The sequence below is a fragment of the Mustela nigripes genome, chromosome 5, assembly GCF_022355385.1.
Source record: "Mustela nigripes isolate SB6536 chromosome 5, MUSNIG.SB6536, whole genome shotgun sequence".
Taxonomy (NCBI): Eukaryota; Metazoa; Chordata; class Mammalia; order Carnivora; family Mustelidae; genus Mustela; species Mustela nigripes.
The window spans coordinates 61867865-62007992 of NC_081561.1; the positions used below are offsets into that span (position 1 = coordinate 61867865).

Sequence of the window (140128 nt, forward strand, 5' to 3'; positions counted from 1 at the left end):
GTGGTATCCACCTTTCACAGATGAGGAAACTGAGTCCCAGAGAAGTACAGGACCCTGCCCAAGGTCCCACAGCTGGAAAGGGTCAGATGTGGGCCCAGCCAGGAGGCCAAAAGCTGGGACTCAGAGCGCAGAGTGGGGCAGAGACTAGGAGAGGAAGGGCTAGGGACGGAGCTGCTATCGCAACCATCCCTCATCCTAGAACTCATACCTTATACATTTGGGCTGTTGTTAGGTCCAACAGCGTGCCAAGAGCTTTCTGTGGAGTAGCTTCTTCACGCATCTCGATAGGTCTACTGTCATTGGCCCCATTTCACAGATGACGAAAAAACAGAGGCCGAGTTTGCACAGCTAGGAAGTGGAGCAGGGAGGGGATGGAGGTTGGGAGAAAGGAGCTGAGGCCCAGGTGGGGAGTGAGGAGGATGGGAGACAGGGCTCTGGAGAAGCTCCATGCCAGGAACCTTTGGCCCTGAGGTGTGGCTGGTGCCTGCATCTGGGTAAACAGGGGTAAGGCCACAGGAAGCAGCCAGGCCTGAATCATCCCGCTCCCTTCTTGGTCCCACGGTGGGAGACCAGCCTGAGTCCTTGGCCAGCTTCCGTGCCTCCTGCCCTGATGCCTAAACATGGGCACAGTGACCAGAGGGTGGGAGTGTGTGGTGAGCTGAGGGCGCTTGGAGGTTCGGATAGACACAGAGCTTGCCTGTGGCCATGGCCGTGGGGGTGGCCGTGGGGGCTGAGTCATAGAGCAAACACTTGGGCCCACAGACACAGAGGTGTCTGTCCAGCTCCCAGCCAGGACCCCTCCTCTGAGGCAACGGCACTGACCTCTTTCTCTCAATTCGGCTGGTGGGTGTGTCTAGAAGAGGCTGAGGGCAGTGTGCTAGCAGGATTTAGTAACCCTGACTTCCAGGGAGTCCAACTTAGCCCCAGATGCCCTGGCTGAAGGCGGCTCCCCGCTGAGCCATGCCAGCTGAGGAGGCAGGCACAGGGAAGAGCCCTGTGCCAGGAGACCTGAGATCCCCAGCTGTGTCCAGGCTGAGTGGTGCTGCGTGCCTTAGTTTCCTCATCTGTAAAATGGGCTTGGCACTTGCTGTCCTGCTGCCTTACTACAGGCTGGTCTGAAGAGTCTGTGAGATCATTCAGGGAAAGAAAGTTGGAAAGTGCAAATGTGTCTCTAGATTTGGTAGATCTTACTAATTTCAGACGACTCTGGCTGCCCCCTCCCCTGCTCCTGAGGGGGATGGGATGGAGGAGAGTTCTCTCTCTCCTAGAACCTCCTTGGACGCCTTAAACCAAAACTGGGAATAGGCTCCTTTCTGCTCAGAGTAACCCGGGACTGCTCTCTTTCCTTTTCATCCTCGACACCCTGGAGGGTGGGGCTGTGATGGGGTCTGGCTCCTAGCCCTCAGCACCCCCAGATCTCTTCCTCCTTTCATATGGCCCCACGCCCTCTGCTCTTGAACTGTATTGCCTGGAGCCTGTCCACCCTCCTTGTGAACTAATGTTATACTGAACATTTTGTACGTGGAGGTCTCTTTCCTAGACAAAATGACGGTGACCGTGACCTACACCTTTCTGTTGCCCACGCTTCAAGTTTCTGGCCCAGTGCTAGGCTCCCATGGGCACCCACTGCATGTCCACCAGCCCAAGGGATAGTATTCCCTGGCGCGACTCCTACATGTTGCCACTCCCATCCCCTGACCCCTAGGACTCACATGTCACAGCTTCTGTGGGGACATCGAGGTCAGTACTGTCCAGGGGCTGAGGGGCCCCAGGGCCATTGCCTTGGGGCATGGGGGGTGCCGCTTCCTCCAGGGAGCCGTCCTCTAGCACTGCCTCCACAGGGTGAGTGGATCCGGTTACTACCTCTAGCCCAGGCAGGAGGAATGGGATCTGGGCTAGAGAAAAAGCACAAGACCAAGGTATATTTTCCCAGTGCCCTCCTGTCTCCCCAGCCCTGGTCCCCTTCCCGCAGCCCAGAATGCCATGAGCCCTCATTCTCTGCCTCTCTGTACCAGCTACCCAGCCCTGACCCTATCTGGCAATGGTGCCAGGTTCCAAAGTGGAAAACTCCCAAAAGGCAAGGCAGGAGTGCTCAAGGGTGTGTGTGTGTATATGTGTGGATATGAGTGTGTGCACACACACACTTGTGTCTGTGTGGTTGTCAAGGACAGGAGCGGGAGGTGGGCCGTAGAAAGGGACGTGGAGAGAAGCACGGTGCGGGAAAGGACAGAGAGCTGGCAGTGATGGAGGGGTAGTAACAGGCATCCAGCGTGAGGGAGAGGGAAAGAATCAATGGGACAGTGAAAGGCAGAAGCAGAGAAAGCAAGCATCAGAAGGCGGGGTTGGGTGCCGAAGGAGGGAGCCCCCAGGAACCCAGGGACAGACAGCCTGTCTGTCTGTGAGGGAGACTCAGCAGAAAGTCAGTGAGGGGGAGGCAGGGAAGGGGGGGGTCAGGAGCAGAGGCAACAGAGACGAGAGTGCGGCGCAGGCAAGGGGGAGAGGGAGACAGGTCAGAGAGAGGATGACAGTGGGAGAGTCAGAGACCTGGGGTGAGGAGAATGATGGGCCTGAGGCGGATGGCCAGGCAGGAAGAGAGGCAGGGAGCCGGCCCAAGAGGCTGGGAAGAGGCGGACCGCAGCCACATGTAATTACAGTGACCAGCTCGGCCCCTCTGCGTAGGGTGGGCGGAAGGCAGAAATGGAGCCACCTTCAAAACCCCAGCCCCTGAGGCAGCAGGACTAGGGCCCCCCTGGGCCCAGGGGAAGAGGAGGGGGGATGGGAGGTGAGGGAGGGAGGCAGAAAGGGGCCTGGGCTCCCATCCCTCAGTGCCACCAGGGCTGTAGGAAGGCCTGAGGGTAAGCAGGGAGGGTGAGCTCAGGGACCCGGGGCCCGGGGTCCGGCCGGCAATCACATGGTGTGGGGTGCAGCCCGAGCCTCTCATCAGACCCCCAGTTGTGCAGTCAGGGAGGACGAGGGCTTCGAGGGGGTGCCCCACCACATGCCATGTTGGGAGCAGGGGAGACACAGAAATGAGAGACTCAGAGAGACACAGAGACCACAAGGGCACAGGGAGAGGAGAGCCACAGGCAGACAGAGAAGGACAGAGAAAGAAAAGAAAGGGCAGGAACCCAGAGACTAAATGTTCACCACCCGCCCGTGCACACCACACAAAATGACCGAAAGAGACACACCCAGGGCGACGAGAGATAGACAAAGACTAGTCTTGGAAATAGAAACCGACTCAGTCACAGAAAACACAGGGGCCTCCACACACTGGACGTGTCTGAGCTGTCTCCAAACGAAGCCCAGCCAGGACAGGAGGCAGGAGGCCCCCATCCGGGGGGCCAGTGAGGGTGGGGCAGGCAGGTCTGGGCGCTGGGAGCAGCCTGAGGGGAGGGGACCAGCCAGGGGCTCAGCTGCCCCACCCCCACGGGGGGCCCTGAGCAATCCTTGTTCCAAAGATTCCCGTCCTCCATGGCGAGGGGGACCAGGCCCTAGGGGACCCAGACAGGTAGCACAGAGACAGCAGGCCCGAGGGACGTGCTCACACCTGCCTGGGAAAAACAACAGGACATTTCTGAAGACAGGAGCTGGGGCGGGAGAGGGACCCTGGACTCCTGCAAGCTCTGGGGGTGTGTGGCAGAGTTACAGGTGGGCACGCCTCCTGGTGACCCCAGCTGCTCCAGAGAGGGAGGCGTGGGCTCCATCCAGCCCCCATCTACTCTTGGGGTCAGTTGAGAGCCCCCTCGCTCCTGGGTTCACGAGACAGGAGTCAAATGGCTTTTGGAGGATCACAGGGCTGCGGCAAGGAGAGCAGGGGTGCTGAGATGACACGCAGGAGAGATGGCGGAGTGATGCCTGCTGGATGGTACCTCTCCCAGCCCGGAGCCTGGCCTACAGCTCAGCCGGGGCTCCTGGGGGCTAATGGCAAGCTGGCATGAAGATTGAGGCTCAGAGCTTGGTCCTGATTTCTAGGAAGGGAGGGGCCTGCCCAGTTCCAGCCTCTGGCCCTAGAGGCACCGGGCTGTGGCCCTGATGGGCAGTGTGGTCTCTCCCGTGTGGTGCGATGAAAAAGGCCTGGCAAGGAGCTGGAAGAGCCAAGCCCTGGCGTTTACCAGTAGCCAGTGTGGGCGAGTTACCAGGACTCTGTGCGTGTAAAGGGTGGTGGTGGGGCGCCTGGGTGGCTCAGTTGTTAAACGTCTGCCTTCGGCTCAGGTTATGATCCCAGGGTCCTGGGATTAAGTTTCGCATCGGGCTCCCTGCTCAGCAGAGAGCCTGCTTCTCCCTCTTCCTGCTGTTCCCCCTGCTTGTGCTCGCTCTCTCTCTGTGTCAAATAAATAAAATCTTAAAAAAAAAAAAAAAAAAAAAAGATTGGTGGCCTTCATGCTTATCCCTCAGGGTTTCCAAGAGTAAATGAAGCATGCAGGGGGCCGTTCATGAACCTTCCCATCCTCCAACCCTCCTCTCCTCCTTTCCCCCTCCCTCCTTCCCTCCCTTTCTGTGCTGTTTGGTTTAACATTTATGAAGCAGCTATGATGTACGTTGCAATGTGTGAAGTGCTGGGAACACCAAAATGAGGAAGAGGAGGTCACTGTCCCAGGAGTCGTCTGTGGGAGTGGAGGGGCTGTCACACACACTGAGGGGCAAAAGGCACGCTGTGCTGTGGAGGCACAGACCCTGGGGAACTCATCCCAGGGGTGCACGTGCATGTCATGTGCGAGTGTGTGTGTGTGTGTGTGTGTGTGTGTGTGTGTGTGTGTCTGGGAGGCTTCCTAAAGAAGGTGGTGCCCACATTGGGTCAGCAAAGAAGGGGGAAAGGACTTTTCCAGAAGAGCAGCAGGAGCCAACCTCTGGGTGGGTGGGTGGCTGCGCATGAGCAAGGGGAGCCGCAGCCCCGCTGTTTGGTGATGTTGAGGCTGGGGAGCCTAGAGAACTGGGGCCTCGTGGTGGCTTCCCAGGCTCCCTCCTGAGGTCCCTGGGGTGCATGGGGATGACACCATCAGTTCTGTCGTAGAAGGAGCCAGGACTGCAGCTCTCCTGGCTCCCGTCCACGGTTGGAGAGGGATGAAGGTGAACAGAGGGCTTAAGGAGACCAGTCCCGATCTCTGCCCTCCTCCCCCAGTGTCGACACTCTCCGGCAGCCTCTCCTTGTAGGTCACCTACAGGGCTGGTGACCTTGAGGCCTTGGGAACAAGGAGACATCCCAGACCAAGTCCCAAGGAGGCCCTCCTGCAGGGAACCTGCCGCTCTAGGGTGAGCCTCGTACCTCAGGAGGGTATCAGGGAGGAAGGACAATCCAGTCCAGTCACCTTGACCTGGAAACACAGAGACACGGGTCTCTTGGAGCCAGGAGGTGACCCAGCAGATGCTGGACAGAAGAGGAACCCATGCTGAGTGGGCAGAGACACGGAAGCAGAATGAGAAGGCATTAAGGAGTGGTGGGAAGACCAGAGCTCTGAAGGAGGGATCCTATCCGGAGGGCCCGGTGCCAAGAGACAGCTCTCCCTAGAAGCACACAGAGCAGAAAAGTTGGACAACAGGTGGAGCTCCAGGCCTCAACCATCAAGAGACCAAAGGAGCCCCACTTTCCTTCCTGGGACCATGAGCCCCCACCATTCAGCCACAGAGGGAAGAATGTCTCGGTGGGGAAGCTCCCAGAGGAATGTTCCAGAGGATAGAGATGTGGAGAGGGCTGGAAGGAAGTGGTGGCCAGCAAAGGCCAAGGGCTCTGCTGTGCATGTGCAGTTCATGTGTGGCATAAAGGTGCCTGCCCCCACTCAGGACCCCAACCTCCCTGGGGGTGCCATCTACCTGCCCAGCCACATCCCTGCTCCGTCTGACCAGAGGGTCATATTTTTCTCATGTGCACAGGGGGTCACACATGCTGGTGGTGTCTCTGGGCCAAAGCCCCGGCCCTGTGCTTCTTTCTAGGGTCTCCATCTGCAAGAGGGCAATGTATAAAGGCAGCAGCCACTTTGCCTCCATGCACTTTCTTCCCTAACATGGGATAGGTTTGGAGCCAATACCCTGAGTTCTGGAAAGATCTCCCAGGAGGGACTGGAAACGTGCTGTTTAAGTCCATAAGCCAGGAGCACCTGGGTGGCTCAGGGGATTAAGCTTCTGCCTTCAGCTCAGATCACAATCTCCCAGTCCTGGGATTGAGTCCCACCTTTCATCTCGTCATGGAATGGGCGGGGGCAATCCCTGCTCAGCAGAGAGTCTGCTTCTCCCTCTCTCTCTCCCTCTGCCTTTCCCTCTGTTTGTGCTCACTCTCTCATGCTCTCTCTAAAGCAAATAAATAAATAAAATCTTAAAAAATATAAACTCAGGGGCGCCTGGGTGGCCCAGTGGGTTAAGCCTCTGCCTTCAGCTCAGGTCATGATCCCAAGGTCCTGGGATCAAGCCCTGCATTGGGCTCTCTGCTCTGTGGGGAGCCTGCTTCCTCTTCTCTCTCTCTCTCTCTCTCTCTGCCTGCCTCTCTGCCTACTTGTGACCTGTCTGTCAAATAAATAAATAAAATCTTAAAAAAAAAAATAAAAAAATAAACTCAGAAGCCCAAGAGGGAAGGCCAAGAGACTCATAACTTGGGCAGAAGCCTGGTAGGATCCTTCTGGCTGCCTGCTGTCCACCAATGTGAGAGGAGCCGAAGAATGGAGGGACCTCTTCCAGGTGGAATGGGTTCACCCCAAGCCTGGAAAGTGCCCACAGGACCTTTGTTCTGGCACTCTAGTTTCTAGTCACTCAAGCCCAGACCTCTCCCTTGTCTTGTGGACAGTGGATCCAAGCTTCCCCTGGGAGCTCTGAATACCTCTGGAGAGGTCCAAGATCTCTCTGCTCAGAGAGTAATGAATAGAACCCAACACTCCAGTCTCTCCTTGGCCTGGCATTCAAGGTCTCAGTCTACATCTTCAGCCCGATAAATGGGCAGGAAACCTGTATTCTTGGCAGCCTCACCATTCCATGGCCCCAGGTCACCACTGGGCCTTCTGACCAATCCACCCATGCTTCCATTATTCTTCTTAACCAGAAGGTTTTAACCCTCTCCTCTCCCACTCCCCAAATCCAGCCGGATTCTCCTTCAGGGTCTAGCTCCAGCTTGCCCTCTTCCTCTAGCAAGCCTTCCCTTGATACTCAAGCCAACGGTCCCTCTTCAGAGTGGTCCATCGACTGAGAACTTGGCACCCACTTAGCATGCTCTTGTTACTGAGAACTTGGTAGTGAAATCCGGGCCCCTCAGCCAAACTGCAGCCCTCCCTAGCTCCATCTCTTGGGGTGGTGGCACAATTCACCCCTGCACCCATAGTGGGCACTCAGCAAGTGTCTGTTGCTAAGGACAGAATCTTGGAACTGGAAATGCCCCAGGTCAGGGGCAAAGGAGAGAATGAGGGGGTGAGGACTAGAGGTGGCTTTTGGCTCCAAACCCCAAGAAGGCGAGAATCTGGTCTCATTGGATGCATCCTTGTGATACACCAGTCACAGTCCCTGCCACTGGGCTCACGAGGGCCTGAGCTGGCCAGTTAGGCTGGGTTGGGTTGGTTTTATTTTAGGTCTGAAGGCTCCAATTCCCCAGGAAATTCAATTTAGAACCAAGAGCAGGAATGTGACGCCTCAGTGCTGGACAGAAATCTGCTGTGGGTTAGGGAGCCAGGCTCTCCGTGGGCTCGCAGGGGTGAGTGGGGAGGAGGCACTGGGGAGAGCTGAAGGTGTGGGGGCTTGGCCACCTGCCCCAATCAGAGGTGTCCTGAGTCCCCTTGCACCCTGTCTGCATCTTGGGCAGCTGAGGGCGGGGGTGACTTGCTCCCTGGCTGTCCTACCAGCCAGGCCCCCAGGGGCAGTGCTCAGCAGGGAGTGTGGGGGATTCTGGTCTCTGCTTCAGGCGTCTGTGGGGTTTTGGCTGGGTCTCCTGCGGTTTGGGCTTCCTGGGCAGCAGGGCTCATTCTCCCAAGGCGGCAGAGCCAGGCCTCCTCGAGTTATGAAAGCCACATTGTCTGGCCCAGCCCAGGCTGGGGAGGGGGCTCCTTGGGCCCCTGGAGGGTGGGAGGGGGCGCCTCAAGTTACGGCCTAGGGCTTTACCCCTCCAGGTGGCCAACCCTATCCCAACAAGTGAAGTCCCTCTTCTCCCTGCTGGGACTCAGAATGGGTCATTCCAGGCAGCAGTTCTTGCAAGGAGGTAGTGGGGGAGAGAACAGAGGAAAAGGATAAGCGGAGAAAGAAGTCAGAGCAAAGGGAAAGGGTGGGAGAGGAGAGGCCCAGACAGTGAGGAGGGTGAGAGAGGCCAAAAGGGAGAGAGGTTCCCAGACACAGAGAAAGATCCTTGCCGGTCCCGCCCCAACCTCTCTTTCCAGGCTGAAGGAGTCCACTTCTTGGAGGAGCTCATCCTCCAGAAGTCTCTGCTCCAGGGGCCCCACCAAGAGGAGAGAGTCTGACGGCTAGCGGGGATACTCAGCAGACACATTAGTCTGGCCAGCCATCTCCCACTTGTCCTCGCTCTGCTGTAGGAGATGCCCCACCAGGCTGGGGCTGGGTGTGCAGCAGGTAGACCTGGGGAGCCGACAGCCTCTCCAACAGGCACACAGGCCCAATGGGCAGATGTGCAGACAGAAGCCAGAAAGGGGAAGCTACTCGTCTGAGCCCATGCAATGAGTTAGTGTCAGAGGTCCAGGACCAGACCTTCTTATTCAGAGACACAAAGAGGGGAGAAAGGGAGAGTGGGGGTGGGTGAGAGGAAGACAGAAGACTGAGACTAACCTGCTGGGACTGAAGTCCAGAAATCTGGGCCTAGACTCCTGCTCTCCACCCCACTGCTCCTGGACAATTCCCAGCTGCTCCTGACTTCTCCCTGGCACTGCGGGCCACTGTGAGCCTCAGCCTTTATGGGCACAGTCAGGAAAATAGACCGAGAGCCACAGCCCCAGAGTGCCTATCCTATACCCCTCAGGGAGTCACAAAGCCTTCCAGGGTTGGGAGGCTCCTGCAGAAATCCCAGTGGGGTTAAAGACCCTGCGAATTGGGGGTGGGGGCATTTCACTCCGGCTGTGGGCAGTTGGTTGGAGTGAGTGTGCGTGTGTGCGTGTGTGCGTGTGTGTGTGTGTGTGTGTGTGTCTGGGCGGGAGCGCGCGCGCCTGCAGGGTGGGAGCAGCGACAGGCCAGGCCCGGGTAGGGAGGAAGAGGAGGGAGACAAGATGGCAAGGAGGGGAGGGGCCAGGTCCTGGAGCTGCTTTCAGCGGACAAAAGTTTTCGGGAAGCGCTAGACTCTCCTTGGGTTGGGGGAAGGGAAGGAGAGAAACTCAGACACCCCAAGCCCCGTCTGAGGCCCCCATAAATATTTACACACTGGGCAGAAACGACTGGGACACAAATCCCAGACGGACAGACACCGCGGTGGTGTGTGTGTGTGTGTGTGTGTGTGTGTGTGTGTGTGTGTCTGGTGTTGGGAGTGGGGGTAGATGGAGCCAATTTGGCAGAGCCGCTGTCTCCATTCGGCCCTGCCCCCATCACCCCAGCCCTCCACTCTCCTTGGACCTGGTCCCCGATACCCAGTCTCCTCATTTCCACCTCCACCCAAGCTCCCCAGAACAGTATCCCCGCGTCTCAGGGAGGAAGAGTGAGAATTAGCAATCCCCCCACCAACTCCCACAACCCCCATTCCCTCCCCACCCCCGGCCCGGCCCAGCTGGGCCGCCTGCCCCGCTCCCTTCCAGCCTCGTTCTCCATCCGCGGTCCTACCTGGGCCCGGGGCTGCGCTGGGGGCTCCATGGGGCGCGTCGCAATGAGGGGGGCACTGGCCACTCACCTGGGACATCGGCCCGGGACCTGCCAAAAAGAGGGCTCAGCGGGCGGGGCCGACCTTCCCCTTGCGCGAGCAGGGGAGAGGAGGACGCGCAGGGGGTGATTCGGCCGCAGACCCGCGCCTCCCCACTTTTCAGCGCGGCCACCGACCAACTTACTCGAGCAAGCTGTGCGCTACCGGCTCGGCCCGCGGGGATCACTGCGCTGGGGCTGCCATGCGCGCCTGCTGAGGGCGCCCCAGCCGAGAGGCTGCTCGGCTCCCCGCCGCTCGCCCCGCGCCCCCTCCCCTCTCACTCGCTCCTTTCTCCCATTTCGGCGCCAGCTCGAGCCGCTCGCCCCCTTCCTTCCTTCTTCTTTCTCTCCGGCCCCCTCGCTCCTCCCCCGCTCGCCTCTCCCTTCCCTCTTCCCAGGCCCACCCTCTTCCCGCCCCCTCCTCGCCTTCCCCGTCGCCCCCTCCTCCCTTCCCTCCCCCCTCCCCCAGTCCCTTCCAGCGCCGGGATCGGCGCTGCCTGGGCCGGACACGTCTGTCCGCGGGGACGCCGCAGCCCGAGCCCCCACAGGAAGCCGACTCCGAGCGTTTCCTCCGCGACCTCGGAGCTGGGCCCCTGTCTCCCCAAATCTCCGCTCGGCCCAGGCCCAACGTCCCGAGGGGCCGCCCGAGGAGCTGCGCCTTCGCCTTCTCCTGCTCTAAACTCTGCAAAAGTTTGCGGAGAATCAGGAGAATGAGAGAGAGAAACCTCTCTGACCACAGCCACCTCGAGCCAATTGTCTGAATAATTGTGGCCCCAAATCTCGTAGTCCTAAAGACGGGAGTGATCAAGGTCTTCGGGCACCCTTCGCACATCCTGTCGGTCTCCGCCCTGGGTGGGGGTCTCACAGACCTCGTGCCCACCCCTCCAGAAGCTGTCCCTCAGGGAAATCCGGTAATTAGTGACCATCTAGCCTCCCGCGTCCTGCAGCAGTCCCGAGCATCCTTAATCCCCCCAGCCCTGCCAGCTGTGCGTGGGAATTCGTGTCAGAAGACCAACTTTGGAGGCAAAGAGAGGTTCTCCGAGTTCAGCCCTTCTTTTGGCTCCAGACCGGAATCCGAGGCCTTCCAAGTTGCGGGTGCTCGGGGAAGGCGGAGAGAAGGGGCCCCTCCAGGCAGGGACAGCCCGACGGCACATCTGGAATTGTGAGCTGGTTCCCTCCTAGGGGCCGTGGGGACAGGGAGGAGTCGCCTTCAGGCAGCCCAGGGGCGAGAACCCTCAATACGACCCCGGGGTCAGGTCCCCGAGAATGGGGGAGGGCTTGAAGCCTGCGCCTCAACGGCTGGTGCTGGGCGCGCCGGTGGGATGGTCCTCAGGTGGGGCCGCCGCTGGGGTGCCAGCGTCTCCGCCACACTTGACCTGGGCCGCATCGAAGCCGAGTCTGGGCGCCCCACCACGCCGGCCAGTGAGCAATTAGGGAGGCGGCGCCGGCGCCGGGCCAGTTCCCCAAGTCCCGCCTTCCAGCCCGGGCCCGAAGCAGGGGGCTGGGACACGGGGGGCCAAGCGAGGGACTCGGGGCCTCTCCTTGGCCTCCTCCAGCCCCCGCGGTCGCTACTTACGCCGCTCAAAGGCCCCTGCGGCGCCGTCGTGGCCAGGACCGCCGTGGCCCCACGGCTCTCTCCGCGCTCTCGCCACCCGCGGCAGCGGACCTGCGAGGAGCCCAGGTGGCTGCGGCCGGAAGCGGGGCTCCCGGGCCAAGAGGCGGGGTCCCGCTCCCAGGGCCCGGCTGACTGCTGCGGGGCCCGGGCCTGACGCCCCGGGAGCCAACACCGATCTGGCTGTGGTCTGAGAGCTCCGGAGAACAGAGTGGACGCCCCCTTCCTGGCAAGGGCTGAGTCACCAGGACGCACCCGCGCCGGGGCTCCGAGACTGCTGCATTCTTACCGGCTTACCTGGGCCTGCGGCACGGGCCTCGCCCTCCTCTAAGGGGGCGGGGAACGTTGTCTCCAGGGCAGCGCCCCCTTCTCTTTCCGTTCTCTCTGGCATATACGGCCCCTTCCCAACCACAGACCCTAGCGATGCATCCCTTCTCAATCTTTATCCCCGCCCTTAAACTCTGGATCCGCTCAGTCCCCCATCCTTACTCTAAGTTGCCTGCTTGAGCTCAAAGTCCGAGGAATCTAGTCCAGTCCTAATTAGTATGTTTGGTTTGTTGGAAATGTAAAATACGCTTTAAATTGAATACCACACACCCTTTTACAGGTGCACTCAGTTTGTGAAAACTCAGCAAGGTGAACATTTAAGGCACACGTGCTTTTTTCGTATGCCTATTCTTTAAAAAAAATCAACATTCCAGGCCAGAGCCCAGTAGGATGTGATGGTCAGGTGGCCTCCACAGGGCAAGGGACACAGTTCAGGTTCCAGCCCCACCGCCCTCTTGCTTCCTGGAGAAGTCTGTTCCTCTCTCTGAGCCTCAGGAGGGATGAATATTGGGGCCCTGGGTGTGGAAATCAATCCTTTCACTGTTACCCAGGGCCAGGACTAGGATGAGTTTGGGGCACTTGCCTAGGAAGCAAAATTTAGAAGGGTGCCTGGATAAATAACGCTTTAATCCAATATTTTAGTATTAAAAAAAAAAACAACCAACAAATCAGCAAATTACAGTCCCGCCTGCTACCTGCCTATTTTTAGAAATAAAGTTTTACTGAAACCAGGGCTGGGGTTAAAGAGTGAAGCCAGTGAAACAGGGTCATGCAAGTGCAGGGCTAGGTCCTGTGTTGATTTAAAATGTTCACAATTAGTGCAGTGTGGATTTTTTGCATTAATTTAGATTTTTAGACATATTGCAGGAAAATATTGTTTTTTAAAATAAACTTAATTTATGCTCCTTCTTTTTTTTTTTTTGAAGATTTTATTTATTTATTTGACAGATAGAGATCACAAGTAGGCAGACAAGCAGGTAGAGAGAGAGAGGAAGAGAAGCAGGCTCCCTGCTGAGCAGAGAGCCCCATGATGTGGGGCTGCATCCCAGGACCCTGGGATCATGACCCGAGCCAAAGGCAGAGGCTTAACCCACTGAGACACCCAGGTGCCCCAGGAAAATATTGTTTATCTTCATTACTGTGCACCTGAGCCAAGCGTGTCGATCACTCTAGGCCTTGTACACCACTCTTCCTGAAGCATCTGGCTAGGACCCCAGGGTAAATGAGCAGAGGTTGAACTTGCCCCTTCCACTGACACACACCACCAGGGGGGCTCTGCTCCCCAGCCCAGGTCTAACTTTCCCAGGGCCCACTGATCAGTTCAGAGTATTAAATGCCAAGTCCTTACAGTGGCCTCTGGCCTCCTTTAGATGGGTTCTTCCTACCTTCACCCCAATCTCTCTCATTCATTCCCTTCCAGGCTCCCTGCTTCCTGGGTTTGTTTTTCTACTTGCCTCATGTGGTTGCCTCAGGGCCTTTGCTCTTGCTCTTCTTTCTGCTCAGAATGTCTTCCCCTAGATCTTCCTACGGTCTCCTTTCTCATTTCCGCATTTCTTCTGCTTGCATCACCTTCTCAGAGAGGCCATCCCAGACCCCTCACTGTCCCCTCACACCACTAATCTTCTTAGACCTTTCACCCTGTTTTCTATTACATTTGCTCGTTTATTGGCAGAAGGAAACTCCAGGAGAGAGGGGACTCTGCCTTGTCTGCTGGTGTATTCCCTAGAATCCTGTTTGCTCCAGACTGTCAGTAGATAGTTCCAGCTTCACAAGAGGCCTAAGGGGACAGGGGCTAATGCAAGTCACACAGGGAGTGAGTGAGTGAGTAAGTGAATGGCAAAATTTTACTAAATCCCGTTTCCAGACTCCCACACCAGTGCTCTTTCCAGCCTCCTGGGGCTTATCCTAATCCTCTCCCCCCGGAACCCTCCTGGGTGACCGTGACCCTGCACAGCTCTCCCTTATGGTCTTGCATACACAATGCACTCTCAAGCCTGGCCTGGTTCCAGCCCCTGGTGTCCACGCTTTCCCAGTGTCCAGCAGGCGTGCACGATTCTTCCTGGCTTCCTGTCTCTGGCACAGGGCCCGTCGGGAGCGGCTGGGCTGGGTTCTGCAGCTGGACCACAGCTGTGGTCTCTGCCATGCCCGGGAGAATGGGGGACAGGACATTATGGCGCAACCTTTCAGCAGAGGGCCGTGTGGAAGGGGATGTGTTTGTGTGTAGTGGGAGAGGCTGCTGGATGGGAGCTGAAAACCTCCAGCTCCCCTCCCTGACTCCTTCCCTGAGGGGCACTGTGTGGGGAAAGGGGCTCTACTACCCCCGCCCTTCCTGAAAGAAATGGCATGTGACGGAATAAGGGGAGTTCATCCTCCAGGGCTGGTTCTATCCCTCTCTTCTATTCTTGGTGGTGTGTCACATTCAGTAAACATGAGTTGGGCATTTTCTCTAGGCCAGCCCCCCTGCTAGACATTTCTGGCTTTGTGGCTTCCTTGAAAATCCACACGGTCTGGATAGTTATTAGACCCATTTTACAGATGAGGAAACTGAGGCCCGGGTAAAGTGACTTACTCCTGGCCACACAATTAGCAGTAGATGTGGCTGGGGCTTGTGCCACGTTTTCTGAGGCCATGTGCAGTGCTTGTTCCAATTCCTGACACAGCCTTTAGCACATGGAGGGACCTGTGACATTCTTCCTAAGGTGTCACCGCCTCCAAGCAGCTTGCTGAACATGGAGACATGGTGCTCTGCTGCCCACCTCTGTCTCATTGGTTCACTGGGGATAGCAGGTATGTGGCAGAGTAGAAATGAGTTGGTTTGGTGTCGTGGAGCCCCACCTTGTCCACATCCTTGTTCAGTCACTTCTGCCTAGCAATGTGATCTTGGGCAAATCACTTGAACTTTCTGGGTGGCCCATTCTGGAAGGAGAGTTCCTACCTCACAGCAGGGGGAGGGATTAAGTGAGGCCCTGGTACAACATGGCTATCTCTCAGTAGATGTTCACAGTCTGGCCCATACTTCCCTCCTCCAGGCTTACCCTGCAGCAGGTGAGGGGAGCTTCCAACGGCACGGTGTCTGTGGTTCTGAGTATGACACGGTGCTTCCCGTGTGACAGGCACAACAAACAGCACTTTGCATTAATTCACCAATTCAATATTCACAGTAGGATGGGGCGCCTCCGTGGCTCAGTGGGTTAAAGCCTCTGCCTTCCACTCAGGTCATGATCCCAAGGTCCTGGAATCAAGCCCCACCTCGGGCTCTCTGCTCTGCAGGGAGCCTGCTTCCCTTTCTCTCTCTATGCCTGCCTCTCTGCCTACTTGTGATCTCTGTCAAATAAATACATAAAATCTTTAAAAAAAACAACAACAACAACTGAGATCAATATCTACAGTAGGAAGTGTCGAGTAATACTAAATACTGATATTTCTCCCATTTCACAGATGATGAAACCAAAACACAGAGGGGTTGAGCAACTTGCTCCAGGCCCGCTGCCCTCCACGGGGTACCATCTTTCCTGGGAGAAAGGAGGTGGCTCAGGTCATCCCTGGTCCTCCCCTCTGACACAGGACCTCTTTCCATTCATCCTGTGATAAGTGGTAAGTTAGTAAACTCTGGGCTGTTATTCACATATATATGTCTTCTTACGGTGGCCTCCAAACTCTTTTTTTAAAAATTTTTGGTAATTCAACTTTATAGCAATTATAAATAAACTTGTTAAAATTTTCTGGACAGTGCCAAAATTTGGATTTTTTTTTTAAATAGTTTTTAGAGGGGTGCCAGCGTGGCTCAGTTGTTAAGGATCTGCCTTTGGCTCAGGTTGTGATCCCAGGGTCCTGGGATTGAGTCCAGTGTCAGACTCCCTGCCCAGCAGGAAGCCTGCTTCTCCCTCTCCCACTCCCATGCTTGTGTTCCCTCTCTCACTGTCTCTTTCTCCTTGTCAAGTAAATATCTAAAATCTTTTTTTAAAAGATTTTATTTATTTATTTGACAGAGAGAGATCACAAGTAGGCAGAGAGGCAGGCAGAGAGAGAGGAGGAAGCAGGCGCCCTGCTGAGCAGAGAGCCTGATGTGGGGCTTGATCCCAGGACCCTGGGATCATGACCTGAGCTGAAGGCAGTGGCTTTAACCCACTGAGCCACCCAGGTGCCCCAAATATCGAAAATCTTAAAAAAAAAAAAAAAAAGAAAAGAAAAAAAAAGAGGGCACCTGTGTGGCTCAGTGGGTAAAGCCTCTGCCTTCAGCTCAGGTCATAATCTCAGTGTCCTGGGATCAAGGCCCACATCAGGCTCTCTGCTCAGTGGGGAGCCTGCTTCCCCTCTCTCTCTCTCTGCCTGCCTCTCTGCCTACCTGTGACCTTTTTCTCTCTGTCAAATAAATTAAAAAAAAATCTTAAAAAGAAAAAAAGAATGTCATGTAGTTGGAAACATATAGTTTGTAGACTTTTCAGATTAGCTTTCTTCAGTGGTAATGTGTATGTAATATTCTTCCGTGTGTCTTCATGGTTTGCTAGCTCATTTCTCTTTAGTATTGAATAATGTTCCATTGTCTGGATGTGCCACAATTTATTTTCCTCGCTCACCTCCTGAAGGGCATCTTGGTTGCTTTTGTGCTTTGGTAATTACAAATAAAGGCATTATAAACATTCATGGTCAGGTGAACATAAGTTTTCAACTCATTTGGGTAAAAATACCAAGGAACGTGATTGCTACATCATATGGTAAAGAGTATTTTAGTTCTGCAAGAAACTGCCAAACTGTCTTCTAAAGTGGCTGTACCATTTTGCGTTCCCACCAGCAATGAATGAGAGTTCCTGTTTCTCCACATCCTCACCAGCATTTGGTGTTTTCAGTGTCTTGGATTTTCGCCATTCTAATAGATATTGGACAGACTCATGGACCAGATGTATACTGGTATTTCCTCACTGCTTTCACTTACACTTCCCTACTGACATGGGATGTGGAGAATCTTTTTATATGCTTGCCATCTGTAGATCTTTCTCAGTGAGGCGTCTGTTCAGATCTTTTGCCCATATTTTGATTGGTGTTTTATTTTCTTATTATTGAGTTTAAAGAGCTCTTTGTATTTTGGATAGCAGTCCTTTATCAAACATACCTTTTGCAAATATTTTCTCCCAGCTTATGGCTTGCCTTCTCATTCTTTTTTTTTTTTTTATAAAGATTTTATTTATTTGGGGTGCCTGGGTGGCTCAGTGGGTTAAAACCTCTGCCTTCGGCTCAGGTCATGATCTCAGGGTCCTGGGATAGAGCCCTGCATCAGGATCTCTGCTCAGCAGGGAGCCTGCTTCCTCCTCTCTCTCTCTGCCTGCCTCTCTGCCTACTTGTGATCTCTCTCTCTGTCAAATAAATAAAATCTTTAAAAAAAAAGATTTTATTTATTTTATTTATTTGACAGAGAGAGACACAGGAAGAGAAGGAACACAAACAGGGGGAGTGAGAGAGGGAGAAGAAAGCTTCTGCTGAGCGGGAGCCTGATGCGGGGCTCAATCCTAGGACCCCAGGATCATGACCTGAGCCGAAAGCAGACACTTAATGACTGAGCCACCCAGGTGCCCCGCCTTCTCATTCTTTAAAAGTGTCTTTGGCAGAGCAGAAGTTTTTCACTATAATGAAGTCCCGCTCATCAACGATATCTTCCTGATCCTGCCTTTGGTGGTGTATCTAAAAAGTCTTCACCAAGGGTGCCTGGGTGGCTCAGTGGGTTAAGCCTCTGCCTTCAGCTCAGGTCATGATCTTAGGGTCCTGGGATCGAGCCCCACATCGGGCTCTCTGCTTGCTGCTTGGCGGGGAGCCTACTTCCTCCTCTCTCTGCCTGCCTCTCTGCCTACTTGTGATCTCTGTCAAATAAATAAATAAAATCTTTTGAAAAATTAAAAAAATAAAAAGTCTTCACCAAATCCAAAGTCTTGTAGGTGTTCTCCTATGTTACTAAGAGTTTATTGTTTTGTGTTTTCATTTAGGTTTATGGTTTTAGTTTTAGCTCTTTTTTGTGAATTGTATAAAGTCTGTGTCTAGATTCTTTTTTCTTTCTCTCTCTCTCTCTTTCTTTCTTTCTTTCTTTCTTTCTTGCCTTTCCAGTCTTTCTAGCACCACTTGCTGAAAAAAGCCATCTTTGCTCCTTTGTCAAAGATCAATTGACAATATTTCCGTGGGTCTATTTCTGGCTTCTCTTTTCTGTCCCATTGTTCTATTTGTTTGTGCTTTCTCCCGTACCATACTTTCTTGATCACTCTAGTGTGTGTGTATGTGTGTGTGTGTGTTAGATTTTATTTATTTATCTCAGAGAGAGAGACAAAGGAAGAACACAAGCATGAGCAGGGGGAGCGGCAGAGGGAGAAGCAGGATCCCCATTGAGCAGAGAACCCGATGCAGGGCTCCATCGATCCCAGGACCCTGGCATCATGATCCAAGCTGAATACAGATGCTTAACTGACTGAGCCACCCGGGAGCCCCTTACTCACTATAGTTTTATAGCAAGTCTTGATGTTGATAGCATTGGTCTTCCAACTTTACTCTTTTTCAATGTGTTGGCTATTTTAGGTCTTTCGCCTCTCCATAAACAAACTGTTTTTAATAGCTCTATTGAGATGTAATTTATATACCATACAATCTACCTCTTTAAAATGTACAGTTCAGGGGCACCTGGGTGGCTCACTGGTTTAAGGCCTCTGCCTTCGGCTCAGATCATGATCCCAGGGTCTTGGGATCGAGCCCCAAATCGGGTTCTCTGCTCAACGTGGAGCCTGCTTCCTCCTCTCTCTCTCTCTGCCTGCCTCTCTGCCTACTTGTGATCTCTGTCTAATAAATAAATAAAATCTTTAAAAAATGTACAGTTCAAAGACTTTTTGTATCTTCCATCATTAATTGCTTTAAATTATGATAAAATATATATAACATCAAAAATTTTCCACTTTTATTGTTAATTGTGCAATTCACTGGCATTCCTTACATGCAAACTATTGTGCAAACATTACCACTATCTATTTCCAAAGATTTTGCATGGCTCCCAGTAGAAATGCTGTCCCTCCAAGGCTGTAATTCCCTGTGTTAGCTTCCCAGGGTGGCCATGACAAAGTACCAAAGACTAGGTGGCTTAAAACAACAGTGATTTATTGTCTCTGCACTTCTGGAGGTGCAGAGTCTGAAATCAAGGTGTCAGCAGAACCACACTCTCTGACAGCTCGAGGCAGGATTCCTCCCTTGCCTCTTCTAGCTTCTGGAGCTTTCTGGCAATCCTTGGAGACATATCACTCTAGTCATGTGGCTGCCTTGTCCCTGTCTTCACATCATCTGTCCTCTGTGTCTGTGTGTCTCTGTGTCCAAAAGTCCCAGAACATCAGTCATATTGAATTAGGGCCCGCTCTAATGACCTCCACCTCATTCAGTCCACTCAGACCCTATTTCTCAATAAGAGGGATAACTCACATTCTGGGGTACCCAGGGATAGGACCTCAGCACCTCATTTTGGGGTGACACAATTCAATACATAGTACTCTTCTTTCTTCGGGGGCATCTGGGTGGATCAGTTGGTTAAGTGTCTACCTTCAGCTCAGGTCATGATCCCAGAGTCCTGGGATCATCCCTGAATTGGGCTCCTGCTTGGCAGAAGGCCTGCTTCTCGTTCTCCCACTCCCCCAGCTTGTATTCTCTTTCTCTGTGTGTCTTTCTCTGAGATAAATAAAATCTTAAAAAAAAAATACTCCTGGTTTCTTCCTCCCCCCAGCCCCTGAAAGCCTCCTATATACTCTCTGCCTCTTATGAATTTACTTGTTCCAGATATTTCATGAAAGTGGAATCCAAGATTGGTCTTTCTGTGTCTGGTTTATTTTACTTAGCATGATGTCAAGGTTCATCCATGTGATCCGTCATGTCCAACATGTGTTGGACCTTCATTCCTTTTTATGTCTAATATTCCACTGTATGGAGAGACCACATTGCTTACCCATTCCTGTTTTTGATGGATACTCAGACTGTTCCTGTCTTCTAGCTGCTATGGATAGTGCTGCAGTGAACGTGGGTATATAAACCCTTCTGCTTCCTCCAAATTATTCACAGGGCAACTTTTTCAGTGCAAACAAATTGAACGCCAGTCCCAATGTGTCTACTGACTTACACATTACATTCCTGTGCTGTTGTGTCAATATAAAATCTCGATGCATCGGGCGTCGAGATTACTGAAAAAGAAAATCTTAAAAAATAGGTAAGTAAAAATATTAAAAAAGAAAAGTAAAAAGGTGAGACAAAGAGAAAAGAAGAATAAATGTGGTATAAATAGAAGTCAATGGAAACAGGTGTTCCTTCCTGAATCCCACTTTGGGGGCCATGAAGCACTGTTCTTCCTGAAGGAATCGATATAATAGACAGACAGACTGGTCTTAACCTACTGGTGGTAGCTTTCCTTGGAGTCCATATTTCTTTGACAATCTGATGAACACCATGGGCACTCTCCCCAGAGAACTCCCCCTCAAAGAAACATAGTTTTTCCAATACATGTTTGGGAGAGTCACAGCCTCCCAGAAAACTTCATTTAAGATGATTTGCCTTAATCTGAAGGACCACTCAAGTGGCATGTCAGGCTTCTGCAGGGAGTGGTGTTTGGAGGTAGGGAACGAGGATTCTATCCTCCTCTGTAGCCCTGTTCTGAGTCTAGAGGTCTTTGAGGGCAGTCTGACATTATGGAAGAGAACAAACAAAGCAAAACAGATGGGAAGTACACAGAGTCAGACTGAGTCAGGTAATCAGAAAGCACTTCCAAATAGCCATAAGAATAACACAGGATGGCAGGGAGTGAAAAAGGTGTTGGAAGTGAAGGGGGTGTCCTGGTCCCTGAAGATGCCCATGGTCTCCCAGTGGGGTGGCAGGCGGTCTGGCCTGAAGCAGTCACACTGATGGGTAGGAATATATCAGGGTCCCACTAAGGGGGAAAGTCATGAGAGTTTAGGTTTGGTTTTGGGGTTTCCCTTCGGCTCTGAGCCTTGTAGTAATAAGAAACAGAGCCTTTTCACATTTATCATCTCACTTTCTGTCATCTGTAACAACTAGTGTCCAATCAGGAAAACAGAGACCATTCTAGGTGCTTCAGGTAGAAGGTGGTTGCATACAGGGAATGGGTCACAGATGTTTTGGGAGGGAGGAGGCGGTGCTCAGAGGCTGGGAAAGGGCTAACACCCCTGGCTGGAGCCCCCAGGCTGCATTTGGCATTGAGCATCTGGGAGCGCTACCCTCCTGCTCTTACTAGAGCACGGACAGCTGCCACTGAGCAGCACCTAGGGAGCCCTCATGCGCCCACCAAGGCTGCCTGCTGAAGCGACTCCCCCAGCGCCCTCCAGTTCAGGAATCACCTGCAGAAGTGGCTAAGGCTGCTTCTCTCTTCCCGTCTCTCATCCATTCTTCCCATGGGCAGATCCTAATTGGAGTCTGGGCAGTGTCCTTTTGAGGCCTCCAGCACCTGCAGCACCCAGAAAGGCAGGGTAGGGGTGGGGGCTGGGGGAATGAGACTGAGAGCCAGCCAGCCTGAAAGGCAGCAGCAGGCCCCAGGCCCCTAGGGTAGGCCACCACTAGGAATCTGCTCCCTGTCTGCCAGTGTCTTTGCCGCCTTCCTCGCCAGAGTCTGACCTCAGTGAGGACAGGGTGCTGTTTGCTCACCACACTTCCTCTAGCCCTGGAACCAGTACCTGAGTCAGGAGGGCTCCATAGAAATGTTCTCTCTGACAACTCTGTCCTCTTGCAAATAGAGAGCGTGAATGTTCTCCGCTTTCAACATACAAAGAAGCCAAGGTCCAGAAAGTCATGACTCGCCCAAAGGGACGCAGCTGCCCGGACATGCCCGCCTGGCACGGCTCTGGAAGTCGGGGCTGACTCGGCAGCTGAAGGTCCCCCGCTCCCTGTCACGCCTCCTGGTCTGGCTGCCCCAAGCAAGCCAGGAGCCACAGCGTGGTTGCCTCCTTCTAGTTTCCATGTGCTCCCAGAGCTGAGGCCAAGAACTCCTCAGAGCTGGTTACTTTCTTCTACCCCAGGAAATGGGGCGTCGTCGTGGTTCTGCCAGAAGGACCACCAGGGAGGTCAGGTGATCTCGGCAGGGCCTGGAGGAGATGGGGCGGTGGGAGGCTCCAGGCTCTGGCCCCGTCCTGCCCTTTCCCCAGGCTCTGGCCCCGCCCTCCCCTTTCCCCAGGCTCTGGCCACGCCCTCCCGTTTCCCCAGGGTGTAGCTCCCCACCACTTGGGCATGGGTACACTTCTGGGGACCCGATATGCCAAATCAAACATTGTCACGAGGGTAGACACTTATGATCGGCAGAGGAAAATGGAGGCATTAGACGAGGGGTCTGTCTGAGGTGAGGGCTTCTCAACCTTGGTGCTATTGACATTTGGGGACCAGAAAATTCTTCCTTTGGGGAGGGTGTCCTGGGCTTTGCAGGATGTTTGGCAGCACCCCTGGTGTCTACCCACTAGAATGGAATAGCACTTCCCTAGGGGTGACAGCCCAAAATATCTCCAGACATTGCCAAGTTTTCCCTGGGGGGAGAGAAAGCGCTGTGCTTGAAAAACTGGTTTATCCCCAAAATGCAGGACATATGTTTACACTGTGCCCAGAGGCCAGGAGTGGTTCTGTCTGGCAGAAAATATAGTCCTTGTCCCTCAAGGGAAAGAGGCACAATCCTGTTCCTGGTCTCGGGGAAAAAAGATCCTAACCTCCAGGAGCTTCTGTGCTAATGGCGGATATTGGACAGCCCCTAGAGAAGCCGGAAACATGGTGATTAAGAGCATGAACTTCCGGCACCTCGGTGGCTCAGTCCGTTAAGCGTCTGACTTTGGTTCAGGTTGTGATCTCTGGGTCCTAGAATCCAGCCCAGAGGCTGGGTTCCCTACTCGGCAGGGAGACTGCTTGTCCCTCTGTCCCTCCCCCTGCTCTTTCTCAAATAATAAATAAAAATCTTAAAAACGAAACGAAACAAACAAAAAACAACAACAAAAAAACAACTTCAGAGGCAGAATCCTGGATTCAAATACTGGCTCCACCATTTATTTACAGAACAAGTTACTTCCTGTGCCTCGGTTTCTTATCTGTAAGATGGGGATAACAATGCCACCTATCTTGTAGGGTTTTCTTGAATTATTTATTTAGTTATTTTTTTTAAAAGATTTTATTTATTTATTTGAAATAGAGAGAGAGAGATCACAAGTAGGCAGAGAGGCAGGCAGAGAGAGTGAGAAGCAGACTCCCTGCTGAGCAGAGAGCTGGATGCGGGCCTCGATCCTAGGACCCTGAGATCATGACCTGAGCCGAAGGCAGAGGCTTAACCCACTGAGCCACCCAGGCGCCCTATTTATTTATTTTTAAATAATGGACTATGTTTTAGAAAAGTTTGAGATTTTTAGAAAAGTTGAGAAGCTAGTACTGTGTTCCCATATATGTCATGGCCAGTTTTTTCCACTGTTAATGTTTGTTACAATCAATCAACAAGTAGTGATACGTTATTATTAAGTAAAGTCCAGAGTTTATTCAGATTCCTTAGCTTTTACCTAATGTGCTTTCTGCGTGCTGGGATTTCATCCAGGACACTGCATACTATGAGTTGTCATGTCTCCTTAGGAGCCTCCAGGCTGTGACAGTTTCTTTGCCTTGTCTTGCTTTTGATGATCTTGAAAGTTCTCAGGAGTACCAGTCACACGTATTGTAGGATAGCCCTTTATGGAATTTGTCTGATTCTTTTCTTATTATCTAACTGGGATTCTGGATTGGGGGGAGGGAGGGAAATGATGGGGGGGCAGTGCCCTTTGCATCATATCATGTTCATATGGTATATGATCGATGTGATTTATGAATATGGACATGGGCCTGGATCACTGGGCTGAGGGCCTGCTTGTCAGGTTTCTGTATGGAGAAGTTACCCCCTCTTCCTGATTGTGTTTTTTGGAAGGAAGTCACTGTGCACAGCCCGTGCTTAAGGAGCCGGGGGTGAGGAGTGCTCATAAAGAATTGTGAAGATTGAATCTGTTAAGAAATGAATAGAGTTAGAACAATGTCTGGCATGTGCTGACCCTTACCTCATGACTTGCTTTTCTGCTGGTGATGGGGAGGTACTCTGAAGAGGACACTGGACAGTCCCCAGGTGGAAAACAACTTGTAAGACTGTGGTAGGCAGAATAATGATGTCCCCTCCCCCAAAGTTGTCCCAGAAATGTGTGAATAGATTCCCTTACATGGCAAAAGGGACTTTGCAGATGTGATAAAGGGTAATGGCCTTAGCATGGGATGGTGACTGACTCTAGGTTATCCAGGTGGGCCAATCTAATCACATAAATCTTTCCAAGTGAAGACACTTTCCTGGCTGTGATCAGAGAGAAGGTACACAATGTGATGACAGAAGGCCAGAGAGATGGCAGCAGAGGGACTCGACCTACTGACCTACTGACATACCACACCAGCTTTGAAGATGGAGGAAGGGGCCTTGGGCCCCAGAAAGGTCCGAAGCCCTGCCATGAGTTTAACCCCATGAGACCTACAGACCTCTGACCTACAGAACAGGTATGGGGCTAGAATTGGAGAGAGAGTCGTCAAGCAGTGACTACTTCGTAATTGTACATGAATCAGCTTGCTGGCCTCTTTCCCTGCAGACTCATTGTTTGCTAGCAGTAACCACAACCAAAAAAACTCTGATGGTGATTCTAGAATTTCTTGAGGGCCAGCTTCACCTTAGTTTAAGACTCCCTCAAAAACAATTCTTACAGATTTATCAGAATATTGTCAGAGCATCTGAACTATCCTACAACTATGCATTCATTCATTTGTCCATTCACTCACTCATTCATTCACTAAGCATCCATTAAACACCGACCGTTGAGGCCCTGCCCTCCAGAAGCTTTCTGTAGGGAGATAGTGGGGCATAGACAGACATAACTAGAACCTGGGGCTGAGTAGGAGTGGGGCTTTTCGTCAGCCTGTCATGGCTGTTTACCTGGGGAGGAGGCACGAGGCTGTGGGCATCTGGGAAGGCTGCAAGGAGGTGGTGTGTTCAAGCTGGGTCTTGAAAAACAGGATGATGCCAGTGGCATTCCAGGTAGGACAAACAACACAAGCATAGACATAGAAGAAGGGAAGAGGGGCTTGTGGATTAGCTCTCTTATTCCTCATGGCATTTTAAATGAGTAAGTACTATTATTATCCCCTTTTTTTAGAAGAATAAACTGAAGCACAGAGTAGTTGAATGACCTCTTCTGGACCACATCCAGCTTATGAGTGGTGACCTGGGGTTGGCAGCCCTGCAGCCTTACTGCAGAGATCCTGTTTAGTCTTTTCATCACATGCATTGAGGAAATACAAGCCTAGCGAGATGAATGTAGACCGTGGGAGCCAATGAGTGAGCTGCATTCATTCATTCACTGCCATTCATCAAATATGGACAGAGTGCCCAGTGCGTGCCGGTGAGCTCTGTGTCAGGGAAACCAGGGTGACTTGGCAGCCTCCCTCAAGGACCGCCCATCTGGAGGAGGAGGCAGGTGTGAGGTGCTGAGCCACCTCACAGTGCCATGAGTGGGGAGAGACGGGCATGGAGGAGGTAGAGCATAGTGACCAAAAGCTGGCTCCTGGGAAGCCTCTTTCAGGAGGATGGAAGTGAGAGCCAAGTCAGTGAAGGAGACAGGGAAACATGGTCAGGGAGCTTCAGGGGAGCCAGCGGGCAGAATCAAACCCACCTCTACCATTTGCAGGGCCGGAAAATCACGAGAATGGCCATCGGCTCATATCCTGCCACCTTTCTTTTCACCCTCTCATCTTGTTCTGCGGAGTGAGGGGCCTCATATTAACATACGTGCCCATCCCAGCCCTATGGCCAAGCTCTGTCCACTCTCTCCATCTGCCAGCAGTGCCCCCGATCACCCTCCTTAGGCCCAGAGTACACAAGTAGATCAGGCTCCACCTTTTAGGAGGGCACACTGAGGGAAGGGAGGAAGATCTTGCAGACACTGCAAGTGGGTCTAGGGCTGTTCGGGCAAAGAATTCCTAAATATTGAGTACCTGGGGTGTGGCCTTGAAGACAATTCCGTGCTCTAGGAAGGCATGTTTCTTTGGCCCCAAGAGCAGCTTGTTCTGTTAAGGAATCTGCTTGTCTGGGCCCAATGGCCATTTTGGATAACATCATAGAGGCCCGAAGAAGATTCATCCAATGTCAAGTTTTCTGGAGAGGTTGAGTGGATTGAGGATTAAGATGTGGCCGCTGCTGCTAGAAGGTCGCTTGGGCTTTGTGAGAGGGCGGAGTGCAAGCCACGCAGGCTGTGGAGAGATGTCGGGTGAGCATGAGGTGAGAAGCAGAAGTGGAGAGTACAGAGCCCTCTTTCAGGAAAGTTGGCAGGGAAAGGAAATAAAGCCAGAGGAAGGGAGCTCAAGGGGGAGGTAGGGAAGAGGGAATGTTTTTATTTGTTTGTGTTTAGAAGGCAGTAGACAGGAATATGTTTTAGTCTGAAGGAAAACAGTCTGTGGAAAAAGAGAGGGTGAAAAATCTGGGGGAAAAAAGTGAATGAAGGGAAAGTATAATCATAAAAGATCTTTTTACGTCATCAGCCAGGGGATACGATGGCCTTAGGAAAAATAAAGAAGAAGAAGGGCTCCTCTTTCTCTGAGCAAAGAGGAGAGTAGTAGATTGAGGGAGCCTGGGTTGGGTGGTCCGGATCATCCCTGAAAGAATCCACATTTACAGAACATCCAGTCACTGGGCGCTAGGCATTGTTTTAAGTATTAAGCTTATAAAATCTTACATTTCTCACAACAACCCTTAGGATTAATACCATTACTGTTCTCTCTGTTTGACAGTAATCTAAACAGAGGCACGGAGAGGATCTGTAACCAGCCTAAAGTAACACATCTAGTTAGTACTGCTTTTAGATGGAGGCAGATGGGCCTCCGACATGGAATCTGCACCTTAGAAGGTTCTGTATGTCATTGCCCTACAAAAATAAATTTATTAACAGAACAAGACTTCAGTTTCTGGCTATAATGAAGTGAAAGAGACTGGCTTTACTCTCCTACCCTAAAACAATAGGACTCCAGAAAAAATATCTGAAACAATGATTTTTCAGACTTTGGACAAAAGCAGCTCGGCACTGTGATCCCCTGAAAGGGGAAACAAATGAGGTGAGCCCTATAATTACCCCAACTCACTGCCTGAGGCAGTGTGCAGGCCTCAGTGCAGGAAGGAGAGAATCCAAAGAGAGCTTGGATGTCTTGCTGATTGAGAAGACAGATTTAGAGTTCAATAGGCCAACATGCTAGAATTTATAGAGCAGAGTCCCAGGGAGGGGGAACTGAACATATATATCCAGAGATCTACAGAGGTGTCTTCTTGAATCTCTGGAAGAGTACTGATTTACACATACATGAAAGGAATGTCTAGGGAGTCACCAGAGGCAGAGCTATGCCTGTAGCTCACACAGGGTAGGGATTAGTTTGTGTTCCCAAAAGGCAGAGTAGAAAGACTTTGTAATACATGGGGTATAATACTCAGAGCAGTATTGCTGTAGTAGAGGTCTAAATTAACCTTAGACTAACAGCTACTGTCCTAAAAATCTTAAAAGCAAGGATCAAAAATACACATCTTATTCCACGTACGTTAACTATGTGCCGGAGCAAAATCCAATACTACCTAAATTTGACAAATGCTGACACCAAGCAATGAAAGATCCACAGTGCTAGCATCTAATCAAAGTATACACCATTCCCTCAATGTAGACACAAAAATCCTAACCAAAGTTTAGCAAGTCAAAACTAACAATGTGGGGTGCCTGGGTGGCTCAGTGGGTTAAAGCCTCTGCTTTCGGCTCAGGTCATGATCCTAGGGTCCTGGGATCGAGCCCCGCATCGGGCTCTCTGCTCGGTGGGGAGCCTGCTTCCTCCTCTCTCTCTGCCTGCCTCTCTGCCTACTTGTGATCTTTCTCTGTCGAATAAATAAAATCTTTAAAAAAAAATAAAACAAAAAAAAACTAACAATGTATAAGAAATAAAATACATCATGACTAAGTGAGGCATATATAAGGATTGAATGAATTGGTTTAATGTTTGAAAACCTAGCAGTTTAGGGGTGCTTAGGTGGCTCAGTGGGTTAAGCCTCTGCCTTCCGCTCAGGTCATGATCCCAGGGTCCTGGTATCAAACCCCGAATCAGGCTCTATGCTCAGCAGGGAACTTGCTTCACCATTTCTCTCTGCCTGCCTCTCTGCCTACTTGTGATCTCTCTCATCAAATAAATGAATTAAATCTTAAAAGAAAAAAGAATGAAGTCCTTAAAAAGAAAAAAGAAAACCAATCAGTTTAATTCAGTATATTAAACATACTAAAAAGAGGAAACTTCTATGATCATGTCAATAGATGTAGAAAAACATTTAATAAAATTTAATATTTATTTCTGATAAAAACGTCTAAAAAACTAGGAATAGAAAGAGATGTCCTAAAGCTGATAAGGAGCAAACAAACAAACAACAAAAGGCATGCAAGGCAGTAGAAAGTATGGGGTGTCTGCCTAGCTCAGTCAGTAGAACATGCAACTCTTGATCTTGGGGTTGTGAGTTTCAGCCCCATGTTGGGCGTAGAGATTACTTAACAATAGTATCTCATATATGTATGTGGGGTATGTGTGTGTGTAAAGTATGACCTACCATCAGGGGGAAAAAATCACTCAGCAGAAAGAGACCCAGAAATGAAGGGATGAAGGACTTAGCAGAGAAGGACATGGAAAGAAATAATATAAATATGCCTCTTATGCCTCATGTGTTCAAGAATATAGAGAAACACATGAACATTATGAAGAGAAAAATAGTGTAAAAAAATCCCAAAGTGATTTCCATAAATGAAAAATACATATCTTAAATGTTAAAACACACTGGATGTGATCAAAAGCAGATTTAGATACCCGAAGAAATGATCAGTGAATTTGAAAATACAGCAATATAAAACACCCAAAATAAAGCCCAGAGAGAAAGTAATAATGGGAAAAAAGATAAATAGAACACCAATGACATTCGAGATAATATCAAGAAATCAAACATATGAGTAATTGGAGACCCAGGTCATGACAGGGAGATAACAAATATATTTGAAGAAATAATGGACAAAAGTTTTCCAAATTTAAGTGAAATTAGTCAGAGAAAGACAAATACCATATGATCTCTCTCATCTGTGGAATTTAAGAAACAAAACAAATGAGCAAAGGAAAAAAAGAGAGAGAGAAACCAAGAAACATACTCTTAACTATAGAGAACAAACTGATGGTTACCAGAGGAGAGATGGGTGGGAGGATGGGGACGTAAGTGATGGAAATTAAAGAGCACACTTATCATGAAAAAACTAAACTAAACAAAAATAATTCAACCACCCCCAATTTCCAAATTTGATAACAGAGAAAAACAACAGATTCCAGAGGTGCAATGAACCCAGGAGGAAGAAACATAAAGAAAACCACATGAAGACACAACATAATCAAATCACTGAAAACCAGTGACAAAGGGAAAATTGTATAAACAGCTAGAACAACAAAGGCATGTCTCATACAGAGGAACAAAGGAAAAGAATGACAGCATACTTCTCATGTGAAACTATGCAAGTCATGGGAAAATGGAGGGACATCTTTAAAGTATTTTAGTACTTTTAAGAAAAAAAGAAAAAAGAAACTGTCAACCCAGAATTCTATACATAGTGAAAATCTCTTTTAAAAGTGAAGGCAACCTACAGACATAAAAGGTGGGATCTAGAATACCCAAAGCAAGGCAGGGTTGGTGGGGGGTGGTTGCTGGGTGGCTCAGTTGTTAAGTGTCTGCCTTCAGCTCAGGTCATAATCCCAGGGTCCTGGGATGGAGTCCCAAATGGGGCTCCCTGCACAGTGGGGAGCCTGCTTCTCCCTCTCCCACTCCCCTGCTTCTGTTCCCTCTCTCGCTGTGTCTTTCTCTGCCAAATAAATAAAATCTTAAAAAAAAAAAAAGAATAGAATACCCAAAGCAAATTTGAGAAGAAGTAAAAATTAGGAAGCCTTGCACTAAGGGATTTCAAAGAATATTATAAAATTATAGTGTGGTATTCATGAAATGGTGTTCATCGATTATAATTTGTTTTTTCCTTTTTTAATCATAATAGATAATGTTGAATATTTTTAAATAAAAATAAGAAAAGTTAAAAGAATCTAAATAATTTTAAATTTGCTACATTTACTTAAAAATGCATTTGCAATAAAATATATTAAAATATTGTATACTTTGAATATGCTTACATTTTACTTTTAATCTGTCATGCCATTTCCGTCAATAAAACACTTACATGGGAATCAATTATAAAAACATGACTGGTGATCTTAACCCACTGAGCCACCCAGGTGCCCCATAACTGGTGATCTTAATGAAATTAGTGCAAGAAATAAAAGTGTTATAGAATCAATACATAATAATTTGTGAATTGTGAATATTTTATTGATTACTCATCTAAATATTACCAACCCATCAAAGAACTCCCATACATTTATAATATTAATTACATTGAGTCATTTTTATATTTTATATTTCTCTGTCTCTCATAGAAAAACCATACCTCTGTGTGTGTGAACACACACACACACACACACAATCTTTTGGTTATAAAGAAAATATATTTGTCTACCTAGGAAGTTGAGAGTTATTTTATGTAATGGTTTGTTGGCTTTATTTGTAAGGTTTAACTGTCAAGATGGAGAATTTGGGGGCCTCCTTTGCTCTCTTGCCCTGGGCTGCAAACATAAAGTGTCCGGCTGTGTGTGGCAGGTAATAGACCCAGGACCTCCCCCAGGTGATCTGGCCTCAGGAACAAGAGCTTCCCACTGCACCAGACTGCCTGGGGAGGGTATCTGGTAAGAGTAAAGCACAGAGAAGTTTCTGGAAGAGGACTTTGGAGATGTTGAGGAACCTCTGTAGGGAGTGGAATTTACGTTGAGGGGGGAAAGTTTGTTGGGTGAGGGAGGTAAAGAATACAGTTTAAGTATGGGGGCTCCCAGGCAGCTAGCTTTTCCTCTGAGACAACAGATTCACTAAAAGGGCAGGGAGTGTCAGGAGAGACTTTGCAGCTCACACTGGGAAGTCCCTGGGTTCTTACCTCTCTGGCTATCTTCATCCAACTCCCTATTAGCCTCAGGAACAGAAAGCCAACAAAGCTTGGCAATTATGCAAATAAATACAGGGGAACGGGTATTAAGGAGGGCACGTGATGTGATGAGCACTTGAGTGTTATACGCATCTGATGAATTCCTGAACTTTACATCCGAAGCTAATGACATACTACATGTTGGCTGATTGAATTTAAGTAGAAAAATAAAAATAAGTACAGGGGAAACAAAGTAACATCTTACAGTCTGGCTACATACTGTTGCCTGCCAGATCCTGTGATGGCTAGTGTCAGAGAGGTGTTACAGACAAGCTAGACCTAAGCAGATTTTTCTCTTTGAGGGTATCAAAGGATTACAAAAGAATTGAAAATGCAAAGTTACTTTTCGCCATGCCCAGGTCCACCAAATCATCTCCAGGACACCAGTGACCCAGCCCCCGTTGTCTGGGAAACACTGCTCGGGGCCAGCCTCCAAGAGGGTGCTAATCCAAACAGCCACTCCAAAATCACACCATTCCCTGTCTACCATTACTCTAATGTTATGTGCTGGGTACACGATTTCCAAGATACTCCCCAGCACTCCCCAACACTCTCCTGTTCTTGCGGCAATTTTGCTCCTCCTACCAGGAAACGAGAGCTATTCCCCATCCTCCGCCCCTTGGTTCTTGGGCTGGTCTTGGGACTTGTTTTGACCAGTAAATGCACCAGAAGTGATGCTGAACAAGTTCCAGCCTAAGTGTTAACTGACCACGTCTGACTGAATTCTTGGGAGTCCTGGGCCACCTGGCAAGAAACCCATTCTGCCGGAGCAAGAGGTCCAGTGAGGGCCCACCTGTTCTGGCCACCCCAGGTGAAGTGTCAGCTGAATGCAGCCAAATGAGTGATCCCAGCCACCACAGTCCCGCCGAGCCCTGGGAATCCTGAGACATCATGAATAACTGTTGCTGTTGTTTTGTTTTGTTTTTTAAGATTTTTTTTTTATTTGCCTGAAACAGAGCACAAGCAGGGGGAGCAGCAGAGGGAGAGGGAGAAGCAACCTCCCAGCCAAGCAGGAAACCTGATGCGGGGCTCCATCCCAGGAACCTCAGACCATGACCTGAGCTGAAGACAGACTGACTGAGCCACCCAGATGCCCAACAGCTGTTGTTTAAAGTCACTAAGTTTTGGAGTGGGTTTTATGCAGCAACAGACCACTGAACCGTGGGCCAAGCCCTGCTAAATGCCTTGCTCGCGTTATTTATTTAATCCTCACAACATCCTGAGCGAATATCGCCTTTAGCTGTTGAGAAAAGCCAGGCTTAGAAGGGTGGCAACCGCCCGGTGCCAGGTCTCACAGCTAAAAAGTGGCGGAGTGTGGGTTTGGCTCTAAGTCTGTCAGACTCAAAGGTGGGGATGACTAGGAGTGCCGGGGAGGGCCCGTGTTCTCTTGAGAGTGGGGAGGGAGAGACGGTGCTGCCTGCGTCCCTCCCTCTTGCCCCTGGATGGAAGGTAATGGGGATCCTGGACTCTGCATCGGGGGCGGGGGGGGGGGGTCAGGGTAACTCCCAGAGCTCTTGGAGGAAGGGTCTTTGTGGCCAGGAGCTCTTTGACCCAGACAGACCTGACTCTGTAGCCTGTCTGAGACACCACCAGACTTCACACCGTCCCAAATGGATATTGTCTCTGCAGAGGTCTTCTGGTTCATCCCACTCACCAACCTGGGGATCCCCATGGCCAGGGAAGGACAAAGTGCCCATTAATGACACAGATATTTCCTCAAGCTTGGAGAGCAAGGTGGCCTTGCTAAGCCCACACTGGGATTCAGAGTCAGGCTAGGGGCAGAACTGGGTGGCTGGATGCCCCCAGGCATCTGCTTGTATGAATCTACTAATGCCCAGGTAGGCATGCCTTCAGAGGTCTGGGGAGGAAGGGGGGCATTTCAAGTGCAGTTTCCTGGGATGCAGGGAGAGAGAGAGGGGTGGCATAGCCCCGGAGGAGGCTGTGGAGCCTCGCTCTCCACTTCTGATCCAGTTTTCTTCTCTGGAGGCTATAGAGAGTAAAGGCCACATTTTTCAAAACTCACAGGCAGTCGTGATGTGGGTGCAAATTCATTGCTGTCTAATGTCCATGCACTCAGCACTCTTTGTGGGTGCCTTTGCCCACAGATAAGGTGGTGGGAATGTGCCGTTTTTTCTGCAACACTGTTCCAGGCACCTTTCTGTAGCATCCTGGCTGTTGAGAAGCTGGCTCCGCTCACCTCTCCTTCTCCTGGGTGGCTTGTCTTCCCCCTTCACATTCCTGCTCCTCTCCTAAAGCTTCTCCCTGAGAGAGCTGTCAGCTCCCGGAGCTGTCACTTCTGTGCCCATAAGAAGGCAGCCCCTGGAGTTGCAGGAGCGGTGGACAGAGAATCCAGAGGTTGACAACATGGTACTGGGGGTCACATCATTTCTTCTCTGTGGGCTCCTGTTTTCCACCCTATAAAATGAGAGACTCGAAACGAAAGTTTCCTCCCAGCTTGAGCCTACCGTGATTCATTCCACAAACATGTAATTGAGGGCTTGTAGTCGGACAGGTAATGGGCCAGGTGCTGGGGCAACAGAGATGAGTGGGGCCTGGCCCTTGTCCTTGTAGAACTCACTTCCCAGAAGGCAGGCAGATGGAGAGGCATGGAATTAGAACACAGAGGGCTACGGGCTGTGGTTGAAAGCATCACCTAGTTCTAGAAGCCTTGGTAAGAAAAGCCGAGGTCTCCTGGCCTCCCGGCCTCCCCTTCCCACTCGCCGGGCACCGCCACTCTCAGTTCTTTTAGATGATTCCTTTGAGTTTGGGCATCATATCTGTAGAAAAGAGACGTGCATTGCTGCTTCTGGATTTTTCAATTTTGGGTACCCATTATGGTCTCCCCCATAAGGTGTAGATGAAATTCTCTTTCAGGCTCTCTCCTCATATAACTGTGCCCCAAAACCCTGCTTGTCTCCCCATCTTCTCAGGATGAATTATGGTTATATAATCCTCTTAGTTGGATCAGGGTTCAGTGTTTTCATTATTATGGCAAAATGTTATTTCTAACTAAATCATATACATTATTTGCCTTTTTTCAACATTTTCTTCCCTCTGCAGTTAATGGTCCTTTTTTATTTGCTTAGTTTTCTTTATACACATTAGTGATTCATCCCACTCCCCCAAATCTTTCCCAGTGCCGTAGGTTTTCATCAAATTTTAGGTATCTTCTGCATTTTTAATTAATTAATTAATTTTACTTCTGCATTTTATCTTCTTGAAGAAATCCCTCCCAGAGATCTTTTTTTTTTTTTTTTTTAAAGATTTTATTTATTTATTTGACAGAGAGAAATCACAAGTAGATGGAGAGGCAGGCAGAGAGAGAGAGAGAGATAGGGAAGCAGGCTCCCTGCTGAGCAGAGAGCCCGATGCGGGACTCGATCCCAGGACCCGGAGATCATGACCCGAGCCGAAGGCAGCGGCTTAACCCACTGAGCCACCCAGGCGCCCCCCTCCCAGAGATCTTTGACTCCCCCCAGCAGACCCAGCTGGGTCTATTCCTTGTATGGGCCCCTAAAAGCTGGCTGCTGCCTTCCTATTCCCTTTTCTTGTTTTGGGTGGACCCACTGTTTCCCCTCCCACTGTGGCAAGTGGTAAACCGGAGTTGCGGCTTTTGGGTCATTTGCATGTCTTGACGCATTTTTATCCTACGCTTAATTAGCAGTCTGGCAGGGTATGGAATTTTAGCTTGGAAATAATTTTCTCTTAGAACTTCAAAGGCAACAGATGCTCCATTATCTTCTCCAATAGCGCTGTTGAATACCCAATGCTATTTGAGTCTTGGTCCTCTAACATGACTTGTTTTTATTCTCTAAAAGTTTGTAGGATCTTCTCTTTGTCTCTGGTGTTCTGACCTTCCATGAGGATGTGCTCTGGGGAGGGTACGTTTTTATGCACTCTTTGGCTGATTCAGTTTGAAACTCATGTCATTCCACCCTGGGAAATGCTCTCTTCACTTTCCTTTTCAAAGATTTTCTCTCCGCCGGTTTCTCTCTTTCTAGATTTCCTTTTATTTAGATGTTGGTCTCCCTGAACTGGTCCTCTAGTTTCATTTTTTTTTTTTTTTCTTGTTTCCCTGCTTTTTTTTGTTTGCAGTAGTTTGGTGAGGGTATCTTTAACTTTCCAGCTTTCCATTTTGTTTTCATTTCTGTTTTATTTTTAATTTTCATTTTCTTCTCCAAATGTTTAATTTTATAGCATGTTGTCTTTTTTTAACCTTTCTTTCCTCCCTCCCTTCCTTCCTTCCTTCCTTCCTTCCTTCCTTTCTTTCATGTTTTCTTATTGCATAGGTGCAATATCATATTTCTCTTCGAATAAATGACTTGAAATTTTTTTTCTTCTCTTTGCGTAGGAGAGTTCTCCAAGGAGCTTCTGTCTATTTGCTTTGATCTCTCTCTCTCTTTCTTTTTTCATATTACTTTCCTCAAATGTCTACTGATCCCTGGATTTCTATTAAAGAATGGGATTCTCAAAGTTCTGTGCAGGTGGGTAGGCCTTTCTTTGCTGCCCTGGTCTTTAGAAACTGCGATGTCAGAGTCTTACACTTAATTCCCCTGTGGTGTCCCTGCCTTAACTGTATCAGTGTCCCCCAGCCCAGAGACCTTCTGTCTTACCCTCTCCAGAATATGCATCTCTCATGGTCTCTGATGGGACTGGGCAGGGAAGGGACCTGCCTGCTCATGGTGGGGGAGGGGCTCTGGAGGACTAACTGCTCCTTAAACTGACTTTCTCCCGGTTTGCTCTGTTGTTTGCTCGCTTGTTTTATTGTTGTTGTTTGGTTTTTAATAACAGACTTTAGTTTTTAGAGTTTTATCTTCACAGAAAAACTGAGGGGAAAATACAGAAAATTCCCATATACCCCCTGCTCCCCCTAGACACACAATGACCCCACCATCAACATCTCCCAAGAGAGTGATTCATTTGTTACAACAGACGAACATATATGGTCATATCATAGTCACTCCAATCCCTAGTTTACATTAGTGCTCCCTCTATTGCTGTTGTACATTCTATGGGTTTGGACAGTTGTGGAAACAGGTATCAACCACCATCATCTCATACAGGTTAGTGTTACAGGGACTTTTTTCTCCGCCCCCGTGCCCATGGTTCTTGGTCACTCCCTTCCAAGAATGAAGAAGTAGACCAGACAGAGGTGCGGGAAGCGAAGCAAGGTGTATTGAGGGATAGCAGAGTCATTGCACAAACCTCCCGAAGAGAGGGGGACCTGAGAGGGTTGTCACAGAGTTTCTAAGTCCTGGGGATTTTATGGGCTTGTAGGCAGGCTGTTTTCATCTCATGAACCGCCCACCTGCGTCTGTCATCCAATCAGGTTTTTAATCACCTATGTATAGCATGGGGGAAGGGCAGACGGCTCCCTTCTGTGTAAAGTCCTTTTATAGGTGGTTTCCAATTAGGGCAGGGGCAGGGAGTGGAGGTAGGGGGCCCTTGTCCCTGCCTTCCTGCCTTCCAACTATCCTTCATCAGTAGTTTCACTGCCTTAAAAATCCTGTGAGCTCTGCTCGCTTATCTCATCTTCCTCTCTACCCCCGGGAGCCACTTACTTGTTTACTTTTTAAAAATCCATTCCTGCCCCTACTTCTAGAGGACCGTGTCAGCCATGGATCCCTGCGCCTGAGTGGGAGGCCCATAATGTGGGCTGGGTGCCTTTCAGCTGCCCTCCCCTCGTTGCTGGCTCAGGACTCGGATTCTTCTGCCTTCCCCTCTCCAAACCCCAAAACTTGCTGTCCTCTTCTGCCTTGTTCTCTTTGTTTCTAAATGCCCACATCTAAAAAAAAAAAAAAAAAAAAAAAAAAAAAAAATAGAAGTCCCTCTACTGTTGTATAGCAGGGCTTCCAGTGGGTTTGAAGAGAAATGCATGAGCTCCATCTACCATCTTTGATTACAAATCACTTCCACTGGATTTTTGGTTGTTACCTCAAATTCAACCCAACCCCCACTGAACCCTCACATCTTACCTGGAGAAACTCCTCTTCCATCTCTTCTGACTTCCGTGCAAGCTTCTGCCACTCTCTGTTACCTTAGGGGGAGACCACAGGGCCCCCTTCTCACCTTTGTCTCCTGCTGCCTATCTGTGGAGCATCTCCCCTTCTCCCTACTTCCTCTCTGGCGGTCTTCCCCGTTCCTTCCCTCTCTCTTCCCGGCCACTACCCCAATCTGCCTTCTCACACCCAGGGAGTAAAAAGTCCAGATTTCTGAGTTGGGCAGGTAAGTGTCCACTATAGGACTCCAACCTGCCTCTCTGGGCCTCATTCTCCTGCCACTTCTGCTGGGCGCTGTCACTCTAAACAGACCAGTGCCCTCCTTTGACGACCCTCACTCTGGCCTTGGCTCAAATTATGACCTCCGATGCACAGCATCTCTTTACCCCAGGGAAGTCGTGTACACCTGCTCTGAGTCCCGAAACTCCAACAGATTGTGTGTATGCTTACATATCTGCCTCTCTTTGGGTCCTTAGGGGGAGGGACTGTGTCTTGGCCATCTTGTACTTCCAGAGCCCAGCTTGGTGCCTTGTATGTAATAAGTTGTCAATAAACATCCTGTGTTTGAATGATTGACTGTAGCGAGGCTTTATCATCTGTCTATGCCACTGGCTTTGTTGTCACCACATTAATCACAATTTTATAAGATCTTTTTATTTATTTATTTATTTTAAAGATTTTATTTATTTATTTGACAGAGATCACAAGTAGTCAGAGAGGCAGGCAGAGAGAGGGGAAGGGAATCAGGCTCCCTGCTGAGCGGAGAGCCCGATGCGGTGCTCGATCCCAGGACCCTGAGATCGTGACCTGAGCCAAAGGTAAACGCTTCACCCACTGAGCCATCCAGGCGCCCCAAGAAGGTCTTTTAAATAATTGAACTCCTTGAAAGTGTCTTAAGAAGGACCTTCTCTGTGTCAGTGCCCCTGAGGGCAGGGCCTGTGCCTCGCTATTGCTGTCAGCACCCAGCACTAGGCATAGGGGTACTCAGTAAAGATTTGTTGCTGGACTGGGTGGGCTCCAGTACGGGAAGATAAATGGGCCAGTTTGGGGGTACTTTCTGGTATGGAGGCAAAATCAGGAAGCCTAGCTGGGCCTGGGTCAGAGCTGAGGGGGGAGGGGCATGTGACATGGAGGACCAGAGGGGCTGCTGGGAGAGGGCCTCTGGGAAAAGCCAGTCACATCCACGTGTTCTTTGAGAGGCTGGAAGCAATGGCAGATGAGGACAGTGTTAGATGGTGAGAGATAGAAAGGGGGATGGATAGCGGTTGGGTGGGGGCGGCAAGTGCAATGTGGGGGGTGCTGAAGTAGGTGGGAAGGCCTCACCCCAGTGGCTGCCCAGCCCTCCCTCCCACTCCCCGCCTCCAGTTCACTTGAGGACTTTCACCATGGAGTATGTGTGTGAGAGCCACCCTGGTCCCCAGTGTGCCCGGTCTTCCCTTCTCCCCCATAGTGTCATCGGGTCCGCGGACGGGCCCAGGCCTGTGCTCCAGGATGGGATAGGATGGGATTCCCAACCCCTGCTTTCCCCGGACATGAGTCCCGCGACTGTTTCCAGACTCCCCTCTTCCTGAGCAGCTGGGCCTGAGTCCTGGGGGAGCTAATGTGTAATGAGGAAGAAGGAGAGAGAGAATTGCCTTGTCTGATGGAGGAGGGAGGGTGGGTTCTCACACACATACTCACTGAAGTATGCAGTTTGGTTCTCCTCTGCCCTCTCCCCAGCTTAAAAATACTCAACAGTACACAAAATCATTACAGTTGAGAACATCAATAAGAAAACCTTTCCTTGGGGCACCTGGGTGACTCAGTTGGTTAAACATCTGACTTTGGCTCAGGTCATGATCTCAGGGTCCTGGGATCGAGCTCTGCATCAGGCTCCAGGCTCAGCAGGGAACCTGCTTCTCCCTCTCCCTCTCCCTCTGCCTGCTGCTCTGCCTACTTTTGCTCTCTCTCTCTGTCAATAAATACCTAAAATCTTAAAAGAAGAAGAAGGAGGAAGAGGAGGAGGAGAAGGAGGAAAGAGAAAAAGAAAAAAAGAAAATCTTTGCAGCATTCCCCCTCCCCACTGCCTCCAGGGGTCTGCTCTCTCCTCTCCCCTTGCTACTATACTCATTGAAAGAGAGACCCCCATCTCTTTTCCACACACTGACTCCTGATCTCATCCCTATCCTTGGAGACTGCTGTCTTAGGGTGCCAGAGGCTTCCTATTGCCAAGTCCCATGGTGGTGTTGGTGGGAGGCTCTTCCGGCCCTGAAGCCCATGGACCCCACAGCCCCATCACTGCCTCAGGACTGCCCTCCTTCCTGGCTCTTCCTCCTCCTTGCCTGCTGATCACGGCCACCTTCCTTCACAGCTACGGCTTTTGCCCTAGTGCCTGATGTGAGCTCAGATGTGCCCCTCAAGGAAGTTCTCTCTCTCCTTCTACCCAGCCCCTCTGCCCTGGGGCAACATGATGTCCTGCCCAGCCCAGCAGGCCCCAGTTGAATACTTGACCTCTTCCTTGGCCTTATCTTAAGCCCGGAGGGATTGTGAGGATGAGAGGTCTGCGGTATAGGACCCAAACCTTGCAGCCATTCTTTTTTGGGTTTGTTTTTAAATGAACTCTTCCAGCCTAACAAAAGGTACAGGGAGAAAGAGGATGAACTCTTGGGCCCCCACTCTGAGCTCAAGAATGAATTATCCTCAATATACTGGAAGCCCCTTGAGTGCCCCACGCCCTTCAGTCCCCTCCCCGCCCCAGAGAGGCAGTGACCTGAGTTTGTGCCCTCTCAGTACTCCAAATTGTTTAAATGTTTGCTACACGTTTGCTATACCTGAAATATGGCATTATTATGCCTGTTTGCAAGCATTATGTAAATGGCAATACTCTTTCTTCCACTTACTTTTTTTTCCCTCGCAAGTACCCTCAGATACAAATCGCTCTTACGTATTCCCTTTCTGGGCAGGATAATGTTCCCATGTGAAAATGTGCCACACTTGGAACAGACCTTTACATACACCCTGGGGAGGCCATTCTGGGCCTCCCTCCTCTCACGCAGCCACCCAGTCCCGTCTTCTACTCTGTGGTTATTCAATGAGCCCCCTGACATCATTCTGCAAAGCACCCTCCCCATCTGGGAGTTGGTCACCTGCCATTGAACAACGCAGGCGGCCGCCCGGACGGCGCCCACCGCCCTGGCATTTCACTCAGGCTGTTCTCCCACATCTACTTTCCCTTTAAACCTGACATTTATCGGTCATTGCCTTGCTCTCACCTCCTGGGCTCGCTGCCCCATACCCCTGTCTTGGACCCCACATACTTGGCCTGTGGGCCCCCAAATAGCCTGGCTCCCGTCTCCCCAGCATCATCTTCCAGTATCTCGACCCCTCAGGGTTCCCCCACCCCCGAACATCCTAGCCAGTCCCCCCCATGCCTCCACTCCCTTACTGCCCCAATGGCGAGCTCTCCTGCTCTCCCATGCTCTTTTCTTCCAGGCTCCTAGTCAGACTCATCGTCTCCACGAGGCCTGCTCTGAACACCTCCAAGGACCAAGCATGTGGTGTCGGAACCACTTGGAGGCCAAGCCCACTGTGTTTATCTGAAAGCAAGTCTGTCCCCCTCTGATGGGAACTCCTCAAGGACATGGGTTGTGCCTGGAAGCCTTCCCGGCAGTCTCAGGAGCTCAGCATTTATGGGGTCCTACAGGGCATCAATCTGGGGTTCATGCTTCCTATCCTCTGTTCCTCTAAATCTCCTCTTTATCTCCTGCCTGGTCAGGGCTCCTCAATGCCCTGTTAGAGATAAGGAAACCCACTGCGGTTTCCTTCCCTGAGGCCTTGTCCTGTGCCAGGGGATGTGAATGGGCTTGCTTGACAATAACAGTGGCAGGCACAGCTGTGGGCCCGAGAGACTCCCTGCCCCTGTGTCTCCTGCCCTGATTCAGCACTCCGTCCCCTGCCACAGGAACCTTTTCCCAGACCTGCGGAGGCTCCTCTACAGGCCTGAAATATCTCTCCCCTCCCCACAACATTTCCCTTCCCTAGCTCCAGCCTCTCCTCCGGGAAGTCCTCCAGGAGTGCTCTGGTCCCCTACACGCCCTAGGGTCACTGGTCTTGTACACCCAAGACTACATTTTATTAATAGCTATTATGTGTTATGACCCTAATATGGGCCAATTTTTACATATATCATTATTCTTCTCAACAAGCCAGAGAGGATCATCTCCCCCTCATCCACAGATGAGGAAACGGAAGCCCAGAGAGGTAAAGACGTTTCCCAGAGCCCCAGAGCTAGCAAGGAGCAAAAGGAGGACTTGGACCCTCGTTGGGCTAACTCCCGCAGGGCCTGAGTTTTCTTCCTCGTAGTTCTGGACACTCGGCCCATCTCCAACCATTTCTCAGCCAGAAAACCAGCTCTTTGAGAGACATGTCCTGTCATTCTCTGGTGTCCACCTGCCCCTCCCCATGCCTGCGCTCGGCCCCTTCCTAAGCCCAGGCTGTGTCTGCCTAATGTAGACAGTCTGAGCTCCAGGTTTGAGAGCAGGAGGGGCACTGACCTCTAAAGGGGGTAGAAGCCTCCTAGTCTGGGCAGGAAGCTCCAGGGTGCCCATCCCACCTCTGCACCCCCTCCCCCATTAATTTGGCCCACCCCACCACCCCCCACGCCCTGGCCCTGACCCCTCCTGGCGAGGACTGAGCGCCTTTCAGCCCCAGCCACCACCAGGAATGACCACCTTCTTGGGAGGGGCTGTTTTTCTACACTTTCGATCCTGAGGTGGAGGCCGGCTGCAGGTGTGGAGAGGTCCTGGGCCTGTGTGATGGGATGTCTCTGTGACGACAGCGTGCCCTGTGTCCCAGTCCCAGGTGTCCACAGGCTAACCGCAGGCTTCCAAGATGGAAGAGACCTCTGGGTGTAAACAGCCTGCGTAGCGGGCAGCACGTGTGCGTCTGCACACATGCTCAGGTGTACGCACGTGTGTGGTCGCTGTGAATTCCCCACCTCAGACAAGGGCCTCTTTGTCTTCGCTGCTCTGACGCGCTGCCCCATCAGAAGGCCCCCAGTTGCTTATTTTTATAGGGTGTTCCAACTTTCTCTCTCCAGTTCCCTCTGTCCCACAGCAACTGTTCCAAGCCCCGACTTACCTCATTCTGCCGAAAGGAGGATGGCTGCTGGGGAAGTAGCCCCTGGCTCTGAGGTGCTCTTACCTCAGTTTCCCCACTGGGAGTCTCCAGGAAGGGGTGGGGGAGGGGGAAGCCAAAGTAAATAGCATCGCTACAATGCTGAGACTGTCACCAAGCCTGTTTCCTCATTCTTAATGCTTTATCTGTTCACCTCTTCAATTCCTGGGCCTCATTTTCCTCATCTGTAAAATGGGGATAATGATGGCATCTGACTCAGAGTTGTGAGGATGACATGAAAGATAAAGTCCCTAGAACTGTGTCTGGTACACAACAAGAGGTCATTAAATGTTAGTAATTGTTACCATCAAACATCTTTATTGAGCCTGTCTTCCCGGTGTACTGGTCTTCAGAGACCACTTTCTTCCAGATCACTCTCAGCATTTCCCCTGCCTTCTCCCATTGCTGTTCAGACTTCACAGGTCAGTGAGTTGGAGAGGTCCGGGGAAGCCCACAGACAGCAGAGGGCCTTTCGTGACCTGGGCCAGAGCAGTTGAAGGGTTGTAGTTCTCCTAGGAGGTTCAGCCCCTCCTCCCTTCCTCCTCTGACCTGTAAATGTGCCCAGAGAAGCCCAAGGTCCGCTTTGTCTAAAGCTCCCTCTGCTGGCCATTGGCAAAAGACCTTGGGCAGGGGTGAACAGTTAATGGTAGAGGGAGGAAGGAGCTTTCCCAATATGAGGGGAAGGGGGTCTTCTGCCCCGTGCAGAGCCCACTGTGCTTCCTTCTAACCCCCCAAATTTTCGACCTGGAGGAGCCCTCCTTTTTTGCCAGCCTGAGAACAGGTTCAGCGGAGAGCTTCCCTCTCCCCATCAGGGAAGAATGCTAAGACCAAGATTACGGCACAGCCAGCACTAGCCACCTGCTCCCATCACCCAGAACAGCAGCAGGAAGGAGACGAGACAGTGGGCAGAACTTCCTGACAGAAGAACATGAGGGGGCTTAGGAGAGTTGGTTCTTATTTGGAAGAAATTCATGGGAGTGGGCCCCCTGGAACCTGTGAGATCAGTAAGAAAATGAGTTATGGAGTTGTAAGCCTGGCACACTCAGAAGGTTGTGGCCCACAGCAGTCTCCTGCTGCTTATATTACAAGACCCCTCCCCTCCTCAGTCAAAGCCAGAGATAGGTCCTCACTCCATGTCCAAGTGCACTGACCAGACATTTGCTCTACCTCTGGGGAAGGAATTAAAAACAAAGACCCAAACCAAAACTCTAGTTGAAGCAGGAGAAACTGAACTTGGACTGTTGGAAGGACTGTCGTGGGAGTGAGGCTGGGTGTCATCTCTGATGCAGGAAGGACGTCTGTGGGGGTAGTCTGTAAACCAGAGACCACCTTCTCCCAAGGTAGACTAAGGGAGATGGATTTGGGGCTTTGGAGGGGGCTGATGGGTCCCCCAAGGGGAAGTGGTGGCATGAAATTGTAGGTAATTGTTTTATTACGTTCCAGGGGAAGCTGCTGTCGACGCAGATGGCAGAGCAGCTAGTTCTCTGGGAAGGGCCGGCAACCTCCACAGAGGGCAGGGAGGGCCAGCCTGTGGGTGGAGGCTTAGAGCGTACTCAGATTCCAGGCCAAGCTCCCCTGGCTTGACCTGGCCAGGCCCTCTGAGATGCCCTGAGGCGGAATGGGGAATTCACCCCAGGCCCGTGCAAGTGTCTGGAGGATTAGGGCCTGGGCGAGGAGGTGGTGTGGGCAGGGGTGAGGCAGAGAAATGGGAGAGACGCAGAAGATAACAGATCAGATGGAAAGCTGTAGGAAAGGACAAGACAGTTCTGAGACAGAAGTCAGCGAAGACTCCCATTTCCAGATCCCCCTTTCACACCCCATGTCCCCGGGTCTCCCCATCCCCAAGTCTGGCTTTTGGAAAGTTCCAGCAGTTTGGTGGTTTGGGGGAAGGGTGACTGATTCCAAATGGGTTGCTTTCTCCATACCCGCCCTTCTACTTTCCTGCTTCCCCTCAAGGACACACATTCTTTCTTGGGGCCCCTGCCCCAGCATAGAAGTCTGGGGGCCATGCCCTCGAGGAGGAAGGGTTTGGGAGGTGCTGAAGAAGGAACTGGTAGATCCGACAGGTGGGTGATGGGCTCTGGATGCTGAGGTGGACGGGTCTCTCCTGCTGCAGGGAGCGGCAAGGCTGAGGGACCTGTCACAACACACCTTTGGTTTACAGCTTAGGCTTGCTTCCTCCTTCCTTTCCTCCCCTAATTGTCCAGGGTACCCCTACCCGTGCATTAGAGTAAGCCCTTTTCTGACCCTGAACCCCCCAGCAGGACACCAGCCCCACACCAGGTGGCTCGCACGCACCCCCTTACAACCGCAGCCCCACACGCATGTGCGCACACACGCCCCTAGCCAGGTAGTCCCTGCGAAGACGGGGTGATGGGCCCAGAAGGGCACCTGGGCCTGCAGGGGGACAGACTTCCCGTCTTCAGAGGTGGTGGCCCTGTGGCAGGAACCCTCTCCAGCCCTGAAGGATATCTACGCCCTGAATACACTTTTGGAGGAAGGGGCAGGACGCACAAGAAGGAATTGTGACCTTGGGAGAAAGCAGAATGACCCAGAGACCTGCTTTGAGAGAAAACACCAGAGAATGTGGGTGACAGTGGAAGTGGGGGGCAAGAGGAGCAGAGAGGGCCAACCCCCCCACACCTGGTGCATTCATGCACTCCCAGAAAGCACCCCCCGGGGGGCTCTTGCCGTCTGCCAGGGCCTGCTGCCCTCAGACCCCAGAACAATCTTTCCATTTTCTTGTCCTTCCCCCCCTCACCTTGGTGACACACGCAGGGCCCGGTGAATAGAGGACGTTTAATATTTCTGTGCTGGTCAAACAGAACACAGGTGGGGAGTACATGGGGAGGGGGCGGAGGGCCCCCTGCCTCTCAGGAGGGGTGGCTTGTGAAGGGGTGTATGTGGGGGGGGGGGGGGAAAAGTCCCAGGGGTCTTCTCAGCAAAGGGGCCTGGCCTGGGGGATCAAAAGCATCCAACACCCCCAGTCCTTGGCCCAAGTTGGGGTCCCCCATAGGGGGTCTGTGGAGTCTCACTTTTTTTTTTCCCAGCTCCTCTGCTGGAATCCACACTCCCAGCGTGATGGGGGACTTGGTCCTTGCAAGGGGTCTGGAGAGCCCCCAGGAAGAAGCCCAGGGTTGGGCACTAGGGCTTGAGGTCCACTGCCTGAGGACAGGGGAACCCCTTGGGGTGCTGAGGGCAGTGCACCTCCTTCCTTCCGCCCTCTTGCCTTCCTCCGGGCTGGCCAAGGGTAGAGTGGGGGTGAGCAGGGCCCCCAGCCTCTACTGAGTCCCAGGGTCCTCGGGGTGGGGTGGAGGAAGGGTGGAGAGAGGGTCTGGGCCACCAACAGACACTGTAAACTTTGGTTTAAAACAATAACTTAAGTGGAGGGAGGGCTTCCAGCCTGGGGCCAAGGTCGAGGAGCAAGGAGGAGTAGGGGGTGCAGGAGGCGACAAAGGAAAAAGCCAACAAAAAGTTTTGGTTTTTGCTTCCGGCATAAGAAAGGTCTTTGGTCATCGGTTTAACTGGGGGAGGGGGGGTCAGGGAGGGGTGCCGAGGGAGGGTGAGGAAGGACTACAATGGGGGACCTGTAGGCTGGGGGTGACCCATCGGGGTCACAGCAGCCACCTGCCCCTCAAGCCTAGTTTCAGCCCGGCCTCTCCTAGGACAGAGGCAGGATGCTTCTGGTGGCTCTGGCAGCCCCTCTGAGCCCAACTCCAGCCTCAAGGGCCGCGCAGCTCCTTTTGGCAGCTCCCCCTCCATTAGTATACCCAGCACAGACCCTGTCAGTAGGCCAGTGCTGGGCCTCTTCCTCTGTTGGGGGGGGGGGGGATGGCGGAAGCTGAGGAGCACCCCCTGAAGGGGGCAGAGGCCCAGTTCAGCTTGGGTTCTGTCTCAGGTCCAGGGCAGGGTCCAGCCGGGCAGTCTTGCTCCCGCCGACCCCCCACAGCGCACACAACTTGTCCCGCCTCAGCTGTGGCCTTGGAGTAGGCACAGCAGAGGCAGCTGGTTTCTTCTGGGGATGGTCTGAAACTTCAGCACCCTCCCCCAATGCCCTAGGCCAGGGCAGGGGCAGGAGTTGGGGGGCAGTGGGGAGACTTCACAGTATGGAAAAGAAGGTGGAAGGGAGCACAAATTGGGAAAGTGGGGGGCCTCCGGTCAGAAAACACTGCCAGAGCCAGGTGCTAGGGGCCCTGGGTTTGAGAGGGGTGGCTTAGCCCCGCCTGCGGGTCTCCACGGCGCTGAGGGGCCCTGTAGGGGAAAGCTGGTGGGGGAGGAGGGCCCTGCTGCTGCTGGTGGTTGGGGGGAGGCGGTATTCAGATGTAGGGGAGGGTGAGGAAGGGTCTGGGCCCTCCGAGTCCTCTACCGGTCCCAGACCAGGGGTTCTGTGTCCCCTCGGGGGCGGGACCGTCCCTGCCCCCGAGCGTCTGTCAGTCAGGTCACATGGGGAGTTGCTGGCCCAGCCCCCCCATCTGAGTCCTGGAAGTGCCTTGAGGTTTGGGCGGGGCTGAGGAGTGGGGGAAGGTGGGGCCTGGGTTCCGGAGGGAGGGGTCTCACCCCTGCCCAGCCAGCCCCTAGAGGCCCTTAGGACAGTTCCTCTCCTGGCAGCTCCTCCTCCAGGTCCCTGTCTTCTGGCGGCGCTGCGGTGCTGGGGTTGGGAGGACCCAGGGGAGGGCCCGGCCGCCTGTCTTCCTCTGCCTCCTGTGGCTCCTCTTTCACCTGCACCTGGTGGCTGTGAAGGGATTGTATGGGCACCTCAGGGGCCTTCCCCTGCCCCTCAAATATCCAAAATTTGGGGGTGCAGTGGGGGTATTCCCAGGTCGCCTCCCCAGGACCCGTATCATCCCTGAGCCCCTGGGGCCTGATGTCTTCCAGTCTGATCTCCACAGGAGCTCTCCTCTGAGGAAGGGGGAGGTTGGAAAGGACAGAGGTGGTGTCCGTAGGCAAGAGGGGAGATGAAACAGAAGAGAGGAGGAAGGAGAAGAGGAAGAAAGTTACAGGAAGGAAGGGGCGAGAGGGAGGAGAATAAGGAGAGAAAGCGAGGTCACTCGTCCTGGGAAGACAGGAGTGTGTACGTGGGCAGGGCATGATAAGATGGGGATCCCACCTGCAGGGGCATCTGGGGGGCACTGGGGTGGGGGCTCCATGTTGCATGCTCACCTGTACTGGGGTGGGGAGAGGCGAGGGGGGCTGCTGCTGCCGTTGCTGGGCAGCGGCTCCACGGGGGCGCCCACGTCTTCGTGGCTGAGGGGCAGGAGGCTGCTGGCAGAGCCCGGGTTCAGCATGCCAGGGCTATTGAGGAGGGGGAAGCTGCTCTCGGCCAGGGCAGCCTGGAGGGCACAGGGTTGGTCCAGTAAGCCAGCTCCACTTGGCCCAGTGGGTCCCTGCCCCACCCCCAGCCAGCCTCCTGGACTCTTTGTGCCCTGACCTCTGGAGGCCAGATCATGACCCTGACCTGCTGCCTCCCAGCCTCCCTGGGAGCCTGGGCCTAACCGATCCCTTAGGGGGAGGGCAAAGAACCCCTCCCCCGCCAAGAATGGCAAACCAGGGAACAGGGCCCCACTGGTTATGCCAACCTCCCTCCTTGCTCTCTGCTGTGCCCGAACCCAGCCCTGACAGCAGAGGTGGGGGCTGAGCCCCGAGTGGGGCCGGGGCAGAGGGGTGGGATTCAGGTCACCCAGAGTGGTCTTCACCCTCCTACCCCTCCTTGGACAGATGGGTTCTTGGCAGGGGAGAGTGGGGGGAGGGTCAGCGCGTGGGGGAGGGGCCCGACAGCCAGGGGTCAAGGCCCAGGGAGCACTCACCTGATAGCTGGCGTTAAGTGCTCCGTAACTGAGGCCTGAGATCATGTTCTTGACCAGGGTGGGGCTCCTGGAAGACAGAGAAGGCACTGTTTGGTTCCTTCACTCACTTACTCCCCCTTCCCAGTGCAGCCGTGCAAGGCCCTGCTCATGCCAGGGACCATTCCATTCCTGAACCTAGGAGGCCAGAGTAGGGTCAGCACCACCTCTAAGGCCTATTCAAGCCTCAGGCTGATGGGACGCAGCGTGGAGGGACAGCTCCCTTCAGAGCTCCCAGGTCGAGGCTCTCTGGGGCTCTGGGGCAGGTACAGCGTCTTGGAGCTGGCAAGGGGGAACACGGATCCTTCCCCATGCTGGTCTTCACATGATGCCACCCCAGCGGGGTTTCTCTGCTGTTTCCGGGGGCCAACAGGTTGAAGCTAGAGCCAGGATAGGCCCACATCTATAATACCCACGTTATTTTGCCATCCTGAATTCTGGGACATCTAATAGCCCTGCGCGCTGCTGGTCCCTGTGCGCTCCACACCAAAGACTTTTCTGCCCAGGAAATGTGTCCAGGAGTTGGGTCAGGTAAAGCAGTGGCTCAAAGCTGTCCCTCTACCATAATGATGAATCCCCTTTCCCCATTTATAGAGCATCCAAGAGAGGTCAAGGAACTGGCCCAATGGCGTCCTTGTGCGTCGAGGGCGATAGCCCAAGGTCACACAGCCAGTGAGAAGCAGAGGTGCACGGGAAGCCAGAGCTTCTAGGTGGCATCTGCTCATGTCCCAACTCTGGCCACAGGTACTTTGGGTCTCTTTCTCTGGTCCCAGGCCCCCAGGCTCCTTTCCTCAGTCAGAAATAGGGACAGATCACCTGCCCCTTCATGTCACTTCTGGATTCTGGGCTCCCCTGTGCTCCTCCATCCCTCTTCTCCCCACTCCGCCTCCAAAGGAGGAAGGACTGGGTACACAGGCAAGTCCTGGAGAGAATGGGGGAGGTGCCCCGGTCCATGCTGCAGGTGGCTGTACCCTGTCATCTTTGGCGGCCTCCGCTTCTGATACTCGCGCTCGTCCACAGTCCACACGGCACCCTTGACGTTCTCCACACGCACGAAGCACTTGTGCAGGCTAAGGTTGTGTCGCACAGCATTCTGGGGGTGCAATGATGACATGGGCTCAGAGGCAGCCTGCCCGGCCCCTTCCCTGCGCTGGCAAGCACACGGGGATGTCCCCGCCCCACCGCAGCCCCACCACTTCCCACCTCCCCAGGCCCGGGCCACTCAGGCTGCCGAGGGGGAGGAGTCCCTCTGCCTCTCAACTGCCCTTGACCCAGGGACCGCCAATGTCTTCACTGCAGACAGCCCATTCTATGATTGGCTCCCCTTCTCCCTGCTGTGTTTCGGAAAACTCTGTCTACCAACTGAACACTACCCAGGTAGAAATCATTTGTTTTCCCAGCAGCACTGATCAGGCACACGCAGCTGTCAATCGGGGGGCCCCAGTCGCCGTGGGCCTGCACTCAGGCCCTGGCCTGTTCATCGAGCCTGGGGCCTGTTAGCTTAGGTGCATGCAGCCTTGCCACGAGGCTTTACAAGTTTTGGAAATAAATCAGGAACCCTTGCTGCAACCTTCTTCAGCCTCTAGGAGTGTGGGAGCCATGGCTTTGAGAACAGTTTAAGAGCAGGAGGCATACTGCAGGCCTCACATACATACTTGTTGAAATAAACCGAGAGAAAGAAGAGCACGGTATTTGGTAGCTGCGAGGCAGGGAGAGGAGAGAAAAGAGGAAAAGTCACCTTGTCGCTCCCACCTCCTCCTGGCGGGGTGACTTCAGGAATTGAGGCCATCTGAATTGTAGGACACTTGGGTGAGAGGGGGTGGCTTGGCCCCAACCGCCCCCCCCCGGGGGGGCCGAGATGAGGGCCCGAGCCCACTCACTCCATGTCCCTCAGTCCTGTCCCTGTCCTCTCCTCTCTCAGCTTCACCACCGCCCCCCACCCATCCCTGTCCCTGTTACCTGTCCTCCCTCAGCCTCCACCCCCCCACCCCGCCTTGTCCCCATCCTTGTCTCCTCTTTACATTTCTAAACGGGGAAGAAAGCCGGCAGGGCGGGCAGCCCGTGCCCCTGGAGATCCCCTCTCCCTCTCTCCCTTCCAACTCTTGCCACTTGCAACTGGCCCGATTTCATTACCAATTTTAATTTGCCTCTAATTAAATCCTGTGTATTTTTCCGACTCGCTTGCTAATCCACGAGGGAGGCGGGCGGCTGGAGTGGAATCTCTTGGAGCGATAATTACAAAGGGCCTAATCACGCCGGGGCTCCTGCCTCGGAATAAATTTGCCCGCATTACAGGGCTCCGATCCTCCGCTTTGCAAATGAGAATGACCCCAATTTCCGAGGATGGCCTCACCGGGGCTTTTTTCCCTCATTTCGAAGCCTGATTCGTGATGAGAGACTAATTCGTTACGCTGAAACATTAACGGCAATTTAAGGGGTCTGGCGGGGGCTGCGTAAACAAAAGGACGGGCCCACAACATGGGCCCTGGGAGGGGATGGACCCAGGGGGAGCGCTGGGGGAGACCATCAGCTTGGCAGATGGCAGCTCTGTCCCCGGATGAACGGCAGCTGGCCTGGCCCACGCTGGCTCCCGACCCTTCTGCCCCGGTCCGAAGTGGACAGCATCTCGGGGTGGGGGCCAGAGAGAGTGCAAGAGGGAGAATGCAAGAGGAGGAGGAGTTGAGAAGAAGAAGGACTTCAAGGGCCAGATATATGGCTGGCGGGTGGAAGTCGAACAGTTAGGTGTAGACAGGGTATATTTCCCCAGGAACATGAATGAAGCTTGGTGGCAAAAGTCCTGAAGGTCAAAGTGGACCTCAAGCTAAGAGAGATTCTGCTGTGCCACAGGGAGGGGAGGACACAGGCAGTGCCCGAAGTGGCAGACACAGCAGCCGAGCACTGCTCACTAGAAAGGTCGCCTGCTCGTTCAGCACTGGCGTTGCGCTGGGACCTATTATGAGGCGACGGGACGAGGAGGTGAAGACCCTGGGGGTGCGAGACCACTGGGATGATCCTGGCTGGGCGACCATGGAAGGGGGCATGGAAGGCCTAAAGGAGCTCGGCTAAATGGGAGGGGTTTCAAGACGGTCCCCGAGGGGTTTAAGGAAGTCACCCAAACCAGCTTCTCCTGATCCCAGAGAAAGGAGAGAACAGGAAAGGAGAGTAGGGGGGTGAGGGACACCGTGCCCCTGAGCTGTCTAATGGAAATGAGGTTCTCTACTCTCACCCCTACAGGTAAAGGATTAACCTGCATTATGAACATAAACATTAGATAACAATCATTAACGACCCTTTATGTCTGTGCAGGACTCTTATCTTCTAAAACCTGATATCCAAACTGTCCCAGAGGCTGGAGACTGGACCTGGTGGTCCCAACAAGGCCCTGCCAGCTCAGAGAGAGGGCAGGACTGTGGTTGGCAGGAAATGACATCACTCAGAGCCAATCAGAGCCGCCGTCCCAGCCTCCAAGCCTCTTTCCCCAGCTTTGAGAATTGGGCACGCAGGGATACGGAAGGTCACAGAGCAGTCTCTCCTACTGCGGTTAGCACATTTTGGGGTTAGAGGAGACTGGGCCCTATGCAGACCCCACCGAGTTGGGCATTTGTGGGGAGGGGGCCTCCATGACACTTGTTGAAAGGGGCCGCTGGTGGGGAGGTAGCCTCTGGCTGCAGCTTCTGAGCTGGCCAGCAGGGGGACTCAAGAGCCAGGGATCCAATTAAGCTTGTGAGCTAAGGACTCCTTCCCCGCCTCTAACCTTCCCCGCAGGGTGCCAACACTCCCTTCTCCTTCCCTCCACCCCCTCCCAATTTAGATACCACTTTCCACTCTGCTGCACAGACACTAATATTCTCACCCAACAGACAGACAGACAGACACACACCCCTCCCATCTTGGCTATAGGAAAATGAATGGCTGAGTGCCCCAGTCCACATCTCCGTGTCCCATTTTTTAGGGTCCCTTCCTTCCCTGCCTCTAGTCCCCTGAGAAAACTCTATGGCTGAAGGTGCTGAAATGACTAATTGGATGGAGACAATTATCTTCCTGCCGCCATGGCAGAGCTGGGGAGAGTACGGGGGTGCCTGTGGTTATGTCCCAGTGCGCAGTCCACAGGTCTCGTTCTGCTGTCCCTGTGTCTGTGCCTGCACACGGCCCACCCCACCCCTGGCTCCAGAACAGGCACCTTTAGCCAAGGTACCCAGACCCTTAGGGTCTCTGGAGAGTGTCACCCCAAGCCTCCCCAACAGGCTGGGGCACTATTAACTCCTGGAGGCCCTACTTTGTGGGGCCTATTGGGGGGCACTCCAGGGAAGAGGAGGATTTCTTGACAGAAAGCAGGCAGCACAAGGCTGGAAAGAAGGGGCTATTAAGGGGCAGTTAGAGAATATTCCACAGCCCATGCTGAGGTGGGGGTGGAGGGACCTATGGTGTGGCCCAGACCCAGCTGGGGGCATTTCTGAAGAACTGACCCTCTGAGGGGACGAAATGTGATGCGGCCTTGGTGTCAAGGGGATGAGGAGATGTTCGAGGGTGACTGGGGCCCTTGGCAAGGAGGAGGGAGCATGCCTCACCTTCCAGGTGGCAGTGTTTCTCCGGAAATAGGCGAACATTCTGGTGAACCAGTTATAGATCTCATTCAGGGTCAGCTGCCTGTCAGGGGTTTCCAGAATGGCCTGTGGGCCAGAGAGAAGCAGAGGGACCCTCAGTCTGAGCCTTCAAGGGTCACAGGCCTGTGTTCTTTCCCTCCTGCCTGGCCCGACTCCCACCCTGAGAACAGAGGACACCCGCTACAGAGGCTCGTGGACAGGACTGGTAGGTGTCATCCATCCCCTCAGTGGGGCAGGCTGTTTCCGGGCTAGGAAACATGAGCTGTGAGGGCTATGCATTTGTGCAAGGAGCACGTGAATTCCTTCTGGAGGGCAACTGGTGTCAAGGGCCCCCACTCGGGAATGAAAATGAAGTAATATTCTTGGGAGAGAGAAAGCCACAGGCTGGGGGCTGTTTACAATTTATCCTGATTTTGGCAAAGGGCTCCCTAAGCCTGAGGTGGGGGGTGTGTGCATATATGAGGGTACCTGTGAGGATGCGTGTGCCTGCTGGGGGGTCACAGCAAGAGGACATCTGTGCAAATGTCTATTCATAAAAGAATATTACGTGAGCATCAAGGACGTGAGTAAACAGAGGGGTGTCTGTGTATGTGACAGAGAGAGAGAGAGAGGGTTGGTGGGGAGGGAGGGTGAGGGAGAGGCAGGCAGGCAGGTGGCAATCAACTGAGAGTGACCCTGAGTCTATCAGAAAACAGTCTCCTGGGGCTGCCTGGGTGGCTCAGTGGGTTAAGCCTCTGCCTTCAGCTCGGGTCATGATCTCGGGGTCCTGGGATGAGTCCCGCATCGGGCTCTCTGCTGGGCAGGGAGCCTGCTTCCTCCTCTCTCTCTCTACTTGTGATCTCTGTCAAATAAATAAAATCTTTAAAGAAAGAAAGAAAACAGTCTCCTAGGAGCGTGTGTACATGGGAATGAGAGAATGAACAGCACAGTGGGTGTAAGCAGCAAAAACCCAGAGAGACGCCCACACGAGCAGCACAGACTCCGATGGAGCCTGGGTGAGAGGCCGTACAGCCAGGAAGAAGCCCGAGAGAGAGAGGTCAGGTGCAGGAGGGGCTATCTCTCTTCTGACTCTCATGGAGGCTGAGACTCCGAGATGGGGGTTCAGCCTGGGTGCCCCCCCATCTACTTCCATGCTCACCTGACGGATGAGGGAGGCATAGGTGAAGGGGGGCCTGACATCAGCGTTCTTGTAGAACTCGTGATTCTGGGCCAGCTCTGGGGAAGAGAGGCAGAGGATGGGGTAGCCGGTTGAGGGATCCAGCTCGGGGCGGGGGGAAATAACCCTCCTGTCAGTCCTTACCTGAGGAGATGGGGGAGCAGAACTTGTCACTGCTCCTCCGGCGGGCGGGGCCCCCGCTGTGCAGGGAGGCAGAGCTGAGGCCGGGGGGCCGTAGAGGGGTGACGGGGGCAGCAGCCGAGGTCGGGGGGTGCACGAGACCATCTGGGAACGAGTCTGCTGCGGAGACGGTCACCTTGGAGAATGAGGAAGAGCTGGGGACTGGGTTCAGCTGTGAGCAATGGGGAGGGTGCTGAGCCCAGTCCCCAGGTTGGGGGTGCCAGGGGTCCTGGGAGGGTCGCAGGAAGGGGAGAGTCACTCACGGGCTGGTTGAAGGGCTTGGGCTCGGAGGGCCGCATGTGCAGGTGGGCCATCATGGCCTGCAGCCTCTCGCTCTCCTTGGCAAGCTGTGGAGAGGTGGGAGGTGAGCTGGGGCTGAGCCCCCAAGGGGTCCAGTCCTCTTCCTCCTCCACATGCCACCTCTCCCCAACCAGACACCCGAGAAAAGCCCTCTCCCACCACTCTTCTTCACATATCAGCCTCTGGCTCCCTCTGTCCCCTGCTCCTAGAAGGCCTCGGCTCTGCTCCATCCCCTGCTACCCTCGAGGCCAGGGCCTGGGGCTGCCGGCCCAGGGCCTGGGGCTGCCGGCCCCGATGAAGGCCTCAAGTCACTTCTCCAGACCGTGAGTCCCAGGCTCAAGCTACAGGTCAGGGGCCCCCTCGCTAACAACAACACATGCTTTTTCTCCTCCTCCACGGCAGAGGCTGTGGTTGAACAACACCCAAGTTCAGTGGCACTTGTGTGTGAGAGGGACCTCGAGCCATGAATGGAAACACAGGAATGGATGAATGATTCATTCACCCCCATTCATAAATTCAATAGGTCTTTCACAACTACCCTCTCAGGGCAGGGCGCTCTGCTAGGTGCCAGAGGGAAATGGGTAAATGTCCCTCACTCTGCCTGCTGGACTGTCAGGTACTACATGCTAGACCTCGGGGTCTACATGCTAGACTCGGGGGTCAGACCGCCGTGCTTCTGACCCCAACTCGGCCACCCGCTGGGGTTAGTGATCAGAGCAACAAGTCACTTCACCTCTCTGGGCCTCGGTTTTCCATATCTATAAAGTGGGGATGAGAATAGCAGCTGCCTTATACGGCTGTTTAGAGGATTCCCGGAGTTCAACAGGTAAAGTATTTAAGTCAGCACCAAGTAAGGGATCCTTATGTTAGCTGTTGGCATTTTTATGGTTTTTATATGGACACTCCTCTTTTGGGACTCCCGGCAGAGACACCGCAACTCTCACCCCCCACCTTGGCTTGCTCCTGAGTCTCTAACTACAATCACCTCATGGTCTTGGCACTTAGGAGCAAGAAAGCTTAAGATGATCCCTGTCCGCAAGGCCCTCCAAAGCCCTCTTGGGATGTCAGTGCTGAGGGTGGGGCCAGGCCTGGCATCCCCTGCACCACCCCCCCCCCCCCCCGTCACTGAGCATCCTCAGAGCTGCACCTGGATCTCCAGCTGCTGGACCACCTGCATCTGCACCCGGCACTGGGCTGTGCTCCGGTCATCCAGGGCGTGCTCTGTGTTGAGGTGTCTTTGGGGCAGGAGAGGCAGAGAAGACACAGTTGGCCCTGCTTTGCCTGTGGCCACCACCCTCCCATCCTGTGCTCCCAGCCCGCCCACAGCCTGGAAAGCAGACAGACCAAGAGATACAAAGGGAAAGAGGTGGGAAGAAAAAAAAAAAAACGGGGCAACAGGGCAACCAAGGAAGCCGCCTTCTCGTCAGCCTCCTTTGATGTCTTTGCTAAAATCCCAGCTACAGAGAGATCTAATTGCAAATGAACTAATTAAGTAAACCTCTGACGAAGCGTGAAAACAATTTGTTTGACCCTGATGCTGCAAGGGTCTGGGAGACAGCGGAGTTAATCAGTCAGTGACAGAGCCTGGCACGGCAGTGGCAGCTGGTCGCCTCCCGCCCTGCCTGTCCACCGGCCTTCCGGCCTGTCACTAGGCTGTCAGTCTCTTGGGCTGAGTCTAGGGGAAGCAGGGAAGGGCTACGGGGGGGAGGGGGTGTCCTCTCCTGCTCCTCACACCCCCCTACTGAGGGGCTCTGAGAGCCTGGGTATGGGGTTTACTGAGGCTGCAGGCCCCTGCAAATATAGATGGGAGGCTGGGGATCAGGGAGCTGGTGGGGGCAGGGAAGGAGCTAGGCTAGATGCCCCAGAGGGGAGGACAGCAGGACAGCTGGTGGCTAAGGTCCAAAGAGGGGCAAGCTAGGTGGCCGGCTGGGGGGCGGGATGAAGGGCCCTGTGGAAAGTCTGCTGTTGGCGGGGCGGGGCGAATGGAGGGTTGCGGTGACACCTACTTGATAAACTGGCCCAGGTCTTCGCACAGGGTCTCACAGCCTGGCCACTTACACTCTCCGTGTCCGTAGAGGGGGTGGGAGCCTGGCGTCTCCTCGTGGGAGGAGCTAGGAGAGCAAGAGAGAGGCAGCAGTCAGGGACGCTGGAAACCACAAGGGCCTGGGTCCAGCTTGGCCAGGACCCCTGCTGGTGAAGTTTCTGTCCCTCATATGGGTTTCCCAGAGGCTGAGAACAATGCTGTGTGCCCTGCGAGAGGGATAAACTTCCGGGTCCACGAGCTCCGCCTCCCCCCTCCCTGTCCCTCACCCAGGGGTGCCATCCCTCAGGGAGCAGGGCTGCCTCCAGGCAGGTGTGCAGCGCCCTCTCCCGGCCTGGGCCCCCCGCACCTGTCTCTCCGAGGTGTGAGCACAGTGGGCTGTCCGTTGGGCAGGGTGTGGTGGGAGAGGGAGGGTGAGACTTTGGGGGGGGCGGCAAACGAGGTAGCGGTGGTGGCTGAGCCGGTGAGGTCCAGCCCCTCCTGCTTGACGCTGTCCTCGGCGGGCTGCCCGGGGGCACCCTCGCCCTTCCACAGCTGGGGCAGGTCCGTAGGGCACACGGCTGCTGCGGGAGAGAGAGGTGGGAGGCTAGCAGGGCCCCAGGCGCCAATGGAATGGGGTGGGGCGGGGGGAGGTCTGGGCTGGGGGACACTCACCTTGCGGGAGGGTCTGGAGGGGCCCTGAGGCTTGGCCGGGCTGCAGGCTGACCAGCCCCTGTCTCTGCAGGTTGAGCAGATGCTGCTGCTGCAACTGTTGCATTTGCAGGAGCTGCTGCTGGAAGGCCAGCTGCTTGTTCCCCAGGGCCTGGTGGGGGGCCCGAGGGGGCGGGCCGAGAGGGGTACCATCAGCCTCGGGCACGCCCTCCGGCCCCCACCCCGCGGCCACCCCCTCCCAGGGCCTCTCAGCCCCCGGAGCTGTCGTAGTGGCGTCCGCCGCTGCAGCCTCTCTGCTCCCGGCCCAGCTTCCATAGGGCTGCATGCCTCCTCGCAGTAAACACACGCACGCACGCACCACGTACGCACGCGCGCAAACACACACAGCAGACCCAGACGCTCAGCACGACGCCCTCCCTGCTCCCGCCCCCCTCCTTCCGTCTCGGCTCCCCGCACCGCAGCTGTGCTCGCCTGGAAACGGGGGTGGGGGGGGGCCCTCATCACAATGATCGATGAGCTTGTCAGGCTCCGGGGGCCACTCCCGCCTGGCGGGCACCCTTCCCACATGCGCGGCTGCCCCCCTCCTGCGCCAAGGAGGGGGCCTACCCCCTCCAGCTCCTCTCCTCTCCTGCTTCTTAGATACAGGGAATCAAAGAGTCTGACGGGACTTTAAAAGATCCGCATCAGCTGGTCATCCGGACCCAGGCCTGGGGAAGAGTCGCATCTCTACTGCTCAGGCGCACACTTGCTCCCTTGCTCACTGTAGGTCTGGAGTTCCGCTCTCTCCCTCCCTGTCTCCCGCCAGCGCTCCCCTCCCCCCAGCCTCCCAGCCCGTCAGTTCTTCACACAGGCACCAACAAGTCAGCGCATCCGCAGGTCTTTTCTGAGCCCCGGGAGCCAAGCTTGTGCTGGGTGCTCGGGAGGCAGGGACGTCTCTGCCTGGCCCCCTGCCCTGGGGGTGCAGTGGGGGGCTAGCTATTCAGTAAAGCCAGCCTAGAGAAAATGCAGGGAAGGCAACAAGGATGAGACCTTGAGGGGGAGGCTGAGGGCACTGGGAAATGACTGGGAGTCAGCAGGGCAGCCTTCTGGGAAGAAGCCACCCAGGACTTGGCTGTGGTTAGGCCAGCAGGAGGGAGGCACAGGTCTGGGACATGGAGGGGGAGCCCAGGGGCCTGGTATGGAAGCTCAGGGGGGCACTGTGGCCCAGGTGAGGCCGGGGAATTCTCTGGAGGGGAAGGGCCTGATATTACAAGAAGTGGCAGAGGTTGGGGCAGGGTTGGAGGGAGCAGCGCAAGTTCTAAGGGTTCTGAGGGACCAGAACCTGGGGGTGGGGGAGGGTTTGTGGCAGGCTGAGGTGCTAAGTCATTAAGAGACAAGTGGGTAGGGAAGGACCTGACAAGGCAGCTGGTCATGAGCAAGGGACACCGGGGGCCTGTCCTCACTAATCCGACAACAGGAGGCAAGGAGGAAGGACGGAGTGGGGACAAGGGCAGCTGGAGAACTGTGCACCCCCAGTTCCCATTCCCTTCTGTCCCATAATTTCCTCCCAGCGCTTCCTGATCGGTCTCCTATGCCCTCAAGGCAGTTCTCTCCTAGCCACTGTGTGGCTCCCAGTCTCCGGCCAGGAGGGGCAGAGGTCCTTTGAGGGGGCACCTCAGGCCCCTTACCTCTTTGGGTTGCTGCTTCCCAGCCTGCTGTTGGGTGAGAAGCTGTAAGTGGAGCTGTTCTTGCTGCTTCTTGTAGTACTCCTGCAGCTGGGTGGGAGGTGGAGGGGGGCAGGGGTGCGAGTGGGTTACCACGGGCCGGGGACTGCGGACCCCAGAACAGCCCTGGCCCTGTTGTGATGGGGCTCCTGGAGGCAGAAGTACGGAGTCTCACTGGGGTGGTGAAAGAGACACCCCGCAGGGAGATGCCTGCTCTCCTCAGTCTGCTCTGAGGATCCTCAGCAGGGCCTGGGTGGGGAGGGAGCCGAGCAGGGATGGGGTTCGGGGGCGGTGGGGGGCTTCACCCCATAGCTCTGAGCCCGCCCTGCCTCTCTCCGGGTCTCCTGAATCCATCACAGCGAGGTGCCGGGATGTTCCAGTACTCTGCCCTTCCCTGGGGTTCTGGATACAGAGGCGGGCAGGTGAGACAGGGAGCATGGGGGTGCCACTGCAGGAGAGGCTTGACCCCTGACCTCTCCCCAGCTGCCCTGGAGGAATGCAGATCCATCCAGCCTGAGCAGTCTCTCTGGTTTCTTCCCCGGCTTTGGCCAGCAGTGATGTTGGCAGTAAACAGGGTGCGAGATGGGAGGCCACCGTCCCACCCTCCTCTCTCCCACCTCCCAGCTGCCCTGGGGCCAGACTCACCTGCTGCAGCATGAGCGCCTGTTGCTGCTGGAGCAAGGCCTGCAGCTGTGGGGGCGACAGGATCTGCTGCATCTGTTGGGGGGTAAGCATCTGCGGCGACATCATGGCCACTGACACAGGCACCTGTGGGATTGGGCCCCATTAGCCTGCTCCTCTCACTCCCACCCACAGTATGGCTATGAGGACCGGAGGGAGACCGCTGGGTTCAAATTCTGGCTCTGCCACCTACGCGCTGTGTGTCTTTGGACAAGTGATTTACCTCCCTGTTCTCCATACTCTTGTTTCTGAAGGGCAAGTAAAAATAGTGCCCACTTCTTAGGGCTCTCATGAAGATTAGTGAGCTGAAATTTCAAACACAGCCTGGCACGCAGGAGGCGCCCCGGAAGGGGGGTGCTGTTATCGCAAGAGGCACTATGTCCAGTGACACCAGTCATAGAACCCATATCCAAGCTTGGCAGGCTTTCTCCCTTAGGGATGAGGATGGGCAACACCTAGCCATTCCCGGTAAATAGCTCGGTATGTCCCGAGAGCGCGATGTCCACAGTGGGCCTGGCCGGAGAGCAGTCTGCGGCCCCCACAGCATGAGGACCTGGATTCTGGTTCCGATCACACACATGTCACATACCCTGGCATGGCCATCGGCAGGGCACACCCATAGCCAGAGCTGACCCAGGGAGGGCCGGCCACGGCGTACGTAGGTGTTGTCAAGTCAAAATGGGCTGGAAAGAACACCAAGCAGGGAGCCAGGTGTGGGCTGCTACTTCTAGCTCTGGGAGGAATTTGCTATGTGCCCTCCAGGCAAGTCCCTTGCAGCCATTTCTGGGGTGTTAGTTTCCTCAAACGCTAAACCGGGAACTGAACCAGTGGAGATGATGCCTTCCCGCAGGAACAGGCAGGATTCTCAGAGTGGAGGAGCTCTCCATGCCCTGGCCTGGCTTAGGCCTCTGGAGGAGGCTCAGAGAACCTAGCTATCAGCTAACAGGTTCCTGGAAAAGCACTAACATCATTCTTTCCTCCGCCCCACCTTCCTGAAATCCCCGGGCTTTGGGGTAGTCATCACCAGGGAAGCCCAAGTGGCAAGGCTGTCTTAGTCGCACCGTTCTGGCAAGACGGGTGCCCTGATGGGGCTCAGAGCCCAGCTGGTCTCATCTCCCCTCCTGCTGCCAAGCTCTCAAAGCACCCCTAACCCCAACCACTTCCCACACATAGCAGGCACTCACTGAGCATTTACTCCCCTGAACTGAAAAACCTACTCCAGCAGCTCAGAGGCCCCTTTGGCAGCCCAAGGGTGGGGAGGGAGGGGTCCGGGCAGCCCAGGCAGGGAGTATCCTGCCGGACTTGTCTGGGCAGGATATGACAGGTTATATCCTCAAGGGACTGGTGACCCCTGTCACCTCCCCCCACCCCAGCCTCATGGGTAGGGCAGGGGAGGCGGAGCTGGTAGGGGGGAGGGGGAGAAGGACTCAGCCTCAAATCACCAATTAGGGAATCCCCAGGAAGAGGAGTGGCAGAGGAGGTGTAGTGGATCCAGGGACATGGGGGAAGTCCCAGGGCTCCCAATTCTTCTTAACACCTCACCCCAATAACTGGTGGCTGAGCCCCAGCCCTGGGCTCTTCTCCTTTATCTCAGCCATCTCTGTGCCAACAGCCCTGGGAGGGACACACCCTGGCTCTTTATTGGGGAATTCTGTGGGTAAAGGAAGGCCCCCGGGGCCTCTACAGAGGAGCCTTAAATGGCAGGGTTGGGATTCAAGCCCGGGTCTGTGAACTCCATGGCTCCTGGTGTTTCCCCGTGTCCACACTGCTTTCCCTACCTTGGAGCAGATCTTGAGGAAGGTTAGGAAGTGTGGGTGGAAACTGAATTATCCAGAGAGCGGAGGGGTCGAGGAGGCTGGAGAGCCAAAGGCCAACCTCCCTTTTTACAACTGTACCTGGAGGAGACCCTAGAAAGCCAGGCCGTGGGGGGTCTTCTGGTACTCACTCTCAGAGGGGCCTGGGTGAGGGGGCAGACAGTGGCACAGACCCACACCCTTTGCGGAGGCAGCCTGTGTCCCTTGCTGGGTGCCCTTGAGGCTGGGAGGCCGCTCAGCCGTCCTTTTCTTTCCTCCTCCTTCGGGGGTGCCCACCATGGTGGCAGGGAGCTCAGAGTCCTGGATTTCTGAGTCAGGTGACCTAGGCTCTTGTTCCTGAGGCTATTCTTTGAAATCACCTCACCTCACCTTTTCCACCCAGACCGCTAATTGCTAATTAGGTGCCTTTAGGCACTCGGCTAAATCTTCACAGCAAATGGGAGGCTAAATCTTCACAGCAAATGGGAGCGGGGGAGGTAGGGTGTCTAATCATCACTACCACTTTACAGATGAGAAAACTGAGACCTAGAGAACTTAAAGAACCTGGCCTGTCCCCAAAGGGACAGTGGGAATAGGGGCAAGTGAAAGTTATTTGTAGCCCATTAAATTCTATGCAAATGTAGAGAAAACTACTTTGTAAAACATTTGGGTTTTCCTCTTCTCCTCCTTTCACTCTCCTTTCTCCATGATTTCTCCAACCCCAGAAGGCACTGCATGGCCAGGGCCTGACCTCCTCATCCTGGGAGGACTGAACTGGAGATGGACATGGCCCAGGCAGAGAGACAGCCCAGACACCATAGGGCTGTGAGTCACGGTGAGTGGCATACAAGAAAGGATGTGGCATTTCCTTCCTTGGGGCTTTCCTACTTGGACGCAGGGGAATGGAAGAGATGACCTTGGAAGGCCTCCCCGGCCCCCGCCGTCCCTGCCAATTGGCCGAACAGCTGGCCGCACAGCTGGCCGGAGAGGCGGCTGCAGAGACGCCTGGATTGCCTTGTGTGTACTAGTCTGCCAGGGCCCAGGGGTCAAGAGAGGTCAGGGAGTGGGCTGCCGCCGAGTCCTTGCTGAGCTCCTGGACTGGCTGACACCACCCCCCCAACACCCCTCAGGGTTTTGAGGACAGAGCTGGAGCTCCCCTGGTGTCCCCGCTGACCCCTCACTAGGCTGGGATGGGTCAGGATAGACACTGTCAGCTTGTCAGCTCAGCAAGGCCCATGAGTCACTGTCTGGAGAGTGGCCAGGGCGGTTAAATACTTACTAAAGGCCTGGCAGTGTGAGCCGTGGGCTAAATGCCCACAGCTGCCTCCAGTCCCTCCCGCAGGGCCCCGGCCCAGGCCCCTGGGTCCTCTCCACCCACGGTATGTATAGTGTGCTGGTCTGGCTGGCGGCTTACAGAGAGGATGCTTGTCCGTGGGGAGGTTGAGCACCCCACGGATGCAATTTGGTGTTAGAATCAAGGACCCAAACTCAACCCCTAAAGTGTGGTCTAGGGTCACTGGCTCAAGTGGAGACACCAGGCCGAAGCTCGGTTTAGGTTAAACTCCCTTGCAGATGACCAGAAGGAAGTCCTCAGACTAGTTCTGGGTTGGGGCTGCGGCAAGAAGCGGTGGGGCACCAAGATCAATTTCCAGAAATTCTGGAGGGTCAGCCTTAGGGGCAATGACAAGCTGCACGGAGGCTGGGCAGGGCTAAGGGGCCTGGCCCTAGTTGCCGTCTGCTCTGCACCTCAAAACTCCCAGCTAACTTTGCTGCCTTCTGTAACGGACTTCTCCCTGCCTGGGGCCCAGGCCTGGGCACAAACTAGGCCATCTCCAGGCTGGAGCTGGAGACTAACATGGTTCTAGAAACTTCAGAAGCTGGCTCTGGGAGAGGGGAGGTGAGGCAGCCAATCCTGCCTCGCCCTGGGGAGCAGAGCATTGTCATGTGGAGGCCACCGGAAACTGGTGGCCATCTATCTTTTTTCTTTAACCACTTCACTCACAGAGAAGTTATTTGAAGGCCCTGGGCCCCACTGAGGGACAGAAGCTCCACCTCCTTAGAAACTATGAACCTAAGGGTGGGAATGAGAGGCAAGGAAGGTATCCAGGTTAGAAGAGAGTCCACAGCTGGATCTCCAGGCTCCTGGGGAAGTTCAGACATGGCCCATGAACCCCATCTTCCTGAACCCAGAGACTCATCTGGCTGGGACTCTGCACCTGGGGACTGCTGGCGTTCGCTGCTGTGCTGAGCACACATGACATCACAGCGCAGACATTAGAGTCTAAATTCTGGGGCCAGTTGTTTGGGGTCATATTCCGGCTCTGTCCCTTATTAGCTGTGTGACTCTGGACAAGTGACTCAACCTATCTGGGCTAAGGTCTCCTTATCTGCTCATAACAGCATCTCTAGACCCCACAGGATTGTGAGGATAAGGGGAGACAAATGACACATGTAAAGCACTTAGTGTCTGCCCCATGGTCAGCAGTCTGTAAATGCTGTTAGTTTCATTAGTCCTGAGCAAGTATTTGACGAATGGATGAATCAGTCAATGATCTGGAGGAGGAGGCAAGGAGAGCGGAGGCCTGGGAAAAGGATCATTTGCTCTGTCTCTCTGACCAAACCTCCGCCTCTTACTCTAAGCCATTCCAGGGCTGCTCTTGTGTTGGGGAAGGGGCTCTCCTGAGGCAGATTCCATTAGCCTCCCTTCCCCTCTCAATTATTTCAGATCTCCTATACCTCATAGCCAGCCGTAAAGTCCTTTTTTAAAAAAAATTTATTTATTTATTTTACAGAGAGACACAGTGAGAGAGGAAACACAAACAGGGGAGTAGGAGAAGGAAAAGCAGGCTCTCTGCTGAGTCGGGAGCCCGATGCGGTGCTCCATCCCAGGACCCTGAGATCATGAAATGAGCCAAGGGCAGATGCTCAACAACTGAGCCACCCAGGTGCCCCTGTAATAAAGTCCTTCTTGATGCCTGACCTCAGTCCCTCCAACTACCATCAAACTCCTTCCCTCCTGCCTTGGGTCAGCAGGCCCTCTCTGGCTAGGGGAACATTCCTGTTACCCCAGCCCACCCTTCCCTGTTCTTAGAAGAGGGTGTGAGGCCCGGCCCAGGGTGAGGACAACTCAGAGCAGTAGCCATTTCAGACCCGGGAAATGTGTGTGTGTTTGGGGGGGGGGGGGGTTTGGGAGATCCCTAATTCAAAGGGGCCCAGTCCTGACGCGATAAGGGTAAGAGAACCTTCTATATCATTCTGGTGTGAGAACTTGCTCTTCTTCCCATTATTTACCTTCCAGATCTGTTCTCACCTCCCCATCCAGACCACCACCTATCCTGGCCCCCAACTCCTCCCTCTTGAGGGCTGTCTCATTAGGTTCAAGACTTCTAAAAGAGGACCACTGCTCAGGCCCCACACCCGTCGGCCACCTTGAACTTGTTCAAACCATTTTCCAAATATAAGCTTGTATGACATAAGACTCAGATACTCCTCAGAGCCCGGCAATCCCCATCCTGGGACAAAGCCTTGTCCTGGGTCCTTCTCCTCCCTGCCGTCCTCACCTCCCTCCTTCCTTCCCCACCCCACCCTCACAAACTCCAGAGCTCCGAGCTCAGGGTCGTGCTTACCCTTCCTCCCCTAGATAAACTTCCTTTCAAAGCCCGGCTTAATCCTCTCCCCAATTCCGAGCCTCCCCTGCTGCTGTGGGGAAAGGGGGGATGGTGGAGGAGCGAGGAAGCAAGGCTGCAGGGCCCAGGGGGAGGGGAACTGGCTGCCCGAATCGTGACCCACCCGACTCAGACCGCAATTCTCCCAAGTTCTTTGTGACACAAAAGGTAAACAGAAGGCCTGGCTTCCCCCCACCCCCAAACCTCCAACAGAACTCCCCTCCCCCAGCCGGCCAGATGGGCCGGCAAGCTGGGGGAAGGGAAAGGGGGAAAAAAGGGCAGATTGTGCAAAGGAAAACAAAAGAGACAGAGAGACACCGAGAGACAGGAAACTGGGGGGGAGAGAGAGAGAGAGAGAGCTGGCGGGTGAGAGATGGGGAGGAGGCACGTGGTGACCTCAGCAGCTAAGAGAGCCAGGGAGAGAGGGACAGGCCAAGTGACCCATGGGGATGAAGAAACAGAAACCTGAGAAGGGACGGGGACCCAGAGGGCAGAGCCAGGGAAAGGAAGCAAGCAGGAGGTACCCGGAGAAGGCAAGAGCTGACCGCAGACACAAACTCTGAGCCACACACACAAAGACACGGAGCAGAGCAAAGCCTGGGCCATGGGGGTGGAGACAAGAAAAAGTCGTTTCTTCACCCCACCCCTGCACTGACTGCATTTGCTTCTGGAAAGTTGCCTACTTTGTGGCACTGGGGACTGGCCAGAGCCATCCTCCAGCTGGTCCTGCCCGTCCCTCGAGTGCCAATTTACCCTCTCCACCCGCCTCCCCTGCCTTCCTCCTCACCTGCACGGAAGAGGCCGACTGCTTGCTGTCATTGTTGCCCGGGGAGCTCAGGCCCGAGGCCTGCTGCAGCAGGAACTGCCTGGCCACCTGGAGAGCCTGCAGGAGAGGGGACAGTTGGCTGTCAGGACAGGGCCTACCTGCTCCAACAAAGGCCTGAAGGGCCTGGAGGGGGCGGGATCGAAAGTTCACAGAGAATGGGGCAGTAAGGAGAAGGAAGCCAGACTAAGGTGGAAGGTACTGAGGGTGGTGAGAGGGTCACAGGGGCACTTGGACTTGCCCTTAAGCCTATAGGTAGGAGTCCCTGAGAGAAGCTGCCAGGGTGTGGGGATCAGAGCTTATAGGGGCCTCACTCTGGGACCTGAGAGGTTTTGTTGGGCCTCAATGGGGGCAGCAAACAGAAGGGACAGTGGCCACAAAAGGATCCCAGCGGAAAGCACAACAGAGGGACTCCAGGTACTAATACTAGGTACTACTTGCTGAGCCTCTACTCCGTGTCAGGCCCTTTACCTGCAAGATCTCACTGAATCCTTCCTGTGAGGCTGTGAGGTAGGGATTATCAGTTCCATTCGACAGCTAAGGAAACAGTCTCCAGGAGATGAATAATCTGCCCAGGATCACAGAGTGAGGATCTGCACTCAGGAAGCCTCAGCCAGGTGGCCAGTCTGGACTCGAAGGGAGTAGCACTCACTTGGGGTCACTGCACTCAGTTGAGGGGGATTAGGGCGGAGTCTCATGTTCTGAGCATGGTGTGACCTTCTGAGTCCAGGGATCTTGGTGCAAGGCCTGGTGGTATGGGGGAATTTGGTCAAGTCCTCAAGGGTGTGTCTGAACTTCCAGCAAGTAGCTCTGACCTCACTGTGGTGGTCCGGGCTCAGAGGCCCTCGTGGCTTGGACTGAACTGGGAGCTGGCAGGGTCATAGCAGTGGAGATGCATGGACTTTGCAGAGGGAGCAGCTCTGGCCCATCCCTGAGTCTGGAAGGTGAGCAGTGAGAGGTCTGGTGGGAGAGTGGGGGGCTCAGAGAGGGAGGCCCAGGAAGTTCTCTGTAAGGATGGTCAAGCCCTTCATCGCCCCACTCTGGATCAGTGCGGGGTTCAGAGGCAGGGGACATGGGGACCTGTCCTGAATCCACATTCCAGGAGCACAACACCTGTCTTCCCTCACGTTCCCCAGACAGTTGTGTCCAGGCCTCTGACAGGGATTCTGGCATCAGACAGGCCTGGGTTTGAATCCCAGCTGTGCCACTGACCAGCAGTATGACTGCTGTGGGCACGTTACACTGTCTTTGTGCTTCAGTCTTCTGCAAACCCGGGATACCATCCATCTCTGAAATACCAGTGGGACAAAAGGACCCAAGCTGGGCACCAAGGCGGTGTAGTGAAGGGTCTGTTCCCTTCCCTTCTAAGGAATGTGGGTTGTCCCCCCTTGGCTCAGTGAGCCAGCAGCCAGCATGGCCTCCTGCCCAGCATGCCTGCATAACGACACGTGCTCACTGTGGCCCCTCACCTCTGTCCACGCACACACACTCGTGTTTGTCCTCATGTGGACTTCTGCTCCCTGACCTCATCACGCGCACCAACAAGGCAAAACCTTATGTGACACACTCATACACACTCACCGCCCGGCAAACACTCCCAAGTGCCCACTGCATGTTCACACACGCCCTTCGAAGCCCCTTCCTTACGGCCACTGAACAGCTGAGCTGTCCCCAGCCTTGAGCCTAGCTTCTCTTAGCATGGTCTCTAAACACTCACTGGTGTGTCTGTGGGCGTGTGGCCCCCAGCATACCTGGAGCTCACATAAGTGCGCCCTGCACCAGCCCCCCAGATCCCAGGCCTTCCCCAGCCCCTCTCTTCCCCTGGACAAGTGGCCTGGGGTTTCTTCAGCATGATTCACTTCAGAAAGCAGAACTCTGACCTCTTGGAGTCAAAAGGCTCTGAGAAGCTATGGAAAGGGGGTGGGGGTGGGGGGCGGCGGTGCAGGAAGGAAGGGAGGTGGCCACGTGGTCATTGGGAAGGAGCCCCGCCTCTTGGTGCCTGAGTGATCCCCTCCAGGTCTAATGAGTCAGACACATGCTCTCTGTCAAAAAGGTGGAGGTGGGGTAGAGAGGTAGGGGGCCAGAGGTCAGGGGGCGAGCTGGGGGAAGAGAAAGCCTTGGAGAAGCTGGCTGGCCTAGGTGACCCAGAGGGGAAACAGGGGAGGGGTTTCCAGCGGAAGTTGGGCAGGGGGTGGCCCGGGGAGCTGGGTTCACTCCCCATAGACTCTCTTACTTTGTGGTCCCCTGGAGCACGAAATTACAAGATTTGCAGGAAACAAGGACAGGCCTTCCAGTCTTCATCTGCGATGGACCCTTCACTAACCCTCCTGCCCTCCTCCCACTCCAGGCCTTTCCTCCCCTGCAGGAGGAAAGAGACAAGTTGCCCAGCCAAGGCTGGACCCTCCTGGGATTGCCTCCACTCACATCCTCCTTCATGTTACTGAGCCCCTGCTGTACTCGAGGGGCTGTGCTGGGTGCCAAGACTCGGACACACAGAACCTGGCCTGCCCTAGGACTTACAGCTGCAGAGCTGCAAGGACAGTCGCCCATCAGAGCCGGGGTGGAGGTGAGCACCGGGCCCTAGAGCCCAGAGAAGGTGGCGGCACTCGCTGCCCTGACCGGACTCCTGAGGGGCGAGGTCCTCAGCTGGAACAGGAAGCTGAAGTGTGTTCCTGGCACAGTGACCCCCACTGTGCAGAGGAGTGAAATCGCCCAGCAAGTCCAGGGACCCTGAAACCATTCCTGGGCAGCGGGAGAGGCTGGAGGAGTCCCAGTCCCACTTCATTCATTCATTCATTCCTTCATTCATTCACTTACTCACATGCATGACTGCCCACCATGCACAGGCCCTGCGCTTAGAGGTGACAGAGAGGTAATGATGGATAACCCAAGGTCATTTCGTGTCATTTGCTTAGTGCTCAGCCCTGACCCAATTTAGAATGGTTTGGGTACCACTGAAAAATCACGCCATGGGTGCCCAGGGCAAGGGTAATGGGCAGACCCTGGACCTGGGGTCCAAGATCCCTTCTCCAGATGGCCTGGACAGGACCCTGTCCACTCAACGTACTCCAGTGCTGCTCCATGCCCCATGCCACACCACTGCCCACAGCTGGGGACAGCACTCTGGGAGTGAGGGGGTCCCTCTGGCCCAGGATGCCTTCCTCCAGGGCGGTCAACCAAGGGAGCAGGTAGGTTGGAGACTTCCTGAAGCCCCACCGAAGTCCCATCCAGCACTTCCAACACGCCAGGCCTCATCTACGCCGGCTGCTGGTCCTGGGGCCAGGGTGCCCGCTGCTGAGAGATGTGGAGGATGAGGGTCCCCACCCCAGTACAGCCAGCTCCACTTTCTCCGACCAGGTTACAGCCCCCTTGAAAACACAGATGTTGTCAAATGCACCTGTGAACCCCCTCCCGGCCAGCAGCAGACGGTGGACACATCTGTGCAATTCACTTTGGTCCAGGCTGAACAGGGGCAGCAGGCCGAGGGGACAGAGTTCAAGAGCTGGCGTTTGTAGAGGACTACATCTGATTGAAGCCTCATCACCTTGAGCGAGGCAGGACTTGTGTCATGGTCTCCATCTTCCAGACAAGGAAGGAAACTGAGACCCAAGTTTCCATGGGCAGGAAATGGAGTCCGCACACCTCTGGCTGCCCAGTGCCTCTGACCCCTGCAAGGCCTTCAGGAGCTTGTGCATGGTCCCTTTAAGCTTATGAGTCTGCTCTCCCCTGAGCCTGGGTGCTTCCAACTGTCTAGGGTTGAAGGGGAAATAAGGCTGGTACAGGCAGGTAGACAAGAACCAACACAGGAATCTTCAGAAGGCTGGCCCCATGTCCCTTCCCTGAGGACCAGAGATACCCAAATACAGCCTGGGGTGGGAAAGGCATTTAGAATCCCACACCAAGGAGAAGCCATCATGCAAACCCTGGGGCGGGGTGTGTGCTCAGGGCAGAATGGAAAACTGGGAGTCATCTGGCCTCTTCAATCCCCTCTCTCCACCCCTTGGACTCAAAGCCTCATCCTCAGCTCTGTGGTTTAGGGGATAAGGTCCAGTTTTCCTTCAAAGGAAGCAGTACTAGGCCATTCAGTTTACAGACCCTGGTCAGGATCTGGATCCAAATCCTGGCTCCACCATACATTGTGTGACCTAGGTAAGTCACATTACCTCTCTGACCTTCAGTTTCTTCCTTTGCAAAATAGGCATAACCCTGCCCTTAGTCCCCAGGGCTGCTATGAAGAGTACACGAGGCAGAGTACTTAGCATAGTGCCAGGCACCCAGTGGGTCCAGAATGGACACCAACTTTTGTCTTTACTGTTCACCTGCCACCTTCTTGTCATTTGTTAGTGCTACCTGGCAGGACCCACTCACCAAAACCTCCCTCAGCCTCTGCGCCCCACCTCTCCCCCTCCAGCTCCAGAACTGTCTTGCTAATGAAGGCGAACTCTCCCCCTCACCAACCCCCCACCTCCCCGCCACCCCCCCCATCAGAAGTCATTAGCAGGATCTCCACAATTAGGAACAAATGGCTTATAACGGATGGCATCCAGGGAGGGCGGTAAGGATGGAGGGGAATGAAGCCAGAGCTTGGAGGGCAACAAGGGCTGCTATGAGGAGAAAAGTCTTGGGGCAGGAGGGTCTCTTGTCTGCGGGGTGAGACCACACCCTCATTTCTGTCTCTGAGAATTCGGGGGTAGAGACCGGCATCCTCTCAATGGAGGCCAGGTGCAGGGCTGCTTACTGGTCCTTTCTGTGGCCTGAGGATTGGGAGGGCAGGGATGTGGTGCTCAGGGGCCAGCTTGAAAGGGCTGACCTTGGAGAGTAGAGCAGCAGAACCCTACAGAACCCAGTGAGCTCCAAGTGTTGGAGGGCATCTAGTCTCATGTTTTCTCAATTGCTGGTCATGATCTAGTGGTGGGTCATAACAGCAATTTAGTAGGTCAAAAAAATGGGAAAATACACACACATTCACATATAAGGAAGCATCAGAAGTATTAGGTAAGCAGAAGCATTGTTTCAGGAAACTGTGCTAGGGCTCCAAGAAAATGTATCTTTTAGGCTGGATCTTAAGCTAAATGGTTTATGAACCACAGCTGTAGTTCACTTTGGAGATGTGGAAATGACACAGAGAGGGACAGTGACGTGCCCAAAGTCACACAGTAGCAGAGGCAGAAACTAAATCCCCTGGGCCTCACATAGGCTTTGCACAGGGAAGCAGAGCCACGAGGTGCCGGTCAAGATGGAGGACCGTCTGGCAAATTCTGGTTTAACTTGGATTGTGGGGAGGGGCAGCCAAAATAAAATCCAAACTTCTTTTGTCTGCATCTAGCTAATTCTGGCAAAACCAAGATAGAAATTGTCTTGATAATTAATTTCCACCGGGGCTGTCTAGATTTAGGGTAAGGGGCACAGGAGGGCACTTGGGGAGGTGGTGGTTAGCCTATCCCAAACCTGAAAAGAGCCCCAGGAAAGCCCATGACCTGTTCCCAGCCTCCCTTACCCTCAGCCATACTACGACTCCCTATTCATTTGTCAGTACTCTAGCGAGGATGTGTGAAGCCCCACAGGGCGCTCCCACCATCCCAGCCTCCGGGGGATTCCAGGTCTTCGCTTTTACAGGGATCCCGTTCTAAGGTGATGAACCAGACAGTGAAAACAAAGAGAAAGAGGCTAAGAAGAGATGATGGTTAGTGTTCCAGGAGCGTTCCATGCAGGATGGCTGGCTGCCTACTTAAGCTGCATGGCCAGGGAAGGCCTCTCTGAAGAGACATTAAGTTTTAGGAGAGAACTCATTCAGGGGACAGTATTCCTGGGGGACAAAAGCACTGGTGCAAGAGCCCTGAGGCGGGACTAAGCTTGAAGCATCATGATCTACCAAGGCCTGAGTGGCCAAGCTAAGGAGTCTGCCTGGGAGGAAGACCCAGAGGTGAGCAGTAGCTAGATCATACAGGGACAAGGGTTTTTGATTGCACTCTATGCTTGAGGAAGAAATGCTAGAGGACTTTAAACAGACAGTGATATAATCTCTGAGGGCAGATACCTAACCCACTGCTAGTAAACAGTAGGTACCTAATAAATACTTGTTGATTGGAATTAAACAGGAAACACTTCTCTGTCCACAGCTGGAAATGCAACTCCTAACCCAGATATCTAAGGGCAGATACCTAACCCGCTGCTAGTAAACAGTAGGTGCCTAATAAATACTTGTTGATTAGAATTAAACAGGAAACACTTCTCTGTCCACAGCTGGAAATGCAACTCCTCTGAGGCCAGAGAGCAGAGGGAAGGGGCCCAGGGAGAAAGGTCAGAGGTCAGTGGACCCAACCAGTAAAGGTACTGACTTGGGGAGATCCAGGTTCTTGACTAGCTAGGCTTTGTCCTCTAGCAGAGGCAGGAAAAACGACACGACACAGAAAAGGGGGGCTAGGAGGATTGGGGGAGAGGAGACCATAAAACCCCCGAAGTGATTCTACACCTTTTTCCCTTGGAAAAAAAAAAAAAAAGCTTTTTGGAAAGGCTGTAAATTTTTTTTACACCAACCTCATAAAAATGACATCGGCGCATTCTCAAATTAGAACCATTAAAATGAAAACCAGCAACGCGCTGATACAGGCAGGCCCACGTGGGTGGGAGACTCAGAGCCCGGGTACACAGCCGTGTTTCAGGCCCCCTTCCCCACCAAGGCCACCAAGGGCTTCCCTGCCCCAGGAGATGAGAATAAACAAGTGACCCAGAGGCTCCGAAGCCAGGAAAGGAACTCCTCTCTGGCTCCCTGGTTCCCTCCCTGGATCTGGAAGCAGGGAAACAGAGCAGGGTGATAGTAGCACTGCCTGTCCCCCTGCTCACCCCCTGCTTGCTCGGGCACCTCCCAGACCTGCCTCAGCTGCCCGCCAGCCAGCTCTCCAGAAGCTATGGGCTCTCCAGAAGCACGTCTCTTTCCAGGTCCAGAGCCACCGTGAGCCCAGCCACTACCCTGACGCTAGTGCTTCCACAGGAGACTCAAGTGTGGGACACAGAGTAGTGCATGTGGGGGCAGGCAAGTCCCTTCCCAAGGAATCCCCCTGGGGCTGCTCAGAATCAAGGCGTTCCACTGATCCGCTGAGGGGTGGCCCTCCCCCACCTTAACCTTTCAAGCTCAGAAGAGGAAACATTCAGGCACCCCTCACCCAAATTCTCCCCTGTCCCCAAGCTCCCGGTTGATCGGTACCCACAAGAACCCAGGCATAAAATAGGGGTGGGAGAGAGACAGAGAGAGTGTCAGAATTCCATACCAGAAGGGGAGGCTGGGGGTAAGGTGGGCTGGCTCCCTCCTAGTCCCAGCAAAGCAGGACCCTGGGGGTTCCTTTTCCTGGCCCGGAGCCTCTCCTCTGCCTTTCTCACCCGCCTCTGCCCTGACGCAGACACATAAAACAAGGGTGGCCTTCGGCTTAGCAACCCAGGACTGGAACAAGATGTAGGGAGTTAAGGACCTCTCCCCCTACGACCCCTATGACCTGGGTGGCGGCCTTTCTTCCCAGCCCTCTATGTCCTGGTGGAGGCAAGTCTGCTCTACGCTGCAGCTGTTGGGAGTCAGGGCCTTCACAGACAGGTTCCTAAGTCTCCCCTCCAGGGAGTTGGGGCCCCCATTCTCCCTCCAGGTCCCCAGCACCTCCTGGGGAGGGTGTCATCCTAACTAAAAGAAAAGAGCAGAGTACACAAGGTGTGAGAGTGGAGAGGAGGAGTAAGTAGGGTCTGGGGGCATGAGTCCCAAGGAGAAATAGGCCCCTGACCTGAGGACTAAGACCACTGTTGACAGTGTGTGTGATGTGGGGGTATGTGTGCTAATTCACCCCATAAGCCTCCCCTTCCCAACCCGTCCCCCTAGGTAGCTTGGGCAGAGGAGGGCCAGACGCAGGAGGGGAACAAAAATGTCTTCCATTCTTCTCTTCCTCCGTGCCCTGACATCCCCCCATCTCTTAGGAGGGGGTGAGTTAAAAGCCCATTAATGTGCAGAGCCCCCCAACCCCTTTGAATGTCCTCACAGGATGTGAACAGGGTGGGATTTGGCCCCGGTTGTCACAGCAACTGCAGTGGGAGTTCCCAGACGCTAGGCAACCCTCCTGTGACCCTCACTGACCTGTCACCCCCGAAACCAGAGGACAATGGAAATGCAGGCTCCAGAGGCCCAGGACGCCTTTCAGCACGGCCGCCAGCAGCTCTGGCAGCCCCCTCCCCGCCGGCCCAGTCCTTCCAGCCCCCCTGGGCCAGGGCGGCCAGGCCATGGCCCCAAAGCCTCTTGAGGCCCACCACCTCCCACACTTGTCCCAACCCTCATTGCTCCCCATCAGAGCCCAAAGGGTTTCTGTGCTGTCCCTGGGGAACCCCCACCCCACCCCCGTCCTGGGGACATTTCATCCAGGTGAAATCAGATTAGGGTAAGATGCAAGAACAACCTTCAAAGAAAAAAACCCTCAGAGGGAAAACAGGGGCAGAAGGAGCAATGAGGAAGGAGACTTTGCTGGGTGAAGCAAGGGGATGGGTGCACAGCTGGCATGTCTACTGGGTCCAGGGTATTCTTGAATAGCAGCTGGGGTCATCAGCTCCAGCTGGCCAGCAGGGAGCCTGGTGTAAATAAGGCTCCAGGCATGTTTGCGGAATGAATGCACACTCCCAGGCCTCCTGCACCGACAGCCTTCTCACAGTCGGTTCCCCGTAAGGGGGTGAGACTGGAGAGCTGGTCCAAGCCCTAAGGTGGTGGGGCTCTGCCACTGAGCAGACAGGGGCTTGAGAGGGGGAGGTGGGGGCCTTGGCTGCTGGGAGAAGGGGGCAGCCAGGTGGGGACCCTCTCTCTAGTCAGACAGGGCCTGGCAGCCCAGCCATGTGACCCCCCCCCACCCAATCCCCAGCCTCTGTTTGAACAAGCTCCTGGCCTGCTGTTGCATGGAAACGGTGCCTGCTCTTGTTCCAAAGTGATGAGGCTGCCCTCTTCAGCACTGTTTGTCGCAGCCTCCAGTCCTGTCGCTGGCCTGACTTCTGACTCGCCCTGTTTATCTCCCTCCCCTCTGTCAACTCATTACTCCCAAAGGCCAAGCCTGCATTTCCAGGGCTTATTTATCCAGAGTTGGAGGCACAGAGACCAGCAGACGGAAAGAGGGAGAGGGGCTTGGAGGCCCAAGGAGGCCTGAGGAGGAGGAATGGGAACAGTGCACAGCCTCCACACCTGCCCTCGACCTCCCTCCTCTGGAGTGGCTACTTAGGGCCTGCAGGCTGTGTTGTTTTCATTTGTCTAAGAGCTTTCAGGGCTAGGGATGGAATGCTGTCAGGCACTCAGCAACGGACATTTATTTAGCACCTACTATGTTTCAGGCCTCCCTCCTTCCATTTCCGATAGGGGACTGTGTGATGGGGGATCAGCCAAAAGGAGGCTGTGCTGAGCTCTAGCTGCAGCTGTCCCCGTGTCACCAAGCCCAGTCAGTGTCCCCTGATCTGCAGAATGGGAATCATAACACCCACATCCCAGGGCTGGCATGGTGATTAAGTGGCCCATGTATGAGAAAGACCCAAAGCACCAAACGGAGGGAAGGTTATTGGTTTGTTTGTCCTCAAAGGACTTCCTGGTTGAGGCCCAGCAGAGGAAGGAGGAACCCACTGGGCCAGGCTTTCTTTTCTACAGTTAATCTACCCCACCAATAGTCAGGAACATTTGTTGTTGGGGGGTACCAGAAAGCATTACCCCTGAAACTTCCCCCAAAGCCTGGCTCATAGACTGGGGCTAGAAGGATGGGCCACAGACTTTCCTGTTAATTGAAAAAACTTATCATTTTAGTTTTGTGGGGTTCTTTCAGAGTTCGGAGCCAACAGAACTTTTTTAAGTCTATTTCCTTTGGCCCCGGGCCCCAGGCCCATAGTGAGCCCCAAAGGCTAAAACAGCCCTCCGCCTGCCTCCAAATCTCCACCCCAGTTTATTTGTAAACAGATATAGGATTTTCCAGGACTTTGGGATACTCCCCAAAACAAACAGGAATAACCTGAACGTGAAATATAGATGGCACAACATGGCTTGTGTGTGATGCAGAGCGAAGAAACCTGACCAGTACAGAAAGTTCTGTCTCTCCCCAGCCCACACGTGATCCCAGTTTACAGATAATCTGTGTTCACCCTGCAGTTGAAAAATAATTGTTTAAAAGACACTTTCCAGTGTCCATAGTTCCCGAATCCGTCCCATCCCCCACCACATTCAAAACCTTTCCTAGCCCTGTGTGCACAGAGGTGGGGGAAGGGAAGAGGTGGTTATAAAAAATGGGTGGCCTTAGAGATTTCTGGTGGGGTGTGTCTTGTTATTATTTTCATAAGGGTCAGATTTGGCCCTTTGACCTTCTGTCCCCAGTAGATGTCACAAACTCTGGTCTCTTCCCCAGAGATCCTGCTTGTTAGCAAGCCTGGGAGATGCCAGCAAACTCCCAAGGGCTATCTCCCCAGGGGAAGGTGACGGGTCTCCATGGTCTGTAAGAGGAAGTGATTTCTGAAGTCCTCAATTCTGTGAGCATCTACATGGGCCACTCGGTGTGTGCAGAGACTTCAAGCTCAAATCGCACCTGATCCTAAAAATCCTATGCTTTAGGCATCCAGGAGGCCAGGGCTCAGGGTGGGATCCAGGACTTGGCCAAAGTTGCACAGCTGGTTAAGGGACTGGCTGGGACTTAACCCGGGTTGGTTCAGTTTCTGTGTTAATAGTGGCTGACCAGCTTCAGGCAGGGTGCCGGCTTCGGATGGTGCAGCTCCGTCTGACCTCCACTCCACAGAGAGTGGTGGGAAAGGGCCCCTGAGGGGCTTATGGAGTTAGGGGAGGAGCCCCACGTTGAGCCTGGGAGAGACCACCAGGGCAAGGTGGGAATATACATCTGTGTGCACTTGAGGCAGGGGTGGGGATGTGGGTGGGGACATGACTTTTCCCAGCAGAGCCCCCAAGGGGCAGTGCCAGCAGTGAGCTCAGAGGAGCAATCAAATAAGAGGAGGAGAATCCCAAGGCCAAGGCTGGCTGGGCCGGTTCTCCTGAACTTGTCAAGCATGATTCTCCCTTTTTCCAGGGGTGGGGCTGTGGGGCCAGGACCTGGGGCCCCTGCTCTGTCATCACCAACCAGGCTCCCCACCCCAGGGCCTCTCAAACTTTAGCAGCTGGTCTTGAACTCCTGAACTCTGCCGTTTAGGGTGGAATGGTGGAGGGGGGAGAAACGGAAGGGGGAGGCAGATAGGGATCCCCAGACTGACCCCTAAAAATGGAGGCCTGCCATTGCCTCCTACCTTTGGCCTTTTCCTAGCTGCTTTGGACTCTGGTGCCTGGAAGCTTAATTTCTTCACAGCCTGGATTAGGGGCCCAGGCAGAGAAGGCAGTGGGGGATATTTTACAGTACAAAGAAAGTGAAGATACCCCTGTATACACAACCCCTTTCTCCAAGGAACATGTACCCTAGAGAGGGGTCTCCCTCCCGCAACCTTGTTCACTTAGCCAATGTGCAGGAGGAGAGCACAAACGCACATTCTCACGCTCTTCTCCAGGAGTCTCTCTGTCCTTGTCTCTTTCTGAAACGGGTCCAAGCTTCCTGACCTCTGGGCCTCCTGGGTCCCACTTCTCTCTCCTGGGAGCCCTGCTCTCCCCCTGCCTTTGGATGGCCATTGGTGTGGAAGGGCGCAGAGGGAGTCCCTGGAGGCTGGATCTTTTCAAGAGGGTTACAAGTGAGGCTGCTTGGCAGAAGCCTAGGACCTATGTCGCCAGAAAGAGAGTGGGAAGTGGCCCCGCCGAGCCCCTCTGCTCCTCCCGGTTGCCAGGGAGGGGCGCCTGCTCCTACCTGTTGCTGCTGGAAGTGCAGCAGCTCTGCCGGGCTCAACTCGCCGTTGCTGTCTGGGCCCGCCGCGGAGTCCCTGCCTGGGCCGCCTCCGCCAGCGCCCGCCGCCCCGGCCCCACCGCCGCCGCCGCCGCCACCGCCGCCATCGGCCTGCCCGGAGATACCGCCCACGCCGTTCTGGCCAGAGGGAGCCGACCTGATTGTCTCCGAGGCGGATTCCACCATCATGTCGCTCTAGCGGGACCTAGAGGGGGAGGAGAGACATGGGGGAGGGACTGAGGCTCAAACCAGGACGCGGGCTACCGGGGAAGGCAGCCAGCGAAGCCCCTCGACCCCCAAACAACACACCTCCACAGCTTAACAGCCCCCTGCCCCCCAATCCTAGGGCATCTCTTCCTCCCTAACTTCCTCGAAGCGGCTCCTACAACCCCTTTCGGGGTGCGGGCCCCCTCCCGACCATCCTCTCCCTAGGCTGGGGAAGGGGCAGCTCCACTGAGGGGCAGCTCAGTGAAGCTGAGACAGCCCCACTGCCTTCCTCCCCCACATTTTCCGGACTTCCAGGAGACTTTGGCCGGGAAGAGGAGGAGGTGATGTCTTCACCCTTGCTCCTGGGGAGGGTAAGGTAGGGAATCCCATCCACCCGCCCCCCAGTCTGGTGTTGGCCTCTCCCTCCAGGCTAGGACCGTTGGGGAAGCTAGCCTGCGGCTAGGATATCATCCCGCTAGGATATCAAAGCTCCGAGGAGCTATTCACTGGGACCAACCATATTGCTGAGCCCCACCCCCACCAGTAATGACCTCTGTGTGTGTTCCCCACAGACAGAGACTTCCCCTGGGCAGGGCCTCCTTATAGGGTCTCCTCCCCTAGGACCCAGAAAGGCTCTAATCCACACTTGTACCACAAATGTGATTGTCCTTTGCCCAGCACCTACTGGGAGCCACTCAACTGGGCTGGAGCTGGGTGGTGAAGGCAGTCAGTGGTTCCACTTCTCTGACCTGCCAAAAAGCCCTGGCCAAAAGCAGACACTCCATAACATTTACTATTTCTATTAGCACCATGATTCCTTCTCACAAAGATGGTGAGAGACAGTTATTATCATCCTGATTTTATAGGTGGAAAAACTGAGGGTCCAGACAGTTCAGGGCAAAGGGTCAAGGCCTGAATCTTGTGCCCTCCCCTCCCTCCCCAGCTGCTTCTCCAGGGGTGGAAGCATTCCCGGAAAGAGAGGGTCTGTTTGCATGGTCAAAGGTAGCCAGGAGAAGGCCAGAGATTCCTTCTATCACTCAAGGAGGGTCCAACATCTGCTGGGGGGACAGGGGGGATGAGTGTGTATGTGTGTGTGTGTGCGCGCGCGCGCCTGCAGGCAACACACACACACACTGTGATGCAAATAGGGGCCTTTAGTATACCCAGCTGCTCTCCAAGTCTGGAGTGTCCCCATTTCCCAGCTATCCCCGAAGCCACAGCCCCTTGAGAGGGACATGCATCGCAATCAAAAGGGACCTGGCTGAAACCCACCACTGATCTTTGACAGAGTCTTAAACTCCCTAAACCTCAGGGCATCTGGCTGGCTCAGTCAGAAGAGCATGTGACTTTTGATCTCTGGGTCATGAGTATGAGCCCCGTGTTGGGTGCAGAGATTACTTAAATAAATTAACTTTAAAAAACAAAAACAAAAACCCTCCCCAAACTTCGGTTTGTGAGTAGAAGCAGTTAATCTTAGCCTCTTGGAGTCCTGTGAGGAGTAAGTAAAACAGCACGTGTAAAAACCACCTTGCAGCAGGTAAGCTCCGATCCATGCCTTCTCCAGCTGCCTTATTTGTAAGGGTGAGGACTCTAAGGCTTTGGGAGGCCCAAGACTTGGCCCAAATCACACAGAGATCAAGGGACCTATGGAAGGTAGCCAGTGTTCGTTCTTTCTTCCCTTTCTGATCCCCTTTTGGCCTAGGCAGACCCAGGATCGCAGGGTCTCCCAATAGGCAGTGGATGAGCAGACCAGAGAGGCTGGATCATTTCCCTAGTTCCTTCCCCAAGGTGGCCGCTCCCAAGAGCATCTCCCTCCAGCCAGGGAAATTCTCTCCCTTCACCCGGGAAGAACTCTTCCCCCCTCCCTCTTGGCTGGGCCACTTTCTATTGGGAGGAGTGTGAGGGTCTGGGGGTTCATGAGGGGGACAGAGAGGTGTTAAGGGTCCATGGGGAGCCCAACGGTCACATGTGCCACATCGCTGCTCCTGTGCCCCTCTCCGTCTGTGACTCTAGGTATCTTTGTCGTAATGGATTGATCTGTGTGGCCTCCTGGGTGACTGTATGCTCCTAGGGTTTCCCATGTTTGTGTGTGTCTGTGTGTTTCCAAGGGCTTGTCTTCCTACCGCCCACCCCCCAGCTGCTGCTCCCACTCCTGAGTTCCAAGAGGAGGTGGGCCAGGGCTAGGGTGAGGTTGGGGGTGATGGTTCGGAAGAGATTGAGCACTTGGGCCCAGGCCTTAATGGCCATGTCAGCCCGAGGGCCAGTGGCTGCCAAATGATGAATGGGGTGGGCGCCATCCTCCACCCGTCAGAGCACAGGGCCCCAGCCCCCTCCTCCAAGCCACCCACCCTGATCCCTGGCAGCAGCTTACGGAGCACCTTCCCCCACTCAGGCCTGGGGCTCAGCTACACATAAGGGGGATGGGGAGACAGCAGGGGCCCACTCTGCTCCCTCTCCCCCAACCCTGGCCCTGCTGGGGGTGGAGAGCAGCTGCCTGCCTTGATTCCAAGTCTAGCTTTTCTGAGATCTGAGAACTCCTGGGCCCCAGGGGACAAAGACCAGAGCCTCAGGGGTGCCTGTGTGTGCACAGGAGAAAGGAAAGAGAATCCAGCAGTTCCTTCCCTGGGGTAGGGGAGAGTGCCTCCCCTTCCAACACTCACACACACACCATAAAGTTGTAGATCAGACAGCAAGTTTGGAAAAAGGGAGAAGAAAGGAATGAGGCTGCAAACAGAGGTGTCCCTTTCTTTTCTGTCTTTTTATGGGGGGGGTACAGAGCGACACCCAGTGTACAACATAATTGCTGCAATGTGGCATGTAATAATAGCTATTCAAGGGCCGATCATTCATATTAAACAGGGTGAAGCAAGCCTCTCATTTGCATGCTTGAGATTATATGCATTTGAAAAGTCATTTCCGCAGGGTGTATGAATGGCATTAATTCCCATGTGGCACGCTCTGCCCTCTCCTGGGGCTTTCACCTCCTTCATTGCTCCCACCCGCTCACCAACACGCACCCAAACCTGCATGTGTTCCCAGGCATCTCCACACCCTCACCTTCCCTGCCCTGGGACATCTGCCTTCTGAGGATGAGCACACCAGCAGCCTCACGCCTCCTGCCCATCTCTCCACTGGGTGTTGCAATAGCAATGGGGTGTCCTCTGCCTTGTGGGTGTGCAGACTCTAGGGGCTGGGGCAGGCAGGCCCGGGGCAGGGTGGGGGGAAGTTAGTGGTGCTGGAGGCAGGCCTTGATAGCAGTGCCCTGAGAACCTGGACCCTGGCTGGGAGAAGGCAAGGGCCTGGGCTCAGCCACAACCAGCTGTGAATCCTCTATCTTCCTCCTTTGGGCCTCAGTTTCCCCATCTCTACATGAAGGGGTGGTCCTGGAAGTCTTATTGGTCTTGGAAATTTCCAGGAGTAAAACTCCCTAGTCCAGCATGTGCACATGAAGCCACAGTGTTCTAGTGGCTGGTTGGAGCCCCTGATAGCCCATCAGAGTCACGGCTATGGTCCCTTGCCCAAGGATCCACCTTATGTGGACCTTAGCTGCTTCCTCTGGGACCAGGATGGAGGGACACCCTCCAAAAGCTTCCTCCTCCCTTCACTCCTGCCCCTCCCCCTCTCACCACACACTCCTACCCCAGTCACCCATTTCCCCAGAAAAGAGCAGCTGACACCTGGAGAAGAAGAGAGCTCCAGGAAAGAGACTATCTGGTTTCAAGGGCCAGCTGTGTGACTTTGGGCAAGTCACTACCCCTTGCCCAAGTCACCTGGCTGGCCTTTCTTCCTTTATACAGCATGTCAGGAGGGGGGAATTAGGTCTTTCTAGGATTCGCTAAAACTGAGGCCCTCATCCTGCACCCACCCCAGCCTTTCCTGACCCCTCTTCTACCACGTCTTGGGGACAAGTGAAAGTGTCTGAGGCCGAATTGTTTTAGGTGGTTTAGGTGGTCAAGGATTTCTCTTGGGCTCTAGTCCCATCTTTAGGCAGGTCCCCAGTCTCCCATCTCTCAGGGAACCCCTTGGGGAGTCAGGGCACCTCAGAGCCTTGCTCCAGGCCCCAAAGGTCCCACAGACGCCTTCGAAAGAAAGGAAGGAAACTGGGTCAAAGCCGCAGCCTCCTCTTCCGCTCTGGGGGAGGCTGTGGGGCCACCGGGGGCTCCCACTTCCCCTGAGGCTCCTGGCCCTTCGAAGAACCCTGGTGGGCATGCCACAGGGGACGCCTCCTAGTAACTTTCCTGGTCAGTCTGGTCCCCTCCCAGGGCAGAAGTGACGAGTTCTACCCATCTTGAGGCTAAAAGGAGAACCCAAGGACTAGGGTGTTTTGGGTGAGAGGAAGAGGGGCGGGGACCCCCACACGCTGAAGAACCTTTGTGCCTTTTCCGCGGGCACATATGGTGTAGGGAGTATTAATTACCGTAGCTTTTTAATTAACAATCGCTTAATCTGAGCCGTAACATTTGCCACGACACCCTGCGCCTCGCCGTGAACCTGCGCCGCCCGCCCTGCCAACTCATCAATTAATTTTTATTGACGTTTTCTTCCCCAAACAGGCACAATACCAGGGTTTTCCAATTAACACCTCCGCGATCTCTAATTAGCGCAATTAACAGACTGATGGATGCCCGGAGTTTACCCGCGGGGAGGGGGTGGCGGGGGCGGGGCAGCCCCTAGCACACACGTGCAGCACCGCAGCTGGACAGCTGCTGCACCCCAGCTCTAACCAGAGCAAGGCCCGTGGGGGCGTGACCACAGGTAACCCACACCCCCAGCAAGGGTGGTGGTTCAAGTTGAAACAAGTAGTCACAGTTTCCAGCCCTCCGCAAACCCACAATCTTGGTCAGGGAGAGCCAGGAAACTGAGCCTTAAAGTTGGGAAACGTGGCATCTAGGCCCCGGTCTGTCACCAACTTGCCGGGGCACTTGGGCCCAAGTTCATTACCCCTTTTTCTCCTCCGCATGATGGGGGATACTAGATTATCTATTTATAATATATATGTGTATATGTATATGTATATGTATATGTATATGTATATGTACATATACACATATATACTATTTATAATATATATACACATATATATTATATAGTATAATAGTATAGCCCTGTCGACTTCCAAGAAAGCTCAGGAAGCCAACTGCAAAAAAAGACAGATGAAGCTTTTGTCAAAGGGAGAACAAAATGGGCCGAAACCTTAAGCCGGAGGATCTCAAACTTGAATGCATCAGAATGCCCTTGGAGGGCTTGTCGGAACACAGACTGCTGGGCCTGAGGCCTGGAGTTTCTGATTCAGTAGGTCTGAGAATCTTCTTTTCTAAAAAGTTCCCAAGTGATGTTAGTGCTGCTCATCCAAGACCACAGGTCTCCTCAGTGATGACCACTGACTTTAGTTTATGAGCTGCCTCGTGGCCAAAATGAGATGATCCATGTCCAAGGCCATTTATTCATTCAACATGGATTTAGTGCCTGATTAAGACAGACAACAGGGAGGTGGGGGGTGGCGCCTAGCTAGCCTGGTTGGTAAAGCATGCAACTCTTGATCTCAGGGTGGTGAATTCAAGTCTCACAGTGGGCACGGAGCTTACTTTAAAAAAAAAGGGGGGGGGCGGGTGGCTCAGTGGGTTAAGCCTCTGCCTTTGGCCTAGGCCATGATCTCGGGGTCCTGGGATTGAGCCCCCGCATTAGGCTCTCTGCCTGCCTCTCCGTCTGCTTGTGATCTCTCTGTCAAATAAATAAATAAAATCTTAAAAGAAAAAAAAAAAAAAAAAAAGACAAACCCTGAGGATCTATCTTGCAGGACTGCAAGACACCGGAATTTGGTCCCTACCCTCTGCTGGTATCCAAATCTTGAACAAACCAGTGCAGCAGTGCCCTAGATACTTTGAGGGTAATTTATAATAACGGGGGTGGGGGGGGGGGTCCTGTTCACCCCAACCCCTTTTCACTGGGTAAATCCGGCATGGTCTTTTTGAAAAATTAGCCACTAGTAGAGTTTTGGCCGTGAACAAAGTCATGCTTCTCTCTCCTCCAGTGGACAGCCAAGAGCGTATAGCACCAGCAGTGACCCTCGTCCATTCACTGGTCCCCCGGAAACTTAAGCATGTACAGTGTGCCAGGCTATGTGTGTGGGCCGACCCCAGCAGAACAGGGCCCAGGCCCTAATGTGCTGGAGCTCGTGGTTCCCGTGAGGGGAGGCAAATGATAAATAAGGACCCAAATAAGTAGATAAGTTCACATAAAGAAAGTAGGTTCCATCAAATGTGAGTACAGGGAATAAGCAGGGGACTCTAGCTTAATGGGGGGAGGGGGTGGGAGTGCAGGGAAGGCCTTCTCTTCAAGGAAATGGCATTTATGTTCAGAGATGAAAGGTGATTAGATGCTGGCCAGGTAAAATGTACACTGAATTCAGGGCAAACAGCTCGGGCAAAGGCCCATATTTTATGAGAGGTTGCTGCTTTCAGACTTTTCCAGAGCTAAAAGTCTCTGAAATGGACACATTGCTAGATTCCATAAAAAGATGTGGGTACCAGAGAGAACAGAGCACGAAGATGCATTTTCTTTTTCTTTCTATTTCTTTCTATTTTCTTTCCCTATCTTTCTAGCTGTCCTGCTATCAGATCTTACCTGTGTCAGGGACATAAAGCAGAGGGCTTTCCAGAGCAATAAACACCGACATCACAAGTAACAGAAGAATGCTTCCCAACCTGTCCTCCAAAGGTGTGGGGATCCCCCCTCCCTGGTTCACCTCAGGCCCCAAAGGAACACTGACTCAGGCTACCAGCAGAGGTGAGGATTTGGGCAGCAGCCGTTTTGGGCCTTGGCCCTCCTTAGCCAGCCACACTCATTTGCCATCCTACCTGTGGACCAATTTCTGGTCTTTTATCTCTGTATGGAGAGCACTGAGCAGTGAGGTCACCAGGCTGAGCCTTGGTGACCTTATTTGTCTTATGGGACTAATACCAATAAACCTTCCTTTCAGGGTTGCCGTGATTGCAAACAGGGCTGCTGTGATAGCAAACAGAATACACTGCATGAAAAAGCCATTCAGAGAAGGGCGGTTACTATGATTATGGGAGCCCAGAAAGTCCTGCTATACCTCAACTCTGAGTGGGCTAGGGTTTGTGATCCTATTATCCTCTCATCACAGCCCTTGGTTCGGCATTTGCAGAAAGTGAGGCAGGACCCACAGGTTAGGATGTCTCTAGCTCCAAAGTGAGTCCCTAAACCAGAGCAGGGTGATGTGAGTCACATCGTATCTGGCTTTCTGATTACGCCTACAGTGTCTTGCCCCAGGAAGATGGGGCTCTCTTGAGTTCCAGAAAAAGCTTAATCCCTCTCTAAGCCCACGTTGTCCCTGTACTTTGGGACTCTCCTTTGTGTGGGTCAGAGGCAGGCACCTAGGCTTCCCTCTGTACTCCCAAGATTCTCCCGAAATGACACATTAGCAGCCACACGCCCTGATGTTAGGGACCATTCAAGGCCTTGCCACACAAAATTTCAGAGCCTGAGGAACTTAGGGCAAGTGGCAGGGTGAGGACCCGCCTCTCTAAAAGGTGGCAATAAGGATGCCTGGGTGACTCAGTCAGTTAAGTGTCTGCCTTCGGCTCAGGTCATGACCTCAGGGTCTGGGGTTGGAGCTGTGTGGGGCTCCTTGCTCAGCAGGGAGCCTGCTTCTCCCTCTGCCCCTTTGTCCCCAGGAACACATGCGTTCTCCGGTCTCTCAAATAAGTAAATAACATCAATTAAAAATAAATAAATAAACAAAAGGCGACAACAAGTCCCTGACTTGGAAGGTGAACCACCATTCTGTGCTGCTTCAAGTTCTCTCCCAAGTTTCAAGTAACTCCATTTTTTAATCTTAAAAGTAACAGACACCTTGGCAGAAAATTTTGAAGAGAAAAAAAAAAGTATAAAGAAAAAAAAGTAATACCCATAATTGTGCCACCCAGAAAGCTAGCCTTTGGGATCCACCCCCTTCCAGTCAGTTCATTTTCACTCTCTTTGGCATATAAATATTTAAAAAGTGAAATTGGGGTCATAATCTGTACATGGTTTGAACTTTCCTATTTTTCCACTCACCACTTACTATCATAACCATTTCCACATGACATCAAATATTTTAAGCAACAGTTTTTAGTGGTCACATAGTTGCTCAAATGGGCTGCACGTTCCAGAATTTATTTAACCAATCCCCTAGAGTTGGACATCCCGACTATACCTTTTTTTTTTTTTTTTAAACTACAATGCTGCAATAAACACCCTTATAGGAAAGCAATACTCGACCTTTCTAACTATATGCTTAAGATACATGTTTAGAGGGTGCCTAGGTGGCTCAGTGGTTTAAGCCTCTGCCTTCGGCTCAGGTCATGATCCCAGGGGCTGGGATCGAGTCCCGCATCGGGCTCTCTGCTCAGCAGGGATCCTGCTTCTCCTCATCTCTCTCTGTCTCTCTGCCTACTTGTGATCTCTCTGTCAAATAAATAAATAAAATCTTAAAAAAAAAAAAAAACATACGTGTTTAGGTAGAACTGTGTTTTTTTTTTTTAGAACTGTGTAATTTTAAGGCTGTTAATACATTTATTCCCTAATTGATATCCATAAAATTTGTACCAATTTTATCCTCCATTCGACAATGTACCCACATCCTCGAGGACTCATGAGCCCCTCACCTTTTTAGCATTTTCCCTCCATTCTCCTCAGGTCTGTTTCCAGAAGATTCTCAGATCCTGCATAAGGCTTTCAAAAAGCAACACTGCAGATGCTGTCAAACCTGGGTGAGTTTACACACCCACCAGAGGGTACACAGCAGGCTCGTGGGCCTCTGCCTGCAACTAATACTGAACACAGGGCTCTGGGCATAAAGAGGGAACAAAACACAGCCCCTGCTGTTGGGAGGCTTACATGTTGGTGAAAGAGAAAGACAGACACCCAGACAAACACAGTGTTAAGAAAAATACCCAATACTTAGGCTGCACCCTGCGTCAAATAAATTGGACTCTGGGGAGTAGGACCCAGGCACGGATAATTTAAAAATCTTGTCCAAGTATTCTAAATGTCAATTGCAGCGGTGCCTGGATGCCTCAGCAGGTTAAGCGTCTGCCTTCAGCTTAGGTCATGATCTCAGGGTCCTGGGATTGAGCCCTGCATGGGAGCTCCCTGTTCAGTAGGCAGTCATCTTCTCCCTCTGCTTCTGCTCTTCTTCCCACTAGTGCTCCTTCCCTCTCTCTCTCTCAAGTAAATAAAAAAATAAAATCTTACACTTCAATTGCAGCCAGGGTTGAGAGCCTCTACTCTTTATGGTGCACAACTTTACAAATGTTATGTTACGTTGACACCGGCGGGCTGGCTGTGGGTGCCTAGAGGGAATGTGGACACTCTGGGAAGGCTCTTCTGGTGGGAGGTGACTTCTAAGCTGAGTCACAAGGAAGAGAAACCTGGGCACACAGTTTGTAACTATATTTTATTTTAATAACAACCATTCTCCTTGAAGCCCTTTCCCATACACTGCCCCCCTTCACTCTTCTGCCCACAACCTGGTGTTCATTTGACAGATAAAGAGGGAAGGACACTTAGAGGATGCCTACTGACTTGACAAGGTCACCTGGCTGCTAGGAGGCTGAGCCCAACAGAAACCCTATAGCTCTCCTGACTCCCAAATCAGTGCTCTTCTCCTGAATCCCACCTCAGAGGTCATTAAGGCCCGGAGGGCAGTCATTCTGGAATCTCCCTGGAATCTGAACCTTTCCTCACCACTGCCCGCCCCCCACAGTGTCCTTTACACCCACTCAGGCCCTAAAATGTTCCCACCAGGCCCTAGCAAGGTGGCCTCCCTCAACACTCCTTCCTAGAACCACACCAAGAGGAAGAATTAACAATTAAAAAAAAAGAAAGAAAGAAAGAAAGAAAGAAAAAGGAAAGAGAACCAAAGATCCCACTCCATCTCATTAAGAAAGTAAACATAAGAGCCATCTAAGTGTCTAATTAAGCTTCTAATTAGTCCCTGCTTGTTACTAATGCAAATTAGATTACTCCGCTTAACTACAGCATGTCCACAACACCCTTGTTAATTGCGGCCTTTTGAAATTAAATTACTCCCTAATTAGCATATCAAAGCCATTGATTCGGAGCTGGGAAAGATGAGGGCAAGAGAAGCCGAATGCCAAGTTTGGTTAATCAGAGACGGCTAATTAAATAGTGACGTGTTATGTGGGGGGGGGGGGGGGCGGGTTAAGGGGGGGGGGCGACTCATCCAGGGCTTGAGTGGCCATCTGGAGCCTGGTTCTGGTAGTGCCCTTGGCACCAGGGGGCTCCCGTGTGCAAAGGAGGGGCTTCGGCCAACCTGGGACACACCATGGGATCTGGCCCTTCCTGGGGTCCCTGACTGCCTCCCGCCCCACCTGCCTGACCAGCCCTGGGCCCTCTCTCTGTCTCCCCGATGATGTTCACATGTGGCATTTACAGGGATCTTCGGGACCAACTCAAGGGGCATCCAGAACACACCCACATCTGAATATATAAGCATCAGCACCCTCTTGCCCTGTTCCAAAATGAGTTTCAGAAAGGTGACTTCTGCCCAGTTCCTCTCTTGTTGCCAACTGAGGTTTTATTCTTGGGAGAAAGTCTCTCCCTTCCCCCACAAAAAGTAAGTAAGTTTGGGAGACAGGTAAGAGGCTGACCACTTTCACAGAGAGGCTCACCTGGGCAGGGATGGGCTGGTTTCAGCTTAGGACAGGCTCCAAGGGACAATTATCCCCCCCACACCAGTTTTGAAAAGTTGTGTGGGAATTCACGTGGGGTCGCAGTGTCCTTAAAGGTCTTCTCTGAGCTCTAGTAAAGGCCTTGAAGAGTCTCTCAGGCCACCCCCCTTTCCCCAGAGTTCCTCCTTGGAGAGTACAGAGGACAGGTGAAATCTCCAAGACAGAATTACTACCCAAAATGCCCTTGGGGGCTAGGCCTGTCACCTAGAAGGCCAGGTGAGGAGCACGGGACACTCAATCCCAGTGTGTCCTTACCACATGCAGAAATGCAAGCTGAGAGTGACGGGGTCTGGGTGTTTCAAAAGAAGCCAAAGTGGGGATATCTGTGTGAAACGTACATACCCTTGTAATAAGCTTTGTGTACATCAACAAAACGCCTAAAGGGTGAAGTTGGTCAATTTGTGACCTCAGCCCTTATGGCCAGCATTCCAGAGAAGCATGTTTCAGTTAGCTGTGTGACCCAGGGCAAGTTACATGACCTCTCCAGGCCTGGGTCCCTCACCATTAATTGAGAGTAATACAGATCATCACCTGGACAATCTCCCAGGGCTGTCCTGAGGAGCAGGACAAGGGAAGGTATGTGGAACAGCAAAGCACAGCTCCCAAGTCAGGGTCTGGTAACCACTTAGTTGTACCCTGTATCGGCCACATCCCCCTCCCAGATTGGGATGTCTTCTAGAACCTTCCTCCTTCATCTCTCATTTACCTTCTTGTTCCTGCAGATGCCCAACTTTGCTCTTGGGCGGCTAGGAGGTACCACACATCTGTGCCCACTGCCCCTTCACTGAGCAGATCAGCCCTGGCAGGGGCAACAGCTCCTAATCACCTCCTCTAAAAAAGATGAAACTTTCACAAGGACAAAGTCCTGCTGGCGGACAGGCCCCTAGCCTGGCCCTCCAGTATCGCCTCCTCCAACTAGGGTGTGTGTGTCTAGTGGGGGAGGATCCTTGCCATCCGTCCCTAGCTCTGCCTCCCCCAGTCCTCCTCTCCAAGTTTCTCACCAGCAGCCCCTGGAGTACACATGGTCAGGGTCAGGGCCAAATTCCCCAGCGCTGTTGATTTACAGAGGGATGGAAGAGGGCCCAGGGGAGAGGAACCCCCACATGGCCCCCTCCTCAGCTCAGGAAGGGTAAATCCCAGGCAGTGCCCCATCCATGGGGACCCATCCAAGCCAAACTGGGCAAAAGGATTCACAGCGGTGGCTATATTTTAGAAAATAAGTGGAATTATTAGCAAGGCAGAAACAAGAGAAATGGGGAGGGGGTGAGGCTGTCCTGATGTGAGGGGGAGGGCAGACCAGCGGCACACCAGGGCCAAGCCGCGGCCCGCCTCGCTGAGCTCTCTCTCCCAACGAGATTCAATTAATTGATAACAAGAGGCATCAAATTAATTTCTGGAGGATGTGAGATTCTGATGAAGGGAAATCTCGTCGATGTAGATCGGGCAGGAGGGGGCGGGCAGCACCCCCTTTTAATCAGGCTCCGCTGCCTAATTGGGAAGGGAGGAACCTTGCCTGGGCCGCGGGCCGCCTGCCCCGCACTCCACAGCGCCCCTTTCGGGAAGGAGCCGCGGAGGCAGGAGGCTCCCGCCGCGGTGAACAAAGAGAGAGTGCGCGGAGACCTTCCGGTTCTCTTTCCGCCTGATGCCCAACGCGGAGCTTCGGCCCAGGGAAGCCTGGGAGAAGAGACTGCCTGTGTTCCCAGTTGTGCAGTTAGGAAAACCTTGGCCCAGAAAGAAGTGGGCCATGGCTAAGGTCTTACACGGGATTAGGAAGTTGGTAGCAGCGGGCGTACGGGTGACCCTGGTCAGTGAATCCAGACCTTGTTTACCACCCAGACCTGCGAGGTCAGCCCCAAGTGAGAGGAGTGCAGCCCTCGGGGAGGAGGCGGCCCTCCCGCTGGCTAAAGGACCAGCAGCCCCCTCTTTCAACATTCCCTAGACTCCGGGGCACTGGGCGGAGTGGGTCCCGAGTTCCAGGCTGTATCTCCGGCGCTCTGGCCGTAGTGCAGCATCCCGGAGCTCAGAGATTAAGGAGCTTCCTGTAACTTGCACGGATGTGCTCGAAGAGGCTCCGGGCAATGCTGGCGAGGCAAGCAACCCTGGGCAAGTGCGCTGAGCTGGGAGGGAAGGCCAGTAGCCCTGGTTCTCCCGGGGGGTAGATTCTGGAGGCTTCCCCTAAGTCGACCAACTCTGCATCCTTAAGATCCGACCTTCGCAAGCACCTCCTGCTCTGATCCAGTGATATGGGAAGCCTTGAAAAGATAGGGAGCTTCTCCACGCTGAGCGCTTTGCTCCCTAAACGCTTACAGCTGCAGCCACTCCCTGGGTCTCCCGTAAATCCCGCCGTTCAATCTCTACCCAATATTCTCCCCAGCCGGCACACCCTTCCTCGCAGGGTGCAGATGCACATCTGGCACGGGAACCCCTGAAGGAAAGCAGGAAGTACACCACTACCCTTTTTTGGGACCAATTTCTTTCAGCCTAGGTCTCCCGGAAGTGTGGGCTCCAGAGCTGCGCAGCTCAATTCGAGGGAGCTCATCGGGTTGAGGAGCCCAGAACGGGAGCCCACTCGCCCACCGCCCCCCAGTTTCCCTTCCCACAGCACAGACCTCATGAGGGCCCTCCCAGGCCAGCAGAGGCATCCGGTTAACACGGCCCCCCAGCGTCACACCAGAGCCCTGCTTCCAGGGCTATCTGAAAGATCAGCCTAGGGTGTTTGCTCCATTTCTGATTGTCCAAGTTGCAATCCAGTCACCTCTTATTAAAGCTCTTCCCCCAACCCTCATGTTTGCCACAGCACACACTAAGCGCTCCACAATGTTTTTGGCTTGGACAGCAGTCCTCCTGGTCTCCATTCCTAGTCACCCTGCCCTTAAGTTGCTGTCCTTTGTCCCTCCTCTGCTGCTGGTGAGAATTCTAGGTAACTTCCACCTGCTGACCCTGACTACCTTGAACAAATGCCAAAGGGTCGCTACTCCACACATTCCACTCTTATGTGTGAGGAAAACCCACCATCTCGTCCCTATCCACCCTGCCCCCATTTTGCAAGGTAGCCCAGGTCAGGTTTCATTGGAATCAGCTGGGAGTGGGAGAAAACCCCAGCTACCTCTATCAGCACTACCAATGAGCCCAGTGCGCCTCAGGCCCCAGCTCTGGAGGCTCCAAGTAGGTAGAGGACTGGGACCTATGAGGTCAGCAGAGCTACCAGGATTCTGGACACAGGTTGCATGGCTCTGGCCAGGGTGGGGAGAGGGTGCGGGGCTGCACTGGAGTGAGGGACAGCCTGGCAAAGACCCGAAAGGAGGAGGCCTGGGATGGGGATCAAGGAAAGGAAGAACATCCGCCATGCCCAGACCTGGATGGCCCCCTTGAGGCACAGGACATTTTGATGCCATGCTCAGGCCTGGATGGCCCCCTTGGGGCACAGGACATTTTGATGCATGCACTTTCCCTGCTGGGAGCTCTCCATTTCTAGCTCAGGCAGGTGTGCCCTGAGTCCAGGCTCCATGAGGGGCCCACTGGGTGCCATCTCACCAGACCACTGTATGGGCAGCCATAGGGCTTGGAAGTAAATGGTTCCTGCTATCATTCCACGATCACCCATGGCGGGACTGGGTGAAGGGATCCATTCCTGTAGAATCCAGAAAGGCAATGCTGAAAAAGCCAGGAACTTATAGGCTGAAGTCGAGTATTTTTTTTCTTCTTTGAGATGATCCATCCACAGGTAGGTCCCGAATTGCTCTAAGACTGTGTAGCCTGGGGTTCCAAACCCCAGAAGTCTCCCTTTCTGGAGGTGGTGCCAGCCATTTTCCTTCTCTACACTCTGGGGAATTATCCCTTGCATTTTCTTTTGTCTCCATGAGCATCTTAAAAGGGTGGTGTGTGTGTGTGTGTTTGGGGGGGTAACATATGACTGCATCGTTCCAAAGTCACGTGGAGGTGGGAAATGCCAGGTTCTGAACCTAGACCCCCCCCCTTAAAGGGAAGGCAGGAGGAGAAAACACAGCCTTCTCACCGGGAGTGCAGAGGGGGCAGCTCAGGCCTGAGTCTGTAAAGGAGCGAGGGCAGGAGCTGAGAAGCCCTTCTGTCCCCTCCTTTCTCCCTGCCCCACAGCAGAGGCTCAAGCCCAGTTCGAGTTAGGAGCCCCACATTTTAGCCCCAGCTCTCCCACTGACTGGCTGTGTAACCAGACAAGTTGCTTCGTCTCTCTGGGCTTCATTTGCCCCCAGCTTGTGAAATGGAAGTTCAAACGCAAGCATTTCCAACATTCAGTCCAGCGTGCGTCCTGGCAATGCTCAGAGTCTCATAATAAAAACCACTCCTCGGTCAGCGCTAGGTACCTTACATTCAACTCCCAAATGGACTCTCTAAGGTGGTTATTATTGACCCATTTTACACAGAGGAAAATTGAGGTTCCAAGAGCTTAATTAAGTTCACCCAGAGTCCCATCATGGCTGGTGGGGTCCAAAGCCTTTTCCACCCTAACCCATGTTCTGCCTTGGGCTGGCTAGAGTTCCTTGCCCCGGGCTCCAGAGTTCTGGAACCAAGTCCAAGGAAACCACTTTGGCCAGTGAAATCCTGTCAAAAGTAGCACCTGCGGGGTCTGGGTTCTGGGGAAGCTGGGAGAGTAGAAAGATCATGAAGAGACGCTGTGTGGAACTCCGTGGGTAGAAGAAATTATTTTGCACGCTTTGTGCTATCAGGAAAGTAAAGTCATTGCGCTGGGGATAGACGTGGGGGGTTTGCCTTTCAGCTGGAAAGACAGGCAAACTACCGAGGCAGGGGCACAGAGAAGGGTTAGGATGTCGGGAGAGAGGGTACGGCTAGGCCAGGTGTGGCAGAGCACCAGGGCCTTCTAGAGATGACCTGTCCTTTCCATCACAGCTCACACTTCTCCCTCTGAAACAGACACCCTGCTCCCACTCTCTTCTCCCTGATGTGACATCTTGTCTGTCTCTCCTACCTGGGCAACAGAGGATCAGAGCCTCTTGCTAGGGCTCTCTAGTGCCCAGCAGGGGACCTGCCCACACAGACAAGCGGGGGTGGGGGGGGGGGGGGGCTCGGCAAACACTTGGGGGAATTATTGATCAAAGGAAGCCCCCCCAACCACCACCACCAAGTCCCGCTGCCTTCTCTCCCACCCCGGCCAAGGAAGAAGTGTGTTTGGAGTAGGGGCCCAGCAGGATATGCACATTCCTGGCAAGAAGGGACCTACCTGCTGGCAGCCAGAAAGGAAGTTTCTGGCCAAAGGCAGGGGAAAGGGGGTGGGGGTATCAGTGTCTAGGTTGGAGAAGGGCCCAACCTGCCCTACCCCTGGCATTCCCCAGCGTTGGTGTCAGGCCTTTCTCTCCCCAGGGCTCAGGGGTTCCCCAACTCCATAACTCCTGGGAAACCTGCCCAGGACTGGGAGAAGGATAGAAAACCCCACCCAGACACCCAATGGCTTAGTGCCAAGAGGGACGGTTCCCATAGTCTCCCCTAACTCAGGGCTAAGGTTGGGATCAGGGTAAGGTAGTAGGCTGAGGGTCTGGGAGCAGAGTCCCATCCTACTGGGGTCCTGGGTATGTTTGGGGGACTGCGCCCCCACAGCACCCTCTCCTCCCCATGCTACCTTGCCTGGCTGACAAAAGTGGGAGCAACACCAGACAGGGAGTGCTCCCCGTCCCCCCTTCCCGAGGCACATCCCCGCTTTTGAGAGGCTCAGATCTAAAACAGCCAGAGCAAGCCAGCCATCCAGGTGCCTAAAGCAGTCCTGGGCCCTTCCTCCAGCCTGCCAGGTGACAAAGAACCCCAGAACCCAGGCAAGACAAAGTTTCTCAAGTTTAAAACAAAACAAAACAAGCCTGCAGACCTCCCATTCCCCGAAGCAATTTTCTGCCTATTTGCGTGGGGACTGTCTGAGGCAAGGGCTGTCTGAAGCAAGTGTGTCTCTCATTTGGGCAGCTGAGATGCGGCCATCCCTGCCTTTCCGGCCCCTGTGACCACCCGCTGGCTCACCAGAAGTCAGGGGCTTAAAATGCCTGGCGCTAGAATCGTTTAGTCCTGGTTCTCTGCTGAAAGTGAGTTTCTGGGTTCACATTCTCAGTGTCGAGTCTGGGTTACCCACTGCCCTCTCGGGTGGGACTGGTCAGACCCTCCCACTTCTACAGGCCTTTTAGCGGTCCTGTTGCACCTTCTTTCTGCGTGGGAGATGGGGGCACACCCTGGCCAGTCTCTGACACAACCCCTGCTATCCTTCAAGCTTTACTCCCGGGGCCCTCAATCCCAGACCCAACACAGTTCGCCCTGGGACAATCCAGGCGGTGCTTGAAAAGGGGGATGAAGATGCTGTAAAAACCCGCATTGGCCAAAATGCTCCTGGGCTTTCTCAGGAACTGCAGGGATGACAGCTTCAGACTCGGGTTTGCTCTTTCATCCCCCCATCTGAACCCCTGCTCCAGACTCCGAGGCCAGTCTGCAGGGAGATCCGGTGTTGGGGTGCGAGAAACAAGGTGATCTCCAGACGCCTTAAACCCCAGACGCGGAGGGACCGAGGAAATCAGCCAGGCGGGGTTGACAAGAGAAGCTGGACTGCCAAGGTTTGAGCCGGGCGCTCTATAGGCTCAGGGTCTCCTTGTTCCCGTATCATCTTCCCTACAACCTAGAGGGTCCGGGAGGGACGCGGCCGTGTTCACGAGGTCGCCCCAGTTGTAGGAAGGCATCCGCAGCCGTTAGGGCCTCTGTCTCAGAATCCGCGTCCCGCGAAATCACACGGTCCTTTGCCGGGGAGGCCGGGACTCCGGGTCGCTCAGGGCGCCCCACATTCTAGCGCCACAGGCTTTGCCCGGGCTCAGCCCCAAGTTAGTCTGGAGTTGACGCGGAGCGCGGGGTCGGAGCGCCGCCGGGGTGACTGCCGGTCAGAGAGGTGTCCGTGGGGGGCCGTCGGGAGGAGACACTGGGGTCGGCAGTCTGAGGGGCGTCCTGCTTGGTTACTCGGGAACCCTCTTCCCTGGGGGCCTCGGAACCCTGCTGCTGCCCACCCTTTCCCCCCCAAAATGGTGAGGCGGTTGGGGGTGGGGGTGGCTCTCCCCAAATGCAGTGAATAAAGGTATCCGCCGGGTCCGTCCCCGGCCCTCCAGCACAGGCGCCGTTTCCAGACGCTCTTAAGTCCCCAAGAAGTTTTCCGCTCTATCTGCGAGCTGGCCGAGCCATGGGGGGACCGGGTTGACTGGCCCCGGAACCTCCAAGGCGCGAGCCCAGCAAAACAAGTCCCCCTCTCACCAGAGGCGACGCGGCGGGTGCGACCGCTGCCCCCCCCCATCTGCCTCCGGCGCGTCTCGGGGAATCCTGGACAGACTGGGGTTGGGTTGGGGGAGCGCGAGCCACCACTTCCCTCCCCAGCTCAGGAAAGTCCGGGCCGAGAAGTACTCTTTGTTTGACTCGGGCGGGGGCCGGGTGGGGGGGTCGCGCCCCCTTACACCCCACTCCCTGCCGCCAGGCCGGGAGGGGGCGGGGCCCAGATTCTGGGGGAAGGGCGGGCCTTAGTAGCCTTTCCAACCCCCCCTCCCCTCCGACCTCCGGCTGCCCCCACCTCCCGCCGCCCCGCCGTAGCCCCCACCTGTTCCCAAGGCGGCTGTGGGCCACGGGGGCCCAGGCCGGGGGCGGGGTGTGGTGGCGGCGCGGGGTCAGGGCGCCGCAGCCGGCCCCGGCTGGAACAAAGTGCGCCGGCCTGGGCCCGGCTCCTCCCGGCGCCCGGCGCGGCTCCGGCGGGCAGTTTGCAAACACAAAGTGAGCCAGCGAGCGGCCGAGAGAGTGCGCGAGCTTGGGAGTTGGTCTGGTCGCCGGCCCAGCCCCCACTCGCGTCCCCGGGCTCGGCCCGCCACCTACCTGTCCGGCCCGGCCGCTCCGTGCGGGCTCCGGCCCGTCAGCCCGCGCGGGGCATGGGGCTCGCTCGGGTCGCAGCCCGGGCCCGCCGCCGCCCGCTGGGGCTGCCCCTCCGCGCCTCCCGGCGCCGCGCAGCTCCCGGGCGTCTTCCCTCCGCGCCGCGCCGCGCCGGCCGCCGCGCGCCCTAGCCCCGCCGGGGCATCGCACTTTGTGGGCAGCTCGGCTCGCTCCGGCGGCGGTGCTCCTTCTTCCCGGTGCTCCCGCGACGCTTGTTCGCTCGCTCCGGCTCCGGGGCTCCGGGACCCCGGCGTCCCCGCCCCCGGCCCAGCCCTGGTTCCGGCCCGGGCTCCTCCCCGCCGCGCCGCCGCCGCCTGCGCCGCGCCCTCCTCGCGGGCTGGGGGCTCCGTCCCGGCAGCCGGTCGCGCTGTCCGGTCCGCAGGGGCGGCCGGCTCCGGACTCCGAGGGGCTGCGACTGAGCCCGGAATGCGAGTGGCTGCGAGCGGGCGGCGCGCGGGCGGGGCGGGAGGGGGCGGGGGACGCGGGCTGGAAGGGGAAGGAGGGAGCGCGCGGAGAGAGCCGGGGAGGAGGGAGCGAGCGAGCGAGCGAGCGAGCGGTGGAGGGAGGGGAGACCAACTTCTAGCGCTACCATAATTCGCCTAAAGCAGGTGCAGCCGCTTTCACCGGGCCAGGCCGCCGCGGCGAGCGAGAGAAGACCACGTGGACCGAACTTTAGGGGAAGAAAAGTGGGGGCTTGGGAAGAAGACACGGGGCTGCGGACCTGAGAAAGGGGAGGTGGAAAGACCCCAGGGATTCTCCCTGCCCTCGCGAATCCTGTGGCGCGCTCTGCAAACCCCAGCTTTTCCCCGGAGTCTGGAGGTACGGCCGAGCCCTGCTCCCACACGGTTCATTGGTTCCCGGCGGGCTGCGCTCGGCGCGGGGAGTGGCCGGGGGCCCTGATCCCGGAGCCGGTGTCGGGCCCGAGTACTTCCTTGCTTCCCTCTGATCCCCACTGCGTGGGGGCTGGGGGTGAGCTTTCTGAATCGGGGGTGGGGGAGGTGGGGAGGCTTCTTCTGGGCATTGTGAACCCTCACCCCGGGCGCGCGCTGACTCCCTTACCGGAAGGGGAATTTCCCAGAAAGTGCTCTGCGAACCGGTGAAGAAGGGGCCCAAAGCCGAATACGCGCGGGCAAAGCGAAGTGCAAAGTCGAGGCAATTATCCGGACAAATCGGATAGCAAACAAAACTCAATGTATTTGCCTGGGGGCTGGGAGGGATAGTGGCAGTGGCTTGGGTTGGGTTGGGGCGGAGGCGGGGGTGGGGGAGTCCGGATGGGGGAGTCCGGATGGGGAAAGGCCCGAGTTCCAAGGCGGAGGGGTATGTTGGTAGCAGACGCCCCTACTCAGATACCCCTGGAAACCTGAATAAAACCTCTACTTACCAAAACATCTGTCTGTCTCCGTGTGTTACAGGTGGGGAGAAGTGAAAGACACCCCCCCCCCGCCCCAGATCTTAAAGGAATACCCTGAGGGCCCTGCTGTGGGAGGAGGGCAGGAAGGCAGTGGATCCTGAAAGCTTTTCTGGCCAGAGCACCTGAGGCAGGAGAAGGTGGGGCAGACGCGTTGGTGCCCCCGTGGAGTGTGAGCTGGGGGTGCTTAGCTTGAGTCAGGCATGTTGCTTGGAGAGAGAAGGATCTTTTGGAAGAGGTCTTTCCAATAGGGCTTGGAAGGACAGGAACCTAAGAGAGGAGGCTCCCTTTTGGGTCAGTTTTCATCAATTATTCCATCCCTTTTCGGCAGGCACAAATAGTCAAAAGTAGTTGTACAGTTAGTGATACCCCATCCCGGTCTGGATCTTCTGTTTTTGCCCTACTAGGTGGGTATGACAGGCAGAATTAGATCCTTCTGGAACCCTTCAGGTATCTAGGTGGGAAATTGTAGGGCGGATTCTAAGTGGCATTTATGTGACTCTCCACAGTGTCCCTCCCAGGGTAGTAATAGGAGTAGCAGTAAGGAATAACAAAGCTAAGGTTCAGGCCAGGCAGACACCGTACTTCATCTTCACAAGAACCTGATGAGGTGGAGAGTACCATTATGTCCATTTCACAGAAAAGAAAGCTGAGGCACAGGAAGATTGAGTCACTTGCCCAGGCTTACAGAGCTATTAAGTGGTGAAGCAGGATTCTGACCAGAGCCACTTCAGTGAGGAGGTGGAAGAACATCACGGAAGTTTCTAAAGCAGCTCTGCTAGTAGCTTACCTGAAGAGGAGTGCGGTCTGGAAGAAAGGAGGCCCTTAGCCACGTGATCCAGTTTAGCTTCCATGGAGAGTCAGCTCTGATGGGAGTCGGGCGGGGTGGACAGGTCTGGGCCTGGCCTGGAGCTGGCCGGTCCTTGTGTCAGTCCAACTGAGCCGTGGCCATGCCCCTCAGGCCTCCTTCCCATCCTTCCTGCAGAGGCTCAGGGTGGACTTTCAGTACAAAAGAAGGAATTTTTGCAGAGGGGAGGTGGAACAGGCTCCTCCATCTCTTTTCTGGCTGACGCTCAGCACCCCCCCCCCAGTCCTTTCCCTGTCCTCTGTACCTCCCACAGGGGCTCTCTTGCCCAAAGGGGGCTCCCTGGGAAATGCTTTGGCTTTCATTTCAGGTTACAGGTCAAGCCAGCTCAGTTTCCAGCACCCTGGAGTCACAGAGGGGGAGTATAAGAGAGGCAAAAGACCCTGATCCTCACCTAAAAATAGCATTTTGGTGAGGAAAACAAGGCCTCACCAAAGAAATGTACCGAACAAACACCCCAAAATCAACTCAGCCCCTCCGAAGCTCTTCCTTCTGGTACAAGGGCTTTGTGAGAAGGTTTAAGAGTGGCCCTTGGCTCCCGAGGTGGAGGTGATCCGGAATTGGCAGGAGGGTCCCCTTCAAAGGGGCTGGGGCATTAACTATGGTGAGAATGAGAGCCCACGGCCTAGCCCTGCTGGGAAGGCCATTGTCAACTGCACAGGGGCTGGCATGAGGCAGCCCTGGGTTGAGCTTTAGCTTCTGACCTTTACCAGCAGTGTGACCTGGGCAAGTTACATGCTGTCTGACCCTGACTTTCCTCCTCCACAACACTGGGAGAATGGTTCCTTAGGTGGCTGGGAGGAAAAAGCACTGACAAATCATCTAGATTTCCAGACATGCTCCTATTCCCTTTTGTAAACCCTGGTTTCCTCACCTAAAAATGAGGAAAACTGACCTCACAGAAATGCAGACCCTAAACACAAATGCAGCAGATACTTATTCAGCTTGCTCTGCTCCAGGCACTTGACTCTCATGGGTCTTTGAGCTTTATCGCCCTAGACATGGTCACTCTTCTCATTTTGTAATGGGGAACCTGATGCTCAGAGAGGTCAGGCAACCCGCTTCAGGTCACACAGCTTGGAGGTGGTGTATCAAGGAAGTGCTCCCAGGTCTTCCTGCTCCATAGGCTCCTCGCCAGGGTCAGCTGCTGCCCTGTGGTGGGGTGAAGTGAACTACTGGGTGAGCTTATTCCTCCTTCCAGGCCTGGGAGGTATGGGGGCATGTCCAAAAACATTAATCTCCTCAATCCCATACATCTAGGTTCAGATAGTTTATATTTCCATTCATCTGATTGTTTGACTCTTACTTTTTTGTTCTCAGAACTTTGTTTTGGCCTTATTAAGGAATAGAACTTTCCAGTATAACACAGCAGCTCCAGTCCTAAAACTCAGACATATGTGTGTTCACCAGAAGACATACACTGGAATGTTCTCCACAGTACCATGCAGAATAGCCATGAGCAGTGCAATAAGGGAACAAATCATGGTCTTCGTGTACAAGAGCTAGTACTTGTCAGTGAGAATGGACCAACTGTTGCCATGCACAGCAACATGGAGAAATTTCACACACGCAATGTTGAGCATAAACTCATGACATGAGAAAGCACCCAGAAAGATTCCATTTCTCTGAAATTCAAAAACTCAGTGAGTTAAGCCTCTGCTCGGCTCAGGTCATGATCTCAGGTTCCTGGGATAGAACCCTGCATGGGGCTCTCTCTTCAGCGGGGACCCTGCACCCCCCCACCCCCCCACCCCCCCCCCCTACTTTTGATCTCTCTCTCTGTCAAAAAATTAAATATTAAAAAACAAAAATAACAAAACAAAACAAAAAACTGGTTCTAGCATTGGACCTTAGGGGCCATGACTGAGAGAGAGTAAGTGGAGGCTCTTGGGGGTGTCTGGGAATGTTCTGAGTTTTGAATTTGGGAGTTGGTTGCAAGAGTGTGTTCCCTTTGTGAAATGAATTGAGTTGCTGTATAAGCATCAACATTGTTGCTGATATGGTTGAGGACCTCTCCCTATTCCTTCCACTTTCTCCAACATCCCCATGCCAGAGGCAGCCAGTTTCTTGCAGCTGATAGGTAGCCCTCCAAGTAAGTTGTCACTTGGGTGTCTTGAAATTTTAAATAGAAGGGATCTTTCTGCTCCTTGCTTTTTTTTACTTTTTGTTCTTGGTGTTTATTTCATGCTGGGGCGATTATCTTAGGCTTACTACATGTATCTCTAGGTCAATCATTGAAAAGGCTGGTGGAGGGCATTGTACTATATCAGAGTGCCCTGGTTTCTTTGCCCAGCCTCCCTGTGATGGACAGTTGGGTTGTTTCTGAACTTTGGCTATTGTGGTCACACTGTAGTGGGCTTCCTTCTGTGTGCACCTTCCCACCCCTCCCACCCCAGGTCTCTGTTTCTCTCTCCTCCTTTGCCTCCTGCTCAATCAAGTTGTCCCCCTTTCCCCCTGTGATTCTTCCACTCTGGAATCTTCTCCCCTCCCCTTTTCCCAAATGCTCCTCCCCACCCTACTTCCCAGTCTTTCAGACTCTGACAGACCCCTGGTTGGGCTGGGGGGGCGCTGTGTTGGGTGGAGGTGGTGGAGGGATTGTAAAGGGGCAGCCTTTTCCTTGGCCACAAAGGCCCCTGTTCCCCAAGATAAATGATGATCTAAACAAAGAAATATTTCATTAAGGGTTGATATCTTAATGAACTGTGCCAGGAACCCTCAAGATGCTCTCTAGATGCCCCCCTTTTAAGGGAGGCTCTTAGCACTGGGGGAAGCTTATCAGGTTACCATATTGCCCCAAGTAGAGGACCATGCACTGTGGGGAGCTGTCCCAGGGGGCTATGGGGCAGAAGGCACTCAGGACTGGGGGTGGGGCTCAGTTGCCCTATTTGGTGCCAAGTTGGCTGAGTGCCTGGGTCCTGGGAGATATTTGCAGGGTCCCCTGCAGTCATTTCTAGGGACTCAGAGACTCTGGTTTGGTCCATGGGGTAGTGGACATGGGACTCTAGGCTGGTTGGTGGAAAATCAGTCATTAAGGATCAGGAAATGAACAATAACTTGAGAAGCAATGAACAATTTCCCATCAATTAGAACACAGAGTCTTTGGGTCTAGTGAGAGTTCTTTGTGGAGGGATTTCCATGATGGGAGATAGCAGACACACCTAAAGATGGAGGGAAGGGTAGAGCACACCCACCCAGTGCCCTTCTGTGTCCCCTAGGCAGGCACCCAGTCTTCCATGGAAGAGGAGGTATGCCTGGGGATAAGGAAAAGCCAAGGAGCAGGCACACAGGAAAGAACCCCTCTCCCTTCATCCTTCCGGATCTACCCCCATGATTTCCCTCCTTGTGAAGACCCTAATTTTAATCCTAATTCTGGTACTTTCTGGTCTGAACTCCTGAAGCAAGGTGCTTAGTATATTTCTTCTGAGAGAAAGGAGGGTCTGGCAGAGGGAAGGAAGAGAAGTCACCCAGGCTTCTCCTTAGTGTCCACACAGGGTAGATTGAAGCTGGGTGGATTGTTGTTCCTTGATTACCCATGGGCCTGCTGACAACTCCTTCTCTCTCCTCTTTGGCACTTCTGTGGATGTTACAATGTGTTGTTGGCTAACTTTTATTTAATAAGCACCTAGAAACTTCGAACACATTCTATTGTGTTGTTAACTGTTTAATCATTTATGCCTCATCTTTCCAACTATATAACACACTGAGGTCAGTGGCTGACAATTGTAGTCATTTTGGAATTTCCTGTTGCACCCAGCACGGTGTTTTTTGCATAGTAACTACACAGTAAATGCTTGTTGATTTGATTTTTATTATGATCTGATACTTTAGAGCAGAGTTAAAAAAAAACAAAAAAATTAAAGCCTTGCACTCCTCAGAGCAAGTTGGTGCCCTGAAGTTATCAGCCGGAGGGGGGCGTGGGGGGGTTCTAGAACCTGGGCAGGAAACGTGTCTTCCTTGACTGGAGGGGCAGTGGAGGTGGAGGCAAGGGAGGTGGGGTGGGACTTGGATAGGAAATGGAACTAGGTGGCACTCTCACCCCCCAGGGTCCATCTCCTCCTCCCAGAGGGCTGTGTTCCCAGCTTTCCTCACTCCTCCCAACTCCCTTCTTCTTGGTCCCTGAGGATGCCTCCTGAACGCTTTCCCTTGCTGAGCAAGGGAAACATTCCTTCCCTGGGGAAATTTGAAGGCATAGGGCTTGGGGTCTCAGCTGCTGGCACAGGAGGGTGAGATGGAATGTGGAGGAAGAAAATCAAAGGCAAAGTCACCTCAACACTGGAAATAGCTACCACGTAGGAAGCATCTTTAACTGGGAATTTCTGACATGTATCTCGGATCCCCCCAGTGTTCTAATGTGTCCTAATTTTCTCCCTTCCTTCCTTCCTTGCCTTCCTTCCTTCTTCCCTCTTTTTCTCTTCTTTCTTTCTCTCTCTCCCTCCCTCTCTTTTCTTTCTTGGCACCATCCCAAATGGCAGAGGTGATGGATGTAAATGTGGACATAAGGGGAGATGATAAGAGAGAGTTGTTCTATGTTCATTATTGTATGTGATGTCTGGCTGGGCCCATGGAGTAGGTGTCCCGTATTTTCCTGTGGCTTTCACACTCTGTTCCAAATCACATTTCATGTCAGGCCTGGGCTCCAGGGCCCACTTCCTTCCTGGTTCTTTTGCACCCCCTCTGCTTTCTGGTTTTCTCTTCTCCAGTCCCTTCTTTTCCTGATCCCTGGCCCTCCCATCCCTAAGACCTCCCTTATGGTTGTTAGGCAGCAGGAAGTTGCTGGAACCAGACATGGGAAGGCTGGAGTGAGGCTGGATCTCAGTTAGTGATGAATCACCTGAACATCAAGCACCGTGTTAAGCATTCTTCATCTGTGACCTCATTGTGCCTCCTAACAGCTCTCTGAGATGATGCAACAGAGGCGGTTGGTGCCCTGCTCCTATGCCCTCCCCCTGACCACTTCCACTCCCAAGGCTTCTAATCGCCAGCACCTACCTGTCCTTACCTGAGAGGGCTCCCTCTGGGCATTGAAACCCACTTTCCTATTGTGTGGGAGGCCAGAAGTGGGCCAGGAACTCCCCCCAAGACAGCTTCTGGGAGAGCCCTCCGCCCATGGCGTGTGAGAATTCGTGTATAAATACCCCCACTCCCTCATCCCTCTGGTGGTGTATGTTATGTGCGCAAGCCCAGGGAGAGCCCACCCTAGGAGCCAGTGAGATGGCGTACACTTGGTCGCCTTCCTTCCCTTCCTTGACTTCTTCACTTCCCCACTGTTGTTTCCTTTACCTCCTAAATTAACCATGTGTACTGGAATAGTCATCTCCAGGGCCTGCTTCTGGGGGAACCCAGCCTGAGTCCGGTGGGTACTGTAATTTTATTTTATTTTTTTTGGAATTCGCATTTCCTTCACTGGGAGTAGTAGTATACAGCTCTCATAGGGATAAAGGCCAATCCCCTCTCCTTAAAAAAAAACAAAAACAAAAAAACGAGTCTAGTGGACACACAACATGACATTAGTTTCAGTTGTGCAATGCAGAGATCCCACAAGTCTGTGTGTTATCCTCTGCTCACAAGGGTAGTGACCAACTATTACAACACTCTTTTTTTTTTTTAAAGATTTTATTTATTTATATGACAGAGAGAGATCACAAGTAGGCAGAGAGGCAGGCAGAGAGAGAGGAAGGGAAGCAGGCTCCCTGCTGAGCAGAGAGCCCGATGCGGGACTCGATCCCAGGACCCTGAGATCATGACCTGAGCCGAAGGCAGCGGCTTAACCCACTGAGCCACCCAGGCGCCCCCTATTACAACACTCTTGACTCTATTCCCTATGCTGTGCTTTTCATCCCATGGCTTACTCATTCCATAACTGGAAGCCTGTGTTCCCTTCACCCCATTTGTTTTATGCTCCTACTCCCGTCCTCAGCTATCAGTTTGTCCTCTGTATATACGGGTCTATTTCTGCTTTCTTTGTTTACTCTTTGGGTTTTTTTTTTTTGTTGTTTTGTTTTTTTAAATTCCACATGTAAGTGAAATCATAAGGGATTTGTCTTTCTCTGTCTGACTTATTTCATTTAGCATGATACCCTCCAAGTCCATTCGTGTTGTCACAAATAGCAAACTCTCATCCTTTTTTATGGCTGAGTACCATTCCATTGTGTGATAGTCCCTCTTCCTTATCCCTTCATCTACTGTCTTGGCTACTGTAAATAAGGCTGCAGTAAACAAAGGAATGCATATAGCTTTTCAAAGTGTTTTTGTTTTCTTTGGGTAAATATCTAGTAGTGGGAGTACTACATCATATGGTATTTCTATTTTTAATTTCTTGAGGAACCTCCATGCTGTTTTCCACAGTGGTGGCACCAGTTTACATTGAAGCAGGTACTGTTAATTGTCCTCACTTGGCAAGTGACAAGCCCACAGCTCAATGAAACACATACACGGTTCCACAGTCACGAAAGCAAAGTACCTGTGTCCACATCCTGGCTTGGTAACCACCCAGTGTCTACTTCATTGCTCTACCGTATGGCTTCTTGAGGGCCCTGGCTCTCTGCCCCCAGAAGTCTGGTTTATTCTTTTTGGTTTTTTGCCTTGAGAGATAAGAGGTGAAGAGCAGGTTGGAAGTGAGGAGTGTTTCCAGGCCACCCAGGCCTCCCTACCTCCCTGGGGATCACCGCTGGCCATCAGAGCCAGTCCCTGGGTCGCAGACAGAAAAAGCAGTGGTGAGCACCAGCAGGGCTGGACGACTGGAAAGAAGTGAGGGTCACCTGGAGGGCTGGAAAAGGAGAAGTCTGAGCCAGTGGTCCCAGGAGAGGCGGGATCAGGCTGAGGGAGTCTTTCTAAGCTTCTGCAATATTCAGAGGGCTGTGAGCACACATCCCTGACCACAGGAGCCCCTATAAACATGGGAGAAGCTGAGGTGAGGAGATAGAAAATGATCTCCCCCAACCCACACCCCTGGAAAGGATATTTTGATAGTGAAGTTTGTTCAGCCTCAGAATGGGGAAGACCCCTGTTGAGGACCTCTGGATCAGGGCACAAATTAGCCTGCTTCTTTAGGAGTGTGGGATGGGCAACGTGCCTGGGGCAGGGATGACCTGAGTCCCTCTCCCCCCAAGACAGAAGTTACCGGGAGGAAGTATCTCGAAATGTTCTACTTGTTGGGATTTTGTGACAAGTGTAGATTCTCTGCAGACTCTGAGACAAAGATCCAAGCACAAGGGGTCTGTTTGGGAAATGGTCCCAGGAAACACCAGTTGAGGAATGGGAAAATGAGAAGGAAGGCTGGGAGCACACAGGAATGCTCCCTCCATTGGCTGGGACCTCGGGAAGGTATATGAGATCGGCCTCGGCTCATCCATACCACGGGATGGTATTTACCCCTCCTTTGCCATCGGTTCAGGGCTGTTTCCCGGCAATTGACCCTCCAGCACTTCCAGCATGCCCTGAGCTGGAGCCAGGGTGTTTCCATGGCCAGAAAAACTCTCTGGCAAAGAGCAGTTGTTGTCCATCTAGAGGTATGTGCCCGGCGATAATGGGCAGGGTACCCGCACCTGGCACACTCTGCCCTCTGTTCTCCTTGACTTTCCCTTTCCATGTGCCTTTGTGAGCTTGTGTCGTTTCCCACTGCCCCCTCCTCTTCAATGCTTGGTGTGGTTCTCAAGGTTCCAGCGTGGACCCACGGCTCTCCTCAATCTACATGTCCCCTTGGACAATCTCACCCACTCTTGTGGTTTTAACCACAGCTGTGGGTTGGTGGCTCTGAGGACAATCACCATCTTGGACCTCATTCCCACCCCTGTGTCGGTGAGCCAGTGATGGCATATTCAACGCGTCCCAGATTCTAATCATCATCTGTATCTAAAAACATGCCCCACCTTTGCATTTTCTCTTCAGTGATAGCATCATGATCCACCACTTCCAGGACATTCTCAGAGTCATTCCTTCCTCTCCATTCCCCGCTCCTGGTGGTCTGGACCCGCAGCATCTTCTCCTGGTGTATCCCAGTGGCCTCCTTATTGACTCCTCACTCCCAACCCGATCCCTTTCCCGCACCTCCCTCCAAGCAGTGGTCGAAAGTTCTATTTTAAGGGCCAACCTGAACTTGTCATGCCTTGTTTCAGATGCATCTCCAAAGGGCTAAAATCAAGCACGTTGGCCTGGTACATGAGCTTTCCTTTCCTGAACCTCAAATTCTATCCCTGGCCACTCCCAGCTCTGCCACTTGGGACTTGGGGCATGTGCCTGCTCTCATGTCCTACTCTCTGCTTGGAATACTGTTTCTTCTTTCTGCTTTCATGGCTGACTCTAAGACCCAGTAAAGATGACACCTCCTCTTGGAAGTTTTCCTTGAATGCCCAGAGCTAGGTTAAACATTCTTCTTCTGTGCTTTTGTCTCCATGCAAGCATCAGAAAATTCACTTCAAATAAGCTTATGTAACAATGGGAATTGATTGGCTACTGTAACCAAAAAATCAAAGGGTAGGTCTTACTGCAGGTGATGTGTGATCCAGGGGCTTGAAGCAATGCCGTTGGATCCTCTACCATTGCTTAACTCTGCCTTTCGCTGGGTGGGCTTTGTTCTCAGAGTCCTTGGAGGGAGTCCCATCAGCTTTAGACTCACATCCTGCCCAGTCCAGGCCAGTGAACTGTTCAAGCAAACGCTGGCTTGTCGGGACCTGTCTAGGAATTTACTTGCTTCTCTCCAAACCAATCAAAATGGCCAAGGGTTTAGTGTATTCTATTTTGGGGACTGGCAAACTGTGGCCAACGTGTTTCTGGAATGGCAGAGTTCAGTAGTGGAGGCAGAGACGAGCAAATGATTTCTGTAACAGGACAGTTAGTAAATATTTTAGGCTTAGTGGGTCAAGAGGCTGCCTCAAGGGTATTATGTAGGGACTTATATAACAAGAAAGAAAACAGACTTCCACAAAGTTTTTATTGATGGTATTATAATTATAGTAACAACCTAATATAATTTTTTGAAGTACACGTCTGCTAATGAAAAGAATGGGATTTGGGGGGAGGAGAGGGCTAACATTTTGTTTGATTGGAATTCAAAGTTAATGCTCCCTATCATAAACCTGGTGGCAAATGTTCATTTATAAAAATCACTCCTGGGGCACTTGGGTGGCACTGTCATTTGGGCATCCCACCCTTGGTTTTTTGGCTCAGGTTGTGATCTCAGGGTCATGGGATTGAGCCCTGCGTCGGGCTTTATGCTCAGCTCTGAGTCTGCTTAAATGTTCTCTCTCCCTCTGTGCCTCCCTATCTCCATGCTTTCTCTCTCAAATCTATCAATCAGTCAATCAATCAATAAATCTTTTTTAAATGATTTTATTTATTTATTTGACAGAGAGATATATAGTGAGAGAGGGAACACAAGCAGGGGGAGTGGGAGAAGGAGAAGCAGGCTTCCTGCTGAGCAGGGAGCCTGATGCGAGGCTCAATCCCAGGACCCCAGGACCATAACCTGAGCCAAAGGCAGACACTAAACCGACTGAACCTCCCAGGTGCTCCCGTGGGAGCATTTTATAAAGCGTTTCTTTATAAGAAAAGTTCATGTCCATTAAGCCCCCCTAAATTTGACACCATTCCCATAAAATAGGCAGGGCATGGGTGGTTGTGCCCTTTTCACAGAGGGGAAACTGAAGCTCAGAGATAAGTGGCTTGTCTGAGGTTTGCAGAAAGGCGTCTCTGGGACACCTTAGAGGATTCTAAGATAGAGTCGAGTGGTGTGTGCTATGTTGAGTAATTGAACAACTGTGGTATCCCCTGGTTGGGGGCCAGAAGCTGGCCAGCAGGACAGATGGGTCTGGACATAACCCAGGAAGCTAGGTGTCCAGGTGGCTCTGTGACATTCAGTGGTCACCTGAGATGGGCCTGTGAACACAGGTGCTCAGGAAGCCAGTTCTGTCCAAGAATTCAGGGTTTAGACCTGTCTCCCTTATAATTCCCCATGCGAGACAGCTGATACCGGCTCGGTAGACCTGAGCTAGAGAGAAATCAGGCTTTGGGCGAGAATTCCCCAGGGCCACAAACAAGGAGTTTGAGGAGCCGTACTCTGGGCTCTGCATGCATGGGTGGGGTTTAAATCTTGATGTCGGGCTGACCCCGAGGTGAGGACAGGCTGTGGGTAGCTGGCAGCGGGACCAGCTCAGCCCTCCTTCAGGACTGACCTGACCTCAGTCAGGCAGGACTGCCCGAGGTCAGGGAAGGGTTCTGAAGATGTGCAGAGGCAGCCAGGAGTGAAGGATGGATGCTGGATCCCTTTCCAGGATGATGATGGGTGGATACCGAGTGTGTGTGTATACACACTAGCATGCCCATTCGCACAATCCCTGGTCTTACACACATATTTACATGCTCCCATAGTCAGAGTCACACCCACACCCATCTTCACTACCGGGATCTCACGTACACATTCCCATAGTTTTCACGCTTATTTACCCTCTCCCAAGTGTACACACACACGTTCATACACTCCGGTGTTTGTCTCCTCGAGTCTCCGTAACAAAGTACCACCGCCTGGGGGGCTGAAACAACAGAACCTTATTATCGATTATTACCCAATTTCTGCCTCCATCTACATACCGAGTGTGTGTGTATACACACTAGCATGCCCATTCGCACAATTCCTGGTCTTACACACATATTTACATGCTCCCATAGTCAGAGTCACACCCACACCCATCTTCACTACCGGGATCTCACGTACACATTCCCATAGTGTCCCCATAGTGTCCCCACAGGGACATCTCTTTCCTAGGACCTTGGTCACATTGCGTCGGGTGCCGCAGGGACATCCCAGCACGACCTTGTCTTGAATGCGTTGACAACGGCCCTGTTTCCAAAGATCACAGGCTGAGGTGCTGGGGGTTAGGACTTCACCATATTAAAGCCATAACCACGCTGACGGCCGTAAATTCCCACATGGACATATCATGCTCCCACAGCGACGCACAGATGTACATGCCGTCAGGGCTCACACACACTCACACTTTCCCATTGTCAGAAAGTTCCACAGAGCCATACACACCCCCAGGATGGTACATGCATGCTCCGCACTCCCAGGGTCCCCTCTCCCTCAGTCCCTGTCTCATGGACGGCCCCCCACACCCTCCAGCTCCTGCCCTGCTCCCACGCAGCCCCTGGCCCCACTTAGAGGCCACCCCGCCAGGGTCAGACTCTGAGACCTGGCACTTTCTCAGCCTCCCAGCCTCCCCCACCCACACAGTCTCTCCCTTTTTTACGCCTCCTTCATCCAACATGCCCGCCCAGGTCCCCAAACAACCCTCAGGGTGGGGAGGCATGGAACCCCAGCTGGGGCATCAGGGGGACTGTCCCTTGCTCTCTGGAATCAGATGTCTCCCACAAGCCTGCTCCTTGCAGACTCCCACTTTCCCCTCTCAGTGGGGGGAGACACACAGACAGACAGACAGACCCAGGGTACACACACTGTCACACTCACACCCACGCCCCCACAGCAGCCCCACAGCGAGGTCTGTTCCTCATTATGGGCCAATGCGCCTGTTTACTCACCCAGCTGGAGATGGTTAGAGAGTGATAAATAATGAAAGAGAAAACAGGCTTTTCCCCTCTGCGGCTTCTATTTATGTAACATGTGTCACAGCTCACTCATAGACTTTGTTTCGGAGCTGGTTGCAGGAAATAGTTTATTTTTTCCGGACGGTGGCTTAGGGGGGGTAGGGTGGGGGGCCAGGGTTTGGGTTTCTGGTCTCACGCCCATGGGAGTTTCAGGATCTGGCTCCCAGAGTCATCTTCCCCTGGTACCTCCACTCCCCGCCTCCCCCAATAACCTCAGGGGCAGATATCATGGCTCAAGCTACCTTAGAACAGGATTCTCCTATTCTTGGAAGGAGTGGCGGTGACTGGGGACTCTCCCAGCTGCCTCTGAAGCGCCCTCAAACAGATGGGCTTGTTTTAAGAGCCAGACAGCTTGAGGCTGGGACTCCCTGAGAGGTGGCACTGGGACAGGGCACTTCCTAGGTAGCCTGCACCTGTTGGGGGACAGTACAAAAGGATTCATCCTGTAAAATACAAATAAAAAGATCCATACCTTGTGCTCACTTAGCACCGATAGAAGTAACTCTCTGGTGTCCCAGCTTTCAGGTGCTGCTCCCTGAAGGGAAGGGAGGGGAGGACAGGGACAGGGAGGGACTTGCCATGGTCTGCTCAATGGGTTGTGAAAAGCCAGGACTTCCAACTCACACATCCCACTGCCCCCCTTCTCCCACGGGCACCTCCCTTGGTAGAGTTCTGGTCAACTTAACCCATGTGAAGGCAGGTGGGAATAGTTAGAAGGGGGTGGGGTTTGGAATGTAGGGGGGATGTGAGCCCTCAGGGACCCGAAGTGGGCCCCCTTCCAGTCCTTCCCCCAAACACTAAGGCAGCCATCCTTTGGGGGATGGTCCAGGGAGGGAAGAAGCCAAGCAAATTTGCCCTGCTCTCCAAGCCCCAGTGCAGGGAGATTCTTGGGAAGTTTGAAGGCAACCTGCTCCTCCTGAGCCTGTCTCCTTGAATGCCAGGGCCGGGAGCTTCTGTCTGACTTGACATGGAGCCCCAGTGGTATTTCAGACCACTGGCTGGGGAAACCAAGAAGTAGTGACCTAAGGAAGGCTGGGGCCACTGTGGAAGACGGGCCAGGAAGCCCCCAGCTCCTGCAGACTGTGGGGGAGGTGTGTTTATAGGTGGCCTGTGATTGGTCCTATCCAGTGGCTTTGGGTTCTCCCAGGACTGTCCCATGGGTGTCTCCTGGCTTGTAGAAGAAGTAGCCACATTCCCAAGACAAGGACTTTCAACACTGCCTGACAAACTTGAGACCACACAGCATGGACCTAGTATAAAAGAGAGAGCCAAGGAGGTGGCCTTCAAATCTAGTGGCTGTCAGAATCACAAGGGGGCCTATGAAACACTGATGCCCAGGATCACCCCTGGGTGCTAATTCAGCAGGTGGAGCATGTCCAGGAATTGGCATCTGTGGCAAGTTCCTGAGAATTCTGAGTCTGGTGGTTTCCCAAAGACTGGGAGGTGATAGTGCCTTAAGTGGACCCTGAAGGCAGCCCCTCCCTCCCAGGTGAGCTGGAAGCCTTCTGGTTGGGTCAGGAGGGAATTTGACTTGCCCTGCAGGGCAGGAATGAATTGATCAGCAGAGTGGTAAAATCAGTTTGGTTGGAAGGAAGGGAGGAAGAGAGGCAGGAGGAAGGAAGGAGAGAAAGGAGAACGGAGAGCTTACTCACTGTCTCTTAGGTGCCAGGCATATGGATATGACATTTTGATCTGTTTTGACTTCTTGACATTTTTTCCCATTTGTGAAACCTAAGACGTTGTCAACATTCTATTTCTTATTACTGCACTACAGTGCTACAAACAGTAATGTTACTGAGGAGGACACCGAGGCTCAGAGAGGTTTCGTAACTTATCTAAGGCCACCCAGCTAAGTAAATCCTGGCAACAGGAAGAGCCAGTGCTCTCTCTCAAAGCCCACCCAGGCTGCATCCCCATCTCAGAGCTTTCTGCCTGAAGGCAAATGCGCAGGACAGGACACTGAGTGCCTGGGGTCTCAGGTACTACCTTCCAATGTAGTCCGGGGAGTAGCTATGGGCCCGAGGAGGCTCCAGGAAAGAGGAGCCAGGTGAGGGGGGTACTCAAGGAGCACCCCTTTCTGGGTTTCCAGGAGCCTCCCATATCCCTGTCCCCTTGGCAGGATAGGTACGTCACGGGCTTGCAGAAGGGAGTGTCAGAGGGGCAGGGCCGGCCAGCGCCCACTATCCTGGATATTTGTTCATGTTGAGGACTGAGCTTGATTTCAAATGCAGGGACTTAACAATTTCACCGAGGCCCTACTCAGACCCCCCACAGACGCTCACCTAAAGACGTGTGCTCTCAGCTCACTCCCCTGCATACAGAGACCCCTTCACGAAGACCCAGAAAATATCTGGACTCTAATGTCTCCAGTGGTTGGTGACAAGAGTCATAACAATCATCCTTAAAGCCCAGGTGCTCAGACTATGTCTTGAAACTTCACCTTGATCCTGCAAGGTAGCTTTGGGTATAACCTCCCCCATGTCCCACCTCCCACTGCCTTGGAGAAGACAAAGATGGGGCTCAGAAAAGCCAAGTGACTGGCCAGAGGCCACACAGCACTTGCCCAGTGGAGCTGGGTTGGGACCCGGCCCATATGCCCAGCTCACACTTCATTCCTTTCACCAGGCTGCCTTTCGCATTTCTCTCCCAGCACCCAGCACTTAGGAATGTTCCACAGGTCAACTGATGAGCGCATATATACGGTTTTCTCATGTACATGAGTAGGGCAGACCCTAGCTATCCTTTCTGTAAATCCACCCTGAGCTGTGAGAAAATCACAGATCCCTCTGCCTCCTCCCTAACCAGAACCAGCGCCAGCTTGAATTCCCTGGGCTCTGGCCTCAGTTTCCCCTCTCGGGCCAACGCATCTGAGCAAGACTCCGCCACCACTGGAGGTGACCAGCAGCTCTGGTGGGGCTCCTGCCCGAGGTCTGACCCTCGATCTGGAAGCCTCTGGGGTACAGCCGCCTCCATCCTCCCCTCTTCCTGAGAAAACGTCAGGCCTGGCACTGCCCCCCTGCCGCCCCCTCTCCCTGCGGGCCCCCTGGGAGCCCAGGCTTTGCTTGAGGGCAGCGAGTGAAGCCGGCTGTAACAGAGAAACCTCAGGCTCCTCTTTAGAAGTCCCCCGAGGAGGCAGATCTGAGGAAAGGCTGCCGAGAAGGCGCCTGCAGCAATGTCAGCTTGAGAACAACCCGGCTGACAGGATGCTGAGCGGGGGATTAAGGTCGGGATCAGGGAAACCAGGGAAATGAAGGCAAGTTCCCTGCTCCCCTTGCCGCCACCACGATGATGCTGGGTTTGTCTTCTTGTTTATTCTCACTCTGGGAAGGTGGGCAGGGAGGGAAGTGGGCTGGGGCCCCGTGGGGAGGTGGGGGAAGGACAGAGGAGAGAGGAGAAGGGCAGGTAGCCAGCCAGGTGGAGGATGGCGGAGAGCAGAGGATGCCGGGGCCTCCTTTGGATATCAAGGGCTCAGGGGGTCTGCCACATGCATGGGGCAGGGCGGGGTCGGGGGGCGCTTGCCTGGGACCCTTCCCTAGAGACTGTCTCCAGCGGGCCAGTCACCCCACCCCTCCGGGAACTGTCCCCCCAATGCAGAGCCTGTCCTGAATGTTGGTGGCAGGACCGAGGAGAGCAGAATCAACCAGGACATTGTGGCAGATGCCAGACACCCTCTGGATAAGGAGTGAACCTGTCTCCACCCACTGACAAATGGAAGATCCCCTCTTTTGGGGGAAAGGCCATCACCCTGACCTGCCTGGTCATGCAAATGTCATCATAGCCCAGTGAAGTGGGCTTCTGAATTACAGGTCAGCCAGTGTGACGGAATACCAGTGAAAACTCACTGCCACAGGGGAGCTGGTTCAGAGTGTGGCTTCTGTTTTCAGGTTGCCTGCGTTCTAATTCTGGCCCCCATTTGCTGTGTGACCTTGGTCAGTTCAGCTTACCTCTCTGTGACCGAGTGGAAAAAGATAGTAGTGCCTTCTCCTAAGGTTGTTAGGAGAAGGGAGGGAACACATGAAAAGTAGTTGGATAGGGCCTGCCACAGAGGATGTGTGCCAAGAGGGTAGTTTGGTTAATAAGGGGTAGGAGGGAATGAGAGTGGCGGCAGGAAGTTAACCCCTGGAAAGTGTCCCAGAGGAAGGGGGCATGGAATCTGATTTTGGAGACTGAGACTTGGCAGCGGGGAAGGCAGGAGTTAGGGATGAGGGACAGAGATCCCAGAGATCCCAGAGATCCCGTTTGCCAGGGGAGTGTGGAGTTTCAGGGATTTACGGATGTGTCTGGGAAGGGGAAAGGATGCATTTCTCAGGAGTCCCACTCCCAGCCAGTTTTTTTCTGCAGTTCCTTGCTCTAATTAGGGGGGACATGATTACCCCCACCCAGTCCAGCCAAGGGCAAGCCAAGAGTACAAAGACCATGAAAAGATGCATTTTATCAGGGTGAACTTCCCAGAATGGAGCTTATTCCAGAAATTCAAGCAATTCAAACTTGGCACCCTAGTTCTCTGGACCCAGTGGAGGATGAGCCAGGAGAGAAAGGTATAGAGACTATAAATCCGGAGGTAGATGGCTCTGCCACCTACCAGCTGTGTGGTTTGGCACTAGTTGATTAGCTTCTCTGGGCCTCAGTTGCCTGGTCTGCAGAATGGGATTGAGAATCACACAGGAACCAAGGAAGGGCCATTCCTGGTCTCCAGGGTTGGTTATGTGCTTTAGGACCTGCTTAGCCTGGCCCACCATACAGTCCCTCCTGGGGGGCCTCAGTCCCTCACCCCATCTGAGGACACCTTAGGGTGGACAGGTTAGGAGTGGGAAAGGGTCTGGGTGAGAGTGAGAGCCTGAGTGGGGTACTGGTAATTGAGGAAAGGGTCTGCCGAGTCTGATTTCTTGGGAAAAGCACCTGGGCCTAGGGGGCTAGTCTCAGTGTGTGGGTAGCTCCTGCCTAGGAATTTCTACCTCCCTGGGACAGGTGTCTGGAAAAGCTAATTTCTTTTTATTTTATTTTATTTATTCATTTGACAGGGATCACAAGTAGGCGGGGGTGGGGGGGTGGGGAGGCAGGCTCCTGGCTGAGCAGAGAGCAGCGTTCGGGGCTTAATCCCAGGACCCTGAGATCATGACCTGAACCAAAGGCAGAGGTTCAACCCACTGAGCCACCCAGGTGTCCCCTGGAAAAACTAATTTCAAAAATACATCTTTTTTTTTTTTTTTTAAGATTTTATTTATTTTTGACAGACAGAAATCACAGGGAGGCAGAGAGGCAGAGAGAGAGGAAAGGAAGCAGGCTCCCTGCTGAGCAGAGAGCCCGATGCGGGGCTTGATCCCTGAACCCCGGGATCATGACCTGAGCCGAAGGCAGAGGCTTTAACCCACTGAGCCACCCAGGTGCCCCAATCTTTTTTTTTTTTTTTTTAAACTTGTCCATAAAAGTTATATCTATTTATTGCAGAAAATTTAGAAAATACAGAAATATACCAAAAAGGAGATAGAGTTCAGCCATAATTCCACCACTCAGAGACAACCATAGGAGGACTTTACTGCATTTTCTAGTTTTTTTAAGTACACAGTTACACACTCACATTTACACACACATGTGTAACTTTATTATAGCATAACATGTTTAATGAATATATATCTCAAAAATTTAGATATAGGATCATGGAATTGTGACATTACTGTTTCATAAGCTGGCTTTTTGGTTAAACAAACTATGGAGAACCTTGTCCCCAGGTCATTAAATATTCTTCTCCAACATAATTTGAAATGACTGTAGAGAGCTCCATCCTTTGGGTCAGTCATAAAGTGTTTACAGTTGTCCTCAGTAGATATGCTCTGAGACCACCCCTGTGGGTGCCCAGTGGAAATCATGAATTGTACCACATCGTCTATATATGTTGTGTTTTTTTCCTATACATATACACCTATGATAAGGTTTAATTTATAAATTGGGCACAGTAAGAGATTAGCAGCATTAACTAATAGTAATAACATAACAATTGTAATAAAAGCTATATGAATATGGTCTCTCACTCTCAGAATATCTTACTGTTCTATACCCACCCCTCTTCTTTTATTTTTTTTTATAAAATAAGATTTGGTTTATTCATTTGTCAGAATGAGAGAGGGAACACAAGCAGGCAGAGGGAGAAGCAGGCTCCTCGCTGAGCCAGGACCCCAGTGCGGGACTCGATCCTAGGACCCCGGGATCATGATCTGAGCTAAAGGAAGATGCTTACCTGACTGAGCCACCCAGGTGCCCCATGTACTTACCTCTCTTCTTGTGATGACGTGCGATGGTAACATGCCCACGGGACGAGATGAAGTGAAGGGAATGACCAGGCGTCGGTACGTAGCATTAGGCTACTGTTGACCTTCGATGATATGTCAGAAGGAGGATCATCTAGTTCCCCACGGAGGTTGACCACAGGTAACTGAATCCAGGGGAAGTGAAACCACAGATAAAGAGGAGTTCCTGTGCTTTTACGAGTGCTCAATTCTTGGTCATCTGGAGTGTTTCTAGATTTTTTTCTATTATAAACTACACTGTGATGAACATTCCTATAGAGATCTGTGTGGCACATGCGTGTGCTTGTGTGTATGTGTGTGTGTGGTTGACTTTGCAATGTTCGTTTGTGTCCGTCTTCCTACTGCCCCCAATCTGCCCTCCACCTCCACTTGGAGTGTCAGACTCTGCACCCAATTCCCTGGCTTGGCTCCTGGTTCACTGTAGACATCCAGTAAACATTGACTTGCATTGCCTTTCTGAAGCCCGTGTTCTGGAGTGTGGGACTGGAAGGTGGGCGGATGAGGCAAGAGCCCACCTTCCCTGCTAGAACCCCCAGGAGTCCCAGCGCCCCTGTCTTGGGCCTGCCAAGTTCTAGGAAAAAGACACTCCTGAACCCAGAGCCACTAGCTGTCCTGGAGGCCCATGGAAATGCCTCCCTTTATCTCCTATCTTCCTGGTAGCAAACCAACCATCCTCACCTCCCCCTGCGGGGGCCCTCCCCCTACCTACCCCCCATCTCTGACTCATTTGAGCTCTTTTGTTGTGTCTTCAAGCTGAAGGCCCAGCCGACAGAGCCCTTTCACCTGCTCATTACCGCTGGAGCAATGTTGTGGCAGCTCCCCGGGATCCCCATGAAGCAGCCTCCTCTCCGGCCGCCCCTTCTGACAGCACCGCCCACCAGGCCCCTGGCAAGTGCCCACTCTGGCACACCTCGGCCCGGCCCCGGGCTCTGCTTGCCACCTCCCCGGGCACCAAGGAGCCTTTGTCTCTTCCTCCCGGGTCTCTGGGCGCAGGCCGACCTTCCTCCTAACAGATTTGTAGTATCATGGATTTTGGAGCTGGGATCCAGCTTTTAGTCTTTTAATGGGTCTTACCAAAGAGAGAGAGAGAGAGAGAGAGAGAGAGGTAAGAGACCAAAATCGAGAGGTAAACTTCCTAATTGAATGTCCCCCTCTCAAACAACCCTGCTCCCAACCTCCTGCAGCTTTCTTTCTTCTTTTTATCTTCTCCTTCCCTCTGCTTCCGCTCCCTCTTTTCCCTTTCTCTCCTTCGGTCCCTTTCTCTCTCTCCCTCTCTCCTCTCTTTCAGCCCTGACACACTCTCCCACCCTCCTGTCCTCATTTCCCCTCCTCTCCCCTTCTTTTTTAAGTTTTTTTTTTCTTTTAACTTTCAAGGTCATTCCGGACTCCTGCCGCCGCCAGTCCCTCGGTGAGACGTGAGCGCCATTGGCGTCCGTGGCCTCTGTTTCCGTGGCAACCCAGTAACCATTAATTTTCAATTAAAGGAGACAAAAAGCTCCATGACAGCTCCAGGTCTGCTGAAGATGTCAAGAATCTGTATTAATATACAGCAAGAGAGCATAATTGTGTGTCCATCTTCCAGAGCAGGGAAAAATGGAGGGATAATTACCAGCTCGAAAGCCACTCTGTAATTTACTTCTTACTGTCACCACAGCCCTACACATTAGCATAAATTAAAAGCAGAGTTTATTGTTATCAAAGTGCATTGATATCGCCAGACCCGCTTTCTTCCCTTTAACTGTTTGTCGTGGGTGAGTGACTCCCCAGCTCCCCCCCAGGGGTCTCCCTGGGAGGGTGGGGAGAAGCACCAGGGCAGGTCTCTGCCTCCCAGCTCTGGGCCAGGGGAGCAGCCAGGGTCTAGGGTCAGGCCGTCCCCCCTCCACCCCTCCAAAGTGGTCTGGGGATGGTGGGCAGGGGCTGGGATATTCACTCACCTTCCACCTGTGAGGGCCTTGTTTTGCCCGAGAGCTCTCCAGCTCCTTCCAGAGGGAGTTGCCGCCCATCTTGGAGTCAGCCTTCAGCGCCCAGTCTAGTGTGGGGCCAATGGGTGCTCAAAGCCAACCTGTTAAACAAAGGAATGAGTGAATGTGGTGGGGGGTGGTCTCCTCTCCTGGCTGGATGTCAGCAGGAGGCTGTCCCGATTTCCTAGTTGAGGGTGGCGATGTTCCTGGCCACCAACTGGTCCTGTTCCTGCTGGCCACCCAAGCCCCCGGGTTACCAGGGCAGTCCCTCTGTGCCCCCCTTTCCCCTTGCTACTTGACCAGCCCTGCCACCCCTTCTCCCTGCCTGGGTCCTGCCACCCTGCAGACTCACCTCCAAGTGGTTCGAGCACCTAGAAGTGTCTCGCTGTCAGGGTGCCAGTGACAACCACAGAAATCATGAATTTCCGTGAATGGGGGCTGCGGGGATTCTTGTATTCTATCCAGAGAGAGCTGTCCTTCAGAGGGGAATTTAGTGTAATTACCCTTAAGGGAGCGATCCTTACACAGTCAGTCACAACACTGACCTCCTGGCTGAGATCTGACAGCAAAATTACAGGCTGTGTACTCAACAGAAGGGGCATCCTCCTTTTGGGGTGGGGGGAGGCGGGAAGGAAGGAGGAGGGGAAGGAGATGCAGAGGCTTTGAAAAGAAAAGTGCTGGCTTCCAGCTGCCAGGCGAGCGGGTTCTCCTTGGCAAGGCGTCCACGGGGCAGGGAGAGGAGCACAGCTACTTTAGCTACTTTTTGGTTGGTGAGGATGGGCTGAGGACTGGCCAAGGCTCCAGCCCATTAAATCTTTGAGCCATGGCCTTGATTTTAGCTGAAGCTGATGTTACCTTAGGTAGGATTCGGAGGGTACTAGGAACTATTTGATTAACTACCCAGGCATGTTTTCCCAAACATATCTGTCCCTTGGTCTCTCCCTCAGTGCCTGAAATTACACTGTCCCATATACCTTTGAGTTAACACGTCCTAGACTCCATTAAACTGCACCTGGCTTACCTTGTGGGACTGACATGTTAATCTGGGACCTTTCCAAATTCAGCATGGACTTGGCTATCAGACATGCTGGCCTGTACCCTGGCAGAACCCTGAAGACAGGGGTCAGGCAAGTTTTCACAAGCTGATAGAGAAGGTCTGGCCTGTGGGCAGACACAGATGGACCCAGGAGCCTGGGGAAGGTTTGGAAGTAAATCCCCCAATCTCACAGCTGGGAGGGACTCTAAAACCAGCAGGTCCCAAATCCTCCCAGAGCAGGTGTCTCCTCTGCTCAAACTCCACCCAAAACCCAGCACCTTGGGCTCAACATTGACAATTGCTACCAGCAGGAGCTTACTCATTCCAAGGAAGCCAGTTGTGCCAGTAGACAGCACTGGACACTGGAAGACCCCCTCCTGAGCGTAAGCATCCCCCAAACTCCTTCCTTCCCCTTTGGGGCCCAGGAACAAATCTGAACTTCCTCCAGTGGGACAGCCTTTCAGCTACATGAAGACGGTGCTCAGCTGTCCAATAACTTCTCCTCCAATTCTGGGACCCAGTGGGCCCGTCAACTAACCAGCTTCACCTTCCCATGGAAGAGCCCCAAAGGATTCTAAAAGGACGAGAGAGGTCCCAAGCAGTAATCCAACATTTACTGAGCATCTACTATGTTCTAGGTGCAAACACCCATCATACTTCCTTTCACCCCCCCCCCCCCCAACCACCGAGGGAGAGGGGATATATTCTTTGCATCTTACTAAGAGGAAAGATATACCAAGGAAACTTCAAGCCACTTGCCCCAGATGACCCGGTAGATAAGAAACAGCGTCAGAATCGGAGTTTGGACCCCCTAGCCAGGCTGAGGGCTTTCCTTGAGAATCCACTGAGTTTTGGGAAATCAGCTCTATCTTTGGTCTGCCTGTCTCTGCATCTTCACGATGCTTTGCTCCACAGATGTTTTCTCTCTTCTCTACGTGGCAGAGAAAAGGAATTCCAGGGGAAACCCAGCTCAAGTCCTGCTTCCTCCTTGAAAGCGCCGCTCCTTTCAGTAATTGCTTCGGTGACAGTGGCCACATCAGCTGTTCCTTATTGACCGCAGAGCCCCGTGTCTGGGCTTGTAGACGGGCCTAACAGATAGCATTTCATTCTGTTCCCTGGCATTTGCCCCAGCTGCGGGTTCCACTTGGCCCCTCACCCCTCTGAGATCTGCACGTCCTTCAAGGCCACCTTCTCAGCCAGGCCAAACCGGACCAACCTTTCCCAGTCCCTTGTGCTCTGTTCCATTTCTTTCCAGAGCTCTGTTCCCCTACCGTAGTCATAATTCGGTCATCCTGCTCCCTGATGATTTCCCTCTGCTTTAGGCTCCCGAAGGACAGAGCCTTGTTTGTTTTGTGATGGTTGGATCCCAGGCCCTTAGAACAGTGTCTGGTATGGAGCAGGGGCTCTAAATATATGTTCGTTAATCCCTTTGAGGCCAGCAACCAGGGCTGGAGGCAGGCAGGCGTTAGGGGGCTTGTCCAAGGTCACGGAGCTGGTAGTCCCAGACTGGTCTGCTGACTAGGGAGCCATGAGGAGTTGGGCCCCGAGCGAGCGGGTGGTCTGAACTTTGAGTTGGCCGGGGTGGGGGGGGGGGTTGCTCCCTGGAAGCTTCCTGGAAGAATTCTACCTGGTCTCCAACCAGCAGATCCTTCTGGGTCCCCCTCCCACTGCTCTTTCCCTCCCTGCAGTTCATTTCATTCCCCCTTCTCTTCCCACAGGTGCCGCCCAGCTCAGCTCCCTCCTCTGAGGCTCAGTCTGGGCCTGGGCTGGAGTCCACACTCAGGGCCCTGGGTGCCCCTGGGAGGCCCCCACACTGGTCTCTGAGTGGCTCTTCTCCCTCAGATGTGAACCCGGGCCCCAGAGTGGCCACACAGAACATACATCTTAAACAAACACTTCTTCTTGCTGTTTATCTCCCTGGCCTTTAAACAAACTCTTTCAAAGGTTTCTGCTGATAGGAGAGATTTACTGAAAACCATTCCTTACTTAAAAGCCCTGGGTTTATGCTGCCTGGGGTGGGGGCAGCAGGGCTTTCAAGCCTGGGGTCTCTCTGCTCCTGGACTGCATGTTTATCCTCCAGGCCCTGATAGAGGAGCAACGCAGGCAGATCTTTATGGAAAAGAAAATAAAAAAAGCAGGAAAGGGGAGGGGTGGAGGCTGGGGGAGAAGTTTGGTTCTTGTCATTGACTCCACAGGGCAGTGGCAGGTCCAGGGGCAGCAGCGCCCATCACATTGCGGCTGTAGGGAATGGGCGCTGAGCCTGGGAAGGGCGTGGCTCCCTTGAACTTCAGAAGGAAGGCCTTTTGAGAAGGTGAGCCTCTTCTTGGGCCCCCACCCCGGATGCAAGCCAGAGTGGGGCTCTCCCAGCCAGGGGGTGGGGGTGGGTGTGGGGAGCAGAGCAGCCGTCACATGGCAACATCTACTGCATTCAACCAACACTTAGAACATACCTGATTGGGGCCAGGACCTGGGGTACCGAGCTGAGTAATTGTTAACATTGACTGACATCACTTACGTTAGTATTTCTGTGGGCACAGCACGGGTCTAAATCACTGGCATGAATTAACTCATTTAATACAACCCCAGTAGTAGCTTCTATAATTATCCCAGTTTTGCAGCTGGGGAAACCAAGGCACAGAAAGATGACTGGGTGATACCCTGGAGGTTTGGTTAAATGAAGATACACTTGGGGCGCCTGGGTGGCTCCGTTGGTTAAGCGTCTGACTCTTGATTTCAGCTCAGGTCATGATCTCAGGGCTGTGAGATTGAGCCCCGCATTGGGCTCCAGGCTCAGTGGGGAGTCAGCTTGGGATTCTCTCTCTCCCTCTGCCCTTCCCCCCACTTAAAATTTTTTTAAAAGTTCAGATACATCCTGGGTGTATCAACCTGCATCCCAAGTGGAAAGCTACTGTAACAGAGACCGATGTTCTTGGGAGCCTGGGTGGCTCAGACGGTTAAGTGTCTGCCTTTGGCTCAGGGCCTGAGATCAAATCCTGTGTCACTGGTCTCCCTGCTCAGCAGGAAGTCTGCTTCTTCTTCTCCCTGTGCTCCTCACTCTGCTCATACTCACAGTCTCTGTCTCTCTTTCTCTCAAATAAATAAGTAAAGCCTTTAAAAAGAGAGAGAGATTGACATTCTTGTTGTCCCTGTCTTGTCCTCCTGATAATACAGTATTTCATCAATTCTAATATACATCCATCCATCTCTGAAATCTGAGGCATGTCTCACAATCCACTGATGGCACTATTTCTTTATTAGTGCAACAGAAATGATGGTGCACCTTGCCATCTTAAGTTCAAGGAAATATAACAATACTGAACTACCTCCCCACTGTGTGGCCCTGGCTGGGTGGCTTTGCACACACTGCCTCACTGAATCCCTCTCCTAGGGCTTTGAACGAAGTCACATGAGCATCTCTGATGAGAAAACAGAGGCACTAAGAACTTAGTAACTTGCTCAAGACCACCCACCTTTAGGGTAGAAGGTAGAGGCAGGATTGGAATCTGCAACTGAAAGGCCTCATATATTTTCCTAGCCCTTGAAGGATGCTTTACACTTTTCAAGCTGTCCTCACACTTTCTTTGTCCGTTTGGGAAGATGCTGAAGTCCAGAAACGTTAAGGCTCCTGTTCTAAGTTACACACATCTGACTTCTCAACCTAGGAACATGGGAGACCCATAGGAGGTTTTATTGTTTTTGATTTTTTTTTAAACCTAAGGGGACTGGGGAATTCGTGTATGGAAGCTGTTCCAAAGAGGAGGATGTGGCCGGAGAAGGGGACCTTGCTAGAGGCCTTTGAGAGCAGGGCCCCGAGGCTGGATCCAAGGCAGGCCTGTCCTGGACTTCCATAAGGGCCGAAGCCCTGGACGAGGAAGGGTGTCTGTGCAGAGACTCTGTGAACTTCCAGTCTGTGCTTTGTGAAGCGATGGGGCTGTGTAAGCAGGTGGGGAAGGGAGAGAAAGGCAGGTAGGAATTTCCACCCCTTCCTGCCTGGAGCTCAGGCACAGCTCAGGCCGGAAGCCATCTCCGTGTTTACACTCCACCGGACACACCCCTCAGCAGGGCCCAGACTGACACTTTGTCCCCTCACCTGCCTGCTCCAGGCCAGATACCTTTCCCCTCACCCTGAAGGCACCTTTCAGCACCTGGGCTTTGAGCTGAGCCAGGCTTCCTGGGAAAAAAAGGGGTGGGGGAGTGTGATGGGTGAGGTGAGGTAAGGCGGGGAGGTGGGGGTAGCAGGGGGGGACAAAATTATGTGACTCCCTGCTTTGCGCTTGGTGACCCCCCCCCCGCTTTTTAAAGATTTTATTTATTCATTTGAGAGAGAGAATCAGAGACAGAGAGCACAAGCTAGGGGAGAGGCAGAGGAAGAAAGAGAAGCAGACACCCCATTGAGCAAGGATCCTGGGATCGTGACCTGAGCTGAAGGCAGCCACTTAACCATCAGTGCCACCCAGGTGCCCCCGTCACCTTCCTTTTTTGTATTATTCTTTTATATAGTGACAACCAGTTTCCAAAACCTTTCCTATCCCCATCAACTCTTGCTCTAAGATCCTTCATTCACACCAAAGTCAATATGACTGATAACACTTTCTAAAATGACCCTTCCGTGGGGTGCCTGGGTGACTCAGTCGTTCAGTGTCTGCCTTCGGCTTTGGTCATGATCCCAGGGTCATGGGTTTGAGCTCTGCATCAGGCTCCCTTCCCTACTCAGCCGGGAGCCTGCTTCTCCCTCTCCCACTCTTCCTGCTTATGTTCTCTCTCTCTCTCTCTCTGTGTGTCTCTGTCCAATAAATTAAAAAATCTTTAAAAATAAAATAAAATAAAATAACCCTTCCATGAGAGCAGAGCATCTTTGTTGGTCCATCCATTCTCTGATTTACTCAGTCATTTCCTCTGGTGTTCCTGGAGGGCCTCCCTCCCATCGGAGAGCCCTAGCTGCAACACGAAGCGGCTTGGCAGGTAGCTGTCCAAGCTCCGACAAGCCTACCTTCTGACACACCACGTGGGTATACTGGCGCTTGCTTTGTCACAATTCAGTGAAAGGAAAGGTAACATCCTCAGGAATAAAGTTCAGGGGGCTTTGCCTTCAGTGAACAAGGAGACGCTCTGATGGTGGATTTTCAGGCATCAACGATCAGTTTCTCCTAGTCTGGTCCTGGGGCTGAGCTCCTCAGGGTGGTTGGGAAGGGGTCCAACCAGGACATCAGGGCTCAGGCGAAATTTCCAAGCAGGGCCACCGGTAATGAAGGCTCTGGGCTTGTTTGTCTCTCTGTCCTTTTCAGTAGACAAAGAGCTGGCGGGGAGCTATGAGAAGACTCTGAGCTCCGAGCTTGAAGGGACCCAAGGAACCATCTAGACCAGCAGTTTACAGAGGGTGGAGTGGCTTAAAACTAGTACAGCCCTTTAATAAACTTAATTTATACTGAAACCCAAAATGTAAAAAGGCAAGGGCTATAGCCCTAGCTGAAGTGGGGCAGGGGTGGGGGGTGGACCCCGCCTACTCTACTCTCCCACTTGCCCGCAGAAGTGGTCCAAAGCTCCCCTGTGGATCTCCAAAGCTTAGAGAAGGCAAACAGAATCCTCTGAGCTGCTTGGAAACTGAGTCAGAACATGATGTGGGGGGGGAGGCGGTCCTTAGGGTTCTCTGCCTGCCCAGGGTCAGCTTCTGGTCCATGTTCATTCTGTGGACCCATGATGGGTCCTCCTTTCCAGCTGGACCTGCAAAATCCTCCCCTGCAAAACCCTGAGGCTCAGTGAAATGCCACCTCCTTGTGGAGTGTCATCACGCACCCCCCGCCCCCCGCCACCCCGTCGGCTTCTACATGTCTCCTAGGATCCACTTTCCTGGCATTTCTGCTCTTCCAGGGCAGGTCTTTTCTCCCTCCCTTGACTGTTGGGCTCTCTGAGGTCAGGGGTGTCTTTTTAATCTCAAGCATCCAGCCTGTGAATAGGTGTGTGGTCCCAGGGAAGCTGTTGACGTGTTTTCTGGGTTGAAGGTGAGGTGTTTTGCCCGTGGGGAGAAGGGTCTGCCTCCCCGGAGGCACTAGTCCTCCTCAGCTCGGCTGGTGGGGGCATGAGTTTGATCAGACAGTTGCTTGGAGACCTGAAGTAGGGTGAGGGGGGCCTTTAGAGACTGAAGGGTGGGGAAAGGGCCCTTCTTCCCTGAACTGGCCCCTCCTCAACCTCCCAAGAAGATGGAGAGCTGAAAGGGGGGTAGGGGAAGAGAAGGCAGGGCCTCCACGCCTCCCACCCTCACTGATTTCCCTTTTCTCTGGCATTTTAAGAGCTCAGACTCAAACCCTTCAAGGGCTTTTGAAACAATTAGATTTGCAAGTGCCCAGCGCTCGGTCTAATTGCTTAAAATCCACTTCAGGCTCCAACTGACCCAGAGTAAAGCTTTGGGGGTGGGCAAGGGAGAGGGGAGACCCAAGATACTCTGTCACCCTGTTTCCACAGGTCTTTCTTGGTGACTGAGCCCTGGGACTCCTTCTTTATACAGCTTCTCCTGCAAATCCAGGCAGCCTCAGGGGTGGGCAGATAGCTGTGTTCACCAGCAATGAGAAGAGGTAGAAAGTACAAAACCCAAGGTAGGCAGGCCCAGAGGCCTCAGAAGGCAGGAACAGCATATGATGTCTGACTCCAAAATGAGCCTCTTCCTCTGGGATCTGTGATTGGGACATGAGGGGCGTTTGCAATCTCTCAGTCAATTCCATGTCTTCCTGATTACTCTTCCCCCTTTTCTAGTTTCTGTAGAAAATTCTTGTCTCTGGCCCAAGACCTTGCAATGCTCCGTATCTAGGGGCAAGTCTTCCCAGCAGCCTTCGCGCCCCTCCCTACTCCCACCTCAGCTAAAGTCACCTCTGTGCCTTTGCACATGGGACGCTCCTACCCTTCTCTCCTTGACCTAAACAAAGGCCTCATTTATGTGCCCAGCACCAGGCGAAGCAGTGAGGACCCTGGAATGAATAAGCCATGCGTTCTGCTCTCAGAGCGACACAGCCTAGTTAAAACAGAGAAGCAGAAACAGATTAATTAATTTCTTTGCCAAATATTTATTGAATACCTACTATGTGCCAGATGCTGGTCTAGACCCCAGGGACACGGAGGTGGAAAACGCCCAAGTTCCTGCTCTCAATTTATATAGTTGGGGCGGCCACATATAAACCGAGAGATATATAACCTGCGAGGTGGAGATGAGAGTGTGAAGGGAAATGAAACAGTGGGCAGGAAAAGGGTCTGGGAGGTGGAGACACTTTAGCAGAGACCTGAGTGAAGGGTTACAATAGCCTGTGCAAAGGTCCTGAGGCAGAGATGCGTGGGTGTGCGAGGAGAAAAAGGAGGCCAGTGCGACTGAAGAAGAATGAGCAGGAAGAGATGAGTCAGAGGGAAGGGAGGCCAGATCCCAGCAAGGGCTGCGGATTCTACAGTAACATGGGAGCCCTTGGAGATATTAAAGAGGGAGTGACATGAGCAAACACGCATTTCAGAAGGCTCCTGGGAGAGGACTGCCTGGAGCGGGGCAGGAGTAGAAGCAAGGAGGCTAGTTAGGAAGCTACTGCAACCGGCCAGGCGTGGGTGAGGAGGTTGGGGTATGGAGAAGTGGTCAGATTAGAGATAATTACAGTACAGTGGAGACACTCTATCATGAGAGCACAAGTCCAGGACCTCTGACGGACCTGGAGGCAGGATGGGGCTTCTGACAAGAAAGGATTGCTGGAAGTTTGATCAGAGCTGGGACTTCAAGAGGAGGAACTGGTCCAGAAGGGAGATGGGCCACAGGCCACGGACCAGGGGGCCAGCAAGCACTGAGGAGCATGCTTCCTGTTTCGCAGGGAGTTGGGATGGGCATAGAGGAGTCAGAGCAGAATTCAAAGGCGGGAGTGGTGTGGGCTGGGGCTGCTAGGGGGTTGCAGGGAGAAGCCAAGGGGGCTTGAAGAGTTTGGGCTTTGTCTAGTGGGCAGCTGGGAGCCAAGAGCATGCCAAGCCTGACCTCATCACGATCCAGGTTGTGCTGGAGAAAGATCCCACTGGTTGTGGAGAGGGGGAAGGACAGGACTGGGGGCTGGGAGGTCAGTTGGGAGGCTGGTGGGACCCACTTACAGATGAGAGGGGCCTGGACTACACGAGCCCTGAGGGGGCTCAGAGGACCATTTAGAAAGGAGAGTCCTCAGGATGTTCAGACATTGCCTGATTGGATAAAAGGGAGCTAGGTGCAGGGGAATGAGGGGAGGTCCACGTTCAGCTCCAGGTCCTCAGGACTGGGTATGAGGGTCTCTCAGTTAGGGCCTCCTCTGCCCCTTCTCACAAGACAAGGAGTTTGCTCTGGGAGCCACCCTTCTTCCAGATCGCTCTCCAGATACCCAGAGCTCCTGAATTCCATGGAGAGGACTAAGAGTCTGTGTGCAGGGCCTGTGCGGGCGCCTCCCCAGGGCCACTGCCCTGGGTCCTCCACACATCCTCCCCGCCCCACCCCGGGAAACCTGCCCTTGCTTTGGGCTGAGCACAGGGGTTGTGCACAGAGCTGGGGTGTGCACACACTGAAGCCCTTCAAAGTTTAAGGTGAAGTTGGGGAAGGAAGGGATGGGGGCAGGCGGGGCGGCAGAGGCTGGGGGAGCACAGAGGAAGTTTGTCCCGCACTGCCCTGTGCAGAGCTCCAGGGAGCCTGAGAACTCTAAACTTGAACCTGGCCTTCCTGATTTTTAGAAGGTATATGTGTCAGCCTAGGAGAACAGAACATATTTTATTTAACAGTTTGTTAACTTGATTTATAAGTTTTAAATATTTAGACATATGGAATATGGGCCTGCATTTGTACTTTTGCCGGGTCCAGAAGGGGTGAGTGGAAAACTTCCCAGGGCCAGGATTAGGTCTTATTTGCCTTGTTCACTCTCCCTCCCTCCGCACCCCCTGCACCACACCCGGGGCCCCTATGCTTGGTAATTTCCACTGAACTGGAAAGAAAATCAGATCCCAGCCTGATAGTGAGAAATGTGGACTTGATATGGCCCCAGGGGGAAAGGTCATTCTGGAGACTCCAGAGGCCTGTGGTTGGCGTGGCCTGCACAGGGGCTGGGGAGATAGCAGACTGTGGGGGCCTGGGGGTTAAAAGCAGAGTCTCCATTCACAGACTGCCTGCTGCCAAGGGCAGCCCTGCTCTTTAGGACTGAGTGGCCCGGAGCAGGTTGTTTCAGCTCTGAGTGCTTAGAGAACTGCCTGGTGATAATAATCCCCAATTACCCACCTCGGAGGGCATGGGGGGCAGGGGGGGGGGGAGATGGACCGAGCTGGCAGGCAGTAAGTGCTATAAAACATTTGTTATTACTATCACATAAAATGCCCCCTTCGAGGGAACGTGAAGCCAAGCTAAGGGTTCCTGCCAAACCAAGGAAGGAATCAGCATTGGTTTTGGTTTCAGGTCGTTCTCTTCCCCCTTTCAGGATTCCCACGGAGGCCACTCAGTGATCAGGCTGCCCCTCCCCCATGCCCCCTCTGGGGTCCCCCTCGCTCCCAGGGCTGTCTGATATTTTGGGTGACTCCCCCTGCTCTATTATCTATAGACTCTCATTCCCTGGAAGCTTTGCCAAGCAACTCACTTGCCAGTTCTTGAGGCTCCCGTTCACAGGAAGCTATCATGGGGTGAGAGTGGGCCCAGCATTGTGCTGAGTGCCCTCCACTCAGGATTTCGTCCAATCCTTGTAATGATCCTATGAGTGCTATTCCAGATGCTACTATCCCGCACGTTGGAGAGACCGGAGCGGAGAGGCTAAGTGAATGGCCCAGGATTTCCCAGCTGACAAATTGCAGATCTGGGACTGGAATCCAGGACTGTGGGGTGGACTGCACTCTTTTGCCCATGAGGAAGCCAGCCTTATTCAGAGCTCCTGTGACATTCCTGCTCCATCGGGCTTAGATTTGCTGGAACGAGTTCCCATCCCAATGGAGGCATTTTGATGGGGGGAGTTGCCGGCACTGAGCAGGAGGATGGGGGTTGATGATCTGGTTTGTTGGGGAAAAAGAAGTTCCTTTGGTTTCCTTCAGATGATAGCTGAGGACTTGCCAGGCAAAAACAAACAAAAACAGCGCTCTCTTTCCTAGAGACATGAGTGGCATGGGTCTGCAAAGGAAGGTACTTGTGTGTTGGAAATCCTGGGGCAGACCCGCTTCTGGCCATGTAGGTTCCAGCCAGAGAGGATTCTCTAGCGGCAAGATGCTGTTCCTTCCCCACCTTGTCACAGCCCCATAAGCCCGTCTTGACCGGGCACCATGGAGGCAAATTGGTGACAAGGTTCACAACGGTTCCTTGGAAGGCTGCCTGATTTGAGGAGCAAAAGCCCATGAAATGACACTCAACTGTGACTGGAGACAGAGACATTTGATTCTGGCTCCTGCCCTCCAGAGTCTAGTTTCACAGGGAGATGGGACACTCATACTGGGGGAACATCACATTAAAAAAGCCCCAGCCTTGGGGCACTCAAGTGGTCCAGTCTGTGTAGTGGTTAACTGACCCACTCTTGATTTCAGTTCAGGTCATGATCTCAGGGTTGAGCCCTGTATCGGGCTCTGCACGTGGCACAAAGTCTACTTAAGGTTCTCTCCCTCTGCCCCCCCTGCTGTTAACTCGTCTCTCAAATAAATAAATTAATTAATTAAATCTTTTTTAAAAAAGCCTCATCCTTCTGGCCCTGATGTGAACTCACTCTGTGGCCTTGGACAAGTCACTTACTTTCTCTGATCTTGGTTTGTCAACCATCAGATGAGAATGGCTGACCTCTTACTCCTCCTTGATATGGCACCTGTATTCTAACGAAATCCAACACAGGACTCTGCCGCAAAATGTAGAGCTGCTCTGCTTCTGAGGGTGGGGAGCCCATGTTCTCTGGCTTCTTCCTGTTCTCAGGAAGTTTTGGAGGGCAGCTCTAAGTGTCTCTGATTGGAAGGCCAGAAGCACTTTGAGAAAGCTTGGGAATGGCCTCATTGGGGAAGTCAAGATGAACTTGAAGGCTGGAAGAACTCTGTGCCTTGTGGAGATGCGGGGAGGGCATGGCAGGGAGGAGGCGGGATGTGAGGAAAGGAGCTATGACAGGGATGGGCAAGGTGCCCGGGGACAGAGAGCCAGCCCGGCTGCCCTGGAGCAGTCCTGTAGCTGGAACCTGTAGCTGGGAACCTAAGAAACAGATTCCTAGTTGGGGTTCATGGAAGCACATGGCACATCAGGGGGTAAAGATGACTTTCACAGCCTCTGGGAACACACATGTCCAGACTTCTTCCCCCAGAAGAGTGGGGCACCGCCTGAAGCGGGAGAGGACAGGAACCAGCATGAAGGGAGTAGTACTAACCAGAGTATCTGCTCTGGAACGTTGGTTTGGAGGTGAAAGGAGTGAATGTAGCTAAAGTCACAGAACAGGGGCAGAGGAGGAAGGCTGGATAAGCCCCTGTTCTATCCGTTCAGCGTGGAGTGGACGCAGGCTGGGTATCCTCCTGGGCCTCTGGCCTGGCATGGCAGGGCTTAGACTATCAGTAGCCTCTCTGTTCAACAATTAGGGTGATTATGAGATGGGGGGGGGGGGTTGTTGCAGATATCTTTCCTCACTCCTTCATACACATACACAGACACACAGACACACACATGCACGTACACATATTAGAGGCCCCAATTCCCTCCCTGCTCCAAGCCCACACCTTGCTCTCAGCCTCCTTCCTCCCCTCTCCCCCAGGCCCCTGGCCCTCCCACTCTGGAGTGAGTGTGTGTATGTGTTGGGGGGTGCGGCGGGGAGGAGGGGGTACTATGGTGGAAAAGCAGCAAACCAAACCAACCCCAGCTAATGAAAACGGTGATAAATCTCTGTCTATCAGGTTTGTTGTGAGCACAAACATTGCCAAACAAGGGCCCAGATGGCCTGCAGGCCCTCCTCCCTACGGTCTGCAGCACTTTAAATGGAGATGGTTGCTTTGTACATCTATTTACTACTTGGAAACAGGGGATGAGGGAGACCAGGAACATGCTTGGCCGGGAAACAGGACAGGCCAGGTGGACGGCAGGACTCCCCGGGGCCAGTCCCCACCCTCTTCCTTCATCCCTGCTCCTGGAGACAGCTCGGACTGAGCCCTCTCTGACACAGGCCAGTCAGGGGAAGGGGAAAAAAGAGGCCATTCCAGGGGCACCCTGGGTGGCTCAGTGGGTTAAGCCTCTGCCTTTGGCTCGGGTCATGATCTCAGAGTCCGGGGATCGAGCCCTACATCAGGCTCTCTGCTCAGTGGTGAGCCTGCTTCCCCCACGCTCCTCTGCCTGCCTCTCTGTCTGTCAAGTAAATAAATAAAATCTTTAAAAAAAAAAAGAAGAAGAAGAAGAAGAAGAAGCCATTCCTTTAGGCTGATAGTCAGGCCTCCACAGGCCGGCTTTAACCAGCTCCAATTCCTAGACACAGGTCTCTGAGCAGCCAGACCCAGCTCCTCATCTTCTCGTCCAAGTTCTTCATACTCTCGCACCCTGTTTAGAACTTTCCCTCCACCTTTCCACCCCACCGGTGAAAGCCTACACTGTCCTTCAAACCCAAGCCGAGCCCCATCTCCTCCAGGAAGTCCCCCATCGGCTAGTCCTTCTGGATCTCTCTGGGCTCCTACAGCACTGGCCTGGGAACCCAGCGTGGTCATTACTAGACTGCTTTGGAGGTGGGAAGGTCTGGGCCTACAGACAGGCTTTACCAGTAAGCAAAGGGACCTGGAGTAAGTTCATCTGTGAGCCTCAGTTTCTTACTCTGTAAAACAGGTATATTTTGGGGGTGGTGGTGTGGGTTAAAGGCAGCAAGTATAGAATGAATGTGATTAGCTAAGTGAGGGGCTTAGTCTAAGAGCTCCGTGCATGTCGGCATTTACTACTGGTGCTATCCCATCATGACTGAGTAGCAAGCCTTTTCTGTGCCATGCGTGCGTGTGTGCATGTGTGTGTGTCCTAGTTTGGGTCCCCTGAAAACAGACTCTGAGACAAGAACTTGAGTGCAGGTAGTTTATTTGGAAGGTGGTCCTTGGAAACTGGAGGGAGGGGATGGGAAGTGAGACGGGAAGGGAAGGGAAGGGGGAAAAACCAATGAAAGTAGGTGAATGAGCCACTTAAGGGGGGTGGGGGGCCTGGGAGTTCGCTGAAGGACTGGGAGAGCACATTGTCGAATTGTCCCCCAGCGGGCTATTTATCCATTCACTCTGGCCCTCCTTAGTTAGGCTGTCCCCGGGGCCATAAATCCTGGGCAAGTCCCAGCTGCCCTGTGGGTTGAGTAAAGCTCTCTGGGGCCCAGCGCTGGAAAAACTGTATAGGTCGGAAGCAGAAAGGCTAGTCCTTCGTGCCCACTGTCCCCTGGCCGTGACAGCTGCACAGGACCTAAGAGGCGGACCTGGGGGCATGAGAGGGGCCTCAGTAGTGCCCTTGGCTGAATTCTTGACTTTTCCAGGCAGCACAAGATTTTGTACCCAGTAGGCTCACCATCATTACTGGCGACCACAAGAAGCCTGGGCTGGGAGCTGGGTAAACCTAGACTTTCCCTGCTGCTCAGATATGAACTCGTGTGATGCGGAGGCAGATGTACAAGCATTCTGGGCCTCATCAGCTTCTTCTGTAAAATCAGGGCATTGTGACCTTCCCTGTTCAACTCGTAGCCCTGTTGGGATCCATTGGATGGACGGTCTTTGTGGGGGGGGGGGTGGTACAGAGAACAGGTAAGGTGTGGCTTGTGATGATGCTGGGCAGGAGGGCGATTCCTCTATCCAGGCTTTATCTAAAGCAGGAGTTGCCCAGGGACACACTGTTCACACACGCTCAGGGGTCAAAACACACAGGTGAGTTCCCTGGCCCCTTGGGGATGTCCCTTGCCTCTTCTTGTCACATGATAACTTCTAAGGTAAAGGCTCAAGAAAGAAGATGCCAAAGGGATTCAAACTGCTGACTTCTCAGTGGCAAGAATCCCAAAAGGATCTGAGGGAATTCACAGGGGTGTTGTGTGGTTTATTTCTAGCTCCAGGAGTTGCCAATGGCTGCCAAATAGAGAAATCATTAGTACAGAGATTTGGAATGTGGGGCTCTTGGAATTCCTAGGAATCCATGGACACATTTTGGGAGCCTCTAACTCTCCTGAGAGTGCATGAAAATTGAGTGTGTGAATATATGCATGCGCGGGAACCACTCAATGTTGGGGATCTGAAGCTTCCAGCCAATTGTCAAATGAGTCTGTGGTGCAGGAAAAGGAGATGTGGTCTGCCCCAAGTGTCCCATCTCAAGAGAGGGGATGTGACTGCTGGGTGACGCATCAAGAGCTGGCTGAACCCCAAAGTCCCTAGCCCTGTGTGGCCCTGTGGCCCCGAAAAGCAGGCCCGGCTTCCCATGAGGCTGAGAACCCACAGCCATGCACACCCCTCTCCCCTGCAGGGAGACATCTCAGAGGCATGATGTCCTTGCTCTTCCCTTGGGGACGAGGGTGGGTGTGGAGGTCTGTTTCTATGGAAAACAGAACGTGAGAAAAACAGACCAAAATTGGAAAGGAAAAGAAGGGGCCTGTTACCAAGAAGCTTGGGCCCACTGGCGGTCTTTGGTTTCCAGACAGGGAAATGATAATAATGCTTTACATCTCTAAGTTGTGGTGAAGATGAAAAGTGACTAAGTGAGTGGAAAGTGGCTTAGGAAAATGAAAGGTGTGCACAAATACTAGTGACGATCATTATAGCTGAGGCCTGGTGAATTCTTGTTTGGCTGTTGGGAGGAAATGGTACAGCACCCGGATGCCAGTTACCCAGGTCTGGACAACTCCGAAATTCACCTCTGAAATTCTCTTGACTGCAAAGAGTCCTGGCTTTGGAGTCAGGCCTAAACTTGCCCCTCAGTTGCATCACGTGTGAATGTGACCTGGGACAAATCAGGTAACATTTCTGGGCCTCAGAGTGTCCATCTGCAAAGTGGGGACACACGTGGACTTGCTTGTTCACCGCGAAGTCTCTGGCTTCTGCTCTCAAATGGTTGTCCCCTACCACGAGAACGTGCCTGTTTTGTTTACAGGGGTATTCCCCAAGCCTCACCAGCGGTGAGCAACAGATATTTGTTAAATGAATGAGTGGAAGTGCAGAAGCATGCTTCTAAAGATGGGAAGGAGCTCAGACGACGTGAGAATACTCATCAGTCTGGACCAGCCCCAAGGGAGCCCGGAACTGTGCCAAGAACCATATTAGGGGTCAAGAGAGTTGGCCTCTGGCCCTGGCTCTGCCATTTAACTGCTGTGCCACCTCGTCCAAGTCGCTGGCCCTCTCTGGGTCTCTTTGCCCTTCCTCCAAAGTGTGGTGGGGAGGAGGGAGGCGCTGTAATTCCCAGGCTTCCCCTTCAGAGGCTGGCCTCCAAGGAGCTCCGACCAGCTGGGGAGTGTGGGATTTCAGAATAATTCAGCCACTTAATTAATGAAGAGGAAGGAGAAGTGGGAGAGGATAGAGGCGGGGGAGGGAAGCAATCCTGAAGAAAAGTCAACACGCGGCTGTGGCGCTCAGCCCCTGTGGGTGGGGGCAGGTTTGGGGAAAGCCACGCTGCGCCAAAGCGCCAAGCGGCTGTGCGCGCCCCGGGAGCGTGTCTCCTTGGCGGCGTGTGCGCCTGGGCCTCTGGCCTGCCCCTCCCTTCCTTGCGCGCCTCGCCAGTTCCCGCCGCCACTGACTTTCTGACTTCTTAACTTGTCAGCAAATCCCAGAGTTAAAAATGCACACGCACCCCGGCCAGCCGCCAGCAGGGCCGTCTGGCCACGGCTCCAGATGTGGGGCCACCGCGCGGGCCGCCCGCCCCGCCGCGCAGACTAAACAATCGGCCTTGGCCGTGAGCGCAGCGCAATTCCAGATGCCGCGTCCCTCGCGCCGCGCGCTAATTGGGCCGCGGGCGCGAGACTCTGTCAGCGCAGGCAAGGCCCAGTCGGGGGCGGCCTTGGCCCGGGGCCCGTCCGCTGAACTACCTAGGGCGGGGGCGGGGTGAAGAGACGGAGGAGAATGGGGAGGAGGAAAGAAGGCCAGAGAGAGCAAGAGCGATCGCGCGAGGGAGACTCAGAGGCAGAGGTACACGGAGACAGGGCAGACAGAAAGGGACAGAGACGGTCTCAAAAAGAGACAGCCCCAAAGACAAAGAGGGAACCAGAAACACGGAGCCCCATTCCGATGTAGGCGGCGGCAGAGACAGAAGAGTGGGAGCGAGAGACGGACGCAGACAGATGGAAAGACAGGGAAACAGAGGCAGGGGGAGCCAACCCGGGAGTAGTAGAGTCGTGAATGAGAACTAAACGCGCGGACGGCAGGGAAGAATCGGGCCCATGAGACCCACATGTTTACTGCCAGGTCGCTGCTGCGTTACAGGTGTCTACCCGTCTTGTTTCACAGAACCTCCTTCTCACATTCGCACTTTTTATATTCCTTCTTAGAGTCCTCCTAGGCTGGGCCCGCCCGCACGGGGACCCAGTCCTGGCCTCGATGAACCTAGGTGGCTGCGCGGAGGAAGAGCCTTGGTCCCCAAAGGAACCTGAGCCATAGAGTTCACCCTTCACCCCCAAATCCGGCTTAGGGACTTGGACTCTGCGGGAGAGTGCGGGGCGGGGCTCTGCGGGGTCTTGATTCACAGCGCTGGGATGCTCCCAAAAGACTCCCGCAAGGCCCCTCCTCCACCAGGCAGCCACACCGGAGGCACTCTCCTTTCCCTGGCGCCCTGAGACAGGGGGATGGCAGGTTAGCCGAGGCCCAAGACGGGGAAGCCCACCGGGGACCACCCGGGGGACCCCCACCCCCAGCCTCGTGTTCCGCCCCCGCCGGGAGGCCCGGGCGCCCGCGGGGTGAGCGCGGAGGGCAGCGCGGCGGCCCGGCGGCTCTTGGCGGCCCCTCTCTGACAATCTTTCCTTTGTTTGTTTTCTTAAATCTGGGAGGCCCGAATTCCTGCCGGATTCCGTAGGTTTCACTCAGGAAGGAGGCGCCCCCACCCCCACCCCGTCTCACGTCGGGCCGAGCGGCAGGGGTAATGGCAGGTTCTTCCCGGAGGCCCGCGGCGCGCAGCCCCGAGGCCCCGAGCTGGGCGAGCGGGCGCCGGGCGCCGGGCGCCGCGGAGAGTCCCGGGCTCCCTGCCCGCGCGCGCCACCACGCAGCCCCGCCGGAGGGCCACAGGCAGCCTCCGCTGGAAGATTTAAAAAAAAAAAAAAAAAGGAAAGAAAGAAAAGAAAAGAAAAAAATCAAACCAGGAAAGTTTTAAAAGATACAAAGAGCAGCCCTCTTCCCGCCCAGCCTCATTCCACACCCCTCTGCCGCTTACACTCCTCTCTCTCTCTCTCTTTATTTTGGTCTCCAAACTTGAGCCTCATTAATTTCCAAAAAAAATTTCCCCCAATAAAAGGCAAACATGGAAAGAAAAACAAACTATTAGAAAATAGAGGAGGGAGGAAATGTTATTTAAAAGGTTAGCAGACCGCATCATTTTCCAATGATATTATATACTCCCAGCAGTATCCAAAATATATATGGGCTCTGGGCCAAGAATGTAAAAAAAAAAGAAAAAAGAAAAAAGAAAAGAAAAAGAAAAAGAGAAGAAAAAAGAAAGAACGAAAGAAAGAAAAAGGAAAGAAAGAAAAAAAAGGAAAAGAAAAAAAAGAAAGAAGGAAAAAGAAAAAAAGAACTTGAAAAAACCCCTCACTTAGACACAACATCTGGGCCTGGGAGCGAACAAACCCCCCATTTATCACACTTAATCCTCCAATGAAGCAATCGACAGTTGACTTCTGTTTTGCTAATTTAGCTGCTTTCAAACGCCGGCCCAGTCCAGACCGGGAATTAAGTGTCACTTGTGGAGGGCCTGCCCTGCCCCCCGCCCGTCTTCCTTCACCTCCCGCGCCTGGGCCCTCGGATAGGGAAAAAAGACCATTAAAAAAGAAAGAAACTTTTTATGAATTCTCTTTACTCCCGCCCACTCGGATCAGTGAAAACCCCCACTCTGACCTTCCTGTGCCCCCTCGCTCAGCACCCTGACACCCACTCCTTGGTGACACGCCCCCACCCGCCCTTGCCTCCCGCCTCAGACTCGCCCAGCGTAGGCATCAGTCGGCGCGAAAGCCAGCAGCCCCAGGCAGTGCCCCTGCTCACCGGCAGCTCCTAGAGTTGACTAGGTGCCGCCTGCCTTGTGCCTGGCACTGCCTGGTGGCCTGGCATCCTGACCCTCTGGCGGGAAGAGCAAAGCGAAGGGTCGGTGCTTGGCGGTTGGGAGCCTCCATCACCAGCCCTCCCACCCCCCGGAAATGCATGGGAGGCAGGAGGCCCCGAGGTGGAGGCCCTGGGCCAGCAGTGTCTGAAGACAATGGGATCTTGTGAGGGCGCTAGCGGGATAGAGAATAAATCAGGGAGAGTGTATCATTTGAGGATTAGTCAATAAATCCCTGGGACCCTAGCCCAGTGGGGTTGCTGCCAGAGGCATGACTTGCTGGGAGTACAGACTTCCTTCCTCAGTAACCTTCCCACTCCTCCTCAGAGGCCTCCCTGCAACTCCTCACCTTTCTCTGTCCATCTCTTAGTTTCTATGGCTCCTCTTCTAGCCTTTGGAACCAAAAACCTAGCCATTGGTAGCTCCCTTCCCCAGTTCCTGGTGATAGTTGTACAAGGTTAGCCGTGGCAGTTGTAGCTTAGGGTACTGTCCTTGGGCACCTGCAAATAGAAGAGGCTGGAGAAGTTACCCCAACTCCAGTCTGCCCACTCCTCTCCATTTGGATCCAGCCCACCCCTGGCCCCCAGCTCTGAGTCTTGGCAGAGTCCCCAGGAATCACTGTCCCTGGCATCCTGAACCCTGGCCCTCTACAGGCTCTCAGGGAGGCCTGGCTGGGCCTCTGACTTCTTGGGGAGAGACCCTCAGTTCTGACCCCTCTCTGGATGCTGTCCCAGCTCTTCTGACCGACCCTCCAGACCCACAGAAGACTCATCTCTGAAGCATAGTCCATATTGACTGTACTCATTCTAATAGACAATTATGCACACCTACTGTATGCCAGGCAGTGTACTGGGGTCAGGAGAAGGAGATGGATCAGACTCCTTGTCCCCCCGGGGCCTAAGCCTCTTCTGACACTTATCTTTTGTTCATATGGGGATGTCACATTTTCCAGCTACACTCCTTCTGAAATCGGTCATTGAATACCTGCCATGTGCCAGGCACTGTGCTAAGCACTGGGGGTTCAGAGATGATCAAAGACCATTTCTGCCCTTTAAACTTGCCAGGGAGACAGACATGCCAACAGTCAATTCTAAGACAAGGCAGAAAATAAGGGCCCAAGTGACGTATTTATTACAGCTTCAGGGTGTGCCCAGAGAAGGGACGGACTCAGCTTGGCTGGGATGGAAGGAGGGGAGGGATGGGTCCTGGGTGGTTCTTGAAGCTCATCCTGTGGGTAGTAGAGCCTCGTGGTTATGAACAGGACTCTGGGGGTGTCTGGGGGGCTCAGTCGGTTGAGCGGCTGACTCTTGGTTTCGGTTCAGGTCATGATCCTGGGGGTGGGGGGACGCTGTGAGATCCAGTCCCCCCAAGGAAGGGGGGACGGTCGGTGCTCAGTGGGGAGTCTGCTCCAGATTCTCTCCCTCTGCCCTTCCTTGGGCTTGCTGGCACCATGCTCTCTCTCTCTTTCTCAAGTAAATAAATAAATCTTAAACAAACAAACAAACAAAAAACCAAACAACAAGGTTTCTGAAGCTAGACGGTATGGTTCAGCTTCCTCCTCTGCCAGGAAGCTGCCAGATCAGCTGTGGGATCCCAGGTTTCTTAGCCTCTTCGAGCCTCAGTTTCTTGATCTAAAAAGTGGGACTCGCAATAGTAACTGCTTTGCGAGGATCCAATGGGATAAGAGAGGACAAGCAGCTGGCCTTTGGTAAGCTATGAATGAATGTCCACCTTAACTCTCTTTCTTCTGGAGGATATGGACAGACCAGGTTGGAGCTTCCCTGCCATTCTGGGTTTGTTTGCTCCCCTCAGCCTGAGGACCAGGCACTGTGCTGGGTACACTGAGTACATGGTAAAATAAATGGATGAGTAAATAGGAAGCCTGTCAAATCTTGGCTCAATTGACACTAGGTAGACAATACTGGGTCCGGGGGTCGTGGGCCTGGATAGGCTGTCTCTTCCTTCTGATACCTGGCTGGGTGAGCCGGGATGGCTGTTCTTCTGGAAGTCAAGCAGAGCAGGATCATCTGAAGGCCCTATTTGCTGCTCAGCAGAAAGTCAAGAAGTGTCTTCCGGCCCGGGGTCACTATGCTGTGGCTCTGGTTGGGTTGAATCCTGACTGTCTGTGTATCCTTGGGCAAGACATGTGCCCTCTCTGGGCCTTGGATTTTTCATAAATAAAACGAATGGGTTGGATTGGATGCTTTCCAAGTTCCCCTACAGCCTTTGGGGTTTAGGTCTGCTTCTCCTTTGTGCTGGGGGGTGGGGGTGGGGGTGGGGCTCAACTTCATTTCTGGAGGCTGGTCAGCTGAGGGAATGGTTTTCTGCTCTCCCATTTCTGGACTGCCTTTTGTTTTTTCTCTGTGGTGCACCCCTCTTCCTCCCTTCCTGCTCCCTTTGGCTATCCTCTTCTTTTTCTTTCTCCTCTTCTTCCTCTGCCATAGACCCAGGGCCTAGAGAATGTGTGGATGAACCGGCTCCCTCTCCAGGCTTTCCCCTCTCACCTTTACCTGGCTTCTTAAGCCCCCAGACAGAACCT

The 140128-nt window shown here is 53.5% G+C and overlaps 2 protein-coding genes and 1 long non-coding RNA gene across 7 annotated transcripts in view; 1 reads left to right on the top strand and 2 right to left on the bottom strand.

Annotated features, from left to right (window-relative positions):
• MDFI (MyoD family inhibitor) overlaps window positions 1–11673 on the bottom strand; it is a 16064-nt gene extending 4391 nt beyond the window's left edge. Inside the window, exons 1-3 of one of the 3 annotated variants that reach the window (XM_059399083.1) lie at window positions 11378–11673; window positions 9727–9813; window positions 1713–1895 (exon numbers count right to left, since the gene is read on the bottom strand). In XM_059399083.1, coding sequence (XP_059255066.1) covers window positions 1713–1895; window positions 9727–9802 — 259 coding nt within the window. In that variant the 5' untranslated portion in view covers window positions 9803–9813; window positions 11378–11673. Of the gene's footprint in view, window positions 1–1712; window positions 1896–9726; window positions 9814–9947; window positions 10117–10817; window positions 11295–11377 lie in introns of those variants that run through there. The other 2 variants (XM_059399085.1, XM_059399084.1) reach the window with 2 other exon arrangements.
• Window positions 11674–44836: 33163 nt separating this feature from the next.
• FOXP4 (forkhead box P4) lies at window positions 44837–96272 on the bottom strand. 3 transcript variants are annotated; one of them, XM_059400507.1, is made up of 17 exons: window positions 96182–96272; window positions 77316–77556; window positions 65458–65553; window positions 59177–59299; window positions 58496–58576; window positions 56832–56979; window positions 56527–56740; window positions 56143–56247; window positions 55284–55371; window positions 54100–54183; window positions 53801–53972; window positions 53639–53715; window positions 52465–52566; window positions 48868–48989; window positions 47861–47927; window positions 47217–47386; window positions 44837–46788 (listed from the first exon to the last, which is right to left on the bottom strand). In XM_059400507.1, exons 2-17 carry the CDS (start codon window positions 77538–77540, stop codon window positions 46641–46643), a joined length of 2022 nt encoding a protein of 673 aa, XP_059256490.1. In that variant the 5' UTR covers window positions 77541–77556; window positions 96182–96272; the 3' UTR covers window positions 44837–46640. The 3 variants fall into 3 exon arrangements, with proteins under 3 accessions (XP_059256490.1, XP_059256488.1, XP_059256487.1); XM_059400505.1 differs by having other exon boundaries at window positions 56527–56737; window positions 58496–58582; XM_059400504.1 differs by having other exon boundaries at window positions 58496–58582.
• Window positions 96273–117230: 20958 nt separating this feature from the next.
• Window positions 117231–118114, top strand: LOC132017295 (uncharacterized). Its single transcript, XR_009404222.1, has 2 exons — window positions 117231–117516; window positions 117786–118114. It is a non-coding gene; the product is annotated as an uncharacterized LOC132017295 (long non-coding RNA).
• The last annotated feature ends 22014 nt before the right edge of the window (window positions 118115–140128 follow it).

What these genes read in the sequence shown, in the direction of transcription:
- FOXP4 (XM_059400504.1), bottom strand. Translation starts at nt 77,540, where the DNA reads ATGATGGTGGAATCCGCCTCGGAGACAATCAGGTCGGCTCCCTCTGGC. An exon ending in TGCACTTCCAGCAGCAACAG is followed by an intron (nt 65,554 to 77,315) that starts GTAGGAGCAGGC and finishes CCTCTCCTGCAG; the next exon opens with GCTCTCCAGGTGGCCAGGCA. An exon ending in CCTCCAGACCCTCCCGCAAG is followed by an intron (nt 56,741 to 56,831) that starts GTGAGTGTCCCC and finishes TCTCTCCCGCAG; the next exon opens with CAGCCGTGTGCCCTACGGAC.